The sequence below is a fragment of the Onychostruthus taczanowskii genome, unplaced genomic scaffold, assembly GCF_017590055.1.
Source record: "Onychostruthus taczanowskii isolate IOZ18803 unplaced genomic scaffold, ASM1759005v1 scaffold77, whole genome shotgun sequence".
NCBI lineage: Eukaryota > Metazoa > Chordata > Aves > Passeriformes > Passeridae > Onychostruthus > Onychostruthus taczanowskii.
Window position 1 is genome coordinate 6701741 of NW_024505561.1, and position 144179 is coordinate 6845919.

Below are 144179 nucleotides of genomic sequence, written 5' to 3' on the forward strand. Positions count from 1 at the left end.
CATATGTGACTTTAAATAATAGCAAGAGTAAATATTTTTAAGTCTTTTTAAACAAGAATAAAATTGTTTGTAATTATCTGGCATAATACATTCCAGTGAGGAGTAGTTTAATTATAAAAGGTTGAATAAGTGTAATCTATTATTAGTGTGAATAACTGCAAATGACTTAAGAAATGTTTGAAACTATATCTGCTCAGGTTTGTAGTTGTTGTCAAAGGTTATGTAACATATTAAAGCTGCTACAGTTACACATCCTGAATTTTTATTTTTCAACAATAACATTAACTTTTTTCCTCCATAGTACTGTGCCAATACTGCCTTACCTGTCAAAATTAATAGATAAAATCTTATTGTCAGTGGCATACTGCATATGGCCTGAGGCTAAAACATCAAAGTTCTGTGAAACAAGTCTGTTTGAGGGAAGATCCTGAAAATGAAAATGCATATATTTGCTTGAATTCATGAGATCACTGGAAATAAGCAGCAATGGTCAATTACAGAACTAACACATTTCCACACTAATAGGATGGAACACTGAGTTCAGAAAGTTGGGGGAGCTTATTTTTATTTACTTTTTTCTTTTAATGAATGGAAGAACACTCATAAGCTGCACTTCCAAAAGTCAAGCTAAATGTAGGTGTCTGGGGTTTTTTTTTTTTTGATTTGCAGGAAACCCTCTAGGTTAATGATATGAAATGCTGATAATTGTTGCTCATATTTTCAAAGTTCATGTAGGGAGCAATCCAACAACAGAATCTTTAGAAACAAGATATCTAAGGCACTGAAGCTGTTACATTATGATGAGCTGCATGAGGGTGTTTTTATAATACTCTTCAATGAGTTGTAGATTGGAACATAATAGCTTTGTGCTAGAAATAGGCATGAAATAGAATGATTCTCCAAAAGAGTCTTGTACTTGCCGCGTTGACTAATTTGTCTCCATTAGCTCCCTTTATTGATGATGAGGATAGATTTTTTTTCCTTGTGGTTTAAGAGTTTGAAAAAATTAGATCTCCAGGTAATTCACCAGGTCAGCGTGGAACAAAAGGAATATGTGGTAGCTGGTGTCTTTAGAACCCCAAGCCGCCAAGCTCAAATTTAACATTTTATTTCATTTATCAAGGAACATTATTTTAGTGAAAAATGCCCCAAATTACCAATGTAGGTAGGCAGGTGGGATCACAGATATAAAATCTCTTTAATGCTGGGAGCTCTAAATGGAGGTGCAGCACCATAACACTGTCTTGTTTCCAGTTGAGCACTGTACATAAATATTTGACTAGCACAGTCAGAACTTTCAAGTCTGTGCTATATTGTGCTAATGGAAATTTGGTTTGTTAACTTTTGTTTTCCATAGCTTTCTGTCTCTTTCTAACTGAAAATTCATTCTGAGTTCATCACAAATATATGCCTGGATGGTAACACCATTTCCATTTATCCTTCCTGTGGCAGTTTGTAATACTTCTGCAGGATGGAGTGGCTGGGTTGAGGGACTGGGTCCCTTGCCCAGGGTAGAACATGCCTTTCAATGAGAACAGACACTCCTTTATTTCCAGCAGTGGCAGCCTGGCTGCACAAGCAGCAGCATATCCTCCTTCCCCAGGAATGCCTGGACTATTGTGGAAGCAGTTGCATCTTTTTAGCCATCCTGCAAAACCACTGTCTCTCTGTTTTCCCCTCAGCAGCTCTCCCGCAGTGCCTGGCAGGTTTCTGAGTAGGAAGGGGAGGTAGTAAACCAGGGTGAGCCAAGGCATATTTGCTGCAGCCAAGTACAACAGGCTTCCTCTGGATGATGAAAGTAACAAAGTGATGACACTTTCATCCTGTGCTTCTCTCTTCTCACCCTCCTGCCAATTTCATCAGATGCTTCAATTGTTGCCTTCTGATCTCTCTCTTTTTTCTCTGTCCTCGAAACTGATCCCATTTGTAAAATTCAACACCTACTTTCAGGCAGAATTTTTTTCTTGTGACAATAGCTGTGATTATGGTACAGGGTTCAGAACGCGCTGTTACTTCTCATTTCATTGGCAGAATAAAATTTGAAGCAATTTAGTCCTAGATCCACAAATGTATGCAAATACCTAATATCTGCTTAATTTGTATGAAGTCAGATACTTAAGTGCCTTTTGGAGTCTGGATCTTAGTGTTTGCTTTCTTCTGTGTGTGATTTTCTGTAATTGCATTTCAGGGGAAGTGGAGTTTTAAGATCTTTAGACAGCAGAATGAGGTTTTGTGGTTGGCTTTGAATGCTGATATGTTATAATAATGCAGAAACTTTTATTCCTATGATTAGGAATTCATAGGTTTACTTGATATCTCCATAGTCTGAATATATCCAACATAGTCACAGACAGAGTAAATGAAATAAAAACCTTAAATGCCAATTTACTGGTAGGAATTTATTACCATAAAATTGATTAATGTTTGCATTTAACGTCAAGTTTTGGTTCTTATTATTAAATTGGTTAGGTATGGTTTAAAGTTCTGATTAGCTCAATGAAAAATGTTAGTCAGTTTTGCCTTAGAAATCTGAAATGGTAAACATTAATGTGCTTCAGTATGTGAGTACAAAAACCAAACGGATCACCACTGAGCTGCTGAGATAAGTTATAGAGGATCAGATAAATATTATAAGAACAGATACTTTTCATTCAATTGGGCCTTTACATTTTAAATACAGTAAATTACACAATTTTGCATTGTTTAGTTATTTCATAAGAGGCACCAATCCATTAATTACAGTTTCAGGATTTTACTGATTCTGTTGAATTACATGGCTGCAGAGCAGTCTGGTGTCAGGGTCATCAACAGCAACATTGGAAAATAAATTGGTAATATGAGAGACATTTCAGAACAGGTACTTTGCAATACTAGTTCTATTAAATTAATCCTTCTCCAATTTCCAATTGAAGAATTCATACACTTCTCAAAAAGACTGGGAGATAAACCACATGGGACCTCTTTTCAGGCTACTTTCCTCTCATTCTCACACCTCTTGTCTTTTCACTGATCAGCATGGAGGACTCAATCTCAAGATCAATTCATCTGAGATTATTTTCTTTGTTCACTCTTTCCACAATTTTAGATAGTCCTAAGACTTTGAAGAGATGCCTAAGGTAGGCTTTAGAATTAACACACAGGAAAAGAGGATTAGGCAAGGACTGTCCCTGTAAGTCAAAACCACTGTATGTTCAAAATTACTGAGGCTCAAATCTTGGGTAGATTACCCCAGAGATGCTATGCTTTGTTCGGCTGTGATATATGGTGGCATACAACTTCAATATTCTGTCAACCCTTTTGGATTACATCTCTATCTTTTTTTCACTTACAATTGCAGTGGACTGAATGGGATTCTCCAGTTATCCTTTTCCTGTGTTTTGATCCAATTTACATATGCAGACATATACTTGCCAGTCAAGACAGCACAAGAAGTTTCAGCAGCATGCAACTTTTTCACTCCCAAGTAAATTGGGCAGTGAGGCACTGGTAAATCACATTTGCCTTTTAGATCTGTGATAAAAGAATGTTATTAACCCTATTCAAGTTTAATTTCAGGTGACTTTGGCCAACAGGACAATAATTGCTTTTGCATGCATTCTGGTGGTTATTTGACCCACGAACAGGCATCTGAATTAATAAACACACAGCAGCCACATTTCAAAACAGACACTTTTCTGCTCTCAGCAGTTTGAGAAAGACATTAAAAAGACAGTGTCCTTTTTTTTTTTTTTTTTTTTTTTGGACTTCATTGATTGGGCTACTTTCAATTCATCATGTCCTAATTGTTTAATAAGATAGATTTGGTGAATTGATGAATGTGCTGATATTCATTAAGTCAGTTGGGAGTATGATACTTAGGAATCAGTTTGGTTTAATTTGCTCACTTATGCTGACAAGAGGGGTATGGTGGGATGTCAAAACTGACTGAACAAGACCTATATGAATGTGATTATGTGTCTTCCAGGTATTTACATACATGAGAAAGGAGTCCCTTCTTGTATATGTAAATATCATGCAGTGTGAAATAGGTCGAATTACACTGGAATGCCATAGTGAGATACAGAAGCCAAGGACAAAAGTTTGAGGTGGCTGGATTGGCTTGGAGCAGAAAAAGCTGCAGGATCTCTGGTTCTCTGAACCCTAACCCAAAACAGAATAGAATCTCAGCGCTACACCTGAGGTCCCCATCACCTTCGGTGGCCCAGATCAGATAAGTTGAGGTAGCCTTGTAGACGTCCTGCTGTGATCCTCTTGGCACATCCTTTCCAGTAGCAGTATCCCAGGAGCTGTAGGCTTTGTGGCTGCCTGAGCCCCAACCCAACCCTAATGAGGTACTGTTGAGCTCCCAGTCTCCATGAGTGTCCTGGTTTTGAAAGGTGTGAAGACAGCAATGTTAGCACCATGAAATGACACACTGGGCATACATTTTCCACCCCGAGTTTCCCGGGGATTATGCAATTTATGGCTGTCAAAACTATAACCCTAGCCATAAATAAGACTAGGTTCTGTTCCAAGTTCCCTACCACCAGAGGTGCTCCAGATTAGAAAGGTGTGGATGCAGCAATGTTGGTGTCCTTTCACTATTTTTCTGCATGTGTATTCCAGCCTTATCATCACTGGAGGTGTAGGCTCAATGACCCTCTGAACCCTAAGTCATCCTAACCATAATGGAATTATGACACTGTAGGTGCAGTCCCCATTCCTAGAATGGAAAATATGGATGCAGCATCATTGATGCCCTTGCTGTGATTCTTGTGGCATGCCTTTTCTAGTACCAGTGCTCTGGCAGCTGTAGGCACTGTGGCTAGCTCAACCCTAACTCTAACCCTAATGGGATCTTGGTGTTGCTGTTAAGTTCTCAGTCTCCATGGGTGTTCTAGATTTGAAAGGTGTTGGTACCCTAAAATGATGCACTGGGCATGTTTTCCAACCCCAGTATCCCTGGGAATGTGAGCTTTCTGGTTGGCAGTATTGTTAGAGTTTAATGAATATTTTTGAAGTGCAAGGAATTCTTTTTAATATTCCCTGCCTCTGTAAATGCCAAATACACAGTGTAATACCAGTATCTATTTTGGAAGACAGTCTTAAGCTCAAGATTTATTCTTCGTAACATGCTTTCAATGTGTAAGGCAGAACAAAATAGGGTGCAAAGTGCCTCCTATTCTGAGTTCATTATATTGCAGTAATGTGTAAAGCTCTATTTAATTATGAGCTCATGAGCTAAGCTATTTAAAGTGGACTGATTTAGTTCAGGAAATGCTAATAAAGTTAAAACTGAAACAGAAAAAATACCTCAAACAAAGTAAAAACAATACCTAATTAATCAAAAAAACCCAAACAAACAAAAAAAACCCAAAACCCCAAACCAAACAACCAAACAAAAAAAAACAAAAAGAAACCCCAATCCACAGTGCTGTGGGCAATGTAACAGCTGAGCTGATCTTTCCTTCTGGCCAGAAGAACTCCCTAATCATATGTATACATTAGGGATGGTCTTGGGGTTGTCCCATGGGATGGACCACAATGTGGAAGCACAGCGGTAGTCATGCTGTGAATGTATTAACTAAGTTTTAGATGCTGTAGGTCTCTGTGTCCTGCAGGAAAGAAAATGCAAAGCACACCAAGAAAATTCCAAGGGAATGAAATGAGAGCTGAAAATCTGGAATACCTTATAATGGTTAATGAAATCAAATTTTTAGGCTTCTGAATAGAGATATAACATGAGCCATCTGTATTGTTTTCTGAATATTTTAAAGTTATTACTTAACAGTGACTATTGTTGCCCATAATATGATGAAAATTCATCTGTGAATTTTAATAGGTTGTTTATACTGAAGACCTACTATCAACTCCCTTGCTGATTAAAATTAGAATTTGAAAAGTGATTTAAAAAATTAGTATTAGACTCTAAAGACATATCTTCTGATTTTTGTCTTAAATTTTCAAAGATCTTATCATACATCTGATTTTGCAACTATTAGTTTGTATTCACTTGCCTTCCTCTTCCTCTTTACTAGGTCACCTTTTTTTAATATCTCTTTGGTAGAGGTTTAAAATTTTCACAATGTCACATTCAATTGCATTACACTTCCTTGATAAATAGAAATAAATGAAATAGTAATTGCCTTAACTTTTTTTTTGGTCTGAAAAATATTTCATAAAATGTGAAATAACATAACATTTTGTATCAATTTTTTAAAATTTAAAATGTAATTTATCAACTCCTTGTAATGCAATATTGAAAGGGTGAAACAGTTGAGGCTAGAATACAAAACTGCAAATACAGCTTTGTGAAAAACACACAAAAATACATCAAATAAAATTATTTAGTATTTCTTTCCTGAAACTGAAACCAGGTGCTTGAGATGCCATAAAATAAATGCCTATAAAAACATGTTACAAGTTCCTATACAATCCTGGTCATCATCTGAATGTATTTTGGGGAAAAAAAAATCTGATCACATATTATGCTAAGTTTTAATTATAGTATGCAGATACATACACGTCTATCTTATGAGCACATAGAATCATAGAAAAGTTTGGGTAGAAAGGGACCTTTAAAAGCCATCTAGTCCAACCCCCATGGATATCTTCCACTAGATCAGGCTGTGCAGAGCCTCACCCAATCTGATGAAAGTTTCCAACGACTGCGAATCTACCACTTCTCTGGGCAACCTCTTCCAGTGTTTCACCATCCTCATTGTAAAAAACCCATCTTCCTTACATCTAATCTAAATTGCCTCTCTTTTAGTTTAAAGCCATTACCTCCTGTTCTGTTGCAACAGGTCCTGCTAAAAAGTTTGTCTCTATTTTCCTTGAAGGCTCCCTTTAGGTGGTAGAAGGAACCTCTATAATGAATCTTCAGGACTTTCAATCACAACTACAGATAAAGGGGAAAAATTCTGCTTTCCTATACAACTGCTCCAAATGCTGGAAGGCTGCTATAAATTCTCCTTGAAACTCTTCTCCAGTATGAACAACCCCAGCTGTCTCAACCTGCCTTCGTGGGAGAGGTATTCCATTCTCCTGATCATTACTGTAGCCCTGCTCCAGACAGTGTCCAACAGGTCAATGTCCTTTCTGTGATGAGGATTTTTTGCTGAATGCAGCACCCCAGGTGGGGTCTCACAAGAACAGTGCTGAAGGGCAGAATCCCCTCCCTTGACCTCCTAGCCCTGCTCCTTTTGTTTCAACCTAGGATTAATTAATTCATATTGTTTATTTATTTGTTTTACTTGCAAGGTTTTCTTGAATTGGCACACTGAATGGTGAGGTTAAAAAACATTAATTGAACTGGCTTTAGAAACATCTGAGAAATATTTTTTCAATTTGTCAGCAGTAATAGCTGCTGTTTATTAAATCAAGCCTTTTAAGCCATGATATATCAAATATGTAATATAACAGTAGTGATTTGCTACATTCTGGAATTCTAGCTTTCATCTGTGGAGGATCTCAGGAATTTTAAAAATTAATAGGTAGGGGTTTTTTTTGTTCAGTTGAGTGGTGTTTTTTTCCGGTTTTGTTTAGTTTGGTTTGGTTTTTGGTTGTTTTTGATTTTTTCTTTTTTTATGGTAAAAACACTTTAGAGGAGATGAATTTGGCCTGAGTATAGGCCAAATTCAATTTCTAACTTCAATTTCTAACTTCTAGAGCTATTATGTTATTCTGAAGAATTTGGACTTTTCTGTTATTCTGAAGAATTTGGATGATTTATTTTAATTAACTCTTATGATTAGTTTTCAGGAACTCTAAAAGGATAGACAAAAGCATCTACAAATATTTGTGAATTTTTTTTTAAATTTCCAATTCAACAAAAAATGAAAATAATACCTTTTTATAGATTTGGAAGGAAAGGATATTTTTAAAATCTGCTCACTTTAAAAAAGTGATTTGGCAAACTTAGCTTGTTGCCTAGATTAAAACACAAAATTTTTCCAGACAAGGTTAAAATCATAACAGAAAAGCAAATCTTTAATTGAAAGCCTTCAAGGTGCACAATATGATGATATGCACATGTGATATACGATATTTCTACAATTTTTTAAAAGCTAGCTAATTATTGTGTCTATCAAATATTGTCCAATTGGACGAGCAGTTGGTTAGGTAATTTTCCCCTGATTTCTGCCCCATCAGAGCCCTCCCCTCTGATCTCTTAGCACTATGTTTTATTGTGCTTACAATATATACTGCAAAACAAAGTTTCCTTGCTAGACTAAAGGCAAGACTAAACCAGAGTTTCAATAACTGATTAGTAAGGGTTTGTTAAAATATGGGAAAATGTAGAAAAAGTACTAAAAGTTATAACTATGTATCAGCAGTCTACAAAGCTGCGTGTATATGAAAAACATAAAAAGCTAAAAATCTTTAGGCATCAGACAGAGTAAATTTTATAATTTCATTTTTGTTTCATGTTCAATTTTCATGGAAGAATAAAAATAATACTTTTTGCCCTATTTGCAAATAATCACACACAGACAAATTTGATTTTAAGGCTCAGTTCAAGCTCAAGAGCTATACTTGATGCTTTTCTGCCAGGTTAAGACTTGCTTGATTTAGAGACAGTATGTGGAGGAATCTCTGTAGGCAGAATCTTGGCAAGAGTCTCAGACAGACACCATGTAGGAAGGAAATAAGGGCCTGTATAAATACAGTCTGTATAAATACTGGCTGTAGAGGACTAAGGTTCATTAAAGAAAATAATTATGGAAATTTTTTTTCACAATTTAATAACAAGAAAAATTAGAAGAGACTATCAGAGATAAAAACTAAAATATGGTAAAATTTTGAGATGTTAGAACCTCAATCTTTACATCAGTATTCCATGATGCCAGAAATGCTCTTTATGTGCTTATTATGTCACAATTCACTAGTTTACCTTTTCGAGATAGGATTGGCTCAGATGAGTGCAGTGGAGCACAAAATGTAGTCTAACCAGGATCTTCAGCTCACAGAGACAAGAGGAAGCATATGGGATCACTGAGCTGACACTGTTGCTCATTGCATTTTATTTTTTTTTTTAACTTTCTGCAAAGGAATTTTTTTAAAAGCACATCTCGTTTACTGACCAGAATGACCTAACAGGTGCTACTTTCAGGTGGTCTCTTTTGGAAGACACAGGAAAGTACATTTGTTTTCTTTATCTTATGATAACTTCTGGGAGGATATTTCAGAGGAATGTTTGGTCTGGTATATGAGACACCGTAGTTTTTTGATCTCTCTTGAATCAGATTAGAGTAAAAGCAAACAAACTTGGGCAATTCCTCTTTAAGCCTGTTCCAAGAATTTACCATTCCAGTGGTTCCCTTCTAGCATTAAGCAAGCTATATAAACACTTTGATGGCTCAACTTCTTTTAAATTAAAGTTTAATTATCTGCCATTCAGTTGCTAGAGATGAAAGTACACATGTAGGGCTTTTAGGATGTTCATGTACAAAGGTTTGAGGAAAGAGTATGCCCACATAGCCATTAAGAGAAAGCACTCAACGAGCAGGAAAGCAATCTGTAGAATCGGAAAAAGAGGCAGTGGTGGCCAGCTTGACAATGTAAGAAGAACATTAAAGCTTGAGTACACAAGGAAGATAAAAACAAACAGCAAATAGTCAATGTTTTGAGGGCAGCTCAACCAACATAACTGTAGTGTTGTATTGCTGTGGGTAGGAGCAGAATGCCCTCCAGAGAAAGAGGAGATTTTTTAACTAGCAGAAGAAAAGGTTATTTTGGGTGCTGTCTTTGATATGAAAGATTTGAAAACAGTATATGAAAGCAGAGGAAGAAAATAAGAATATAGATGAAGCCATCTTTAATCTTAGCTCCTTTATTTTTTGTCTTATTTTTTTTCCAGTCTTGTGGATGAATAGCCAAAATATTTGACTGAGGTCTTCCTATTCAGGGAAAGAAACCATAAGACTTTCTCAAAAAAAGGACAATTTTTTATGCTAAAAGATTACTGAGATTTTTCTGCCTGGGAGACATAACTTTATGATTTTGTAATCAGACTTAATAAATATTAAAAGAAAAGAAACAGCAATGTGCATCTTAAACTAAACAGAACACAGTGGAAAATTATAGAGAAAAACTATTGTTTGTTTTTGGAGCTTTTTTCCACAGTGTAAATAAAATCATCTTCAAAAATATGTTAGGAATACAGTGTGTTGACCAGGAGATTGTGGCATGAATATTGTGATGTATTTATGATATATTGTCAAATTTTAAAATAAACCAAGATTTAAGTGACATAAATGACTTTTAGCAATTATGCCTGCTAGAAACTGCATTCTGATCAGTTTAGAGGAAAAAAAATCTGCATTGGCTGTTAATTACAGAACAGTTGTGAACCAGGTGTGTCAATTCAAAGTCTGCAGATAAAGTACTTCCAGTAATAGGGGAATTATAAAACATAAGAATGGAAAAATCTTAAATTAAAGTATCATATTATTTAAGGTAGAACAGAAATGAAGTTCTAGTGTTTTGTTGCCCAGACCGGCATCATGGACCTTCATGTATAATCTAGGCATCCTGGGCATCAGCCAGAACTGATCACTCCTGCTTCTTAATCTGGCATGGTATAAAAAGTCACAGCACTCTCTATTCCAAAGTAAGCCTTTTGATACAAATCTTTGTTCTCTGATGCATACAGTAAAACACAGAATAAATGAGTCATGAGAGAGGGTGGGTTGTCTAGAAAAGCTGAGTGGTGCCTGCAACCGAATATATCTACTCTCTACAAATACATCCTCTGCATAAAGAAGCAGGAAGGAAAAATACTGTGCTCAATAGCAGACGGTGCTGGCATAGGAAAAAAAATCACTTATTGGTGGAAAACTCCCCTTGAGAACATTGATAGCATTGGATGATTTTGAATTTTTTGAAACATTGGGGAAGCCAAAAACACAACTAAATTTTGCAGGATGCTTCCTTACCAGGGAAAGACAGCAGTCTTAATTCTGTCCTCTAAATCTATACCATTTTTTTCCTAAAAATTCCCAAATAAATCTTATATTGAGATAGCTTGTCATTTAATTTAATATCATTCTGTTCCTACTCCTAAAATCCCTTTCTCGGTCTCTGCCCTTTCCATAATGCTTTATTTATAATCTGTTTCAGGAAGACAGTGATTTGTAACAAGTTAAAATTATACACTGGGAGTCAGGTTTGGACTCCAATGAATAGCAATAAACACTGTCTATAGAAAAAGGAAGGAGAAGACAGATTGCATTAGGTATCACAGCATAGGTCATTGAATGCCTAAGAAATCAGTGATATGATTTTGAGAACTGTAGGATTGACTGTGGCTGGATGCCAGATACCTAGCAAAGCCTCTCTATCATTCTACTCCACATCTGGACAGAGAAGAGAATACATTATGGAGGGTTCATGAGTTGAAGTAAGGACAGAGAGAGATCATTCACCAAATACCGCCACAGGCAAAGCAGCCTCAAAATTAGAGATATTAATTGAATTTATTACTAAAAAAAAATCATAATAGGATAATAAGAAGTGAAATAAGTCTTCAAAAACACCTTACCCCCACCCTTCCCACCTTCCCAGCTCTACCTCCTAGCCCTCAGTGGTGCAGGAGATAGGGAATGGGTGTTTATTGTCAGTTCATTATACGTTTCTGCCGTTGCTCAGGGAGAGGAGTTGTTCCCCTCCTCCAATGTGGGACACTCTTCCGTGCAGTGCACTCCTTCAAGAACAGGCTGCTCCTGAGTTGTCCTACAGAGGTTTGGAAGACCTACCAGGAAACCTGCTCTTGTGTGAATTCCTGTCTCCACAGATTGCAGGTCTCTGCCAGGCCCTTGCTCCATTGTTGATTTCCCATGGGTTCACAGCCTCTTCTCAGGCATCCACCTGCTCTAGTGTGGGTCTCCTCCAGAGGCTGGAGGTGGATTTCTGCATCCCTGTGGTTTTCTTGGGCTGCAGAGGAACAAACTTCTTCACCATGGTCGTCACCATGGAGGTCAAGGAACCTCAGCTCGGGCACCTGGGGCATCTCCTCCCTCTCCTTCTCCATTGACCTTGGTATCTACAGAGTTGGTCATCTCACATTCTCACCCCTCTGTTCTCTGGCCAGAAATGCATCTTTAAAATAGTGAGGGTTTTTTCTTAAATATGTTGTCACAGAGGAATTACCACAATTTTTGATTGACCCAGTCTTGACCAGCAGCACGTCTGTCTTGGAGCTGGCAGATACTGGACATGGCTCTGCTGGATATGGAGGAAGTTTTTGACAGCTTCTCACAAAAACCACCTCTGTAGCCCCTGGCTACCAAAACCTGGCCATGCAAACCCAGTACAAGAATAAATAGGATTTGGAGCACAAGAAAGGCCTAGAGAATAAAACTATAATTTAAGGGGAAACCCAGAGATTTGGTGATTAATTTTCAGCCCTCCTGTTTGCAGCTCATCTTTGACAGAAGTTTAGATTAAGTCAAATGATGCCATTCTTTTCAGAAGATTATTTGCTTTAGAATTTCACTCCAAATCAGTCTGAAACTGTTATGCTGTTGATGCTATCATTTACCTAGTGTGTGTGTAGAAATATTGTCCTATTTGATTTCAGCAAATTTGGTCAGTGAACTGAAGTTATGACACTTGTCTAAACAAAGCAACTGTCAGCTCATATCAAAAGCTCCTTCTAAATAAAGATCTGCACAGCTCCAAAATTTGTTTTTCTTTAATGAATCCAAGCCTTTCCACTGACATTATTCATTCTTTCTAAAAACACTAGAAATTGCAATACATTACTCAGCTGTGACCCAGCATGTCCTAAGGTGCATACTTAATTGATGTAAATAAATGAGATTCTAGTCTACCTAAATGCTGATGTTTTGATTTAATAGAAACACTGTTTACCTTAAAAGTTGTCATTACTGCAATGATTATTTTCCCTGGAGGCTCTGACAATAATCTGGAGGACAACAGCTAGAAGCCTGCTTAGTATCTGCAAGTTCATTGGGCAATTAAAGTATTTGATTATGGAGTAAAAGGAGAAAATAGTTAACAGGCTTGCTGCTTTCTGTGGTTTATTCTAATATATTTTTTCCCTTATGTTGAAAGAAAGACTTTTGAAAGTGCATTAGTGTCATGCTTGCATAAATGCAAAAAATTTAGATTAAATTACAGTGTTAAACGCCAGTATTACTAGGTATTAAATTAAAATCAACCAGACACTGGCAACTTGTTATTATTTCAAATTAAAATCAAGTATAAATGTATATTTTGCAGTGCTCAGAGCTAGAATAGCTGTTGTAGATATTTTCTTATGCTTTTGATGTCAGCTGTCCCTCTAGTTTTATTCCTAGATATCAATCTTGGAAACCAATACACATATAAATTCTATTTCCCTTCTTTCTGCCTTTAGGTGGTATCCAGTTTTATCAACAGGAATTCATTTCATAAAGGTCACTGACTTAATGAAATAGTTTTCAATGCTTATACCCATACCTTCTTTTGAAAAATAGATTTACCTTAACTAGGTAGTCATCAATACAAATTAATTGGATATATTAAATGCCATATCATTGCATGGAAAAAATAAATGAAAAATGTGCTGGTATTGGTCTGGGGAAAAAATAAAGAAGGGGGGAAAAAAAGAGGTAATATGTTACATCAAAAAAAAGGGAAAAACTAAAATCTTTTGTGTGTTGGACATCCAAGAACCCTAGTTTACTCCTAGTGGATGATCCTCTCTGTGGTTGTTGGAAGTTAAACAGTAGGATAGATTTTGACACAAGTTCCATTTCTCTTTAAAATATATATGCCACATATACTTTAAAGCTAATAATGCTGCAAAATTTGAGGTAAATTAGAAAAAAAAAGGGTCATAGCACTATCAGTTTTCCCCAAAGTAAAATCCATCCTAGCAAGAATTGTGGGTGACACTGGGCTTCTAGCAAAGACATAAAATAGGAGATAAAAGGGAGTTGATTTCTAAAATTATTACCCATTCAGAAGGTGAAATTAGTTATTATAAGTCTACAGTTGTTTCAGCATTTTTGAGAGTTTAGATAGGTAATAAAAACACAGACCAGTCAAGCTGTCTGTCATGTAAAAAAATCAAATGTGATCAAAAGAGCGAAAGTTCTAGAGTTACTTCTTCAAAGACACTCTCTTAGTATTGAAGTACAATAGAGGAAGTATAATCTTGATGATTAAAGTATATCTCAGACCCAGCATGGAATGATAAAATCCATTATGAACAAATCTTTTCTTTCACACTCTGTGAATATTTAATTCTCCCATATGGAATTAACTTTTTGTGTACCTCATATTTACAGTAAAATTGATGGTCTTTACTTGTACAAAATACTGTTAGTGATCTTTATGACAAGACATCAGATTCTAATACTTTTCAATGAGGTTATTTTAAATATTCCATTCAGGAATGGCATAAAATTTAATATGAAATGCACTTAATTTAAGACATTTTGTATTACATGAGATCTTTTATTAGCAGAGTGATACCAAATATGTAAAGACTTCAATATAAATTAAAGTTGTACTTTATAAAAAAAAGTAATTGCAATATACAATTCAATCTCAACACCAATGTAATTCACAGAATTTTTGAAATTGGAAGGGTTCCCTGGAGGTCATCTGGTCTGGGTCCCTGCTTGAGCATAGACACCTAGAGGCAAATGTCCAGGATCATGCCCAGGTAGCTTTTGAATATCTCTATGGATGGAGAAGACATAACTTCTCTGGGCAACCTGTTCCAGGGCTTAGTCACCCTTACAAAAGCACTCCCCTATGTGCAGGACAAAGCTCCTACGTTTCAGTTTGTGTCCATTGTCTCTTGTGCTCTTACTGGACATCAGTGAAAATAATTTGTTCTGTCCTCTCTGCAACTTCCTTTCAGTAATTTATGTACATTAGTTAAGTCCCTTTTGAGCCTTTTCTTCTCTAGGCTATGCAGTTCCAACTCTCTCCATCACCAGGTGAGACTGATTGACAAGGCCCTGGGGCCTTGTTCTTGCCTTCCTTTAAAATATGAGTTTCTTTCCTGCAGTCTTTGAGCACTTCCTCCTGTTGCCAAGATCAATCAAAGGTTACAGAAAATGGCCTGGCAATGACATCCGTCAAATCTTTCAGCATTCGTGGGAGCATCCCATGGAGGGTCTGTAGATTTCCCAGGCAACCAGTGACAGGACAAGAGGACACAGTCTTAAGCTATGCCAGAAGTAGTTTAAGCTGAATGTCAGAGAACAATCTCCACAGAAATAGTGACTGGCCATTGGAATGGGCTGGCCAGGTAGGTGGTGGAGTCACCATCCCTGGATGGGTTTAAAGAAAGACTAGACACAGCACTCAGTGCCATGGTTTAGTTGATAAAGTGGTGTTAGGTCATAGGTTGGACTCAATGGTCTCAAAGCTCTTTTCCAAACCAGTGAATTCTGTGATTCCATGATTTATGTATGTCCATTCCTAAATTACAACAATGATATTTACCTATTTTTCTTGACCCTTCATGCATTTTTGGGGAGTTATTGGTAAGTCACAAAAGAAAGAAGCAGTTTCTATACATATGTAAAACAGAAAGAAATCTTTGTTAGATTACAGTGTTAAAAATTGCCAAATCACGTGCATTCAGGGGAAAAATAAAAAGAAATTGCCAATAAAGTCTTTGTCACTTTGAAACTTTATGTTTCTGGATTAAAAGCTGTTTTTCCTCTTTGAAAATTCTTTATTTCACTAGTTTGATTGTAATACTAAGAATTCGTTACTACAGTAACAGAACAAGACAGCAAATATTTTTGCTGACTTTTACTTAAACGTGAAAACATTGCTAATGCACAGCAGTTGCTGAGATTTAAAACACATCTAATTTACAGGTGATACAAAATGTTTTCAGCAAATTTAGTACTATTAAGTTTATGGTACAAGTCAGATATGTAGTTCAAGTGAGAGAAAGCCATGGAAAATTCGTATAGATTAGAGATAAACTACTTATTTAATAAACCCTCATAAACTACTTATTTAATAAACCCTCATCACTAAAAAACTCAATCAACCGACCAACCAACCAAAAAAAGACGAAAGACCCAGCACAACCCCAAAAACCTCCAAGGCCAAACCAATCAAAAACCAAAAAATTATCAAGAACAAATAAGCTTAATTTGTACTCAAGTTGGGAAATCAATTCCTATGCATGTAGGGTGTGATCACAGCAGCAAGTAGGGAGATAACAGTGCATGAGATGTGCCTATCTGTGGCATTCATTTTGCATAAATTTACTAGATCTCCTTAGATGGTTTTAATTGTTTTGACCCTAGGTCAAGAACGAGGAACTAGATAATTGGTCTGTGCTCATTTGCAGCTTGATTAGTCTAATGCCATACAGCTGTGCATCACCATATAGGTTGAGATTTCTAACTGCTCCAATGGGTAGTATTAAGAGAAACTAAGCCTGAGAAAGTAGATTTATCTGTTGCCCTTCTATTACTGCTCACCCTAGAAAATTAAGCATAATCTGACCTCAAGATAATTAAGTAAAGAGATTTAAATGTATCATATACTTTGAGTCATTATCTCTTTTGCATATTATTTTTACACCTGACTTCAGAATAATTACTGTCAATTCACCATGGTACAGAAGCAGACGCAAATCTAAATTGATTTGGGTGTAGAAAAATTATCTTTCTGGAGGAGACTGAATGCTGCTAACTTTGACTTATGTTTTTGCCAGAAACATGGCTTATTGGTCACTTCGCTTTGCACAGCTAAATTTCTGTTTTCACTTGGCCATGCTGCTATCATTGTGGAGCAAACATGTTGACAAAACAATGTTTGTTTATTTAACTCATGTCGTGGGTTTGAGGTGACCAAGAGGTAACTGAAATACATCAAGGTTGGATGCCAAGGCTGCTAAAGGACTCTTAAAGTTATGGTTGATTAATTAATCTTTTGCCAAAACAAGACTAAAATTCCACTGGAGTTCTCTTCTTATAATATTGTAAACAACCTAAGTTGATATAATATATTTGATTCTTCCTTATAAATCACTGAAACTATTTTGTGTTTCTAACTAAATTATGCTTTGCTGTACATTTATTACTCTAGAGCAAAATTTGAGCCATTTCCAAACCACAACAGACAAAAGCTGTTAAAGATCAGAAAAGGTTTAACAGCAAAACAAATCTGTATTTTTATAGACATATCTAAGTATCTAGTGTAAAAAGGAAATAAATCACAAAATCATTATTCTGAAAAAGTATTTTTTCCTTTACCTAGTTCTCTATGAGTTCATAACCTGTAAAATATGTTCTGATTCTAGAAAGATGTTTACATGTGTTTATGCACTTGCACAAGTAATATCATTTGGACTCCTGTGTTTAGGGTAAAATGAGTGCAAAAATATTTTGGGATTGAGTTTAGTAAAAGATGTGAGAAAGTAACACTCTCCTGGCTGAAATGAAACTAGAGTGTTTTGAAAAATAAGTAAATTGATGAAAAATTGCATAGCAAGATAAAGATTGATTGACTAAGTTTTCAAAAATTCAAATAAAAGGTTCAGCAACCTCTGCTTTAAAGAGATTATAACATACTGATGTTTATTTCTAATTTCCGTAGGCTAGTGTAGACAAATCTATCTCACACAGTTGTACTTCTTACCTTCTAATTATAAAAAATACATTCAGAAACACATTTTTAATGTAACTTTTCCTCTTGTTGCCTTTAATATCAGAATAATGTTCAGTTCTCACCTTGTGAGCATGCATGCATTGGTAGATCAGGTTGTACAGTATCACCTTAGGAGCTCCAGGAAATTTTGGAAATTCCAGCTGCTAGTCTAGGACAGCAAAACTTCCCTCAAGGTTTTACATCACATGCCAGCCTGGTGCAGATATCTCAGATAATTGGATGCCTCTGATGGAATTATCTGCCTCTGTTTAGGCTTCTGAAATCTCACCTGACAAATTGCAGCAGATGAAATCTTAGCTGCAGTGTGTGATTCACACTGTATAACTGAACTTCCCTAACCAGTTTCGCAAGATTTCAAATGGGAAGTAAGTTGTCCAATTCTTCACATAGGCAGGAAAAGGACTTGTAATAATGAGAAACAAGACAGCATATGAGATTTCGGACCAGGGGATAAGAAAGAATAAAAGATTCTGGGGAAGGAACCAAAAAATCATCAACTGATTATTAATATTGTTAGATATGGTATTTAATACAAATATTATAATTAAGAAGGAATTAGTAAGATCTTTAGCAGGGAAAGCAAAAATCTTGGCATAGGAAGACAATAAGATGGAAACTAATGACCTCTCAATTCCTTTTACCTTTTTTTCCAAAAATATGGTTTTAATTATGAGGGGATTTTTGTTTGTTTGTTTGTGTGTTTTTTTTAATTAAAAAAAAATTCTACCAGGATTTTTTCTACATTGCTAAATTCCACTTTTTTAATATGTTGATTGAGATAATAGCTCATATATTATATCTGAGCTGTTCATATTTTTTATATTTGGTCTATAAGAGTTATTTTACAAAAGATGCTGGTATTTCTTGAGTCTCAACTGTGTGTTTTTTTTACAGAGTTCTTGCCTAGAGGAGTCTAGATTCTAGTTGGGCTTAGACAAAACAATTCGAAGACCAAAGTAAAAGACCCAGTTTTAGCAGAAGCCTGGGATCTTGAAATTTGCCTGCATCAGTAACACAAATGCCTAGAGGCTGATTTAAAGACATGAAAAGGAAAGGTTTATGAAAAGGTAGGTATAGTTTACTCCACAAGAAAAAATAAAAGGCAAGAAGTAGAAAAAAAAAAGGTTAAAATGTGCCAGCTCTACTGATTATTTCACATTTGCAACAACCACATTAATTCACAACAGTCTCCCATCAGCTGGCCTATTTAATGCATGCTTGTTGAATTTTTCACTATTACATTTTCCATCATGTATGGAAAAACATTTCTTTATTCTTCATTTATTCTTTGAAATCTCTTTAAAAGTTTATAGGAACGTTGACCACCTGTAGATAGAAGTGTGATAATGATTAATGTAGTGCTCCATGGTCTCTGTACTGCCTATAACATTCTTGCTGTAATCACATGTTCTGTACATCTGGTTTCAGTAGCTATTGGTTGACTCTAACTCTTTAAGCCAACAATTCATCATCTTTAAAAAGAAAAAATATGAATTCATTAATTCATGACACAGTCTATCAAATTTTCTACCCAACAAAGTACCACTAATAATCAAAACAGAAACTAAACCCAAAATATTTTGGGTGTATACTTTTTCCCAGAAAATAAACTAACAGGTAGTATTAAAATAAATGAAAGACCTAAGAATAATAGTAAATCAAAAGAACAAAGCTGATTGCTGAAAAATAAGAGGAGGTTTTTTTTTTTTTTTTTTAAGACCAGAGGTGCAACTGAAAAATGGCAATAACATTTCACAGATACCTTTATTAATATTATAATCCAAAGCAGGGAACTCAGGTGTGACCTTGAATAACTAAACATCATCTTAGTGATACAACATTTCTTTTTGATATATTTCTATTTGTAGATATATTCCTGTAATTGTTCCTAAAAGCAATTTTTTCAGAATCAAAAATACTACACAAATTGTTTCCCAATATGTATAAAGTTTCTGGTGGAAAGATGAATCACAATAGCATGATTTTCAGGGAAAGGAAAGGAAAGGAAAGGAAAGGAAAGGAAAGGAAAGGAAAGGAAAGGAAAGGAAAGGAAAGGGAAAGTTCTATATCTATTCAAGTGATACATACAAGAAACAACAGGTAAGTAAATACGGAGAATTTTTTTTTTCGAATAGTAATTGCAGTAAATACGATAAGTGAATGTCTGTTTATGTATGTTTTTCTTGCTGTTACCTGCAACATCATTCAGATTAGATTACTCTAAACCATGGTTAATAAAATCAAAACTGAATCTATGACAAAATGGGGTACATAGGAGTGGGCATTATTATCTCCACTTCTACACATCATTTTTGGGCCAGACATGTCAAAGAAATTTAAGAAGCAAGAAAACATCAAGAATTCCATTTTGCATGTTGTAATTTGTCTTTCAGTGTAGGAAAGTAATTTGCTTGATATCAGTTTATAATCCAATATACAAATGGCAGGTCAAACACAGGTCTCTTGACCTTTCTCTATGGGTGTATGATCACATATCTTGGACTATTAGCTAGAATGCAAAATCATCCTGTGCCAATTAGCATCTTTTAAGGGCTAATCTGTCTTCTGATTCTTGTTTTGGAAAAGATCATGCCAGGTGGCTTTGTGTAATTGACTAATGTAAATCTATATTCAAGTAGCTGCATAAGATGCCTTGTATTCTAATTCTCATGCTTAATGACTTCACTCTCTGAAAGCACTTAAAAACAGTTCACTGTGCAAGAGGACTTCTACATGAAACAGCACCAATAGAATCCCAGCGCATTTTTCAAAATTACCTTGGAAAAACCCTAATGCAGGTTAAACATGCCCTCACACAAATTCAGTACATAGAAATTAAATTGTCTTGTGTAACATAGACGTCATAGTGGAAGTTTTCAATTGTTTCTAGCCATTACAAATACACGATGGGGTATAGCTATAGTGGCCTGTAGTTTCATAAGAACCAGCTGAAGGACCTGTATTCCAGTATAGAAAGCTTATTTGAGCAAAGAGAAATTTTAGATCACTGTGGACATATTCATCCTTTGTGCTGGAAAACCAGTGCTGCCAAGAGATAAATTAAGAGCTCAATTTGTTCTTTTCAGTTTAAAAAACAGTTAAAAACAGTGGTTCTAAGACTTTCACACATTATGCAAAAAATACTTCTGGATCAAACTAATAGTGAAATTGTCATTTAGAGGTAGTAGAATTAAACAAAACTTGGCTTCTTCTCCCAGGCAAAGACAGGAGGACATGGGATCAAGCTGTTGCAGGGAAGGTTCAGGTTAGACATGGGAACTGACTGTCCAGAAAAATTGTGGACTCACCATCCCTGGAAATATTTAAGAAACAACTGGATGTGGCACTTAGTGCTATGGTTCAGTTTGAGCTGTTGTTCAGTCAAAGGTTGAACCTGATGATCTTGAGGTCTTTTCCAACTTTAATGATTCTGTGATTCTCTTTTATGGTTATTGGCAATGTGTCTAAAAATTCATTTGGATGAAATTTTTCTTTCAGTAACACCACTGTAATTCTGATTCTAATGACATCAACCCAATTGACTCCTGCCAGAATTGACTGTTAGACCTTGTTAAAATCTGTTTATACCCTTTTATGCATTACAATGAAATTGCCACTAGAAACCTGACACAGTGTAAATTATAAACTGAAATGTCAGAAAAGAGAAGCACAACAGTTAAAACAACTAAATAAAAGGCAGTGTTATTAACTGAGTGGTAAAGGATCTATTCTTAATTTAACTGCGCTTCCTTGTAAAACATTAGTATGTACCTGATCAATGTAGAATTGTGTCAGTAAAGAGGTCAAAATCTGCAGCTCATGAAGCCTAAGTGAATGTAATAGTGGTTAATTATGTCCCTTTTCTGAGTCTCTCAGCAGAATTTTGTGGTATTTTTATTTTGTCTAATGCACAAGGTATAAAGTGCCACTGTGTTTACATTTCCCTTCAAGTGTTGTTTCATGCAGTGAAAAGGATTTTTTTTTTGCCTTTGCATGTACTGCTTACTTACATTTATGATAACTGAGCCGCCCATGTTCTCAACCCTTGCTCTTCTCTCAGTTGTCACATCACATGCTTGTTCAGTGGCCCAGAAAATCCACTGCCATGTGTTATACAAGAGAAATGTTAATGGGGAGAATCACAGATTTTAAAGTAACAGCATGTCTGTTTGGAAATTGGGATTAATTCAGAACTTCAGTTGTGAATTCTGCAGTTGGCTTTTCTGGGCTATGAGGACATGAAAAAGCTGCACAAGAGCAGAGCTGGCAAACTGCTATTTTTACCTGGAGTCAATAGCACAGATGACCTTTCGTTTTAAGAAAATGCCATTTTTGTGATGTGCTCCAGCTTCTATTGCACATTGCCAAGGTGACTTTTAATGCAGTCCCTCACAGAGTTTGGTTATGCTCTGAAAAGAGTAGCTCCTCACAATATTCTTCAATACTGGGGTAGTATTTTCTCACCTGTCAGGGAGGTTACATATATTTGTTTTCAACTAAAGGCTGAAAAATGAGGAATCTTCTGTAACAGAAGTTGTGGTATGTGGGAATCTGGTTAGCAGAATCACTTTTCTCTCTTATTTCTGCACTCAGGATGAAAAGTGAAATGTGAGCTAATAAAACCTAGTGGTAGCTCAGCTGGAAAGTCTGAGGGCTGATTTAGGTCAGGAATCAGGATTCATCACCTGACAGTTTGCAGTTCAGTAGAGTCTGAAGTTTTGATTCAGATGCAGATTTAGCCAAGTTTATGTGCTGCTTTGATAAATGTATAAAAGCTGAAGAAACTAAGTAATGGATGTGGGCTGGTCTTTTGTTTGTTTTTGGTTTGGGGGTTTTGTGGGTTTGTTTTTTTTGTTTTATTTGTTTTGTTTTGTTTTGTGGGGTTTTTGTGGTTTTGTTTTTGGGTTTTTTTTTTTTTTTTTTTTTTTTTTTTTTTTTTTTTTTTTTTTTTTTTTGGGGGTTTTTTTGGTTTTTTTTTTTGTTTTTTTTTTTTTTTTGGTTTTTTTTTTTTTTGTTTTTTTTTGGTTTTTTTGTTATTTGTCTACTCTTATGGTTGTGTATAGGACTTTAGAAATAGAAAATAAACCTGAAGTTTATGCATTTTACTTGGACATAATACAAAAAAAAAAAAAAGTAGTCATAAAATAATATCATGCTGTATGGGTTAACTGTCTTATAATTTTTATTAATCTTTTCTTCTAGTTCCACAGCATTAGAATTTTATATTTATGTTATCATATAAAGAAGCATTTTCACTGTGCTATAATATTATAGTTATAATAGTTATATTATAGTTAATATTTTGTAAGTTCCAGGTTAGGTGAGGCATGTTATTAAGAGACTAATGTTTTGGTGGGACAAATAAATAAGTGTAGATTTAGTGACCTCAAGTAAAGAAGTTTCTCATTTCACTGGAATGCACCACCAATTTTCTTTACTGATTCCCTCCAATCCTCCACCTCAATACCAGACACTCCCATTTGGATTTATCAAGAGACAATATGGAGGTATATTGAGAGACAAATTATGGACATGCTAGTAGGAAACAGCTTATTGAGTCATTATGAAAGGGTGGGTGCAGGAGGAGAAAAATAAACCACAAAAGCCCAGAACACGCTAAGCCATAATTTTTTTTTTTTTTTTCCATCAGAAGATTCCAAAATAATTTACATGGAGACATACGGGGAAACTGACAAAGCGCAATGACTACTGCTAACCACCTTTTTTGTACTTTTGTTTACTGCTCCCTTTGCTAGTTTTCAAGTATTTCATTAGCAGTAGAAATTGAAGGAAAACCAGAATTGAAATCCTAGACAATCCTAGACAATTACACTAAGAATGAAAGAGGAAAGGAGATCCCAGAGGGAAAACTATGACTCCACATGTTTACAGTGAACTCCTATAAACTGTGTAACAGTGACTTAGGCCAGTGCAACTGTTCTTAACCATGCAGAAGAAACAAATTTCAAGAAAACAAGTGGGAAATAAAAATTTCCATAACATGGAAAAAAAAGTAGAAGTGTACTTCTAATTACCACAGAACTAGTGGAATTTTAGTGAAGAAAAACCAGGAAAAGCATCTGAAATGAGAATAACATCAAAGTTTACTGAAAAAGAGATGATAGGTTTATTTAATTTGTTTCAATTTCTGTCCTAAAAATATCAAATTTAATAATTTCGAATTAGTTTTAGAAAAGATTTCTGTTCTGTCACTACTAACTCATTCGTCATAAATTTTGTCATTAGCAGGCAAGCAAAAGCTAAGTTTTAAGTTTAAGCTGAACTTAAACTTAAGCAGCTGTTAGCTCAGAACTTGTAAAAATACAAACAAAGTTTGATTTTGCTACCAGCAAGTTAAAAAGTGAGAGGTTGAATGCTAGGGAGAAAGCAACCTGGGAAAAAGATTATTTTGACTTCTGTTGGACTGTGGATAGATAGAAACTGCTGTATGTTAGCATACCCCCAGAAATATCAATTATCCAAAGTCTCTTCTCTGATGGTACAGAACTTCACTCACATCCAATACCAGACTGGGTGTGAAAGGGCCATTGTTGTCTTGGTGTCTTTAGGCATCTGCTTTTTCAATAACTTCCTACTGTGCCTGCTGTCATATCAGACCTGACTGATCATCCAGGTGTCTGGGGATAATAAAGAAAAGAAATGTAATAGGAAAATCTGCAATGTCTCTGGCTTCCTTCTAAAGACAGCCTTCTAGGAGTCTATTAAATGTGCAAAACCACTTATTGCTTTTTCAGCAATCAGCCTAAATGTCTGGGGTGTGATACAGAACAGGTTGAAGAAACTGCACTAGAGTTTCTTAGATCAGCTAAATATAGGGACTTCATAAACAATTTTTGTTCACCCAGCACTTAGACTCTTTCTCTCTAAATCGATTTGAGACTTTTCTGCATTAGCTCTTCTTTTTAGTCTAATTGAAAGTTTTTATAATTTTCAGTATTTACTCTGAAAACTTGCTTGTTACACATAGCCCAAGAACCGAGAAATGGTTTTTGGCTTGTACTTCTGAACAAACCTTCCACAATTTGAATACTTAAAATGAAAGGTGAGTCACAAGCCAGGAGTTTTAGGAAGAAAGGCTCTTTTAGTTTTTGTTGTTGTTGTGGGTGTTTTTATGATAATGCAATAATAAAAAAAAAATAGCAATAAGAATTGCTTTCAGATATTAAGAAAAACAGGTTTACTGTTTTTCTTAATATCTGAATGTCTCTACTGTCATAGAGACATTATATATTAATATCTTCTACTAACTACTGATACATTTGAGCAAGTTATTGAATATTCTGACAGAGTCTAAATACTTAACTCCTACATTAGTAGAGGAATGGTGTCTGCATGCCTAGTAGAATAAGCATGAAACCAGATTTATAATGTTATTCTTAACTGATGCAGTCTTGCTTAAACAACTGTAATTATTTTAGATACTTGAGAATATCTCCCCTCTTCTTTATCAGCCCCAAGTGTACAGATTTTGCAGAAGAGGAGCACAGATAGTCCTCAATTAGGGTTCAATTAGCCCTGCAATTAGGTAGATGATCTGTCTTGCCACAAAATATTCCTCAATATTTACAGAATTCTTGTCTACTATTTCTATCCAAACCATTTCACCAGGCCTAACTAACCTTATAGATCCTACAGCCAAAGGAACCAAGCACTGTTTTCCCATATCTAATCTGCTTTTTCTTTTGACTTTTTTTTTTTCTACAGAGTAAACTGAGGCTCAACTCCTCACTCACGTACTTCATACATACTTCACACATCTCTTAAATTCAGTCCCAAACTTCAGGCTCTACATTTTGTTACCAAGTCAATATGTATTTTGATCTGACAGAACATGCATTATAACATAATGAGAGCAAAGTTTTAGTTTGAAACATGTTCCTGCTTAAAAAAAGTTTTAACATGAGTCAATAAAGTAATCTATGACATACATGAGATTGGCCTACTTAATCTAATGGCCTTCTAATGAACTCAACCAGTTTCCTGGGCAATCTGTTCCAATGTCCAGAGACTGTTTCATTGTGAAAATTTTCCAAATATTGAATTTAAAACTCCCCTAGTTCAATTTGTGATAATTTTCTCCCGTCCTGTTACTTGGGATAAGGGACTGCATCCTCCTTCCCGTTGTGGTTGTTGAGAGTGATAAGGTCACTCCTGGGCCTCTTTTCCTCCAGGCAGAACACACCCAGCTCCCTAAGCTGCTGCTCATAAGACTTGTGCTCTGCACCCTTCCCCAGCTTCACTGTCCTCCTCTGGACTCATTTCAGCACCTTAATGTCTCTCTTAGTGAGGGGCCCAAAACCAAACACGGGGTTTGATGTATGACCTCATCAGGATATGCAGGGATTTTATCTGTAGAAAAGCTTCAGGGCTTAGCTTTCTGCAAAACTTACTTCAAGATGTAATTCTGAAGCACAATATGTGTTTTTCAGACAGATCAGATTAGACTAAACAGAATCCAATAACTACACTTTACCTTGTCTAGTTGTATGATGAGTCACAATAAAATTACTGCTTCATACAATGTTTTTTAAATGCAAAAATCAAGAAGTTAATGATCTTCATTGCAAAATTTAATGTTTATCTTTAGCATTGCTTGACAGAAACTGTACCATAATATCCATTAGTGGGACTTCTCAGGAGAGCTATCAGAAGGAACTACTTTTACAATGTTTCTTATACTCCTTTTATCTGTTTATTTTCTAAGTGCTCCCCAGCTTTATGTGTGAAGGCTGATTCCTGTAGCTTGCAGCAAGAAAATTTCTTAAACTGATGACAGAATTTAGCATTTTACCTAGCTGGCAGAAAACCAGCATTATTCTATTTGGTTTATATATTTCTCTATTATCAAGAAAAACAATGCTAACAAACACTGAAAACCAGAAAACTTTATAATTTGAAATAGTATGCTTTTATTTTTATTCTGATTCAACAAATAAGATCACTTTAGTTTTTTGAAGGACATCATTATTTCAACAACTTTAAATTTATTAATATCAAGTTTAATTTCTCCATCCTTCATTTTTGTGATTGAATTTTTGAGGAACTAAATTATCTCCCATGGCAATATTTTTAAAAAGTATGGCTCCTGTGTCAGATAAAACCCCAGAAATATCTAAATCCCACAAGGATCCTAAATTCTCTGTGCAAAGTTTTTGTCTCTACCTTTAGATATCTACTGAAGTGAATGATATTTCCTACACATGAGAACTCCTGGTTACTCTTTTCAAAATTAGTCTCCAACTAATGGCCTACATATGGAAAACCTATGAAAAAAAAAATCTGTTATTAGATATTACTGCTTTTTAGCCAGCCTCCCTTCTACTTTCTGTGGACCCATTCAAAGGTGATATTAATCATCTAGGTACCTTTGTGTCTACAAAAGTAGACAGTTCATTGCTGTAAATACATGTTAATGTCATTCTTGCTAGGTGACCTTTCAGTTACCATGAAGATAAATAAAATGTCTGAAAATCTTTCTGTAGAGTCCTTTTATTATATGAACTGCACACCCGCAATTATATCTTTAGTGCATATTTTTAGCATTACGAAGTGCATTGTAATTGTTAACAGCAATGTTTTACTGTGGAGGGACTTGACTTTATGAAAATAAACCAAAGGCAAATCTCAGTTTTATATGAAATGGAGATTGATGGTTTTGAAGAGAAAGACATTGTAAAGCTTTTGTAGTTTTATACTAAGTTGCAGTGAATTAGCTGGAGCTCTCTGCTTTGTGATTTCCATCATGAAAGATGAAAATGTGAGAGCCATTGATACACTCCATCTTTGCTTGAGGCAGTTTTCTTCTGACCTATTCATACTTCTGGGCATATATCAGGCAAGTATATTTTACCATGTTCCTTGAAAATAGTAGAACTTATACTAAGCTTTACTTTCCTTTTGTTTACAGGGAAGTTTATATACACAGAATAAATATTCATCCATTAGGAAGTTCTTTCAAACACTAGGGCCTTGCACCTCACCAAGGTCTCAAGTTTTTAATAGAATATTTTCAAAATACATTTGTCCTGTATCCCATGATTTAATTGTTTTGGGTTTTTTTAATATAAATCTCATTGGGGGTTGGAGTGTTTTTGCTTTTGTTTTCTTGTTTGTTTTTTCCAAACTAGACATTTAAAAAGTAAATATTACAGGTAAATTTTACTCTTACCAGTTTCCAGATTTTATCAGAGAAACTCTCTTCACAAAAATACTAGGTCCAAAGTTAGCCTATGAATATATACTTAAATTTAAGTGTTGATTAATTTTACTAAAGGTAATGGGAAAATTTGCATAATTGGGTAAGAACGAAGAAAAGTGCTATTCAGTTTTTGATTGTAGAAGAGGAAATACAGGTAGAATTAACCCCATATGTTGTCTTTGGATGTAAAGATGGCTCTGTTTGTACTTAACACACAGACTTTTTCAATGTTAGTATTCTTTTAAATTTGCATCATTTTTATGAAACCTTTCTAGTGTAGCTCAATTCTTGAGCTTGTCCAGGACTCTCTGGATTACATCCCCTCCTTTAGACATGTCAATAGCACCACTCAGCTTGGTGTTGTCTACAAATTTGTTGACAGTGTACTTGATCCCTTCATCAGTGTCATTAAGGAGATATGAAATAATACTGGTCTCAATACAGACATCACTTGTCAATGATGTCTACAGGGACTCAGCCCAATCAACAAAGTTGCATTTCCAGTTGTATTTTTATGGCTGCAATGACAGACTAAATTACTTTTACATCTTTAACTTTTGTTTTTGCATTTCTGTTACCGATAAGTAAGGCCTTATAAAAGAGAGGCCTTGTAAAACCATGGCTAAGGCCTGTTACTTTGGCTAAGTAGAGAGGGACCATGGGAAAGTGACTCAGCTGAATTAGGGGTAGAAAAACAAGTTATATAACCATCATGTGTTCACATCGTGCTGTATGGTGGTTGGTTTGGAATTATGTTTGTTATTACTTAAAATTATGTCATGTAAACCAGCTAACTGCTTAAAAAGGCCGGGTTTTTGCAACAAAGTGGCTCTCCTTTGCACTGCCTGGGGACTCTGTGTCACTACAGATCCTCACCTCACACATTTCTATGTAGCTATGCAGTAATTTTTTATAATCTGTAAACATTAGTCACTTAGTTTTATTCTGCCCCGAAAGGAAAAGTGGCTTTAAAGAGGAGCTGTAAACAGAAAGGGTCACCTCTCTGCACCTTAATGCAGAAGTAAGATTGACCTAAGACTTAAAATGTGTGGTTTACACATCAGTAAAAAGCATTTTCAGACAAATATATTGATTAAATATTAATAGCTTTCTCAAAAGTCTATGCTCTTCCTAATGCCTCTGAGAAATGTCATTTTCTAATCTGAAGGAGCAGTTACACACTTTAATTTTCAAATATATATAGTTTAGATAAGCTAAAACTGAGGCTTATGGCTTCGCTCAGGGAGATATGTGAAATTCAGTGTTTTGAAAATGGTAGCACATTGGTAAATATAGGTCCAGAGTCACAACTCAGTGTCTATTCTAAGCTTATAATACCACCTTAAACCACTCATTTCCTTGTTTCTTACAATGAAACTTCAGAATTGTAAGGCATGTTATGACGTATGGTCATGTCTTGCACAAATAAAACAATATGTGACTAGAGGAAAATGATTAGGAGGGAAAAGAAGCCATACACCAGCTGCAGTGGCTGATGTGTTGATATCCAGACTAAATGAGAGGCAACATATGGCACAGGTTGTTCTGCTTTTATGATATGCAGACGTACTTTATTCCCTAGCTCTTTTTTTTTTTCCTCCAAAACAAACTTTAAAATCTAAAACTTAATGAACAGCATTATCTTTTTGCCATGAAGGAAATTTCTTGGAGTTTAAATAAAACTGAAAAGCTGTAACAGTTGTTTATTGTTATAAAATAACTTGCTCAACTCCTCTAATTCAATGTGTCATATGAATTGTGGTTAAATAACCATAGCTTATTTTGAAACACAAATTAATTATCTATTACAAGCATGCTATTGCTTATCTCTTTCTAAGTCTCATTAGTATGCAAATGACTCTAATTAGGTCACTGTCAGACAATATTTGTGTAGAGTCACTTTCCAAGGTTTTATGTGATGGTTTTGGTTCCGAAATATTCATAAACAGGTCTCCTAAAATCAGCTTTACTTAATAGGGATCCTTCTGAAAGTCTCATTAGTTTATTGGAATTAATCTCAGATGGCAAAGAAGAAAATATATTATTTTCCCCTTTTTTTTTTTTTTCCAGAAGATGATATCTTCCAGTTTCCACACACAGTATTAACAGATTAGAGAAAGAGTATTATGTTTTTAATAGGAATTAAATTTTAAAAGTCTTGTCATAAAAACTGGATGTGTTGTCTTTGATCTCTTGCTTGTCTTGATGAAGAGCTGAAGACAAGAAAGAGAAAATTTTGTGAGTCAGGAAGAAAGTCTGACGCATTGAAAAATACGTACTGCAGACTAGAATTAGCATGTGCAGTTGTAAATATATACTTATTCATTATTTTAATGTGTGTAACATTTAGGATATGGAACTTTTATGCCTTTTTAAAAATCTTGTACAAAGAGATACGGAAAAAAACACATGTATGAATCAAAGAAAATTACCCCCAGAAAAAAAAAACTTTTGAAACTTAAAAATTTGTGATACTACCTTGCAAAAATAGAAAGCAGACACTTTTCTTGTCCTTCAGGAAAGAGAGAAGGCAAGGGGAAGAGAAATAATTATTTTTTGGGGGGTCAGTCTCTGGATATGTCATAATTAAGAATAAAGTAAAAATTAATTTAGACAAATTACAAATAAAAGTGAATTTTTCACCATCTGTAGAATTTCATTTTAATGGTCTACATATATCATCATAGCTATTTTTTAAACTGATAGAATGGATATCTTGATAGCAGAATTTTCATTTAAAAGAAGTAACAAACTACGCTGATTTTGGCTGGTGTAGAGTAAGTTTCCTCACGGTGGCTGCTGTGGAACTGTGTGTTTTGGATTTGTGCTGAGCACAGGGTGGATAATATAGAGATGGTTTTGTTATTGCTGAGCAGGGTTTAAACAGACAAGGCTTTTTCTGCTTCTTGTAGTGCTACACTGGTGAGGAAGTTGGAGGTTGGAGGTGCATGGGAGGCTGAGAGGAGACACAGCCAGGACAGGTGACCCCAGATGACCAAAGGGATATTCCAGACCACGTGGCATCGCACTCAGTATATAAAGTGGGGGTAAGAAGGAGGAATGGGGGACATTTGGAGTGATGGTGTTTGATTCCACAAGTCACCATTACATGTGATGGGACCCTGCTCTGCTGGGGAAGCAGTGAAGTCATTCCCGGTTTTCCTTTGCTTGTATGCGGCTTTTGTTTTCCCTATTAAACTGTCCCTATCTCAACCCTTGAGTTTTTTAGCTTTTACCCTTTCAAAACTCTCATCAGTCATGCTGGTGGGGGAATATGTGAGCAGCTGTGTGGAGCTTGATTGCTGGCTGGGGTACAACAACAACAACAACCAAAAAAAAAAACAAAAAACCAACCAACCAACCAACCAAACAAACAAAAAAAAAAAAAAAAAAAACAAAAAAAAACAAAAAAAAAAAAAAAAACCAACCCAGAAATAATAACAGTAAATTGACTACTACTAGGTGGAATCTAATGATATATCTTATTTCAGATTAGTTCAAAAAATATTTTGGGCTCAGTATCATCCAGAAACAAAATCCTTCTTTCTATAAAATATTTGCACAGTCTCTACCATCCCTGCCAAGTTCCCAACAGGATTAAGTTCACAGATAGAGAATTTGTATTGAAATAGTACAATGCTCTATTTCACTTAATTTTTGAGATAATTTGAAGAATGAAAATTACCTTTGATACTAAGTGCCGTGGTAAAATAAAACATATAAAGTACTATTTGAAGATGAATACTTCTTCCACAGAAAGTTGCAAAACTGTAAATGGAAGTTATTATTTGAAAGATCCTGCTGTGTTCATCATAATATTTGTAATTTAGATACTGTAGTAAAGAAATCACAAGATAGTTCCAGTTGTGCTGTATTAACTGTTTTGTTCTGTGGTCTACTGTTGATTGTTAAGCACAGTGAAAATATTCTGCATAGCTTGTTCACAGTCATGGAGCTGTAAAGTGTCATTTCTCTCTCTCTCTCTCTGTCACCTAAATAGTACTTTGGTGTTCCTCTAGGAGATGGATTGCCCCTTTGAAAATAAAACCAATCTTTAAACTTATCAGAATGGAACAACTCTGCTGCATTAGTGCCTCATTACTAAAACAAATAGAGTTTGGATACTGTGAATGAACAGTGTGTCATTGAAGTTAGCATTCCAAAGGGAAAAGCTTGGAGGATTAACACAGAAAGAAATTTAATCTTAAAACCCTTCTTGAAATCCTACATCAACTCCCAGAAGAGTCAATGAAAGATTGGGGCAAAGAAACCATGAAGGAGATGCAGACAACAGAGATACTTTATTTCACTAAAAAATGTTGGTTTTTGTTTGTTTGTTTGATTTTTAAACTATGACAATTTTTTATTCTTATGGCAGGAAAGTGTTTACTTTTTAATACATTAGATGTCTCTAACTCTGGGAACCAGCAGCCCTTAATGATGTATAGCATTTAGAAACATTTGTGTGATATTTCTACAACATGCATAGCCAGCATTTCCCCATAAAGAGAAAAAAATGACTGCAGGTTTATTTTCATCCATTGCTTTGACACTTTTGTATCTGTCCATATTGAAAAGATGCTACAAACATTTTTCTAGTGTCAGTGTTTTCACCTGTGAAAGTTACAGACAAGTAAATAGGTGTCCTGTTAATTCTTATATTAACACCATGTTTAAGATGGGGGTCTCCTAGTGATTCATATCACTCATTCAATATTTTATGCTCTTTTCACATTCCACTTTGAAATTCTGCTTGGATTGTATAATTTGCTTTCTGAATCAAAATTTTCATGGAGAGATGTTTTAGAAGTCCTACAGTCTTTTAACTTTCTTTAGGTTAAAAAAATGTAAGTTAGCAGACAACTGTATCTTGGAAAAATATTAGAAAGCTTTGCATCATACTAGTCTTCATACAAGAACTCATTTCAAAGTAGAACAGATTTGACCTATGTTTTTCTCTTTTCTTTTATCTTTCTTTTCTTTTCATTTTCTTTCATTTTTCTTTGCTTGTCTTTCTTTTCTTCGTTCCTTTTCTTTTTTTCTTTCTCTTCTCTTCTCTTCTCTTCTCTTCTCTTCTCTTCTCTTCTCTTCTCTTCTCTTCTCTTCTCTTCTCCTTTTATTTTTTTTTTTCTTCCCAGTGTGGCATCTATTTTAGACTGTGTTCCAGTCTAAACAGTCAAAGTATTATTGTGGGAATGAACAGTCATACATTTAGCTGCCTATATTTAGGACTAAAATGGGATTTGGAAAGATTATTAATCATTATTATAAATACAAGCAATTAAGTTGGGAGATTTTCAAAGTTAGACAATACCCCATTTTGGCATGGCATGAAACTATGAAGTATTTCTGTCTTTCATCTGAATGAAATGAGTCTATAACAAGAAATCTCATTCCATACATCCATTGTTGATTGCAGAAATAAATTTTTATGCCTGAGTTGCCTTCCTATCTTTCATTCTTTCTTTGCCCCTGTCATTCCTTGTCCCTGCCCCTTCTTTCCTTCTGAGGTACTTACACAGAACATGATATTTCTAGATTGGGACTTGTTAAAAAAGTTTAGGAATGTTGAAAGGCTTTCCAGTTCTCCCTAAATGACATTTTAATGCAACATTCTCATTTGTTAAAATAAGTGGTCTGAGGACATAGACCAATGCCTACTGAATTGTACATTTTCAAACTGAGCAGTTTAGATGTTGAGATTGAAAGATTCAGGATTCACACCTATTTTCTCAGACGTTTTGGTGATACCTGGCATTGTAGTATTACTTCTCTTAGAAGTGGTGATATTGTGGACTTTACTATGTATTAATTGTATTTTAGTTGACTGTATTGTAAACTAATTGTTAGATTTTTTTTTTTTACAGAAAATATATTCTGTATGAGAATTCTGTAAAAAGTCACAGAGCAGCTAAAGCTTTTTTTGCATTATATTTTTTAAAATATAATTTCAAATTTACTTAGAGTGCATTTACTTAAATTGTTAATGTTAAATAGGGGCAAAGCGTGACTTACCTTATATTCCACTTGGAATTTGCTTCTGAAGGAAGGGAGGAAAATGCTGAGGAGGAAGTATATGAGTAAGTAGAAATAATAAAGTACATTTAATGGTGTAGCAAATTCTTTACAAAGTCTGTGACACTAATTAGAAGGGCCCTCTAATTTGATTTACATAATAAGAAATTACAAATATTTGCAAATTTATGGTTTCTTTTTTTTTTTTTTTTTTTTTTTTCAGATTTGATGTCTGTGTTTTGTACTTTATAGAAAAATATTTTACTACTAAGCAGAACACAAGTAGGTAAGCCCTTTATTCTGAGAGCGCAAATAAAATTTTATGTTCATAATAAATGATTGATCCAGCCTCGGGAAAGACTAGGGTGATGTTCTCCATTTTCATTCCTGGAACACCTCTGTCTCTGCTTCTTGCACATCTTTCTGTCACTTTTTCTCACAGGCTCTAAAGAGCTGCACTGCAGCTTTTATTCACTTTTTCTGGAAAAAAAAACAACCAACCAACCAACCAAACAAAAAAACCAACCAAATAAAATATTTCAAAGCACAAAGGACAGTTTTTTAATCAAGAAATCCTCAGTAGATATTACTTATAATAATTGAAAGATAGCCTTATTTATTTTTTGTAATATGCAGCATATATTTTTATAGGTTAGTACTTTTTATAAATTTAATTTAGTTTAAAATAATCAAGATTTATTCAATATAACTACTGTAATGACTGTTATGCAGATATGGACTGGTTTCTGCGCTTGATACAAGACTTCTCATTCCCCTAAAATTAAATTGCAAGAACATTTTAATCCCTGCAACTAACTGACTTATCTGATCTGACTACTATACTTGTTCTTTCATAAATAAATAAATAAAATCTTTCCATTTTCCCTCTCTGCAAACTAAAGTCCTGTATACTTGCCTGACTATTTTGTGCTAGATAATGAACTCAGCATGAGTTGTCAACAGGCTTTTGAGCTGCTCCATTGTTCACATGTGTTATGCAGATGCTACGTGTCAATATCAGTCATTACTCACTTTAACTTGCTGCCTGTCCTTTAGATTTTAGCTCAGAGTTGTTGCTCAGCCAAAGCCAGGGTTAGACTCATTTTACATGGGCAAGAGGAGAAAAGACAAGGAGATTTGTGCCATTTCACCCTCAGAAAAAGTTCTTACCAATGCAAATTAAATCACCCCAAATATCTTAGTAATTGAGAAAAATATATGCTCCAGTAGGTATTAATATCTGGAAAACATCCCTATGAATATGAAAAACAGTGGAAATTGCTTAAAAGTGGCAAAAGTAGCAGCACTATTTTGTATATTAATCATGGAAATATTTTTGTGGTTTTTATAAGCAATTTTATTGTGATTTTAATTGTTTTATACTTAAATTCTTTTGGAAGAAATCATGTTCCTTTCTAAAATTGTACTATGTGTAAAGTATGACAGTGTGATCTGGTCTAAAAGTGCATGATAAAGGCTACCTAATTTTTGAGTATAATATGCACCTAAATTTTAGTTACCTCTTGAGAGCCTGATTGCTTGCACTCATTTGCTTGTCAATGAAGACCAGTGGAAATCACACAAGGCATCCAGCATGAGACAGTGTCTGTAAATTAGGTCTTTCTTTATTAGAGTTGGGTTAGAAGCATTTTGGTTTGGCTTTCTCTGACTACCTATTACAAAACCATGGCTTATGTTCAGTATTCATCATGAAGACTGCTCCCTTCACCAGCAAAAAGAGCCCAAAAAAGCTCCACTGGGTTTGGCTTGGAGGACTGCTCTTCGTTCTCTTCCTTTGCCTGCTTAGATTGGATTCAAAAATGCTTTCTGGAAAAGCCAATTTGGGGATGTTGTGAAAGACAAGGAGAAAAATCCCTTTTCAAAGGACATATTTTAGCTGATAACGGAAAATTGACACCTAGCTCTATGCAAGAGCTGTAGAAAACAAGACACAATACTCACATTCTTACAGTGTGCAATATTTCAAGAAATGGGGACTAGGAAAAAGTAAAACCTAATACTTTAGAATACTCAGAGATTTATTTGGATTTTTTTTTTTTACTTTTGTGTATGATACTAAATGCTTTACCTTTATAGCAATGCTTTGAACTTCATAGAAAAGGACTCTCAAAGAGCACTATAAAAATCTGTTAAAATTAGAGATACTTTTTCAGTACATAAAAATGTCACAATATTAAAGTTCATTATCTCTAGTCCTCTAAGACTAGAAGTGAGAACTAGCTCCTATCTGAAAAATGTTTTTCCTTCTACAGTGAAATTGCTCCCCATAGGTGGGAAAATCTAAAATGTCTTTTTGAATATACTGTACCCATATTTTTATATGACATTTGAATAAAACAAACAAACAAACAATAGTAAAATATCTTATATGTATGTTTAACACCAAAGTGGATTATGGGTTAGAGTGATTTGCTTCTGTATCAGGAAAATTCGGCTTTTCAATTTTGTTGTTTTTTACAAACATATTGCAGTCTCATAATAGTACATGATTATGCATGGAGTAGTGTAGAAATCCACACTGCTGTCTGAGCAGGAGAGTTCTGGGTGAGATCAGGATTTTCTGGAAGTCAAGAAATTTTATTCTGGGAAAAAAAATGAAGATAAATATGTCATTTTTTTAACACAGGTTAAAAAAAAAAACAAAAACAAAAACAAAAACAAAAAAAAAAAAAAAACCAAAAAAAAACAAAAAAACCCAAAAACCTGTTGGAAAAAAGCTCGATTTCCCCAAGGAATAAATTATCAGCCATAACTCATGAACACATTCAAATTAAGTGTACATGGTAGGAATGTCTAAATTATTGATCAATTCTTCAATAGCAGTAAAACGAATCAGTGATTTATTAGACATTTTTCATCCACCCATTTTTATACTATGAAAAGTCACTTAAGTAATGGAACCATTTTACATCATGAAATAACCTTTATCTTACTGCATTTTTCTGTGATTACTGGGGGAAACAGTCTTTGCAGTCTGTTAGGAGGGCTGATGGCATGTGCATGTGGTAAAGTCATACTCATCTTGTGTCTTACCAAAATAATATTAAATATCAAAATTTATATTACATGTTTGACTGTCTTTTCTATTCTACTGCTTCGTCTCCTGCTTTTTGTGGTTACCTTGATATTTCTGAGTGCTTTGTATCAAAAATGTGGTTTCCTACTCTGCTTCTTGTTCTTTTTTAATCCAGCTGGTCTTTGGAAGGTGGCCCTCCCACTCAACATGGAAACTGAACCATCTGGCTGACAAAAGGCAAAAACTTTTGATCTCTAACAGAAACCACTGAACCTATAAAATCAATCAAAACCAACGAATCAGCAAAAACAAAAGTACTATTGAAGACTTACATATTAACCATTATTTATGCAGTAATAATAATAATAATCACAGACAAAAGAACAGCAAATACAGGAGATCATAAAGTTGTGAGAATGAAGCCAGCATTCAAATTCAATAACAAAACAGAATACTCAGAAAACATGGAATTTGGTTTCATCTGGAAGGGCCCTTAAAAATCTACTAGTTCAAAAGCCCTTGCCATAGCCAGGGACACCTTCCACTTTGATCCAAGATTAATTAAAAGATATATTAAAAATTGATCTATATTATTTTCCAGAAAGATTTGTAATGAGATGGTTTTAAAATTCTTGTATTTTAACTAAAATTTATATTTTTAAAAACTTGAATAGAATAATGGGAGGAGACTAGTTTTAATAAGTTTACATTTTAGGACAGATTTCTTACTGAAGAAAGAGTAAAAGTTTTGCATAAATAAATCTCATTTTAAGAGACACATATGATAAATAAACATGTTTTGGAGTTAAGAAAGTACTGGAGGTATTTAATCCTAATGTTATATTTCATAAAACTTCTAGGCTTCACATGTGTAGATACAGATATTTCATATGTAATTTAGAATGTGAATATATACATATATTTATGAGTAAATATAAGCTTGTCAGATGAGCTTTCAACTCAAAAGGAAATTTCTGTATATCTGTTTTCCTTGCTTTCTCTGTTTTGTATAAATTTGAAGTGTTTTTTTTCCCAATAATTTCAAAACTACCTTAATTGTATACTTCCACTTTCATAATATTTTAATTGATAACTTAATGATAATTTCAGTACGTTACATTCTGATTAGATAAGTTGGTTTTTAAATTGAAGGAAGGAATGCTCAATTTACTAGCTACTGCATTTTTCCGATGAAAGTTTATTATGCTTTTGTTTTTAAAAATAAGAATGGCATAAGTCTGGTTCAGAGAATCAAATCTCTCACTCCTTTACAGTGTGTATGTAGATGTAAGGACCATCTGCACACTATGTATGCCCTATTTTTTAGTGGTAAATCCAACTTCTGCTGGCACAGAAGTCTCTAGGAGTTTAATGGACCACATTAAAGAGAAGAAAAGTTGTATTATTTCAATAGGAACTATTAGTCAAGAATTATCTGCAAGTACTTGGGTGTGCTGAATGCTTCATTTGTCATTACTTTTCACAAATACTGTCCATGGTCTCTACTGAAGTCTGTTTGTGATTCTTTTGCTATCCATTAAGCTTCACTAGACTCTGTAGGGTTATACATTACCTGTGTAAATCTGCAAAATACTTTTCTTACCTCATGACTCCTGTAAAGGAATTCAGAGTTGTTATGTTTCACCCTTTGACAAGTATTTATATTCTATTCATGCAGATAGATACGGAAAGTTGTGTGAAAGTTTTAAAGAAAATTTATGAAAGCCTGAGAAACATAACCGTTTAAGTGAATCAGCTGATGGTTGGCTGGTTTTAAAGGTGACTCTAGATATTTATTGCAAATTTTATAGACACAGACTATAAACTATCAACCCAATGTATAAACATGATAAATCTTTCCACTTGAACATATGTCTTTCACCACAACTATACGGTTAGCTAAAGTGGTGGTACCTTCTTCCTGTGACGAAGTAACCAGAGCTGAACCAATTTAAACAAATTTGACCTTGAAAAATATAAAGCTCATTTATTCTAGGGAGTGAAGGAACCTTATTTAGTTTGAATTAGTTGACAGATGCATATAGATTATCATCAGAGGCAGAAATCCTGGCTGTGCTGAAGTCAATGTAAAATTCAGTGGCTTCAGTGGAACCAGGATTTTGTGCAAAGTGTTGTAAGAAACTGCTCAGGCGACACACAGCTCTGAGATGCAATTGTGAAGATTTGTGAGTGTGTTTGATTTCAGTTGCCCTTGTAGCACCACAGATAATCCGTCATCTACTCAGTTAACATTCCTTTGATAAACAGTTTCTACAGCAATTATTATAAAGGAGTGTCTTCTTTGACATGGAGGAGAATAATGCTCAAAGCATACTTCGATAGCTAATTAGGCACCTTTTTTTTTTTTTTTTTTTCTCCAAGACGTATTTCTCCTTCCTTGTCTCAAAAGAACTAAAAAGCATTCCATCAGCACAGAAAATAACAGGGAGATATGATTCAGTTTTTCTTGTCAGCCTACAGTTTTTACTAATGGGCATATTGTCCTGGGGTTTCTTTCATGTATGATGTAACAGCAAAATATATTTTAGCAGTAATTTCTAACTGAGAACAAGATTCTGCTGTGTCTGACATCCAACCAGCCATGAAGAGAGCTAAATACAGTGGCTGCCCTGGAGAGAATCCAGCAGCCACCCCACATGAGAGCAGTATATAACAGATGGGACTAGGATGACTGATTTAATTAGAATATTTTAATAGAAGAATGGAGAAACATTACACAGCTCTATCAGTTAGTGAAAAACTCCATTAAATTCCCCAAATTAATTGTTCCATAGGGAGAATATGTCAAACAAAGCATATCTCACTGCAACCTCTCTCTCTTTTTTCCTCTTTCTCTATCTCCACCTCTCCACCCCCCACATGTTTTTGGTGGGGATTTTTTTCCTTTATATAGGGAAATTCCATCTGATCATCATGAAAATGAATCTGTTACATGCCACTTATGACACGTCTAAAACTCTAAAGGAGAAGCAAGCATTTGGATATGTTTAAATATTTATCTAGATCAATTAAATAAAATGCTGAATGGCTGAAAGCATTTGAAATTTTTCTGATGCTTTCTCGTCGAAAGATATTTTTATTGTGGAAGTATATTTCCTAATCATAACATCAAGAAAAAATATTTCTTACATTTCAGATATGAATTGGCATTTGTCCAAAAGACAATTAATTTAGGTTTTTTGGGGAAGTTGTTTTTTAGTTAATAGAAAATAGGTAATACCATGTATTTTAGTACCTATTAGGATCACAAGAATTGCAATAAATGGATTTTTTAAACTTTTTTTTTAAAGAAATCCTAAAATAATTTAATGTAAATCCTTTCAAATCTCCAAGTAACATCTCATTATATTGTCCCAGGAGAGACAGTTCTTTAAACTCTTTTCAGTTCTTAATAGAATCCATATTAAATAATTTTAGCCAGATAAAAATTTCATTTGGGGGTTTGAAAAAAAGTTCTGTATTAGGAAAAAAAGTGAGCCTGCTGATGCTAATGAAAGAATGGCATGCCATAAAGCTTAGCAACACAATACTTGATGATAATTCAGTTGCTGGAATAATGGAATCTATATCAATTGAGCATGACAGAATCTCCTATTCAGTAATTGTTCAAGTGCTAAGAAGAACAAATAGTCTAGCTAAGAACACAAGAGCAGAATCGCAGTATTATTTTACAGGACCTTCCTATTAAATCATATTATAAAGGGTCAGTAACTACTTTAAAGAACATTTAAAGAAGACAAACAGAATACATTATAGTAATCATCATTATTGTTCAAAGTGGGGACAGGGCTCTTTTTACTTAAAGAAAAGCTCTACTTGCTGAAAATGATTAGTCACCACAGGTCATATTTTTTTTTGTTTCCTATTGAAAATAAGGATATTACTTGAATGTGAAATTTAGCAAAACATGTTTTTTTTAATGAAAATAAGGATGACATATTTTGCATATGATGCACAGTCATTTTAATTTTCACTACAATTTCACTGAAACAACAATTTTCAGATTGGATTTTTCTTTTCTTTATTGTCTTGGAAGATTTTTATATTAGAATTTAATTCCACATTTTTGTAGCTTTTTCGTCTATATTATTCTTAGCTTTCAAGAATGGTACCTAACAAAAGCAAACATAGTCACTCCCCATTCAGGAGAAGCTCACGACTGACCTTGGATTTGTTTTTTTCTATAGAATATTTGAAGGGCACTTATTAAAAATAAAAAAAAAAAAAAAAAACACCCCAAAACTATAAAAAAAGAAAACCAGGAAAATACGTACTTCTTATTATGTGGCCTGTAAGTTTGGGCTCCTACATTTTTCATTGAATGGGACATAGACTAGTTTACTTTCTTTTCTCTGTACTATTTCAGCAGGAGTCTTGGTCAGAATCTTGCAAACCTTAAAACCATCACCTCTGCCATATCATTCTGACTTTGAGTGTGTCCTAATAAAGAAATTACTGTAACATGGAGAATGCAATTATGGTACAATTGATGCCTCAGTCAGAACCAATGTTCAGGTTGGAATTCATGACATCTTAGGCATCACTAAATCAAAGTTGTTCCTTAAATTCTCTGAGTTTTGGGAAACAATTAACTATGTCTTAATTTTATACTAGTAACTCCTTGTTCTAGATTTTCTTGTACATACGCAAACTCAGCAACTCAACTCTAGTTGCAATGAGGCTGCTTGTCAAATTTGATAAAGCCGCAGAACATGGGTCTTTTATTTCTTTTGAGGGATATTCTTCTTGGGAAAGACAATTTCCTCTTCATATGTGTATGAATTTAGGATTAATCCATTTCTGCCTGCTTGCTTCTGGACATGGAAGGCCAACATTGCTCACAGCTCAAGGAGGATAGGAGGAAACCTGAATGTTAAGTACAAGATAAATGAGCTGATCTTCAGAAAATTTGCTAGTGATTGTTGTTGAGATCAAGTAAAATGGGCTTAAGAAGAACAGTCAAACATAGAGTGGGTGAAAAATTATAGCATGAAGGGGGACATTGGTTCACCAGTCAACCTCTTGCTTGGAGTTAATTTTTGATTACCACTTCAACATGGCCTTTTCTTATAATATGCAGAAACATTATAAATCTAAATTGTAGAGAATGATCAATGAAAGTTATATTTCATCAGAGATTTGAAACTACAGATGATATGTCATTGAGAAAATGCATATGAAGACTCCTACAAAGCCCTAGACCACCTTATTGTGTAACCTATTTTCCTTCACTGCAATTCCATCAGTTTGGAGACCAAAAAAAAAAAAAATTGATGGGAGATAAAAGAGGAAGAGGACAGGGTTGTTTTTTTTTTTTTTTTGTTTGGTTTGGTTTGGGGGTCTTTAATATCTCTAGAGAATAACTAGGATCACAGTTGTGATTACAGATTTTGGGAATGCTTTTGTATACTTAAAATCATGTATTTATGATGAAAAAATGTTAGTTTTTAGAATTCAAATTTAAAGTAAAATTTCATTTAACTGTGAAAATTTGAGGAATGAAACAATATATACTTCATGAAACAAAAGCAGAGATTGGGGTTTTCTTTTAACTCCTAACCACGGGCTGTCATTTCTGTGATTTTTCAATTCTTGCTCTTATTCTGAGTAACAAAAACTAAGAAGAAATAAAAAAAATATAATTAGAATTTTGCTCAAATTGTACAAAAATGCCTGTTGTTTTTGAAATAAACAAGGCAAGCATTTTATATCTAGAACTACTTTTATATGGAAGATATAAGTGAACCTACACAAAATATTTCAACTATTTATTACAAATACAAAAATCAATCACTAATAGGCAGAAACATATGTTGGATGAAACCTTCAAAATATTAAATGTTGAAATTTGATATTTGACATTAGCATAAGATCACAGGATCATTCACATTTGAAGGGACTTTGAGATCTCCTCAGTCCAAACTTGTATACAAAGAGGATCAGCTGTGAGATCGAGCCAGGCTGCTCAGGGATTTTTTGAGACATATAATGAGAAACTCTGGGAATGAAGACTGCTCAGCCTCTCTAGGCAAATCTGTCCCACTGCCTGACTTTCCTCACTGTGGCAAAACTCACTTCAGATCATGTCCACTGTCTTTTCTCGTCCCACTTGGCCCAGTTCATGCTCCTCTCTGAGAAACACATCTCTATTCTCCTTTTTCAGAGCCTCTTAGGTGTTTCTGAAGCCATTTCTACTCCTGATTGGACATCTTTCCATTTTTCCTCATGGATCTCAGAACAATTTTCTCTAACTATCTTAAGATGAAATTTCCTTAAGGGAAAAGACGTCTTAAGGAAAAGCTAGATGCAAAACTTTCACATTACCTTGACTGATATATAAACAGTAAGATTTCCTGTGAAGCAGCCTATTTAGACTGATCAAAGTTTTAAATAAGATACCTATATTTAGCAAAATCTATTGTAAACTTGAACCAGATTGTTTATTGTTCTCCATGGTTTAAACTTTTGTAACAAACATAAAAAATACATGCAGGTCTGCTTAAGTACACTATACTGAGCAACAGTAAGGATAATTAACAGAAGCCATGACAGAATATTATCTGGCTCACTCAAACTTTCAGTTGTCTCCTCACCACTATGCACAATTTTTGAGGAGAGTAGATGACAGTCTGATTTCTCACATTTGGCATTCAGAGGGCTCATAGCTTTGTTCTTGGGTTCTGTGCTATATAGAAGAATAAATCAGTGAAGACCTGTTCCCGTATTATGGAATTTGCTGAATGTCATATTGAAAAATACTTTCTTTTGCTTTTTCTTTGAGATTGATTGTTCGTTTATGCACATTATTTTTAAACTGGCAGTAAATTCACTGGCAGGATATGTCTAAGTGTGTTTAGTCTGAGGCACTAAAAGAAGTTCAAGACCACAGTATCATACAAAAATCTTTCCTTTTCTTTGACTAATCAAAAGACAAATTAATTTCTCAACAATATGTGGCAACAGGAAACACACATGTTGGACAATAACTCTCTCACTATCTTTCTCAATGTCTTTGTTAATATAGCTTTTTAATCCACCAGACACACTTTCTACAACTGATCACTACACATATATATACACAGATCACTCCAAGGAAAGCATTACATTTTTTTCTTCAGTCATATCACACAAATTCAATTCCATTTCATATTTTACACATGGCATTGTAAAATATCTCAAAATTAAATTTATGAATACCTTAATGCTCAGCCTCCATTTCCATATCTCCTCAAAATAAATGACAAATGTTTCCCTCTTCACAAGAGGGTCAGACAATTCAAAATAAGAAAATCTACATAGTGACCCAATTTAAAGTTTTAACTTTTCAAAGGTCATAATGTGTAGTGTGGTCAAGGCTGTAGAAGTCTAGAGAAGAAAGGGTTTATTGTGTCTGTGTAGACTGTGAAATACTTGCCTACTTATAAGTGGGGAATGCAGAATTATTATAATTTATTTATTTATCTGGTGATTTATAATTTAGCCTTTGTTTTCAATTTGAATTTTGCATGAGCCATGACAACTTAGGAAAAAAAAATTGTTTATTTGTAACTTTGCTAATTTTAACCGAGAGTTTGTTCAGTTACTAGTAGCTGCATTTGCTTATGAAGTGGGAAAATAACTCTGTAGAAAAACATTCCCAATGTATTTTATTATTACTTTTTCTTAGTATAAAAGGGTTTATTTTGAGAGTGATTTTACATTGTCAGATCTGTTCAATGAGAATGGAATTATTACCTGACAGTGACAATCTTGTCATCAAGCCATACAGGGCTTTTCATATCCCTAGAAAGGAGCAGTTTCCTTCTTTATTTGGTATTTTAAATCACAAAAGTGTCTTTTTACAATTAATGAAGAACATATTGCCTTTAGTGCATAAAATGAAGCATTCTTGTACACCCTGTGGCTTGTTGTATTTCATATTTGCACAGTGATATTCTGCACTGATGTCTTCTGAAGCCTTTTTATCCTGGTCCACAGAGTTAATAGCATTCAACAATAAGAATCAAAAAGTGTATCAAAAGTAAGAAAATCAGATATAATTTCAGGCTGGTTTATGAGCTGTTTCTAATTAGAACACTTATTTATTCCATCAGAATACAATACACAAAAATATCAGTGGTTAAAAAGTGTGAATTTATGGTTTTATGGACGCTTTTTGTTTAATTCTTTAATTTTATATCTCAGCTTACACACCTATTCAGCAACATGCTAAAGTTTGGGTTTAAAACTAAATGTTTGATAAATCTCACTCAAGTCAATCCCAAATTTGCTGTGCTTTCTCACTAATTATACCTTAGACCTCAAAGCAGTTATGTCAGCTTGACAAGTGCTGTGTGACATTATAAGCTGCTAAAATTACTGTAAAATATTTCATTTAAAAATAAGCATTATCATGATGGATAAAATTACATCCCTGAGCTTCCTCATTTGAATGTTCAGGTAAGTGATGTGAATAGTGAATTAACAATGTTTGTCACTGTTACAAATTGCTAAAGATGGCTGAATAAAGCAAGCCTATTCACAGAAGACTTGGACAGTACCAAAAGACGAGGAAAGAATTCTGGATGAAATTGAAGGTTGACAAAACATAAACAATCTACATATGGAAACACACTTATAATGATGATTTCTAAATTAGTTATTGCTGCTCAGAAAAGAAACCTTAACAGTGTAAATACAAGGACAATATATCATATTGCAATTTACCAGGGGAGCAGTAGAAAACAAAGCAGGAAGTTGATTCTGCTGATAAATGACTGTGCATTTGTCTTGGGGAAATTGAGGAAACCAAGGGTGTGAGGTACTGGGACAGGTGAAGACCATAACATCCAGAGCTTGAGTGTTCTTCCTGTCCCTCCTTCTATAAATAGAACAGATGGACTCCTAGTGGCAGGGTCATGGTCTAGAAGATTTGTACTGAAGAACTTCAGCTGTTCTGACATTCTTGTGCCTACTGCTGACACAAAATGAGAGTTTGAATAGGAAGGAAAATGTCAACAAAAATTGCACAACATTTTAGATTAACTTCTAGAGGGCAATTTTGGTAGTATATATGTTTTTGTTAAAAAATTATGCAGAGGAAGTACGTTTTTTTCTATCAGAGATATTTTCAGATTCCACTTTGAACAAAGAGCTTTTTTAAATGATCTTTTGGGAGCGAAAGTCTTTTTGTATAAATTTATTACTTTGAAAAACAGCTTGAAAGGACACATGAGCAGTCTGCCAGGGCTGGGATCAGTCAGACTGGTTTGGATGTATTTCTAGTGATTTTGGGGACTTTATATTGTATCAGAAGCAGATAAAGGTGATGGATCAAGAATGAAAGTATTCATCCCTTTCCTGTTCTCATGGGTCAGTCAAAGGGAGTTCTTAGCAGGATTGCACCTGGCAAAAAAGCAACAAGATTAATTTTATGCTCTAACCTTGCTTTGATAGTCAGGCTGGTCAAAGGCTCTTTTTGTGACATTCAAGGCCCACAATAGAGCCTGTGGAAAAGTGGCATTCCCCAGGTGTCATTTGGGATAGATGTCTTCCGTAGCAAAAGCAGAGAAATGTGTTCAGCTCTCTTTCAGAGCATTTTTCCACCAGTGCCTGAGTCAATCCTTAAAGCTTGCTGTCATTTGGTGCTGTAACATTATGCAGAGGAACATCAAAACGATCTTGCTATGTGGTGGCTTTTTTCCTTTCCTTATGTAACAGTGTTTCCTCTCCATTTTTAGTTTGTTTCTAAATTAATTTTTCAATGTATTCATTGTATTTGATTAGTCTTTCATCTAATAAAAAAGAGAGAAATAGACATAGCTTCTAGAAATTACAAAAAGCTTAATTAGACATGGTGCTGATAGCTGATAAGTGGATAACAGAACTATGTGGATTTATGTTTACTTGGTATTTCACTCTAGAGACAGGGCATTCTGAAAGCATGAAAGTTTCACAAGAAAGCATTGTGCAAGAATCACACTGGATTAAGGCTAAAGTGCATTGGCATCTTCTTTTATATTTTTATTTAGGAGTCCTACTTGAGTGGGTTTTTTTTTTCTTTTTGTTTTAATTCCAGAGAGTCCGTGAGATTACTACTTGGTAAAATCATTGCAGAATATCACAAATATCACTTTCTGGGTTTTGCTGAATGGGAATTATTTTCCCTCTTTGGCTTCAGAGTATTAAGGACAAGTGATAAAATAGAAGTAGAACTGCAGTGTATATTTCAAATTAAGAACAGATTGAGGACTCTAACTGCTTTTCCAGAATCATAGACTTTTTTCCTGTGTTTTATTCTTTATGTTGATTACTTTTTTGAAATACATTGTAAAATTGTTAGCATCTTTTTCTTTTGCAACAACTCATTACCTTTCCAGTGGTAATATGGCATTTATTTTCCCATTTGCTAATTTTGAAGTTTTTAAATGGAGGCTTTGGTATCACGCAAGGAGAACCACTGAAACAAATTTTGTATCTTGTTATATTCTACCTAACTGAACAGCAATGATTTGTGCATTCACTGCAATTTAAAAAACCCCCATAATTACAAGGGAATAAATATTTTGTTTATCCAGATCTCTGTTTCTCAGCCGGACTGGAACTGCTTCCAGCAAAAATCCCATAAATGTTGGAAAATTTAATATTAGTTTCTTGGATCAAGCACATATCTCAAAGTTAATTTATCTGGTTTAAAAAATTGCATATTTTTATCCTGGTGTGTCTCCTTTGCCTTTTTGCTGCTATTTTTTCAAATTTTTATTTCTTCATGATGATCACTGTATAATTTTACTTACTGTTTGAAAGAAATGTGTTGTATAAGCAACATTTGTTTAGATTTCAGATACTTTCTGCAACATTTTTAACTGATCGATTACCTGTTAGATTTTTGCTGTATTAAAGTTATTTACAACTTAATAAAAATTCAATTTCTATTCAGAATAAAAATTTTACCTCCACTGTACAACTAATAATTTTACAGACAACTGATAGCTGCCTACAAGAAATAATCCAAGCTCATCCTTCATACTGGTTTACAAGTTAGCTCAATTCTGCAAGAGTTAAGGTTGAGATCCTTTCTACACAAGAGTTACCAGAGTACATCTCCCATTGTGTACAGTAATAATTCAGGGCAGGCTGTTTCAAAGCAGAGGAAATCTGGTTCATAAATTGAACAAGGAAGTCAGTTAATAGAAAAAATACCAGAACTAGAAGACAATGGAAAATGTCAGGGATTGACTTAGAGCTTCTATAAAGCATCTTTGAGTTTTCAGAGAACATTTAATCCCTGGTTTTAACTAAATACACAAATATGCCAAAACTGCCAACTCACAACTTTAAATATAGGGTACTATAATTCAAATATTTTTGATGGATTAAAATGCGCACATAATGTCCATTTGGCTATAAAAATAAACTTTTTTTTGAGATTTTTTAAAATCTATTTCTTAAATTTCTATCATTGCTTATTCAATTTCACTAATTAGGTAATTTAATAACAAGGTAGACCATGTTTTCTAGTCCTATACATTCTTATCACTGTTATCCTATGTATTGTTAACTTTCTTGAGTTACAGAATCATCTGAATATTTCACAAAAAAAAAAATCTTATAGCTTCTCAATTTCCTGTCTAAAGCAGAGTGAAAACAATCAGGAAACGTAACATGTGGAAGTACATGCTAGCTGTTGAAAAAAATGCTCCCAGACCATTTAAACACAGGTCCCACTGGGATTTCAATAACAGTCTTCTCTATAGTTAAACATTTTAATGGATTTGGCAGCTTAACAAAATAGGTTGCTTTCTAATACTCATGATTTTGAGGTAGTTTCTTGGGGTTTTTAAGTCCACAATGCAGCTCACACACTCCTCACATAGAGGGCAGTTTATACCTCTTTATAGCAGATCCATATGCTGCTTGAATCAACCTTTCCCCAGACAGACAAAACTGACTAATGTCCAAAACATAATTGCATTTGTAGCTGTAGCTGAGAAGGGCCAGCACAGATTAATTTGTCATTTGGTGCATATTTATCAATGAGGTTGTGAACAGTTGCCATACTTAGGCTGTTAAAACCCAAAGCAGCTAGTGTTGCTGAAATGAAATGGTCTTCAGTAGTTTTATTACAAGTGTAAACATATTTTTATTAATAGTTTATTATATGTGTTATAGTGTGAGTGTTTCTAAAAGACAGCAGGTCTGGAAAAGCTTATAAAAAAATCATCACTGTGTGATCAAGGAATTATTTTCCTTTTCTTTGTTGCATTGCAGTTCTAGCATATCCTTAATAAAACTGTATCATTGGTGGAACTGGTACAACAGCAGCTGGTAGTTACCATGACAATCATAATTTAAAAATATTTTTTGGCAATAATCTTTCTGATACTGTATCTATTGAAGTAAATGTATTCAATATCAGGCAGGCTTATAGTTTAATAAACATTTTCATATTACTTTGCAATTGATTACATCTAGAAAAATACAAGAAACATGCATGTTGCACTATCTTCATCTTTATGACAATTCTTACTTGGTGAGAATGATTTGGTACCCATTTATAGAATGAATGTGCCTATGGGGGAAAAAATGTAATATAAATATTAAAGGTCCTGCTATGCTTTAGCTAGATGCAGTATGTCCTCACTGCATTTTATCACATTTACTTTTACATACCAAAAGGATACCTTGTCTTGAAAATACTGTTAGGGAATACATAAGGATTTTTAAAAGGCAAAAAAAAATATTATCTATATGATCCAGATTGTTGCATATGAATTTCTATTTTACAGTACAATGTGCTTCTCCATTTTAACTCACCCAAAATAGTTCCTGACTAAAATACAAATTCAGTAAATATTAGAAAAGGTTTTATTTACTAATCAGATGAACTATGGGTTTTTTTCTGTTTATCCTTATGAGTATCACAGTGTTGACAAGAATTTTCTGATTTCCTCAAACGTTTTCAGTGAAGATCTAGTGGAAAAAATTGTGGGTTTGTCTATTTAAATTAGCTGTGTGTATTGAATAAAAAACCCCCATGTGCAATCAGTAGTGGTCAGTAAATCACAGGACACCATATTCATGGCTCTACTTTTTAAGTATGTTGCCAGGAGGGTGCAATTTTATTACGTAAATATTTTTGTCCATAAAAAAATAAATAAAAAAGCCCTACTGACTGTAGATACTGTTTTTATTAAAAGAAATCTTGGCATACATGGATACATTAAACTGCTTTGAAAATATTATTTGAAATTATCAAGTGAATACTTCATGTTGTCAGATCACAATATCTGAAAACCTCTCAAATTGTGCTGTAGCTTTGAGAGTGAGTGGCAAATACTGTATGATGAGTGACCTAATCAAGAGACTTCAGTGCTACCAAATTGTTTGGAAAACTAAGACAAAGTATGACAACTTTTGCAGGTTGATTGTAGTTTTCATAATTTTTTTTTTTTTTCACAAATTTTGCCAAAAAAAGAAGTATAACCCTCCACTGCTAAAATGATTCATAACTTTTGATCAAATGACACATTGAATTATTTTTCATTTATTCACTTCTAAGAAGGATATGTTTTTCTTGTATAAGTTCTTGACACAATTCCAGATAAACGACCTTTGGGAAGTTTATAGGTTCATTATAGCTGTTCAAGTCTCTCAGCACTGCATACCATCCCTCTCAATATTCATATTGAAAGTTAAAAATCTTGAACAGTGATTTCAGTGAGGGATAGGCTCAAGTATGGATATCACTCATGACATATGTCTTTCTAAGTGAAGAAGATTCACCTCTAGATTTTGCTGGAGGATCAGGATTCTATTTAAGTTCTCACATAGCCTCAAATTATGAGGAGGAGATTTTGAAAATTGTTGTGGAATACATTTATTTGCCTTTTTGCACATGCTGAATTCATACTTGCTAAGACTGATTTAAAATTTTCCTGCAGTCTGTGTCTGGTACTACCAACAACAAGGGAGAGAAGTACACTATACAAGAGTGCTAGAATAAAGTAGGATTGAAGTGATCTGTGAGGTCTTATCCACCCTCCTGCTGAAAGCAGCTAGACCAAATAGCTCAGGACCTTGCCCAGTCACATCCTACCTCCAAGGGTGCAAACTCCACAGCCTCTCTGGGCAACCTACGTCAGTGTTCCACCAGTCTATTACTAAAAAATAGGTTATAGATGTGGCAGCAGCTCTCTGGTCACAAAGAGCAACAGATGACTTCTCCAGGCATTTTCCTGGGGACGGCTGCAAGAAGATCAGAGAAAAGAATGAGAAACAATTCTTATCTCCACTTGTTGCACCTGCTGTTGTGCACATATGGAATGTGTTATGGAAATTTATTTACCAAACGGTGATTTCATAATTGGACAATGGATGGATTGACCAATTAAGTTAAAGTTGTATCGGGCTGTCTGTGGAGGGTTATGAGCTTTTTAATAAGTATAGTATAGTATAGTATAGTATAGTATAGTATAGTATAGTATGATATAGTAGAATAAGGCAATTGATCAGCCTTTTGCAATCAGGAGTCAATGCTAATTATATACCCAGCTGCGGGCCTGTGGCAAAAGATAGTAAATAGGTAGAGAGATTAGATGGATAGATAGATAGATAGATAGATAGATAGATAGATAGATAGATAGATGGATGATAGATAGTCAGACAGATAGATAGACAGAGAGACAATACATCTAGGCCTCTGGTTCCATGTATGAAAGAAGTATTTTGTCAAATACCATTTTGGAATAACTATTCAAACACTGCCTGAGAAGCTGACAGACTAGATTACTCCTTTGCATGCCTGCCTGCTTGTGTTTTAGATGTGGCTCTGAATAACAGACACTGACTGCCATCTGTCATCTGACACTGAATGTACCATGTAGCTAGAAACTTCTTATTTTATGCTGATGTGAACTTTTTCTTTCATTATGGCCCAAGTATTCCTGAAGGAAACAGGTACTACTCCACACAGTGCAGAGTTGTAAAGACCTCATTCTTGTTTGATTTGGGACACATGCATTGGAGATCTCAAGCAGCAACTGAAGCCACCAAATGAACTGCTGATTAGAAAAAAAGAAAAAAGAAAGAAAAAGAACAAAAAAAATTATTCTAAACATGAAATAATACCTTATGTGATATAAAAAGTCTATTTCTTGATTAAGCATAAATAATTTATGGACTTCAAAATAAAACCATTGGCTATCATGTTCATGACAAGATAATACAAGTGGAACACATTCTCAACCAGCAATACATATAGTTGGTGTTAATGCATATGCAAATTTTATACAACCAAGGTAGCTGCTAGAAAAGTAAGTGAAAAAACAGGGTGAATGTTGCTCAGGAGGAGAGAAGACAGTATCGTAGCCTTTCACGCTGAGAACAAAATTTTTTATTGAATTTTCATACGTGCATAGTGCAAAAAGTAAAGGCAGCAATTATGTGCCAAAAATACATTTTTTCATTTTTCCTTCCATAGAATACAAATATTTACAAAATAATCCTATTTTTTCTACAGACTGTGGACAATTTTGTTATATTCACACTGGAGGAATGAAGAGAGGAAATCCCATGAATTTCAGCAAGAGCAAGTACAAGTTCTGCACTAAGGGGGAACAACCCCATGGAAACCCATGCTGGGGGTCACCAGCATGGAAAATGAGAAGTCCCAGTGGCCAAGGAAGCCATGAGCAAAGAATGTCCCCTTGCAGCAAAGAGATGTGGGTCTGGATTAGGAAACATGTTGGGTCCAGGGAGGTGATCATTCCTCTCTGCTCAGCACTGGTGGGACATATCTGGAATGTTGGGTCCAGATCAGAGCTCCCCAGTGCAAGAGAATATGAACTTACTGCTCAGTGAAGAACCATAAGGATGGTGAAGGGTCATGAAGATGATGAGTGAACTGAAGCCTCTGGAGGAGGTGGTTGAAACTGCTGTTCGTTCTATAAAAGGGCATGCTCAAGGGTTCCTATCAATGTATATAAACAGTCAAGATGGAAGTAAAGAAGACACAAAGACTATTGCGTAAAGTGCCAATAAAAGCAAAGGAAAAAGAGGGCAAACACTGAAGAACAGAAGTACCTTCTTCCTGACCAGTGCAATGCTTAGTTCCATCTGGAAGGATTTCAAGAACTATGAGTGGACAAATTCCTGCAGATTCTTTTGGAGGCTTTAATTTACTGACATTAAAGCTCGAATAGAAGTATTCAATTTGGTTTCTTTTGTGGAAGAAACATCAAGTAAACTATTTGTCTATTAACTGTTTTGGAAAGTGACAGAACAAAATATCTTCAACTCTCCACCATATGGCACTTACATACTTTAGGGTTTTTTCTAGAATAATATCCAAGAATATAGATTCAACTGAGTCTGGTTTGATTCTTTTCTACTACTTGGTCAGCCATTCCAGAGAATACATCTGTACACTGCCATGACTGCAAGAAATTTTTCTTGTTGAGAAACTCTTGAAAACTTTCTACTTGAGGTTATAGTAGATTTTTAAAGATATTTAAAAGAAAGCTTCCCCTTTTTTAGCTGGGCTGTGGCTGCTCATTTTTGTTATGTTTTTGCATGTATGAATTTTTCCATCACCTGCAGTGATGAATATTTCACAGTCAATCTGCTGGTTACACAGATTCCTATATACACTACACTGCCATCGCTGAATTGTTTGATTGCACCTCTGAAGTCCAACACATGCATTTTCTAGAGTCTTCTACGTCTGGAAAAATATAAACAAAAGAAAAGAATTACATGCTTCTTAAAGTAGAGGATAGTTGGTTGTTTTGTATTTTTACAGACAGGGACACCTGTGGTGGCTGACCAGGTGGAAAAAGTTAAATCTAACACATATCTCAGTTAAACTGAGCAAGGATTGTAAAGTACGTTGTTTCAAAATGACCAGGGAAGCAATATTTTAATTCAGCTAATAGGACTGGCATTTACAATGGTCACCTAGCACATAGAAGGCGACAGTCAAGAGTCCATCTGAAGTCACCTACAATCTATATTTTACATGTACAATCTGTATCTTCAGATGTAGAGATATAGACGATACAGAAAGTATCACCATCTTTTTATGCATAGTACTGACACAAAATTGTGGCTTATGACCCAAAATAATTCCCTTCAGATGCTAAAGTTTATGTTCTTCCTGAAAATTTGATTTTGTTCTGATAGTATTTTTCGCATAATGTGAGTGGCACACTAGCTAAAAATCTCATGAGAAAGATCATAGGAAAACACTGGCTGGAAAAAATAATTGGGTTTTAGATGAGTGTTGTAGTGTCTCCTAATTCATAAACAATTCATAAACTATATACTCTTGTCAACACCTTTTTTTTTTATCAGTAATAGGAATAGGGTTAAATAGTATGCACTTCTAGCAGATCTTGAGCAGACTCCTAGAGGAACTTCACCAAGATTTTTGCTGAAGTAAGAGCCTGTTATAGGTAAAATGACAATAGTTTTGCATCACATTCATCTTGGGTATAATTTTATGGAGTAAAAAGGAATTCTAATATAAAATGACTCTGCAGTATAGGTTGCACTGCATGGAATGATGCCAAGAGCTTTATAATTGCTTCAGGGTACCCATGGTGATTTCCAAAGCTGTTTGCATTACCTGTGAAGTATTTAGAATATATCCTCAGAAAGAGATAAATTTCTGGTCCAGAAATTCAGAGGATAAGCCTGTGTGAATCATATCTTATCAGAATCATATCTTCCCTTATTTGTCAAAGCCAAAGTTGTTTCTACTCTGCATTTCAATCTCAGGTATATTAAATAACTTTCTGCTGTGTAGAAATCAAACAAGAAAGATCAGAGATATTTGCCTTGACTTCTGAGGGGTCAGTGTACCATTTCCTTTTGGAAGAGAAATGAAAGGGTGAAGACGTATAATGCTTTCCTCAGTCTGCTTTTATGTACAATGTACACAACCTCCCTGTTGATTGTGTTTTTGAGCAGAGGTATGAATAACCAGAACAGATTTCTGATTAATAGTTTGTGTTCAAATTCCCAGTAAGGCTTTCTTTAGTAAAGAAGCTGCTACAAACCACAATTCTATGGCCTAATGCACTGAATCCTTGTCTAATAACTACGCGCTTTTGTCATCAGTAAATAACCACAGAGATACTGTACCAGATGGACATCAGTTGAAGCCCATGTTGATGGAATTGAAATTGTACTTCTACATGTCTTTTGTGTCTTCTTTAACTACAGCAGCTTTTAGTAAATAATTAAAAATATATATTTCCAGATTAATGTAAAAAGATAATTATCTTCTATGGATATGTGGCATGGATATTTATATCCAAATGTGATATTCTGCATAAGTGTATTCTGCATAAGACTATTACCCACAAATTGATGAATAGCAAATTTAACTATTCAAATAATGAATTTGATTAGTCAAGTAAAAACATTGCCTAAGGATTTGTGTATGAACTGTAATAATAGAATGTTTTCTTTTTATTTACAGGGGATTGAGTTAAAATTTTTTCTCAAGTATTTTTAAGGCTCACTAAATAATATTGTTTTGATTGTGCTTTTTATGCTGGTTCTTGAATTAAAAAAAAAAGTACATTTCTAGCAATTAGTTAATGCAATATTAAATTTAAATTACTTAAATATTTTTGTACTAGGAAGCTGGTACTAAATATACGTTGATCTTAACAAGCAGCTAAATCACACAGGATGATTTATTCTTTCAGTCAAAACAAATTGAATTCCAAATATGAAATATTGATTATGAAACCACAAAAGCTCCACATCATAAGTTTTATTACATTTTATTGTAAATGATATGAGGAATAAATGAATTTAAAAGTTTCATTTATTGACAATATATGTCTAAATATTCTTTTTTCTTCAAAATGATTTATACTATAAAATTATAGTTCTAATCTAAGCTATGTTGAATACATTCCATATTCACTAGTATATATTTAACATTTTGTTTTATGATAACTTGGATACCTGGATACTTGCAGCCGCAATCAGAGAAAAAGTATTTTTCACTCGGTGGGACTTCTTTGCAAACATTAGAAGAGAAATATGCTTCATATATCATTGAATTAACCTGATTATACTTAAACTGTGTGTCCTGGCTTTAATTCACATTTTGCTTTACTTTAGTACTCCCATCGCTACCATAGTAGATCTTAGAATTACATTAAACGCAGGCATATGGATCTACTTAACATGGTTTCACACTAAATTTGTACAGTGCTTGATCTTCCCACTCTATAATGGCATTTTTTTTGTTATCAACACATTCATGGCCTACAGCTGACTGCTTTTATAGCTTTTAATTAAAATTTCAGTAGAAAGTGTCTATTGGTCATTGTGTGAAACCAGCACAAAAAAGAGGTTGTACAGACCCTGCACAAGATAGATAACATTTACATCACTTTTCCCACCTTTGTCTTCATGATGAAGAAAAACTCATTCAAGCTAACGACAGCAAAGTGGGAGGTCTGGGAGGCAGACCCTATTTTGTCAAGCACTCGCAATTATTAAGGACTTACAAATAAATTTACAAGCCAGAAGTCTTATCAATATTTTATTTGGTTTCACAGTCTTGATAGAGAATCTCTCCTACAGTTTGAGGACTCATTTTTATTCATGTGGTTCATTTTCTTTTAGATTGGCAGCTGACCTTCTATATCATGTTTCATCTTTGGATATTAAATTTTTCTCTAAAAGGTATGTTTTCAGAATGCCTGGAATCTACACACACATTTCCACTCATAAATTTGAAGAATGTTAATTTGTCACACACTCTGTAATTATTTTCCACGGGTTTCTTTACCTTATATGCATTTTTGACAGCTAGTCAGTCAGTTTCAGTCTCTTGTCATGAGCAGTTTTTCTGCTTCATTGACCAAGTAAATGAGACTGAAATTTGTCTCCTCTTCCAATTCATAAACACACTGTTAAAACACCCACAACAAATTTGAATTATTTTGAGAAAACCCTTAATGCATAGCCTTTCTTAAGTACATGTTTTTATTCCTTTATGGAAAGAAAAAACAAACAAAAACAAACAAACAAAAGCAAACACAAAACCCGAACAGCAAGAAAACCTCAATCTGACAATTGCTTTGACATTCAGACATTCAGATTCATACCACGGTCTTTCCTTCCCTCTCTTTAGAACCGAAAATATCTTTCTGCTTTCTAAATCCCTTTCTCCTTTTCTTCCATAAATAGTATTTTCTGCCCTCCCTCTGCTATGTTACCTCCCTTGCATGTCCTTTCACCTCTGACAATATTTTGTTAGCTTTTTTCTTTTTCTTGTCTGGATGTATTTGTCATTAATGTAGTTGTTGGTTTTGTGTCACTGGCAATAGACTGATTTTGTTTAAAGTTTTTTTACTGCTTATGGAATCTGGCTTTATTCTTTGTAGTAAAAAAAGTGGTTGTCAAGAAAGAAATCAATATAATCTGATGAATTCCTTATAAAAGAATATTTTTTAAAAGACTTCAAAAAGAGGGTCATATAAACTGAAGAGATTTTAATACAATGCTCACAACTTTGGATATCATATTTAAACCAAAAGCTGATCATATTATATTAGGTCAAAGTAAATAATGTATATGCTGATAAGACAATTTAATTTTACTATGAATTTATAAATATATGAGATTATATGACATGTGACTATAAATATATGATGTAAATGACATTAATTCACCAATTTGAATTGAGTAAAACAGAAGTCTGGTTTAATTTTATTTTTCCAATAAAAAAGACATGGTTTGTTCTTTTGAATTTATCAAACCAGAGCCCAGCTTAAGGATATCTGTCACTGAATGCCAAACAGTATGTGGCAGTGAGTACAGAATGACTGGTATAGCAAGATGTGGCGAGATCATAACACTAAAAAGGTCACCTGGTATTTAACTTGATGTTTTTCATCTTGGCATAGAAGATGAACTCTCAGTTACTTCATTCTAAGTAACAGAGGAAACTTGAGCGCTAGAACTTTTAAATATAAATCAATATTTAATTTCAATTATTTTTATACTCCTTTTCCTAACATTTTAGTTGTTTGCAATCTTCAGGTAAGGAAATTATGGAAAATTATGTAAATGCATAAACCTCTCCGTTGTTCTTCATCTGGTGCAAAACAAGACGTCCCGCATGAGGAATGAGAATATATTTATAGCAGGAGTTGAATAGAGTAAGTCCATCTGGGAGGACAACGTGGGTGTGTGTAAAACATCTTAAAGCTTGAAGATTCAGTACAGACCAGGACTGCCACAGAAGGTTATTATCAAGATAAGCTTATTGTGTTTGTGAGTACAAAGAGGCAACTGTACCGGTAACACAAGTGGGATTTGAGGATTGCAACTTTTTGAATAGTTGGGGCTTTTTTTATCAGCTGCCTTCTATATACTACATATTTCAAAAGAGTGTGTTTTGTGGAAGGTGCTACAATGACTGCAAAGTGAGTACTTTGTCCATTCTCACAGAATACAGTTTAAAACAAGCAATTGCTGCCATGCAGACGTTCCTCAAATTACAGAGTATCACCAGTAATTGTGGTGAAGAAGATAAGAGAATAAAAAGGATGTCAGAAAAGTGTATTTGATAAAAAAGAACTCAGGGACTGTTTTTCTACAGAAATTAAGCTATACTTTTCTTTCTATATTTTTTTTAAATCTTTTTTTCAACTAAATGGCATGGTAGAGAGCAAGATTTTTTTTCTTTTTAATGACTTAGTGAAAAACAAAACATATCTATTTAGGTCTTCAAATTGTATGTTCTGCTTACATTATTAACTGCTTAAGAATGTGTTTCCCAACTGAAAGCATTAACTTTCAGTTTAAACTAAAAATTGAGTACTATGTTGTCACATGCATACACTTAAGTCTGAAAAAATACAAGAATATATTTATTTGTTTGTTTCAGTTGTAGACTTTGTAGTTAGTGCATGAGGTGTTCTAAACTTGACATTTGCATACAAAAGCATAACATTAACTGACAGTGTCCCTTTATATTGTGAAATGGGAAACACAGGAAAAGACCAAAAGAAAATTGGTTTTGTGTAACAGACAGCAATAGTATTCATTTCATGTATTTTGTGTGTGACTTGCTGTGGAAAATCGCTTTGTTCTCTGAAACATCTGTGTTAGACTGCTGAGGAGAGATTAATTATTGTTTTATGCTTTTTTTATTAATTTTTTTTCGTCCTAGGTGGGTTTACTGCCAAATGGCAAACTTTAGCAGCATACATGGGATAAATCTGGCCACTGTGACTTTATTTTCTCCTCCTCCAGCCTCTAAAAGAGTATCATCCAGTTCAAAATAAGCACTAAATTTTCCTCCATATTGAACCATAACTTTTTTTTTAAGATAGCATAGCAAAGAAAAAGTTGCAGAAAAATAAACACAACAGTTTTCCAGCTTTCTATGCGTTGCTATAAGACAGATAATATGATAGCTTTATTAGATTCTCTTCTATATTGTATACTTCCAGGCCTCTGGTGACAAATAGATGTCAATGGGCTTGGCATAGTTGTTTTGGAGATTTCAGGATTTATCATTCGCTGGGTTTGAGGAAACAACCATCCATCTGCTTCATTTTATGAAGTGTCGTTGCAAGCCCTGGAGCTGAATGGAGCCATGTATTTTTCATACTTGTCACCTTCCAGCAGGAGACACTACATGTAAGTGATAGGGGCAGCTCTGTCATGCAGTAGGAATGCCCGGTGATCACTGGCAAGCCTAAGAAAGAGTATATTGACTGGGACACTTGTGGCAGCACATCTTCCAGACATTTTGTGGAACTTGTCCTGGGTCGGTGCTGCATGTAGCAGACCTACAGCAAACAGAATTGACAAGTGTCCAGCAGGCTGATTGATATGGCATTTAACAGTTTTCTCTGAAAGGCAAATTGTCTGGTTTGGTGGTTTCTTTTTTCTCCTGAGATGAAAACTTCAATTTCAAATTTTAATTATGATTCTATGGGGCATACATATACACAATAAGCTATGTCCAAAGTGGTTGAAGTACTCCATAATCTATCCATTACACATATTTTGGTTAGTCGTTGGTGCTGACTATCATGAAAATGGAATTAAATACAATTGGTTGTTTCATCATTTAAGCATTGTTCTCATACTCTCATGCAAGCCTTACTCTCTGAAGAAAATGAATGATAATTTATATCAATGCACATTAATGCATCAGATTGCCATGGCAACATTTGCATAAACATTAGCTGTGGCATCAGATGGTCATATGACAGTTACACCCTGAATAATTATGTATTTTAATAGACCAGTAATAAAGCTATCCAGACCTTTGCCCTTTTCATTCCATGAGCAGATTTGCAATTATAGGTGTTGTGTGCATACAAAGTATTTCCTGGTGGACAGTAAGGTTTTAGAAACAGTATAAAATGCAGGCCTGCATCATATTGAATGATAAGGATCTAAAATAACATTTTTTTCTTTAAAAAGTACATATGCAATTGTGGGATCTTAATCTATGCAAATGGTACCCAGAAGTCACAGCCAAAGTTCTGTCATTCTCTTTCACTACTGTGGCATTAAAATTGTGTTAGAAAATATGTGTCCTTTGCACTTTCCCAGTTCAAGATTCTGCCTCGAAATTAATATTCATCTTAATGTTTAGGGGCTTAGCCATTGTAATTAATCATGTTGTAACTGTAGAAAGATACCTAATACCCCATCCCTATGCATTATTTAGATTATTTCCTTAGTGAAAGGAACAGGCAAGAGATTAATTAAATCAAACACTTTGGGGTCTGTTTTCTCACTGATGAACAGAGAATTTATATGCAAAACTCAGGTTAGCATTAATGTGAGTTTGTTGCATAAATCACCTAGGAATTGATAGGAGCAGTGAGACTTTTAGTGACCTCCTTAAACACTTTCGTCCATCACTGCTGTTTAGATCGTCACTGTTATTAGTGAAGAAATATTATTACAATGTTTTATGAGCCAATACACCAAGTAATTATAGTCATGAACTGTAGCTGAAAGCTCAATATGCAGGCAAACTATACAAACTTACAATAAATACAGGCACAAGCAACCTTTCGATGACATTATAATTGTGAATGGTTTCTAAAAAACCCGCTGGTTAGTTTTTTGTGTTTTCCTCAGAAAGATGCTGTTTTCATATTACCAGAGAGAGTAAAAAGAAGCTAATCATCTAAAAAATCTTGATGATATGTACCCTTTTTCATACATTGAACTGCCTAATTTTGCAGGGTGAAAAGAAATCTTAGACTATTTTCTGCAGGTGTTGGAAACTTCTACTAACATCAAAGTCATTGCTGAATATGAGTTGTTTACTATTATATTTCCTCACTTCTTTCTTCTTCTGAGGTGAAACCTCTGCCTGGGTCATTATTTCTTGCTGGCTCCATTTAATAAGAGCTTTTTTCCACTATTCTCCAGGCTGATAGTTTACTCGCTTTCAAGATTTTGCCTGATTATTTCCATTAGGGTTAATAAAAGCAGTAAGTTTTCCTTTAGTACTGGCAATAGAAACTAGAAATCCAACATGAATTAACATTGTTTTCCCAGTTATTTAATTTGTCTGCCTTTCCATTATTTGAAGAAAAGCCTCCCTAGTTTGCAGTGATATTTTTAATGGGTTTTGTAGAAAAGCCATCTTTTCTTACACATCTGGACATGCCTGTATCCAGGGTTGGGCCATATCCCTCACATTCTCACCAGTGAACACTTTTTAACGAGTTTACAGTTCTACTTTGAATCCTGAGGGAGTATATATTTGTGTTTTAAAAAATGTTTTATGAGAAATTAACTTTGATCATCAGATGTGAGTTTTAATGATTTTGCAGCTGCAGTGAATAAGCTTACTCAGCTACCAATTTCATAATGTAATTATTTAAAAATATTGTGTTTTTTTAAAAAGGCTAAAGTAAAATATATGGATCTGTGAGTGGCTGACACCATCTGTGAAGGTGCATTTTTATGTGTTCTTCAATCAGCTCTTTAACTACACATCTGATATAAGTGATGCTATTCAGAATGAACCTCGTTTTAATGTAATTTTAAAAAGAAAATCTGTCTCCAGTTAACTCCTTTTTTTTTTTTTTTTTTTTTTTTTTTCCTAATAAAGCAGGGGAAAAATAAAGACTGATACTCTATAGGGTTTTTTCACTAGCAGGAGTTGTTAATGCATCAAAGGGCATGGTATAGCTAACATTATTTTAGGAAGGAAATATTCCATCTTTTCTCTTTATTGAAATAATTTTGTGCTTTGTGAACATTATTTATTTGAATATAAGCTGGTAAACAGGAGAAGAATCTGCACAAGTGAAACTTACCTATTAGAAGTTTTTCCTATTTCCTATGCCATTATAAGGTTATTCCCCAGCCTATAATAATGACCTTCAATGTGGCTCCTTCTCTTGCCACACAGATGAAGGATAGCTACTTAAACAATTGTGAAACTAGCACCACTCAGCTCCTATGGTTTATTGCTGCATATGCATAAGATGTCTGAAATTCACTAACAAATAATTCATTTGTTGTCACCAGTAGTTTCATCTCCTGATTGTTGGCTGTATATTTTCATGATATTTAAAAAACAGGTATCATTCTTTAATGAAAATGCACAAATGAGTTATGATAAGCTATTAAAACAAAAATTGTTATTATGCAAAGTGATACAAATGACTTAGTATTGAAGATGTACAGTTTTGAAACCTGAATTGCTTGGGGGCTTGTGGGAATGCAGCAATGAATGCAAAATGTGAAAGCAGAAAAAAAACCCTAGCATTTTTGAAAGATGGATGACAGTAATTATCATGAGCAATGACTAACTATTGGTCTCCACTTTGTCTCCCCATATTTCTTTCTCTTTTCTTTTGCTTTTGTGAAACATTAACTCCAGGCAGTCAGTTATAAAATGTTAGCATCTTTCAATAGCCTAAAAGACAGTCTTCACTAATGCTTCTAAAACTTACTCTATCTTCTGCATATCAGAGGATATTTATGAATATGTATTTTATCACATTGATAGTAGCTCGTACTTTAATTACCACCTGGTAAAGCACAGTTTACAAGTATTTTTTTCCTCATATGTTAGAATTGTTTTAACCATTAACTTTAGCTGAGTTCCATTGCTTGTTCAAAATAAATATTTGCATAAACATACATAAATGCTGAACAACTTTGTCCCTGAGTGATAAAGTCTACATTGCTGTTTGTTCTTGTCCTAGTCATATCTATGAAATTAGCTTAAACTCATCCTTTAATTAAAATAAGAACAGTTAATGATGAGTTGAAAAGGGGAAGTTTACTCAGAGGAATAAGTCAGGGAAATGTCTGTGGGTAATATATATAATGGAAAAAGTCTAGCAACATCTGTTTCAGAATCCATTGACAGCAAAACTTCTAACTTCTCTGAACCAGCTATGCACTGTAATAAATGGAGGGGTGGGGGTGGGAGCAATTGGGAAAAGATATGGTGCAGAGAAGAGACAGTGTGGTAGCAAGAACCACTGATTTATGGAAGAGCAATAACTTAAAAAAACCTAACGACAAAACAGAAAAAAACCCAAATCCAACAACAAACCCCAAAATTAACCAGCAATCCCCCCCGTCCCTTGATACCTTAAAACCAACCAACCAAACAAAAAAAGCCAACAAAAAAACCAAGCAACCACTTTATTTTTTTTAGTTTGGAGTCAAAGATATAACTCAGGGAAGACAACTGAGATAGGAGTAATAGCAGGAAGAAAGAAGAACTCCATGAGAAAGAGCAAGGGGTGGAAAGAAGGGAAATGAGACCCCAGCAAACAAAAGGGTATAAGAAAAAGCACCTAAATGCAGAACATAGCACCAGAAGTGCATACAGAGAAGTAATACAATGGGAAGAGATCAGCTCAGAAGAAATTAATCCCTGTCAAACCATGACACACTTTTATGTAGGGAAGAATTTTCAGGCAAGTGATGTGAAAACCAGTTTTTTCTTTAAAAAGATATATGGACTCTGGGAAAAACCCCAAAAAACTAGGAGACTGAATTGAGAGATAGAAACAACATTAAATACAGACCACAATTTGCTGTTAGATAGGAGACTGGATGTGGTGGAATGATGGGGAAAACCTGGTGTGAAATGTAAGAGTAAAGGTGTTTGGGAATATCAAGTAAAAGAAGGAAGAAATAAAAAAGTGCAAGTAAAGTGGTGTTTTCAAGGAGGGAGAAAACAGAATAAAGAGATAGTTAGGAAAGGCATTTAAAATAATAAAAAGCACCAAAAGGAAGAAGACACAAATATAAACACAGTAGGAAATGAACAGTAACACAAAAGTAAGAAAATTGGAGAAAATGCACCTTCACATACAGATTCATATCATCTAATATTTTAAGAATACAGCCAGCTCAAAACTTACAGTGTTGGGCTTAGAAATGAGTGATTTAAGCCTATAGAAATTTAGAGAGTGTTAATGCTCTGGTTATTCCCTGACTTCAGAGATTAATCAGGCTAGGGAAGTTTTTCTGAATTAAACAATTTCCCTGTTGTCTCTAGTGTGTGCTTCAGCAGAGAGTTGTGAGTAGGTAATATTGGCAACCAGTCTCTCTGTTGAGATATGGAAGGGAATTTAAGCTGGAAGTTGCTTTTTATGTTCAGTGCTTACATCATGGGAGAGAATATATTGCTATATTTGCTCTGATGTACTTAGCACCCTTCTGAGTCCTGTAAACCAATTAATAATCATAGAGTAAAAAACTGTATGTGAATTCAATTTATGTATGTCTATAAGGCACATATTAAAATCAATCCTTGAATATTTAAAAATCTGTTTAGATTAAGCATAAGATGTTTCCCAGACTCTCAAGTTGCCATTGATTATGTTTAATGCACTAACTTCTAAAAATAAGGAAACATCTTTTAAAAATTGTCTTCACTTCATCCACCCATGAGAACAGAATGAAAATAAATTGAAGAGTGGCAAGCCATTGATTTAGACTTTATAGCTTAATTTATTGCAACAAGAAATAGATAAATGTAGAAGTCTGACACAGACTTATTTTCCCTTTATTTTTCTATCCTCCAGACTTGGCTGCTACAAATACTTTAGCTGTTACCTCTTTCCTCACTCATCAGAGTTTCTAATAGCCTCTGTATATTTCTAAGATTATGAAATGATAGTTATGATTAGGAAGACAGTGTGGCATGACATTTTGTTGAAAATTATTGAAGTTTTTCTTCCTAGTTTGTTTTGTCAGGAGTAAAAGAATCAAATGTTAAAGACTATTAATAAGGATAACTCTTGTTTTACTTTTAATTTAGTGGCACTTTTTTTTTAATGGCTCCCCAAAATTATTGAGCATATTTCTCAGAAATTTTTCAATGCTTTAAAAATGAAAAACACTGTGTTGTGTCTGAGGGGGTGGAGTTTCATAGCAGCCTCTATGTTGTCTTAGATTTTTTGCCATGAACCATGCTGATAGCGCACCAGTATTAAAACAAGTTGCCCAGGGAAGTGGTGAAATCACTGCCTGTGGAAGTGCTCAAAAGACACACAGAGGTGGTGACTGGGGACATGGTTTAGTGATGAACACTCTCATCCCAGGCTACATCGTGGACTTGATGATCTTAGAGGTTTTTTCCCAAATTTAATTCTTCTATGATTCTATGATTTTACTTTTTTTTTTTCTTTTTTTTTTTTTTTTTTTTTTTTTTTTTTTTTTTTTTTTTTTCCTGTGCTGAAGGTGAACAACTCTAGTAGATGACTTCTCCAGGCTTGGAGAAGAAACAAGAATGGGTTTTTATGGCTGATTCGTCTGTTTTCATCTTCAAATTATTCTTGTCTGGCTGCACTAAGGTTTCACTGGTCCCAAGCTGGTGCTCTGCCTCATTCCTATCTTTATTATTGCTAGCAGAGCACTGTATAATATTCATTTGCATATTATCTTGTAGAGATCTGATTTGCTTGTGGCTGCTCCTTGAACAAGGTGAGAGTAAGATCAGTCTAACTGGAAAGCAAACATGCTGTGCAGAAATACTCAGAGCTATCTGTCTGCAGAGGTCTGTATTAGCTAATAGAGGCCATTTATTGGCAGGAGAAAAAGTGAGGGAAAAGGGAATTTTTAGACATGAGACCTGAACATGAAGAGTTGTGGGTTTTACTGTAGGGATGACTGAGCACTGGAACAGGATGTCCTGTGGAATCTTCTTTGGAGATATTTGACAACCTGTCTGGACACAATTCTGAGTAATGCGCTCTAGGGAGCTCTCCTATGCAGGACGGCTGAAGAAGATGACCTCTAGTGGTCTCTTCCAATCTTAGCCATTCTGTCTCTGAGGTTTGGCTAAGTAGGTATCACATAGTATTTCTCCTTCTGTGTCAACAATACACGAGTTACTTGCTCTTTCCCCTTTTGTGATAAATTTTATCCACTGTGGTGTCTTGTAGTAGGAGAGTGGTGCTTGCAGTCCAGATATTATATCAGTGACTATGTGGAATAATTCATTTTCTGCATTTGGACACACTTACATTTTCCATAATTTGTATTCAGCTCATATAGCCTCAGTTTCCTATATAGAAAACAGAGAACATTCTTCTCATAAACCATTTTTTTTTAATGTGGTTACTATACAAAATAGAAGGGTCGACTTTTCACTAGTATCTGAATTTACTTCCTGTTTCATTTTGTTCTGATGTTGGCAGTGGTTCGTTTTATTTCTTTGCTTTTACAGTTGTGTTGTGTTCAGTTTTTGAAATTTTTATTATTAAGTATGGACTTAACAAATTGCCTTAGCAGTCTGAGATGAAACACTGGGCATACTGTCATTTATTTTTGTTCAATACTTTACAGTACTGCAAAAAGTACAAGATGTTAAATAAGAATATAAGAAAGAAACAAGAATGGAATTAATTTAGAAACATATTAGTAATTACATCATCTGGCATTTTAATCTAATTCCTAGACTCTGCAATTATACAAAATGAGTCTCCTATGCCTAGATTATCATACATCATTAAAAAAAATGAAGTGTGTTTTAAAATTTAGGAACTAAGATTGTTAAAGAAATATTGTTTTCAAATGTCTATAAAACATATCAAAAAGTGTGTTTTCAATATACTGAAACATCTAAATTTGGTGTTTACAGTAGATGCAATGCTACTTCAGAAATAAAATTAAGGAAACGCCTTTTGATGCAGCTGTATTTTTTGATTTTTCTATGGTGCAGCCTGTTCTTAGAGATGGAAAAAAGGTATTGAAAGTCAGAGAGTAAACATAAGTCAATAATTCAATTCAAAGATTAACATGTATTTATAATTACATCACTTTGAATGATTCTTCTTTTTTAAAACTTTTTAATTTTTAAACCTTTTACATTAACTATGGTAACATAACAAATACTCCGAGTACTTCATGTCATGGTGAAAAAATTCTCAGTGGCTTTATTCTATTCCTTCTTCTTCTTTCCCTTTCTTTAGGCAGAGCAGAAATCCATTTTTCAAGGAAAGAGAAGGTTGCGCTCCTTCAGTATATTCTGTGTGTTCTATCTGTCTTATTTTTTTTTTTTCCTTTAGTACTGGATTTCTTACAATTTGTCATCCAGTAACTTTAATTTCCCTGTCATTCTGTTCATTATCTGTTTGTGTTAATTTGTTTTTTTATATACCTAGGATATTTCCATGTACCTCTGCAGCTGAAACACTCACCTTCCCAAATTAATTGTCCATCTTATTTTCCAACATGCTGAATTTTGAGTTCAGAAGAGTAGTAGAATTAATGTTGAATGCTGTGACACTTTATTTTGCCTTTTCCTCTCAACTCATCAAACAATTTGCAGATATTATTCAATATAAGAAAATATTGACTTTTTTTTAAAGGCTTCTGAAGGGTTTTATTGGGGTGACAGAGTGAGCAAGTCAGTCAGTCTTGAAGCAGCTAATAAAATATATTTTGGGAATTCCTTACAGTCAGCTGATAAAAAGACAGAATTATACATGTAAATGATTAATGTGTGGATGGTCATAAATGGGTTGTATAATTAGTGGCAGCATGAACTGCAAACTTGAAGCTTTATATATAATTCAAGGTTGATGCATAATGGAGTGTAAGTATTGGCTGATGTAAAATTGACTACAAATTTACAATTTCTAACTTCATTGTTACTGGAAACAATTCACAAATTCTTTTTTGCATGTCAATATCAGGCTGGTGTTATAGATAGAATAGTATGTCCCACGTGAAAATAATAGAATTGTGAGAACTAAACTGAATTAAGTGTATTATTTTGTTTGGTTGTTTTTGGGGCGGTTTTTTGCCATTATAGAAACTGGTTTTTAAATTAGGAGGTGGGACTTAAACACCATCTGCTATCCACGTTATCCTTCTTAACAATGAAAACCATGGTGGGATTTTAGGAAAATATTCTTCTGCAGGTGGATGATTGAGACATTTGAAAATTTTAGTGGTGGTAGTGGAGGAAGCACCTTCCATGAAATGAGACTTTGATCCAACACTCAGTTGGTATGAATCAGTGTAGTTCATTGAAGAGGACAGCACAGCCCCAAAGTCTATGAAGTTTTTCTTTTAGCTGGTTAGACTTAGAGGTTAGACTGCCTCTCTGAATGGAAAGTCATGTGAGATACTTATTACACAACTGAAATGCTTTTTTTTTTAAATAGCAAGTAGTACAGTAAGCAGATCTGTCTGTAGAAAATGAAAGGAAATGAGAGAAGAAGCAGTCACATGAAACTACCTGTGACCAAATCTATTTTCTCCTAGTGAATCAGTTTACACATACTTATTCAGAAACTACTGTGCTTGCAGCTCACACCTACTCCTGGTGCAAAGAATGCTTGAACCTGACTGTGATTTCTCCAGACAAATAATAGGGATATTAGGTACTTCTTGAAAGTTATTATGACTCTGTCTAGACAAGTGCTTACCATTACTCATGAAGTAATAAGCTGCCTCTTTAAAGTCAAAAAGACTCCTTATCTTTTTAAGGTTAACCAGCTGGTGAGGTGTCTGTGACATCTAGAGCATTAAGACTTCTTGTACTCAGCACTTACACTGCCTTTTCAGATTGAGGCAGCTCTGCAGAATTTCCTTTGAAGACATGCAATACTTGGTGTATGTTTGTTGTATCAGGAGTATTTTGTTTTTCACTTTTAAATACTTGTATACATAATTCTTTCTAATAAATGAAATTGAAAATTGGTTTGGTTCAAAAGGTAAATAAAGAAAATTTCTTAATTAGACCATTGAAACATCTTTTGTGTTGAAGTTACGTGAGTTTGAAATTTTACCAAGAAATATTTTTAAAAAAACATTCCTTATTTTTCACTTTAAAATAACTGAATACATCCATCATTAATTAGGAATAATTCAATTCCAAGCACAGATCTTGTAAACAAACCTGCAGCAAATTTGACTGAATTAAAAACTTGTGAATCATCACCTCAATTTAAATTCTATTTCAATCTAAAATGTAGAGAATCTGGAGTTATTTTTGTAGCTGTTTAAATCAAATAACTATTTAAGGTGAAGGAGTGAAAAACATCCAGCTCTAAAACCTTTTCACAAAGGAACAGTAATGGTAGTGACTGAAATACAACGTTGCAGAAAGTCCCAGTAATGAATGTAAATCTCAGAATCTCTCTGGGACACACACACACACATGCTCACCTACACAGTCCCCAGCATTAGTTACTGCACTTATATTCTGAAGAACTGTAAGCCTCTCTACAGCTATTGATCTGCAGACTTTCTGAAATTAAACTGCCTGGTATCACTGTGTTCTTGATATGCTATTGATTTTCTTTGGAATGTTTTGAGGAAAAAAAATATGACAGAGCTGTAGGACAAAGAGAAGGTCTCAGTTTTATTTAGTAGACAACTTGATTATGCAGCAGCTGACCACAACATTTTTGTTTCTTTCCCCAGCTTTCCTTTGAGAACTGCTGCTAAAATAATGGTATTTTTAGGGGTTAAAGTGTCCTCCTGAATCATCAAATCTTTATTGATCTGATTCACAAAGGTTCCGAGTCCCTCAGGTGGCAAAACATTCACCTGCTGCTTTAAGGCAGCTTTGACTTTGCTTTATATCCTTCAGAGACTGGTATTTCTGGAAAGAACATCCAACACATCATAGACCTGCCTCTTGTTTATAGGCATTGTTCAATTCACAGCCCTGATACTGCATTAAGTTGCACTCATCTCTAGCTTTCAGGGTCACCTTTATAAAAAGAAAAAGTTTGTTCACAATCAGTTTACTGCTGCAGTATTTTTGATTCAGAATACGGAATAGGGAAAGAGGAGATTTTTACAGTTGTAGATTAGACGAGTTTTTTTTTTTTTTTTTTTGGTTTTTTTTTTTTTTTTTTTTTGTTACATGACAGAATTCATTTTTGTCTTCTTATCAATAATTCCTGACCAAACAGCTCTTTGTTGTTTTCATCCTTCACAGTATCAACTCGTTATGTTCACCATCACAGCTGATATCTATGTTTCTGTACTGGCTCTGCCTGGGACAGGATAAATTTTCTTCATAGTAGCTTGCATGAGGCAATGTCTTGCATTTGTGAAGAGAACAGTCTTGACAACACATTTAGGGTTTTTAGCTGAGCAGTGCTTGCACAGCCCAGGGCTTTTCTGCTTCACACACTGCTCTGTCAGTGAACAGGCTGGAGGTGCACAAGGAATTGGGAGGGGACACAACCAGAGCAGCTGAATCTAGCAGACCAAAGAGCTATCCCGTATTGTATGGTGTCATGCCCAGTAATAGAAGCTGCAGAAAAGATAGAGAAGGGAGGGGATGTTGAGGATTGGGATGCCCCTCTTCCCAAGTAAAGTAACAGCTGCATGTGACAGAGACTATTTTTCCTGGAGATAGCTGAACACCTGTCTGCCCATAGGAAATGATGAATGAATTCCTTCTTTTGTTTTGGTGTTGTGCACAGCTTTTGCTTTACCTATTAAACCATCTTTATTTCAACCCATGGATTTTTGTACTTTTCTTGTTCTCTTCCCATTTCACTACAGGACAGTGAGCAAATAGCTTTGTGAGGTTGATTTGCCTGAATTTACCTCACCTAACTGTGAGGTAAATTCATCCAAATATTAAAAATTGTAAAGGAAAGCAACACTCCTCAAACCTGTTCCAGCTCTCTGCAGTCTCTACCATAAATCACTTATGGCCCTCACCTTACTGTATAGAAAACATAGGATGAAATTAGGTGATTAAGGTGACCATTATATTAAAAGTTCCTTCTAACCCAGGCCATTCTATGATTCTGTTATCCAAACTGAAGACAGAGAGGAGGTCAAGACGTCCCTTTTCTTTCCCTGAAGAACTGCCATCCAAGCCATTTAATAATACCTCCCTCTAATCTTTTCCTTGAATATAAAATTGCTTAACAGCTTCAAAGTCTTTGGATGGTGTTGCAGTACACAGTATACTAAATAAAATATCAGTAAGAAAGGACCATTTCAACTCCTCTGCTAGTGGTGTTAAAAATCATGGCCTCATACCACATAAATGTATCCATACATACCTGCTGTCTGGATGCATTTTTAAGAGTCCTCCATGAACATCACAATCACTCACCTGTGCCATGTGTGCATTTTTTTAAAAAAAAATTTTAGCAAAGATTTTGGCCCAAAATAATATGATTCTCTCTCACGTCAGAAAACATAAAAATAAATTATAATTCCATGTTGAAGGAGTGTCTAGGAGAACCCTCTCTTATGAAACAACCTATGCTGTTATTGTGATTACAGAGAAAGATTGCTAACAACTGAGTTATTAGTCAAAGTATGACAACATGAATTCAATATTTAAAAATTGGTAAAAAGAAAAAGATAAAATTAAATACAAATATTTTACTGCAACATTAAATTTCTAGCAGATATATGGTTAAATTTTTAGCAGATATATAAGAGAGCAATGTAACTCTTTTGTTTTCTTCCTAAGAGAATCTCTCTTTTATGGCATTTTATTGCCGTAACTGTTGGGTAGTGTTTCAAAACATTTTCCCTGAATATTATCACCATGTAAACAATTCCATTACAATTTGGATTAATATTCTTTGGTTTAAAAAGTTCTGACATAGTTGAAGCAATTACTGTATTTTGCTGGAAAAAAAGTCTTAAATCCACAGGGTCAATACTTAATTTTTTTTTCAAAGGTTGCATTATTTTCAGTCTGAGTAATAACAGCTGTATCTGTTTTACAAGCATTGTATGGCATCGCTGCTCACAGAGGTGTTTTTTAATTTATAGACTGAGCTTGAACTGTATCAAAATGCAATTTCTCTTTGATTATTAGGCAAGATCATTGCTTTCTGATACAACCGCAGTGTCCTGTGTTTTCAAACTGAAAGTTGCAATACTGGAATGCAGCAGAACCCTCAGACTCAGGTATCAGAATGGTAAGTCTACTCTTACAGTAAAATGCTATATATTTGATTTCTGGCAGAAATTAAAATTGTATTGTTTTCAGTATTGTCTGTCAGTATGTGACAGAGTTTCATACGTTCTGAGGGTTTATATGGTGGCAGAAATCGCTAATGGAAAGTTTTCTAAATGGGGAGGAATTGCCTTAAGTCTGTCTAAACTGGTCTTGCATTTTCCACAGAACAATAATTACATCCAATCATTACATCTTGAATTTCTCCACCGACAGATCCAACATAAAGACTTAGGAAATTTTCAAATGACAAATTTGTGGTCAAAGAGAGGTTTTAACTTCCTGAAGCAAAGCTTAAACTTTGGCTTTATAACTACCACAGCACACATCTGAATATATGTAAAAATCGTAGTACACAAAAAGCATGGAGAAAATTAAATAAGCATGGTAGAATTCTGGAAAAGTGCTTGGAAATATGAAGTAGTACATGTGGTTGTAAGCTATTTTTTTGCCCCCTTGCATATTAAAAACCATTGGTTAGAGCATCTGTTCTTGTGTACAGAGAGACTATTTTTTCTTGCTATTTGTCTTCACCTCTTACACTCATCATAAGGACTTCCCCACTGTGCTGTTTCCTGAAGATTATTTTTTAATTAAGGTGACTGATCAGTCTGTTTTACTAGAATAATATTTTTATCAATCCAAACAGTGATTTTTGAAGACAAGTTAAGAATACTAAGTAAATATCTGGTAATGTCACCTGGCAAATCAGACTAAAATAACTTAATCAAAATGCTGTCTCTAAATAGGGCATGTGAAGTTTCTGAACATACTTACAGATTTGAACTCTGAGTTGGATTTGTTTGGATTTAAAGAGCTAGCTGTTCCCATATTTCTACATAAAATATTTATATACAGAAGTAATGCATTTTTGCCTTTCTTGAAAAGGAAATGTGATAGATTTTTTTATCTTGGGTTACTTTGCCTCTTGCTTCCCACTCCACACAATACAGTTTTATGAATAAATGTCAGGTAAACTATTTTTAACATAAATTTAAATGTGTATAAACACCTTGTAGAACCAGAATCAGTTTTAGAATTTTAGAGGTCATTAAAATTACTTCATAATATAAATCCATTCTAACCAATTAGTCTTTGCATATTTTTTTTTTTTTTTTTGCATTTGGTGGGTTTTGCTGATAATATTTTTAAAATTTTAGAAATGTGAAATATTAAGAGTATAAAATGTCACTTTTTAATCTATAGCTAGTTCTTTAAATAGTTGCCTTGCATGAAGACTACAGTTATTTATGTAATAATAAGATGTCATGTGATCCAGTTGAGTTAGTGTTGAAATTGGTTGGGTAGAAGAGCTGCTTAACTGTGTTACGCTTAGCCCTGGTATGTACAGGTAATTTGTAACAGCTAAAACACATGCTCTTCCAATCCCTTCAATTCAGCCATGTAATCTTTCCCAAACTCATATTCTCTTGCTACCAGCTAATTAATCCTTATCATGCATTTTTAAAAGGCCAGTTTATTAATTCAGATAAGGAAAAAAAGGTCAGCAAAGTGTATGTAGTTGATTTTTTTTTTTACCCTTCTTTTAGCATTACCAAAAAGGACAATTACTGTCTTAGAATTGCAGATACATTTAGCTAATTTCTACAGGGTTGCATCAAAGACATTCCATTCTCTAATTACTGAAGTCTTCAAAGAAAAAGATCAGGGAGAAAAAAAACCCTGGCTTTCAACCATCATTAAACTTCTTTTTCTAGTAGAAGTATAAGGCCAAAGCCTACAAGTGCAAATATTGAAATACAGAAGCAGTATATGATCCCTTGTCCCTTTAGTATTTAGATGATAAAAATCTAAACCATCACCCAATATCCTGATATTCCACTCATTCTTTTTATTATTTTGCTCTTCAGATGTGAAAGTTCTCTTCTAATCCAAATGATTTTATGATTCTATGCTTGAACTATTCTTAAGAGAGCAGAATAATTTCTTCTAACACTTGTTACATGTTACTAATTCAAGTGTTTCAGAGGGACTGAAATTATTCTTTCAAAACCAAGAAGATCAAAAAGTTAGAAAAGTGCAATGAGGAGAGATGGGCCATGAAGGAAGATTACACTGACTTTTTTGGGGGGGGCCAAGTTGTTAATAATTCTACTTAGAAAAAGGAATGTAGCTACTGTTTATGACTCCTTAAAAAGGCCACATTTTAAAAAACCCTAATATTTAAAATGAAAGCTGAAATTTAAACTAAACCTAGAACAATTTGCCTTGTAAATAGTGTCACTCTCCATTAATAATCAGTGTACCACTTTTACAAAAAAAAAAAAAAAAAGAAAAATTTACATTTAAATTCAGAATTTAAAACTGTAAGACAGCATTGTTTTGCAAGTAAAGAATTATTTGAAATTTTCGAATCAGAAAACTGTATTTACTGTAGGAGAACTATAACAATATGTCATATAAAAAATGGAGGAATGTAGTGTTTCTAATACAAAAGAGGATGATGACCAGCTTCTATGATTACAAGGCAAAACAGTTTACAGAACAAACTTATTGACATTAAAGATATATTTAGAGAGATATTTATACAGAGATAGGAAAGGTTAGATGAAAAGCATTTTATCATATACAAAAGTACCCAAGATTTTAAGTAATGACAGTCTGCCCTAAATAGTATTAAAGTCAATTTAGCTCAATACTCAGATTTACTAAATTGATAAAAAGGGTCGACAGTGACAGCAGATAAGGTCAATCAAATAATACAGTGATTCTGTTAGTTGTTTGATACATGTGTGATTTCAATATTTCAGCTTTTAAAAAAATGTTGTAGAAATATCAGCAGTCATTGACACACAATTCAAAATGTTACATTTCCCACTGCTGCAGTGGGAAAAAAATGAACCCCCCCCCCCCAAACCCACCACAACTTGTATCCACAATAATTTGTTCCTTTGATATTTGCCAAGTGACTAAATTCTCCTTAATTACGAGAGTGAAAACTTCTTTAAGTACATTTGTTCTCATGGACCTTCTCCTTTTTAGTGTAATTGCAAAAAAATGTGATATAGAAATGCATAATTTTTTTTCAAAAATGAGAGTCAATATTTTGTTTTAATTAGTTGCAGATCTATTCCTTTCCTTACCCACTTGAAACAGAAAATAATACTTTCTGTTGTGAAAGGCTTGCACAAATATAGATGACCTAAATATAATTAATGAGCACTGAAGTGAAGAAGGCATTAAAGATGAATCTTGTTGATAACAGAAAAAATTTGTTGCAGATTAATAATCTTCTGTTGATTGGGTTATTGATGCTATTCCCAAGATGTGACCATGGCAATTTACTGGAAAATGAATACTTCTTTGTTTCCACTCTTAAAAAGCAGTACGTCATGACATAACAAAAGAAGTGGTTGACGTGCCACATAGGTAATTTAGCTGCAGCTCCATTCCTATGAATCACAGCCAAGTAATTAATCTTTTACCTAGGAAACAGTACTGGGGATATTAATAAAATGTGAGGACAATAAGAATTTTTATATAAGGAAAAGAAAGCACATGGTTTAGGGGCGATTGATACTTTTCACAAATATGAAGAAATTGAATTTTGGTATCAATGCAATGTCAGGTAATGGATATTGCTACCATACAACCGTTGTACAGAGGAAGGAACCTGGATAACTGCATATAAGTTTTGCAACAGTAAAATTTGTGGGACATTTTCTACTTTGTATGCAGCACATACTGTTTTCAGTCTAATTGGTTTTTCATGGATTTGAAGACACATTCTACAGATAGGAGTGCATCTGTTTTCCCCAAGATACACATTATTCTGATTAAATATTTGAAATTAAGATGGAGTGATTTCATGTGTTAGTTTTGATAATGGTGGTTGGTTCAATGAAAAAAAAAAATTGGCAGTCTCTTATAAGTGTTTCAAAAATCTGAAATGGCATGGCTTTGTGATTAAAATTGTTTAATTAGCATTTCCTGAAATACTAGGAATTAACCAAAGAACAGACCTGCTGTAAGAATCATCTGGAGGATTTGCACTATAAAAGATGTTTTTTACACTTCTGCTTGATTTTTTAAAAAATTGAATCAGTGTGAGATCAAAGTAGCCAATTCTATATCTGTACGTAACTTTTTGTGTTAATTCGCAATGTGTATTGACTCCTAAAAAGAAAGGTAAAAAGTAGACTTGTATTCCCTACAGCCTTTCTGCATGAGAGATTTTATTTTAAAAAGAGTTGCTGCCTGCATCATGACCTATTAACAAAAAAGAAAATACTCAAATTCTTCTACTTTCAAAAACAGATTCATAGAATAATTTGAGTTAGAAGGGACCTTTAAAGGTCATCTAGTCCAGTCTTCCTGGATGAGCAGGGGCATCTTCAATAAAATCAGGTTGCCCAGAGACCTATTCAATCTGATTTTGAATATTTCCAGAGTTGGAGTATCTGAAACCTCTCTGAGCAACTTGTTCCACTGTTTCACCATCCTCATAGCGAAAACAGTTCTTTCTTATATCTAGTCTGATTCTACTTTTTAGTTTAAAGCCACTACGTCTTGTTCTCTCACAAGAGATCCTGCTTAAAAATCTGTCCACATCTTTTTATAAGCTAAATATTAAATATCGAAAGGCTGCAATAATGTCTTCCTAGAGTCTTCTCCAGGATGGACAGCCTCAGCTCTCTCAGCCTGTCTTCAGAGGAGAGGTGCTCCAGCCTCTGATCATCCTCATGGCCTTCCTCTGGACTTGCTTCAACATGTCCATGTCTTTCCTGTGCTGAGGACCCCAGAGCTGGTTGCAGCACTTCAGGTGGGGTCCTATGAGAGCAGAGTAGAGGAGCAGAATCCCCTTTCTCAATCTGCTGGCCACATAGAGTAAAGGAGAAAAAAAAAAATATTATGCCTATTAGAGAAATCAATACAAAAAAGAGATTACTGACCTTTGCATTGAAAAGTGCTAGAACCTCCCTACTTGAAAGTAGGAAATTTGACATTTTCCAATTATTATCTTTACATTGGGCACATGTTTTTCTGATCTTATAAAAATGTACAAAATATTGGCCACATGAAAAGGTGATATAAAATGAGTTTGCTGGAGGCTTCTTAAATTTCTGCATTAAAAAATCTCCAAACACTGTAATGAGGTGACCTGGGTTTTCTTTGACTATTCTCAGAGGCTTCAAGGTACATAGCATACAAACATTGAAAACATGGGAAGAAAATTTTATTATTTGTGCCCTCCTGTATCTGCAGAATCCAAGAAGCAAAAGCTAGTTTGAATAAGGAGAAAAAAGGAGCCAGCATTGAAATAAATATATAATATAGAGGCTGAATGAGCATCTGACATAGGTGATCAAGTATGGGAAGATGGGGGAGAATGCTTGGAGAATTAAACTAAGAAGCAACAGAAATATTGAATAAGAAAATAGCAAAAGGAAATATATGGCAATGGACACCAGACTGGAGGTAGGAATGTGGACAGATTTTTGATAAGCCAAAATCTTAGTCCTTTCCCACAAAGTTTTTCAGACAGTTCAACCACATTAACCAAGGATCATATTAGGTGAAGACCTCTGTTTCTGTGTTTTGCCTGGTGCTTTCTAAATTTTTGTCTGGTAATATGGTCCACTGTGCTGTTGGCAGGTAATCAAATTTAAAATAAATCATTTTCCAACTTGTCAGCATCATTTTGAATAATTTTCTTATTAAATACTTGGATATTTTTAGTGCAAATTTGCTGTACCACTTCACATCTGGAAAATATAACTGGGGTAGTGAAATATTTTAGAAAGAGCACATGAGTTCTGAGAATTTAGAACTTCTGCATTTCAGAAGTGTTTTTTCCTTGCTTGTTATCTGTCTGATACTCTTTTTGTTTTGGATTGGGACATCTGGAAAAAAAAAAGCTTGGCAAATGTAACCTACAGACTTGTTACATTACTCATTTAATATTCCAACTAGCATCAGAAGTAGTTTGCTGTTGAAATTCCATAATATAGTCTGACTGATTTAGATGGCTATCTGGTACTTTACTAAGTTATGAGCTTTTCTGAGACAGAAGAACTGGATAAAGATATTAATATGTTGTCAATCCTGATTTAAAACATATTTATTTTTAAAAAATTTTAAAAAGTTGATATGATTTTATAAATTCATATTACTTTTGCTAGTACCTTGATGATGATTCTTTAAGGGACCCTAAACCACTCACTCACAAGAGAATATAAGGGCAAGATTTATCCCATCTATCTTTAGCCACTTAAAAATTAAGGATATTTGCTCTCTCTTAGTTAGTAGGATGAAATAAGCATTTTTCAAGAGTAAAATATTCCACATAAATTCAATCACTCACTCTACTCTAATATTGCATGAATCATTGCTTGGATGCGATTTGAACATTTCCCTCTCCATTGCCACAAATATCAGCGCAGAGTATATTAACATAAGGTAAAATATTTGCTAGGAAAGACACATTAAACTAGTGCTGTGCTCAGTGTTTCCAGAGGAATTTACATTTTGAAAGAGGCTATTTTGCTGATTATAGTAAAACAAAATCAAATGTCTTACAGTAGTAGTAAAAGTATTAATGTCAATTACATTGTACATACTACACAGAGAACACCTGAAATGTGTTAACGATGAAGAGACAGAGGTCACTTCTCTAACTGCTAATTCAGGATTATTCATTTTGGCAGAAGGTGGATGACATAATTCAACAGAAATTTCAAACATTACATTAGGCAGAGCTAAGTGCTTCTGCCATAGAATTTGCTTTATAGTTGCAATATTTCTTCCAGAGAGAGAGTGAACCAAGTCACATTCCTTTAATCTTTACTATATATACATGAAAAACAAAAGCACTGCAGATGTTTGATTCCTAAAAGAAATATAGTTTTTTGATTTCATGCTCTTTTTTAATTATTATTTTTGCTCATTATTAATGATACAGTTATTCAAGCCACTCTATTCATAACATATATGAGTTTTTTATTGAGGGAGACAAAAGAATTTGAACCCTATTTAGAACTCTTCTTTTTATCACTATACACATTAACTTTAAAATATAGTTTTTAAGTTTCTTTTGCAAATAAAGATATTATGACTGCTTACAAGCTTCTAGCTGATAATTATCAAAAACTTTGGGGGGTATGGGGCTACTCCTGGGAATGATCAAGACACTAAATATTTGTGTACCTAGAGGTCTGACAATAATGAAAAAGAAATTAATAAAATTCCTGATTATTTTTTTTATACTAATGTCTTGCTATTTTACCATGAATAGGAAAAACCAATCCTCTTTTGAAAACATTCACAGTATAAAAATTTAGGTTTCATTAAAGCATTCTATAAGTATTTTCTTGTTGCATCCTATGTAATTCCTGTTTTGTCATAAATTCACAGAATTATTAAGGTTAGAAAAAGGCTCCAAGGTCCTCAGTCCAACATGTGACTGAACACCACCTTGTTAACTAAACCATAGCACTAAATGCCACATGTAGTTGTTCCTTGAGCACTTCCAGTGATATTGACTCCCCCACTTCCTTGGGAAGTATGTTCCAGTGCTTTACAACCCTTTCAATGAAGAAATTCTTCCTAGTCTACAACCTGAACCTCTCCTGGTGCAGCGTCTTGTCTAATTTTGAGTGAACTGGAAGTCAATGCTTATGACGATAAGAAGGTGATGCATGTGTCAGGGTAGGTGGGAGGGGAAAGAAAGACAAGACATTGGAATATGCAAAGCACCCTGAGCAACTGGGCACTGACAGCAGAACTTTCAAAATTTTCACTAAAATAAAGTTAAAAAAAGGTGTGAGCTTTTGAGCAGATGTTAAATATATATTTTAATTAATCATTATACTGTTATAGTTCTTTTTAAAAAAATCACAAATTATTTTTTTCTCTTTGTTATCTATAATTCCGTAACAAAATTTCTATCCTAAGTTATCTAAGACCTGTTAATTCATTCTGTGAACCAGAATATCTTCAGATAGGGAAATAGTAATTCAAAGCAGAAAACCCCAGAAAAATAATTTCTTAGAGAATGTCTGTGCATTTTCAGGCTTTATGCCACTAGACAGGAGCAAGGAACCCACATGCGCTGGAAGTCCTAGTAAAAATGAACTGTGAAGGTGTTCAGGGATCTGGCTCTACAGTCTGATGATGTGATAGCCTGTTGACCACAGCTGGATTGAATTGAGCATCCAGGTGGAATACAGCCAGATGGTGACAGGGAGGTCTGGCTCTCAGACAGACCTACCAAAGGGAAATCTCAAGTCCAAGTTACCACAAATCTGGGGTTCTCATATTTTGCTAGGTTTTTGGCAGAACCAGCTTGGTTTTATGATTCAGCATTTCTGTCCCTCAGTCCTTAGTGACAATTGAATAATCCATTTGCCTTGTTAAACTATCCCTTTTTTTTTTTTTTTCTTTATTTGTGTTTTGCTGCCAGTCAGATTTTTAGGTGTTTGTGGTAACTACTCAGTCAAACATGAAAATATAATCTTCACTTACATTTTATAGAAAAAACATAAAAAAAAAGAAAGAAGTAATCTATATGTGATTTCCCTGTCTTCTTACCCTTTCCCCCTTTCATATCCTTGAAAATAAGAGCAAGGAGCTAAAATCTCAGCTCTCTCCAAGTTACAGAGCATGCAGTTATAACAATTTTAATGTAAATGGTTTCAAAGTATGTTTTGCACATTCCAATTCGTAGCTATCCCACTGGAACACATGGAGGTCAGTTCTAATTTATGTCAAGCTGCTGTGGTCACAGAAAGCTGAAAATAAAGCCTAGCACTTATCATTTACAGAAAAGGTTTTCCTTTATTTTTATGGAAAAAAAGTTTAAGAAAAAAAAAATTATGTGAGAGTCTTTGTGGGAGGTCTATGCACAGGGTATTTTTCCTTGATCTAGGAAGATCTTCTTTAGCAACACAATGTCTATCTAAATATAAAATATGTTTCTCGGTCTTCAAAATTAATTTATACCAAAACTGGCCACTAAAACCCTCTCTCCAACTCAGCAGACAATATACTTATTTGAATATTACATTCTATAATGTTAGTCACAGATGTCTTATCCTGTGCCCTGCACATTAAATTGGGTGTTTAATTGTGTTAAGACAGAGAAAACATCATAAGAGTAGCTCACAGAGAGACCAGCTGATATACAACTTTACGTAAGATAGTGGATTTTTTAAAATTATTTACTTTTACAAAGCTTGATAAGGGTTTGAATTACTTGAGCATCAGTTGAGAAGTGAGTGTATTAAATGTGTAGAGGGGACAATGTCCACTCTGCATTTAGTGTGTAGATTTTCTTCATTCTGCACCACATTTATTATGCAAAAACTGTCTTCTCGTCTTTATTATCAGCCTGTGTATGGTAGTTGTATGTCTGTTTGTCATTGTTCAGTATAATTCACCATTGATTAAAATCACTTTGGAAAATTAAAGCCTTTCCTCAAGCTTGGACAAAAATATCTTCAGTTCAAGTCTTTTCACTATGGCAGGAGCTTTTAAGAAGTAATTCATATTTATGTTCCTTTCAGAAAAATATTCTTGAGAAATGACATGTACTGTGGTACTGGAAACTTTATCTTCCTGTCAGAGTTGATGTGGCAAAGTCAACTGAACAAGATAATAACATATCTCTTGTAAAGGTGGAAGGTGAGTCAGTGCACAGGGGAAGAAAGATGAAAGAAGCTTTCAATCTCAAATTATTTTGGAACAAGCAGTAATGTGCTAGCCAGTCTTAGCTGGCTAACATTATGAGGGCCATGATTAAGAATATTGGATATGTAAGAAAAGCTAAATAAGTTTGGAATTGAAACACAGAAAAATCCCCCCAAACACATTGAAACTATGGTAGGGGTAACAGAACACACCAAATGAATCCTGCAACACAACAGTACTAGAAGGAGTATTTTCATTTTAAGAATGGTGCTTTATTATTGTTAAAACATATTATCAATGGAATAACTTGAAAATAATGGGGGAAAAAGAATCAGTAAGTGTGATTTTTCTTTTAAAATACATTGGAGAAATTTAAAAATATCTTAAATAATTAAAACTCTCACTATAGGCATTCTAGGTGGTGCTAACTTTTTCAAATAAAGGTTTGTCTTGGAAAGATTATATGTAAGTTTGGTAAGCTTTTTGAACAAGTGATTTCCTTAAAGTTTCCTGACTAATGTAAGTAAAATGTAGGAAAAATTGCTGTGGTTAAAGTATAACAGTATAGGAAATTAGATGCTCTTATTGCACCCTGCTGTGCATTTCTTCATCAAGAATATACTTCTCCAGTGACATCATTACTCAAGGCTGAGAGTAGGCTGGTTTCTGAGATCTTACCCCAGAAGTCCAGAGCTGATTTTTAATTTCTTCTTTGTCTGTGTTATTTTCCAGTAAACAGAATTCTTTTCAGAAATTGAGGATATACCATACTCTTTAAGATAAACCTGCTCTTATTTTTTCCTAATGTGACTTTGAACTCATTCAAGAGAACAATTAATTTAGAAAGATCCTTCAAGTTTTAAATAATGCAAAGATAGCTCCATATATATAATCTTATGTATAATCTTATAACCTATATGGATTATAAAAAGCATTGTCAATTCCCAAATTCTCTTTGGGAAAATTAATAAGTAAAATGAAATATCAACTGCTACTGCTAGATGTCTATAAAATGTTTTCATTGTGGTTAAAGAAAAAAGCTATATGATACTTATATACTGAGTAAGCATGTAATATATGGTGCCACAATTAATTTCTTCTTATACTGTCATTTGAAAGAGAAAATTTCATAAGTGCATGTGATTTGCTCCTCTCTCCTCAAAAATAATGTTTTCTTCTAAGATATAGTTTTTATTTTTCTAAGCGGTTTTGGTGGCTACGGTTACATTTCTTTTTCCCTGTTTCCTAATGCATGATACAAGGTTAGCATTAGTTTTTTTGGGAAGGAGTTTCAGTCTTTGTGAGCCATTTTTAAAAAATGGTGTTCTTCAATCTGAAACTGCATATCTCTGCTTGTTGCTTTTAAGGAAAAATGAAATCTGACAGTCATTTTCAAAGCAGCTCATCCAAACTATCCTGAGGAACCCAACCCAGAGCTGACTCCCAGCAAAACAGCAGCCAAGATAGAGCTGGATAAAAAAAGTATGGCAGCAACAAAATCTTTCAAGTTATGATTTTTCACAGAAGAGCCAATCAGAAAAAATGTAAGAATTCATTTATGAAACAGAAAATACAATAAAAATGAAAGATTTTCTACACTTTCTACCTATCTTATGTGAAGACATATTTTCAAAAGGAAAGTGAGGCACAACCTTTGGATTTCATAAGTCACTAAAATAAGCTGTACTGCCTTGACCTGTAGAGAGAGAATTATATTTATATCATTTTAGTGAAAACTAATTCTTTATCTTCTCTGAATGGAAAATAGAAAGCATACTTCAAAGTTGAGAAGCACCATTTTTTCTTCTTTTGTAAGATCTTCCTGTCCTTTTCTGAGGTGTTTTAAAATAAGTGGAGTATTAGGCCTCTAAGTGGAAATCTGCAGGCAGTAAAGTCTGAAAGGGTTTTGTTTTGGTTTTTTTTTTTTTTTTTTTTTTTTGATACATTACTTTATTCTTATTTAAATGCTAGGAAATAAATATAAAAATTGACATTTTATCACTGTCTTGTTTCTCATGTCTAATGTGAAGGGAAACAGAAGATGGCATGACCTATTAGAAGGAAATTAAAAGAAGCACAGTGGTTGTTCATGAATTAGATGATTTGGAGTTATAACTACACATAATGCTGTGATCAATGAGCACAGTGATGAACATTTTATTTTCTTATTTGAAAGAAGCATTTTGGAAGCAGGTTTTGTATCCTCTTTGTGATGCCTCTGTCTATCTAAACCTATGCATTTGTATTTAATTCTTTGCATCTATACACAGTCGAGACTTATTTAACATTCAAGACTTTCATATAGTCTGTTGTCTTCTCTAGATTTGACTGTTCTCACATTTAAACAGGTTCATATAAAGAGATGACAGTCTGGGAAAATTTTAGGAAAATCCACAATAGTAAAATCACTATAGTTTCTTCCATATATAGATAATTTATAGAAAATTTGGATTAACAATTTTAACTTCTAAGTACATAGAATTAAAAAATTAAGTCAGACCCCTTTTTCCATATTTCAAAATCACTATGTAACAAATAATTCAGCGCACAATTCAGAAGAAAGTATCCCAATTATCTCAGCTTTTATCATTAATCTAAATAGTAAAAAAAATCTAAGAATAGAATGGTTTCCTGCTGTGACAGCAAAAGGTAAAAAGCAGTCATTCTATTTCTTGAGAAAACATGAAAGTTTCTGTTATTCAAATACGAAAAAAAAAATCAAAGCTAAAGTTAATTAATAAAGAAATTTGTATGGCACTAGAGAAATCGACAAAGTTTCAATATTCAGAGGACTCAGTGAGAAGTGAAAGACATGTTTTTCCTTAGTCTGTCTGATGCTGAAGAAAATCTTGAATTTCTCTCTGCCACATCTCATCTGAGTCTCCCAGCTACTTAAAAAAATAATGCCTCTGTAGGCACGGGGGTTTATGTCTCAGTTTGACTAAAGAGCTTGGATATGAGTAGAAAATTTTGGTGTCAGAATTTGACATTTTTAAGAAAATGGTCTGTTCAAAGCTCCCAAGAACTCTGGTTTCTAGTGCAGCACTTTGATTATTTTGTTTTATTTTGAAATGTTATACTGAAGTAGTGGACCTATTTAATAATGGCAATCACACAATTCAGTGGTGAATTAGAAATATGTTTCCATTTCGGTGTGACTGTTCTTTTCCATGTATTAATTCCCCTCTGCAAGGGAGGGTATTGTTGGTCATTTAGATGATATGGTTTTTGTCCTCTCTTGCATCAGTGACTTAGCCATAGGATTTCATTTTAAAGAGGACTCACAGGTCTACTACTGCCAACAATAAGATGACCTGGTAATATTCAGAGTTCAAAGTTTAATTGCAATAGATCAATCATTACAAAGTTCAAAGAGCATTATTAAGCAAGCTGCATATTTTAGGTCTTGAGGCAATATAGAATTAATTGTCAGGAAAATAGTGGAAAAGGAAAGCACTTTAATCTTCTTGTCCTCAGTGTGACATATGTCAAGTTTCCAAATATGCAACGTGATATCATAGCTGCAGTAAGAGTGTCCAATTTATCTAAGGAAAAGGTGCAAAGTGACCCAGTGGAGCTTTTTTTAATTATTAGTGTTTTGAAGTTACTAAACAAAATAATATTTAAAGGTGTAGTACCAAGTTTTCTTATAATTTTTTTTCTGCAAACTCTGAAGGTATTTACTGATAGTAATTCTTTTATCTTTCCTCATGGTCAACTAATTGAGTGTTTTAGAATATAAGTTCTCTTTCGAGGTTCATAATAATAATAATTCATATTAAGGTGGTAGGGTTGAATAAATCTCAGTATTAGAAAAGAAACTGGTATTCCTTATAATGAATCACATCTCACACACTTGAAATATTCGGATGCATATTTAAGCAAGGATTTTAGCTGATCATTATATATACACATGAAGCAAAGCTAGTTAGCAAAACAGATGAAAGCTTAAAGTCTGCAGTTTTGTAATACAGTGATTCCTCTTGAAAGTGGAAAAATCTGAGAAAAAAATCTGATGACATTTTAATCAAACTTTCCTTTGTTTACTTTTACTTTGTTTTCTTCATCTGGGATTATCCATTTTGTGTTAAACAAGCAGTATGATTTTCTCAGATAAAATCATGTCAATGATAGCTACACAAAATGAAAATGAGATGGACATTTCAGATTCTTGGGTAAAAATAAAATGAAATAAGAGTTATACATAGTTCTTATGTCTTATGCCATCTCATACAGAAATAGGAATAATTTTCCAGTCTACTAACAAAGTTTCAGCAGCTCTATTATGTTGACTTTTAAAGAATGATGGAGACAATCCAAAAGAAAGGAATATGAATGATCAGTGATACAGAACACTTCATGCCCAAAGTATAGCTGAAAAAACAAAGATTTTATTATTTTAAGTGAAATATAACTACATCTATGACTTAATCATACTTGGAATTCAGTTGAGAACTTGCATTAATATTCTAATATATTTTGCAAAAATAAATTGTTCGCCCTAGCAGTTATGAAACCTTCTACCTGGATGGAACCTGGGGCATGCAAAATGTAAATCAAAACTTTACTCTGAATACACTGACCATGCTAATCCAGGTTCACATGCACAAAATTCAGTGATCTTCTACTGAAGAAGTTTTGGTGTCTTAATTGAAAACCTATGTAATCACCGAATAAACACTTTCAGCCATGGAGTAGAATATCTCTAATATCTCCTAATAAAGACAGAGCAGATTTATGTAAAACATCTCTGGATTAAGTTTAATCTAGTGTTTTTGCCTTTGCATTAAAATGGGTTTTCATCATGGTTCAAGAAAAGAAATATGTCAATTTGTTGATGACTTCCTTTCAGATGAAATGGGGTATCTGGCTTCATATGTACTTTTAGTCCCCTGAGAGCAGTTTAAATGAAATGGTTTAAAGTAATTTGTTTGACTTCATCTGTAGGATAACTAGAAGCACGTAGAGGAGAATATGTCTTCTCTGACTCTTAGGAGTTTATAGCAATCATTAGTGTCTTAAACAATTCTTAAAAGTACTTAGATCCACCGGGTTATGAAGAGTGAACTCAGAGGTTAGAAATTTATATACAGCATGGAAAAAAGAAGAAACATTCCTAAGTGCATTCCTAAGTAAAAATGGACAAACCATGAAAACCAATTGGAGAATGACAATGGTGTATTGATTGCAGTGATTTGCTTCAGGATTGAGTTTATCAGGGTTGTTATATGGTTTGAAATCAAATGCAACCACAGAACCATAGAATAATTCAAGTTGGAAGGGACCTTCAAGACTATCTAGATCAACCCCCTGCCATGGACAAGGATACTTCTTACTAGACCAAGTTGCTCTAAACATCATCCAACCTTCCCTTGAAGGCTTCTAGGGATGGAGAACCAAATGCTTCTCTGGGCAACCTGTTCCTGTGTCTCACCGTGCTCAAAGTGAATAATTTTTTCCTATTATCTTTCTAAACTTGCCCTTCTTCAGTTTAAAACCATTCCTTATTGTCCTATCATTACACGCCCTTCTAAAAAGGCCATTCCCTTTCCACTTTTCTCATAGGCCAATGAAATCCCCCTCATATGTATAAGCTTCCTGCAATAAACATGACGACAAATAACAGGCCTTTGTTTCAGCAAGCAGAAAACATAACTTCTGGGTTTTTTTCAACTGGAAGATCTTTGTGAACATTCCTACTCCTGCTGTATGCTTGAAAACTGTACAATATGAGAATTAGGAAATCTTTCAAAGGCCCTGTGTCTACAAAATCTCTAGGGTGCACTGCATGATCCATAGTGATTAACCTGATGCTGAGAAGATCTCTTAGGTCACATGTAGTATTTAAGTATTGGAGAAAATTCCAGTGACTTGCAAGGAAGACAAGGAAGACATTCCATTGCCAAGGCTATCCTTGCTCAGCAGTGCATTGGAGGTACAACACATGCTATAGAAATGAAGCCAGTTTGCATCTAATCTAAGCTAGTTTATGAAATCTATTCTCAAGAACAGTTTGTTATGTCAGTGTAGATGTAGTCATTCTTCCCCAACATATTGTGTCAACCCTTAACAAGCAGCCAATTATCAGAGAAACTTTAAACAGTAATGGATCATGAATGAGCCACTGGAGACATAAAAGGTTGTAAAAGACATTTGCACAAGGTCTGTGTTATAATTTAAACAGTAAATATACATTTTTCACAGCACGTTGCCCTTAAATGAGTAAAAATCTTGTATCAGCATAATTGTCTAAACAGAAGTCAATAGTCAATATTTCCCTGGAAATATGTCTTCAGTTATTTATACAATACATTTCATCCATATAGTGTGAAACTACAGTTTGATTTAACTTCTCACAACACCATAAATCAAAACACAAGCAAACACACAAAGATACACTCTTAGAATTAGAGAAATAGATTTTCTTTACTCATACTCAATAAGACCAAATTAATTTAAGAATATAATAATTTTAATTAACTTTTAATACTATTTTAAGAGCCCAAACACACATTGGGAAAAATATTCTTTTGACAGTATTATTTTAAACCTGAACTCTTCACTCATTTCTTAACATACTTAAGTAAGAAATCGTTTCCAGTTGAATACTCTCTTTAAGCTTCTTCAGGCAGAACATGTTTGCAATAAAGTTAGAACCCCTCTTCTCTTTAAATTTAGATTTACAATGGTAAATTTAATGTAAAGCTAACTCTAAACTAATGATGTGTCTGTAGAAAGTTCTTTAAATGTCTTTATACACTGTATCTGTTGTTTGAAAGCGGTTATTTGAATTATGGCTTATTTCTGCAGTTTAGAAGCTTGTAAAAAATCCCAAGAAGACCCAAACTAAAACCTGTTTTTGTTTTTGACTCTGATCTAATCATTAATTAGGGTAGTTTGAAGTTTCAGTAGGGCACACAGAGACCATTTTAGAGAGTGTTTTAAATGCTGTAATTAAATTGTAGGAACAGTATTCTCAAAAATAAAAATCTTAATGGAAAAAAAGTCTTGCTATAACTATTTGGCCAAGTGCCTTCTTGTTTTACCTCCCATTTTCACAGCTCTGACATGTAGCAGTGCATATTTTAACATAAAATAGCAAGTCTGAAACTCTGACATGCTGTATATTTATTCTTGTGTGAAGTAAAACTTTTTTTAATAGTACAGATGATTATATCTATTTTTTTTCAAATGAAGTGTTTCTTTTAAAGTGTAAGGTTTATTTTCACACTTCTGATTACCAGAGATGCAGGAAAAAGAGTGCTGTACATCAGACTTTAAATCCAGACATTATGCAATCATGATAACAAGGATTAATAAAGATTAATTTGGCTCCCACTTAAAACCCTGGTGTTTCAGAAGTACAACTGTCTAGCTTGTACATGGGGAATAATTATAATTTCCTTTCAAATGTGCCTCTTTGTTGCACAGTTGACAATTGTCCATGATTTGAAGAATATTTGTGTCAAACTATTCTTTAGCAACTTTAAGATATGGCTATTCAAAACAAATGACTGTTAAAAAAACCCCAACAACAAATACTCTGAATGGCTCATTGCAATTTATTAGTTGCATGAAACAGGTTTTGCTTAACTGAAGTCCAAAAATCTTCATTTTCTTCATTGATCAAAACTGTAAATGATAAAGACACAATTTCCAAGAACCTTAATTTTAAGAGTTCAGTCCTTTTGAAGATGATAATTATTGTTGAATATAATAATTGTGTTCTATTAAACAATTCTAAAAATACGAATTCTGTACAATTGGATACTCTGTGAGAATGCAACAGGTAGCCACAAAAATAATATTTTGAGGCATATGTATGTTTGCAAATGGGAACAAAACCTTTCAACTTAAATTTGTCTTCATTTTATCTTCCAACATCATTTCTTTGGACTAAATGCTATTACTTATATAATCTATTTTTACCTATTTTCCATTTATAAACTATTACTGCAGTATGTATCTTCTCCCCACAAGGGCAGTACTAATATTTATTTTTATTTAAATAAATTTTTCAGAGATGATCACATTTCTTTTAAGAAGAATGAAGAAGTGATCATGCCAAGTGCTGGGATTTGAGGTTGGCAACATTAAAAGAAAAAAAAGAATAAGAAATAAAATATCAGGAACAACAAATAACAAATGAATTTATCAATAAAAAAATGTAAAATAAAACTCCAAACAAACAAAAAAAAGTGATACAAAAGAAAAACGTTATCAATGGTAGCAAGAAAGAGCAAGGAGCATGAAGAAGACATGAAAACAGGATTATAATGTAAAAGAACAGAAGACAAGACCAGAAATTCACATGCACATCAAGAAAAGTCAAATTTGCATTAGTAAGACCTGCTTTTTGGTAAACATTTGGAAACTGACCCTAGAGTTGATTCAGGAAATTGAAGCTTCTGCTGCTTGCCAGGAACACATTGATGAATCTTGCTAAGCTACAGCTGAGGCTGAAATGGACATAACAGCAGGGAAAATGCAACAGAGCAGAATTGTCAATGGAATAACCAGCACTATGAGGAACAGTATGACTACACCCAGCTGCAGAAATGGAACCTCAGCAGACTTCCTAGGGACACAGAAGATATTTTAATGATTAGAAGCCAGACCATATGAAAGCTATGAGAGCAGTTTAAGAATACTTTATTATTGGTATGCATGAGCTAAAAAAAGTAATTATTTTTTTAAGAGTGGACTCAAGCAATGTTCCAGGGAAATAACTTCCTTGAATGAAGATTAAAATGAAAACCCTGACAGTAAGGCATGGCAGAAATCAGGGGAGAAAGGTACCGAAGGATATTGAGGATTCTTGTGTTTCTTTCCGCTGGGGTATATCTAATATTATTTACTGGTATAGGGTTGTGTTTTGGATTTGTACTGAGCACAGGGATGATAATAGAGAGATGTTTGTGTTACTGCTGAGCAGGGCTTGCACAGAGCCAGGGTCTTTTCTGCTTTTCATACTGCCACTCTCATGAGGGGAGTGGGGGTGCAGCAGAGGTTGGGAGGAGACACAGCCAGGACAAGCGACCCCAACTGACCAAAGGGATATTCCAGACCATATGGCATCATGCTAAGCGCATAAAGTGGGGGGAAGAAGGAGGAAGGGGGATCATGTTTGGAGTCATGGTGGTTGTCTTCCCAAGTCACCATTACATGCCATGGAACCCTGCTCTGCTGGAGATGGCTGAACTCCTGCCTGCCCATGGAAGCAGTGAATTAAATTGTGGGTTTGCTTTGCTTGACTGTGTGGCTGTTGCTTTCCCTATTAAATTCTCTTTATCTCAACCCATGAGTTCTCCATCTTTCTGAATTTCTACCTGATTCTACTCCTGGTTCAGTGATTGAGTGTGGGGCTTGGCTGTTGGCTGGGGTCAAACCATGACAGTAGTCCATAAGGCTTGGGTTGTGCTAACAAACTGGATTATCACAATTTAAAAAATGTGTTGAAATTTAACAGCTTGCAGTGAAAGAACAACTAATAAGAATTTTTGTTATAAGTTTAGGAAAAATAAATTGTATACTGTACTTATCACAGGATGACTATGACATAAAGCTGAAAATTAATGTGAGTCTAAAATAAACTATCTGAGTAGGATCTTGTAAACAATAAGAATTATTGGTGATATTAAGACTCTCTCTTCTGGATGAAACTAGTCCTAAACTGGTTAGCATATAATGCAGCAAGCAGTGTTATCTCCTTGCTTTCACAAAACCCAGTGAATTAAATGGATGACATTCATCTGATCCTGTAGTAAGAAACTTATGCTTGGCTGATGCTGGGTAGCAAAGGGTGAGAGAGATGCTAAATTAGTGCTGATTCTGTCTCTACTATATTTTGTCTTAAGGAGAGGTGTTCTGAGCAGAAGGTGTACATGGAGAAGTCACACACCAGCTGAGGCCAGTTACCTAGAATCTGAGATGTGGCTAGATTCTGACAAGGAATAAAGAACCTAGACTTAATTCTGTATGTAGGTAATATTAGAGGGAATTCACAGATATGATTAAGTTAATCAGCAGTCTTGTGACATCCTACAGAAAAACATCTGGAACTCATTTATTCTATATTTTTTTTGTAATTGCTCTGCAGTTTTCTCTAAGCACTGTATTGTTTACTTGCTAAGCATTAGATATTACTATTCCAGCTCTAGAGATAGATGAATTGTTTTCATAGTAAAAGACAAGTACTGTGAACATGTGATGTTGAAGACAGAAAAACAATGCAAAAATAGTCTGAGTCTAATCTATTATAAATACTTTTGCATTATTTCTGTTTCTGTTCTGTAAACAGGGCTTGTCTATCTGTGTAGTCTGAAAACATGGTTCATTGCACTGAGTTCAAAGAATGTGAATATTTATTTTTTCTTTTTAAATTATATTAAAATGAAATTACATAAATGTGTGTGTGTATAAATCTAATATTTTTATAAAGGAAGCATGTTCTTTTCCTGACCATCAAATGTTGTTCCAAACTGCATAGTCTCTTGTAGTTATTGTGTCCTATCTGACAGCCTCGTGAGCACTCCAGAGGGACACGTTAGAATGCCACTAGATGTATATGGCTAGTCACATCAAGTTCACTGTCACTGTCTTCAGTTAACTGAGATTCTTTTTTTCCTTTGATGACATCTCTGGCCTGACTTTTGTTTAACAGAAAGCAGCTTTTCAAAACTGGGCGAATTTTTGTTCTTGTTGCTTTTTGTCATTTTTTATTATTTTCCTGGGTTAACATATCGTTAACTCCTGAGAAATAAGTATTTGTTACACTTTTAGTTTTGTATTTTGGGGCTGTGTACAACTCTCTTTCTGTGAGCTAATGACAGCTAATTCCAGTGTGAATGTTTATCCATTTCTGTATGCCTGTGACAGTCTGGAAGCACAGACCCTTCCTGATAATGGCTTATATAATTTCAAACTCTCTGTGGCATAAGCAACTAAAAGCAACACAAGTTCTTGTCCTTTTATGAGCCAGATAAAAGTCCTGGAGTGCTTTAATGACAATGTTTTCACCACCAATAGTTGCTCCCCTAGTTTAAAGTTTAATGTGAGCTTATAAATAGACCACTTTTAAAATCACTTTTATAATGGAAGACAGATGCTTAATTGCTCTTGCTTTTCATTAAAATTTTTAGCTTTGTATATGTCACCAGGAATGTGGGTATTACGATTACATATTCACAACATTTACTGAAACCAGTGAAAAAAGCTCTACTGAACTCCTGGTGACCAAGATGGTATGATCTTTCACTATATCTTTTGTCTCATAAATTTAGAGACATCTGCCTACAAAAGATAGACTTATTCATGAAAGCTACCTATCTACAATTCAGAATAAACCCTACAAAATATTTTAGACATGTGACTTGAAACTGCATGTTTTTAAAAAGAAAAACAAACACCATTCTTCTCACTTTTAATAAATGTTTCAAGTAATGGGAATTCCACATTTTGGCAGGTCATAACACTGTCTACAAGGAAATCACCATTCTCATGCATCTGTGAGTGGTTCCTGAACTTGATGTACGAGAGATGAGAGCTGTGGCTACACTGACACTTTGGGAAGCTCAGCACGGGCAGAATAGCCAGTTAGAAGGACCTTAACTCTTGTATGCCACAAATATTTAGTTTGATTTATCTTACTTTCATCCAGTCTATCCTGAAATCCTGGACTTTGGGAAGCAACTATGAATTGATTTTTAGGACAAGGAAGGAGGAAGTATTTTCATTTCTGCTCACCTGTTGGAAAGAAAAATTACTCTAGATGAAGAGCTCTACATTACACTTTTTAAGCCACACAAATTATAACTTGACATTCATTGTAACTAAGAGTTAGTTATGATGATCATAATTAACTTTGCAATTACACAGAATGGAAAAAGCTCAGATTAAGTGTGCTGTTTAATAGTCACTGTGTTAACTACAAAAAAATCATCACGTCACGTATTTAACCATGGAGGTACTTCTGATTATGAAGGCACTTCAGTAATCACTATTTAGGAAGTGACTGCTGGATGACATAATATTTTCAGAATAGTCACCTTTGAAGCATAATATTTCTCTTATTTTTATTTTTATAGCCATTTGAATGTGGTCAGTGGTTTGCAATAACTATGAAAATAAGCTCACTGTGAGAAAATCTGGCAATTAAGTAGGTAAAATGAAGATGAAGGTAGGAGAATGACATGTGACTGAAAACAACTGAGCATACATATGCAATTAAATTTAATATCTGCATAGACACCTATTGCATCCTATCAAGATTACTTCCAGTATCTAACTCTCTGTATGCTGGGTGTCATTTCCTAAAATCTGTTCTTCTTTCAAGATCCCAAGTGTTTTAAGAATTCAGTTTTCTAGACATTAAAAAAAAATTAGGAAAAACCCCAAGGTTCCATTTTTATTGAAGAGAAAGAGCAGAAAAATTTCATCTTTTTATTATCAACTAGTAAAAGAGTTGGATGTCTCACAAATGTTAGCTTTGCCATTCATAGACATACCTTACATACAGTTAGAAAAAAACTCTAAATATTTTAGAAAGAAAAATAATAGGAAAAAATAACCAACCTTTACACATATTTCCTAATGAGTGAGAAAAATGTCTTTTTATCTTTAGAATATTAAGAACAAAAGCTTTTCAGTGCAAATGGTATAGTAATGGTTTTTTGTTTTTTGTTTTTTGTTTTTTTCTTCAGTAAGTTTATACTTCCAAGTATAAAAGGGTGTGAATCAAACCAGCAGATTTAATACCCTAAACTCTGAGGTATACAAAATCTGACTTTTGAAGCTTGAATGCACCTCTATAACTAATGTAACAAAGTTACAACCCAAGAGTTTCTTGGGTTTTGGAATGCATTTTACTTTCCTTTTTTCCTTCCCATCTGATTTTCTGTAGGTTATTTCTCTCTCTTTTGATCTGTGATGTATTTGCTCAGGTGTTTCCCATTTTTATGGCAGTGTCAATTAACTCCCTTAAATTTGCCCCTGTTGCTCTCAAAATGCCTTGATGTTCCCTTTGAAGCTTTCCTCTCCATTAGCCACCATTTTCAGCTTCAGAGACTGACCTCTCTGAGAGGAAAGTTTGCTGCCAGTAAGCCCTGCCCTGCCAGTTGATGTGTGTTTAGATGAAAGAAATGAACAATGATTTAGAATTATGAAATGAACCTAGAAAGCAGCACTAGTGCAGTCTACTCTAGACAAGAGCAGAAATTACTCAGATAAACACTTGCCCTTCCAGTATTCAGGAGTGTTTGCCTGTGGGGTTCATATTCCAGTGTAGTGTAGTACTTAAATTTACCATTATGAACATTTAACATTACTTCCCTTGTACATTATTGAATGACGAACGAGGGGTAGGGAAGTAAAAAAAGAATGAACAGTTTAGTTTTAAAGACTTTTAAAAATCCCCAGTTCAATCTTGTGAAAGAAAATTGTAAGGCGAAAAATGTGAAAACCAATCATCTTTAACAAAAGTTTTCTGTAAAGAAGTTAGGAGTTATATGATTCATTTAGGATTGGCTTAATTATTTTTTTAGCCAACCCATATAAATTTGGAGTTGAAGAATTGTCATAAAGTTGAGTGCAATTGTGTCTAATCTGACTTTTTCCTCCTGAAATGATGAATGTCTTACGATCTAGTAAATTTTACAGATGTTTCTTCTGACTCCATTCCTCTAACATGACTTTTTTGTTTCTGAGGTACCCTGATGGTGAACTATTTATAAACACTAGGTTATACCTGATTGATTGTGGAATATTTCTTATAGGAAACATGTCATTTAAATGAGATCATCACCACATTTTCTACCAAAATAAATATTCTTTTCCTGTCCTACTTTACACTATGAAGCCAAAACAGATACATAGATTGCATTGTCTACTACTATACTTAAGACATAAAAGGTATGATGTCACATTAAAACCCTCTATGGCACACAGCTGTAGAGTAAAACATGGCACATATAAAGCGGAACACTTCAGATTTTATTACTGAGGGGAACAGAAGTCATGTTGTTAAACAGGGAGTATCAGAACAAAGGTCTTCTGTTTTAGTTTTTATAGCTCTCTAACATACTCGTTTTGTGATCTTAACTGTATCACTCACAGCAAAAATTAAGCAGGTCCAGCAGCTTCTTCTCACTACTAAAAGTTTTGATTCCTAACACCCTCCTTGTCCTTGCTCTTAATAACAAGATATTGCCATATACCATGGACCAGCTTCTAGAGCCTTCCATCCACTGATTTAACTTGTTGGCCTTGGGGAGCACTTGTTGCAAATTCAGCCTGAGAGATGGTACTACAGGCTTGCAGAAAGCACCAGTCAAAGCATATGGGAACGTGCACAACCATGGCACTTGCAACAGATAGAAAATGTGTCTCAAGCTGTGTCTGTTGGATCATTCCAGATTTTTTTCCTCACTAATTATCTTTCCAGAGGACATCTGCTGGTTGCTGAAAGTTTGTAGAGGACTGTGACTTCTGAGAAAGAATCAGTGATTAATAAATATCTGAAATTACTTTCTTTACCCTGGAATAATCTTATTTAAAATTCAGTACTTAAAGTATTGAATCTCTAAAATTTTTAACACCATTTATCTTAATATATGGAAGCATCTTTTATTGAGGAAAATAAGTTTATACTTTTCAAAACTGTATGTATCTTCTTCTGAATACTTAGTTTATCTTGCAGTGTAATTTAGGTGTCACAGAGTCTGTTCTGTGTGTTTAGAAGAGTATGGATTAGAAAGCACAGAGAAACCCAAAGCCTTTAGAACAGGTATACATACTTGTCTGAAAACAGGGGAAAAAAGGTGTTCATGCTTACCTGACTTTTCTTGTAATTCTATGATAAATTTAACATTTGGCTTTGGAATTTTTCCACAGACCTGGGCAACTGGGATGCATTGTTGGCTTGATGCTCATCATCCTCCCATCAGTCTCATCTGAAAATGTGGCTGCCATACTTTAGTGTCAAAATGGAGAGACATAAGGTCCCTTCTTCTCCTTCTTGTACTTTGAGTAAAGTTCAATGTCAAGGTCTGACTTTCTGGCTTTACATAAATTTTGACATGTCATTGGAATGAAGGTTTCTTTTCTGGGACTTCAACAGACTATGTTTTGGAATAAAACAGTCAATATAAATTGATAACCTGGTAAACACATAAATTGTTTGACATTTAAGAAGGAGGAGTTTTAGATGTAACTCAAATTCTCAGGTATATATTTGTTCCATCTCCTGGAATATATTGATAATTTACTGAAACAACCATTAATATTTACAGAAAATCATAGAATTTGGGTTGGAAGGGGTCTGTAAAGGTCATCCCATCCACACCACTCCCCTGCTGCCCCTTCTCCCTAGCAAATAACTGTTAGAATAGGATATCAGAATAGCCTATTTCATAGGATAAAATGTGTAAGCAAAAAGGTAGAAAATATCCTCTGTACAAAAAGACTGACAATACCTTTTAAGTCAAGATATTGAGAAAACTGTCTTGACACTGTTTAGCAATTTTACCTTAAAATAAGAAATGCTATTATGTCAAAAATTTTAATTGTATTTTTTTCTTTATTTGAACTTTAGTTTTCAAAACTAAATTATATTCATTAAATGGAGATATGTCATTCTGCCCTAGTAACAGTGACAGAATTATAAAGAATGTATTTCATTTTGATGAACAGCTCTAACATACATCTCTTTCAGACAAAGATAAGGTCACCTGTCATGAAGGTGTATTTGCTGTCCAAAAATTGATACGTAAATATTGAAAACTGTACATTACTTTAAAAGTTAAGATATGCAATAGAGTGTTTGACCTTTATTTTGGTAGAGGTAATACAGATACCATCATCAATGTATTTCTTATTTTTTTAGAATGTATGCAACATTTCTATTGGCAAATCAATGATATAAACTTTTGGCAAGTTGGTATCTTTTTTTAAATTTAGACTTTATATTGATGTCCATTTAGAATAAGCATACTCCACTATGGTGTTATTTTGCTGGTTTTTTCCACAAGTCATTTGGAAAAAAAAAGGGTTTGTTTCCTCAAGAGACAGTGCCTAAGACCTCAGGTCAATACTGAAAATTCAGGAAGACTTTGGTGTTTTTTGTAATTGTGTTGGGTTTTTGAAGTTGAACAGAGCAAATCTGAGCCATACAACACAATGAATGTGTAGGTTAGAAAATGTAAGTAACATTTAATTATTTTTCCTAAAATAAGAAGACTGAGTTAAAGTATTAAAAGACAAAATTAAATTTGATAAAAGGAGATATCTGGTTTAGCCTTTTTTTATTTTCTAACTCAAGTTAGCATTAAGTTAGGATAATATTGGTGGAAAATAATGGAAACTCGTATGGAAAATAAGATCATCCATAGTCTACTTTAGACTTAAAACTCTGGAAGGAATATGAACCCCTGTTTCAGGAACTGAGGTAACTTAGTTTTGTGTCTAGGAAGAAATTTCCTGTAAATATCATGTACCCTATATTTGTTACCTGTGGGTTTTCTTTTATTTTTACTGTTAATACACACTAGGAAATGAATGTCAGATGAAAAGGACCTCTGTTTTAATCCTCTTTATGGTGAACAATCATAGTACTTATAGTTCTATTTTTTCTGTGCAGCTGAAATAAGGAAATTTTACTATTGGTTTTATTGAAAGTAGGACAGAATTTCAAATAAGCATACAGAAAATTTAGAACTACCTCCCAGATGCAGTGACTTCCTATATTTAGGTATTCCCTGGGTATTATCACGTTGTTCTATTTTTCAATACTGACAATTTCGAATCAAATTTGATTCATTACATACAACATAAAAAAAAACTCCCAGAGCAATTTCTCAAAATTGCAAAGGGAAAAAACTTCAGTTATCAATACAAAAAAGGTATTCTTATGAAAAATCTTTTTCTACATACATGAAGTGACTGTGGGAAAAAGTGCTTAAGATTCTAGTACATGGTCATGAGGTTGATCATCTCACTAACATGCAGATGCAGGCAATGTCATTCCTCTTTACTGTTTCTTTTGAATTCTACTTGGAGATGGAGAATTATTGAAGAAACAGGTGGAGCAGTTCACCTTTGTAAGACATTCATCTCTGTTCAGACTGTGCAGAAAATTACTATGAACAGGGTAAAAAAAAAGGGGGCATGTCTGAGGAGGAATGTACTGAATATTTAGCATTAGGATCATGTTTGAATAAAGAATAAGAATGACATTGGCAAGAGGAACCAAAGCCCTATATCTCCCACATACTGCATTAATGAATTAAATAAACCCCAGTATGGAATTAATCATGACCCCAGAGATCGTCACATTTTTTTAAACTTGCCTAGGCATAATTGTTATTTATTATTATTATTATTATTATTAGTTATTATTATTATTATTGTTGTTGTTATTATTATTTTGATATTGTAAGTACATGAATGTCCATCAGATAGCATACCTAACTGTCTACATTTAAATACACGCTTAAATTTAGATTCCTAAGAAAACATTTCAGGATATCTGAAGAAGAAAAGGACACTGATTTGTATGTATTTTTCAGGCTTTGCTGCACAAGTAGACTTAGTGCTGAAAATGGTGATGGTATTAGAGAATCCTTGTAGAGGAAAGAAGCCTGTGCAAGTGGAAGCTTCCGATACTGGCAGCAGTTAGTATAGGGGAACACTGAAAAACTTAGAAACACAGGCCTGGAGGGTGTCTGGCATCTCAAACACTTAAAAAGATATATTCTTGAAGTGATATCCTTTAATCCTGATAGATTTCTTCAGAAATATGCATGAGCTCATGCTTTCAAATGCCTTTATATGGGCAGTTTTTAATTACTCTTGTGTTTCTAGTTGCTCTGGTTTCTGTCAGCTTAGGAATCATTGTCACCATGGAAAGAAGAATCCAGTCAGGTACAAAAATAATGCAAGTAATTTTAAGATTGGTTCATATAAATTCTGAATATTTCTACATAGGATAGCGGCCTACACATATGGATGCACATATTATTTTCATATAACTTGTGCCTCTAAAGTTCCATTGTTGGATCTGATTGCTTCTAATTCTCTGCCTTTGATTTCTTCATAGCAGCAAACCAAATAAGCAGTCATTCCTTGGATATCTTTGCTATCCTTCATGCTTTAGAAGGGTTAAAGAGAATGTTCAGCAGGTGTGATCCTTCAGCAGGAGTTTTGGTATTTACCTTGTTTAATTCTGTGCAACCACAAATACGTTTTCAGTCTCCATTGTTACTTGTCAATAATTAAGCTAGAGGTATGGACCAAAAAGAAGAGCTAAAAGCAGTAGCAATGCAAAGAGTAATTGAAAATATCTGATTAATGTCACAAAGAATGTCACATAACAACTGAAGGAAAATAACTCAACTAAAAGCCAGTAAAAGTGTCACTATTTCTAGACATTTGTAGGTATCCAATATACTTGTACATAAAAGTTTACAGTTGTATTAAACTCCAGCAGTGAATGAATTTAGCTACTTTATGTCACAGCAGCAGCATTTATCTGAAACCAAAGAATGTATTCTAGAATAGGAGCTTGCATGGCTGAAGTTTTTTTTTTTTTTTTTTTTTTTTTTGGTTATGCTAATCTTGTGTTTCATTTTTATTTATGGCCATAAGGTTTTGATTGTGGTTTGGTTTGGGTTTTTTTTTCCTTTTTCCTCCTTTCTAACATAGAAAATATTTATGTATCAAAAGAAAAATTAATTGGTTACTGAAAAACTGCTCTACTTAATTTGAAGTGTCATCAAGATGCATTTTTAACTGATTACTGGTTATCAGAAATAGCAAATTATCTGTTATAATTAAATATTCAGTTTTGTTAAATATTCCCTATTAGTCTATAACATAAAAGGAGGGGCAAAATAACATTTTTTATTGTCAAGACTTTGAAGATAAAAATATTTACCAACTATTTAATCCACAAAAGAAAGGGATCTAAATGAAATATAAACCACACACAGGTCTTCACTAATGAACATTAACAAATCCAGACGTCTTTATCTTTTTATGGAAACAGACTTTTTACTTCCAGCTGACCAAGCACATCAGCCAAAATTGCTCCAGTGATGTTTATTACTTCTCTTGCAGCTTTTACTGGGTTAATTAAAAAAAACCTAAAAACAAACCAACAGAAGCCAAAAAACTAGTCGCAATGAAAAACTTTAGGTCATGGTTCCATCTGGTTTAAATGCATGTTGTTAGTTACACAAAGAATCAAAAGGCTGCCAAAACTCCAGCTATGACCTCTATTACAATATCTGCAAAATAAATTATCCTGGCTTATTTGAACAAAGAATATGCTTGTGCTTTCTCCTTTATTAATTCAGAAGCTGCCACAATATGCACCATGATGACAGATTTTCTGATTGTAGCCTCCAATAGCAATCTCTGCACTGATTATGATGGCAGCAAATCTTATTTTACCAGGTAAGAATACCATTCTATAAATTGTGAACTATATAGATGCTAAGAAGAAAGAACTCCAAATATATCAGAATAAATTCTTGAAAGAATCGCTGCAGTAACACAATGGTAACTATAAAACACTTCTGGATTTTCTGAAATATGCAGATAGGGATTAAATGAAACATTAAGAGAAGATGCAGGAATCTTGATAAAAACAGGCTTAAATGAACAACACTTAAGGAGCAGGTGGAAGTGTTCACCCACCACTTTCCATCATTTACAAACAGTCCTGGCTCACTAAGGAGGTCCTAGTGGATTGGAGCTTAGCAAATGTGAGACCCATGTGCAGGAAGGGTCAGAAGGAGGATCTGGTGAACTACAGGCCCGTCAATCTGATCTTGGTGGCTGAAAGGTCATGGAGCAGCTCGAGTGCCATCACAGGCGTTGTTGTGTGCCATCACAACAACCAAGGGATCAGCCCCAGCCAACAGGGCTTTAGAGAAGGCAGGTCCTCTTTGACCAACCTGACCTATGTATGAGCACTTGACCTGCTTAGTGAATGGGACAAAAGTTTTGGATGTCGTTTGCCTGGAATTTAGCAAAGAATTTGACATTGTCTGCCATAGCATTCTGCAACCGGAGAAACTGGTTGCTTGTGGCTTGGATGGGTGCACTGTTCACTGGGTTGAAACTGGCTGGATGGCTGGACCCAGAGAGTGCTGGTGACTGGAGTTACTTCCAGCTGGCAGCTGGTCACCAGTGGTGCTCTCTGGGGCTCAGTACTGGGGCCTGCTTCGTTTTTTTATTAATGATCTGGATGGGAGGATCGAGTGCACCCTCTGTCAGTTTGGAGACAACACCAAGTTGGACTGGACTGTGGATCTGCTGGAAGGCAAAAGGGCTCTGTGGAGGGATCTGAACAGGTTGGATCAATGGGTTGGAGCCAGTGGTATGAATATCAGCCTCTGCACTTGGGTCTTGACAACCTGACACAGTTCTGCAGGCTGGGGGAAGGGTGGCTGGGGAGCTGCCCAGTGGAAAAGGACCTGAGTGTGCTGGTCGACAGTCACTGAACATGAGCCAGTGTGTGTCCAGGTGGCCAAGATGGTCAATGGTATTCTGATTTGTACCAGAAATACTGTGGCAAACAGGACTAGAGACACAATCATCCCCTTGTACTCAGCACTGGTGAGGCCACACATTGAATCCTGTGCTCAGTTTTGGACCTCTCAGTACAGAAAATACACCTTATTGCCCTCTACAATCACCCGAAAGGAAGTTTCAGGGAGGTGAGGTATTATGCCGAACAACATGTGATTGGACAAGAGTAAATTGCCTCAAGTTGCACCATGGAAAATTTAGATTGGATATTATGAAAAATTTCTTCCCTGAGAAAGTTTTCAAATGTTGAAACAGTTTGCTCAGGTGGAGGCAATATCCTTGGAGGTATTTAAATTACATTTAGATGTGGCACCTGGGGATAGAGTTTATTGGTAAACATGGCAGTGTTAGGTAAGTGCTTGAACTTGATGGTCTGCAAGGTCTTTTCCAGCCCTAACAATGTTATGATTCTATGAACTCCAGGACCTGCAGTTTGCCTTAATAATATAAAAAGACCCAAAATCCTGAAGGCAATCATGGCATGAAAATTATTTTGAAATATTGACAGTTGACTTTAATGAATATAAATGTTGGCCACTGAATGCTGTTTTGTGTTGAAGCTAAAATGCATATTTCATAATGAGGAGATTGGCATCTAACAGTGATTTAAGCTGCTAGTTTTAAAGATTCTTATGAAAAGTAAAAGAAAAAATTGGATCATCTCTGCTGACAAGCCTTACCCCCTTTTTTTTTTCTAGGAGAAAAGTCTGAGATATTTTATAACTGCTAACACTAACCTCAAGGTATCTAATATTATATAAGACTTACATAAATCTGCCTCATGTCCAGTTAACATAGAATAGCTGAGATTTTATTGTGACTGCCAAAAAGTGTCTTAAATATTCATGGGCTGAAAAGGCTGCATCTGAACAAAAAAAAAAATTTGTATATCTTCCATTTGATAGTGTTTAGTTATTATTAATTAGTGCAATGTATTTTCAGGGCTCCCCCCCACCCATTCTCTATGTCTGTTTTGAGTAGCATATCTAATTAAATTATCCATTTTTTATGTGTGTTTCAAAGCATTCCTTAATATATCAATTGAAGGGGTGGATTTCCTGTTCACCAAAAGAAAAATCCCAAACCTGTTTTAATATTTCCTGGAAGCTCCACATCTTTCCATATGCTATATTTTTAACACAAGTAATTTAATTATCTCTTCTCCCTTATCTAAGTACATATCAAGAAAAATATTTTGAATTTTTGACTGCAGATTTAGTAGACATTACATTGTAGCAGTGCTTGAGACCACAAAAATACCTACTGTGTTTTGTTGGCAGAATAAGGTCTCTACCATCTTTATGTCTAGTGCAAAGCCTCCACTCAGAGCTCTGTATGACATCCAGGATCCATATAAAATATCTGTTAATAACATTAAATGTCCCCTGGCTGACCCACTCCTTCCCTTGAACTCAATATTCTTTCACAGACACTGTGCTTGTACATTTTTTAGTCAACAGAAAAACAACTGGAAGAAGGGAAGAAGAGAGGGTTTTCACACAAAGGTACAAAGAGAAATGTGTACTTTGCTAAGAAAAAATGGTGTTTCAATCATACAAGCAATAGGACCAATTGAAAATCTTCAACTTAAATTTCAATAGAAAATTGCAGTTTTGCACAGTAAGACTCCTCTAAAATTAAAATACGTAATTTCTACAGAGCTTGTAAAAATAACTTTAAACCCCCTCAAACTCAAATTTACAGAATCCTGCTGTGTCTATTTTAGATTTTAATTTAAAAATTACATTCTTGATAACAAATGAAAAATTCAGAGCAATGCAAAAAATAAAATCTTACTAATTGTGATAAATATGTGTATGTATCCATAACAATTTCAAAACCAATAAGCTCTTGCACAATCTTCCATTAAATAAAATATAACATAAGGAAATTTGTACATGTACAAATACTGATTTTATACTTTCCAATCAGGAATATGAGGTCCAAATATTACAGGATATGAACATTTACTACCAGGAAGAAAAAGAGTTGCAAGACCTGATATCTGAAGGTTAAAGACAGTATAATTCTTTATATAACTTGTGAATGGCCTGATGAATAAAGAGCAAATTTAGGAGTGTCTGGATGGGAGAAGTTTTCTAATTAAATCTCTAATTTTCAGTTTTATACCAAGAAAAACTGAATATCTGTATTACTGTTAAATACTGTTACAATTAAATCTATACCTATTTGAGGTGAGGGAGTTAGTTTATCACACTTCATCTTTTCTATTTTTCATTTTATCTTGAGGTAAGGAAGAAATCAGTGTAGGAAGTTATATGAAGGCTAGTTTTATGTTGCAATAATTAGCATCATGACCATTCTGTTAACTGTTGTTATCATATGTTTCAGAGTAAAAAAAACCTGTTTTGATTATTTTTTGATATCTTTTTCTTAAAAGGAAGCTTTGGCTTATTGGTGACACATAAGTGCTGCAAGAGAAATGAGCAAAATATCTTTGAAGCACTGACATTTGTGTTCAATATGAACATATCATTACAGCATTTTCTGACCACTGAGTTCCTGTAGAGAATACATGTGGCGACACTTGGATTGGAAGATATTATTCAACATTATTTGTGTGTGACTGATTTTTAATTGCAGAATTAGCTAGAGCATGAAGATGACTGCTGTGCAATAAAAGTATTTGCTAGTCAATGTATATTGTGTACATGGCTGTTTCTCAAAGTTTTATATGACTTTGCTTCAGAGTGAAATTAACATGGAAAAAGAGGATTTACATTTCCATTAGCACTATTTGTTTCACACACTTATCCTTAAGAAGTACATAAACCATCTAAATGCATCAGTTTAAATACTTTCATAGCTTTCACTAAATTTTCCTGACCTGCTGTTTTCATTACATTTGCCAGTGGCCTATTATGTGGTACTATATAACAGATTGCTGAATTCAAATGATCCACACCCTATTGAAATGTTTACATTATTTTTTTTTTTAAAAGAGACACATGCTACTCAAGATCATGAAGATTATTCATTTTTTACCATTTTGGTACCACAGATCTAAGCGTTCTTGCACTACTTTTCTTTATCAAAGAAATAAGAAGTATAGTATCCAGTTCTTCTACTTGTCTACTTGTGGCACCCAGAAATCATGACTGGAGACACACTGAGCTTGTAAAAGTTCACCATAACCACGCCTTTCAAATTGGAACTCTTCTTTAATAATCTAGATTTTTCACATCAACATCACTATCTATTCTCAAATAGAGACTGTGATAATTAATTGGGCAAAGATAAAATCTCATTAGGAATTTGCCAGAAACAGTTTAAGTGACAAGATAGAATTTTTGCACATGTTACAGCTGAACATTTTTGCATGAGAGAAACCACATGACCAGAGGAAAGAACAATTAAATAAGGGTAATTTTTATTTACTGACATTTGAGCAATCAATGGAAAGTACAGGAGTATAGTGAATTTTCTCGTGCCTCTAATAATGCAAAGTTGCTTCTTGACTAGGTGGTATTCATTTTATAAAAAGAGACAGTTCAGTTCGTGGCAGAGCTGTCAAAAAATAGAGCCAGGGAGGAAAGTATTGGTGCTGACCTACAGTCACCAACAAGCACTTGATTGACTTAGCCCTCTTCATTGTTCCTGTTAGACAGCTCTCTCCAGCTGTCTGGGCTGTGAAATAGGAATGCTTGAAGACTAAGATTTAAAGGCATACAGCCTGAAGGAAACAGCTTTTTTGGTTGTTTTTTTCTTTTCATTTTTTGAGAGTGAGAAGACAACATAGGTTCTTATACAAGACTGCAGGGAGATGTTTTCATTCCACACTACTCCTGTCTGAGAAACTTTTTCCTGATGGTAGAAATTGATCTGAGTTTATAGTTTTATTGTTGAGAAGGATGTGAAGAGTTAAGGAGCCCTCCTCTGGATAAAGTGCACCTTGAACTGAGTTGTCTTATAAGGTTCTTCTATAAATGGGTCATTATTCTGTTACAGGTGCAAGGTTTTTCCTTCTCTGAAATATACTGCAATGTTTTGGAAGCATCATGTTTATTAGTCTGTGAAATATCCTTGTAATAAGGACCTCTAAGATCCAACATTTGATGAACTGCCACCTTGTCAGGTAAACTAAACCTTGGCACCAAAGTATCATATCCAATAATTTCTTGAATGCTTCCAGGGATAGTGACTCCACCCCTTTCCCATTCCCCTAGTTCATTGCAATGATTCACAACCCTTTCAGTGAAGAAATTCTTCCTCATACGTAACATAGAACTTCCCCTAGAACAGTTTGAGTAAATTTCCTCTTATCCTATCACTGGCTGCCTGGGAAAAGAGACTGAGTCCCACTTTGCTACAACCTCCTTTCAGGTGGTTGCAGACAGTGATAAGGTCACCCCTGAGCCTCCTTTCCCCCAGGCTAAACCCCCCAGCTCCCTCAGCCGCTCCTCACAGGCCCTGTGCTCCAGACCCTTCACCAGCTCTGCTGCCCTTCTCTGGATTCACTCCAGCATTTCAATGTCTTTCTTGTAATGAGGGGCTCAGAACTGCACACATGATTCGAGATGTGGCCTCACCAGTGCTGAGTACCCAGGGACAATCACTGCCCTGGTCCTGCTGGCCACACTATGGCTGATACAGTCCAGGATGCCATTGGCCTTCTTGTCCCCCTGGACACACACTGGTTCATGTCCAGCCACTGTTGCCCAGGTCCTTTTTTGCTGGGTTGCTTTTCTGCCGCTCTGCCCCCAGCCTGTAGCACTCCAGGGGGTTGTTGTGACCCCAGTGCAGGACTTATTTTTTCCCTAATTCTGCCTTTAGTATTCAACACTCTTTTCATAATTGTCATTTAATATTGGTTACAATTTTTATATGGGTTGTTCAAAAGATATTTTCATTGATAGACATGTTTTTGTGTTTCACCAGAGCACAGTATAGTTTATTACTTCTGGATAAAAGCCTATATGATCCTCAAGATTTCTATGCTGCCTTTTGCAATTCCCATAGAGTGTATTATCTGATATTAGTCTCATTTCTTATAATCCTTATTATGGGACATTCTTTCATCATGAAGATTATTTTATTCAGTCATAACAGAAGTGGCTTACATTTAGCAGGACAAAATTAAAGACTTCAATGAAAAAAATGGGTCTAATTAGGTAAGCCTAGAAGTCAGAGTTTTTTTTTAAATCAAGCACTGTTCAACCAGACAATTCTATCCTCCCTTCTCAGAGAAAACTATAACAGTGCTATCTTTTGATAGTAAGCTTGTTCTCAAGCTTGTTGAGAACAGAACTTTTATCTGGAGACACAGAAGCAAAAAAAAAAAAAAAAAAAAAAAAAAAAAAAGAAGATATACCTTCAAGTATTTAATTATACAAAATTCTGTGGAGGAAAAGAGTGGAATGTATTAAAAATAACTACAATTTGGAAGAATAACATCCAAAAGGGGACAAGACTGAAAGTTTTATAACTAAACAATTTCTAATAGAAAGGTATTTTCCATACAGATAAATAAATAGAATACTGCAAAATGCATGCCTTTCTTTTTTATTTCTTTTTTTTTTTAACAGAAAAGAGATACTCTTGAGAATAGAAAGGTTGTATATGAAAAATATTATTACGATGTTTCCTGGGAGTTACATTTTTTTTTAAATAAGCTTAGTCCATTTTATATTTCATTTATGCATCTTGGTTTCTGAACTATAAATCATATTGCATATTTTATTTATATTTTACTTTTATAAAGCTTTGCGTTTCCTTCTGGTAAACAGAAATAGCGGGGAGAACACTAGTGAAAAATGTTGCTGGGTGAGTTGAGAAGGAATATGGAAATTTATAACTACAACTTAGGAAAAAGTTGATCCTTCACACTTCCAATTAGTATAATCAGAGGTGAATAAAAGTCATATCCCTTTTGTAAAAATATAAATAGGATTTTCAATGTAAAAAAAATTGTTTTGATAACTACTTGGTTCAAGATTTCTACATATCTATAATCCATAACTATGAATTATGTAACTCATGCTAGAGCTGTAGTGACAGGATTTTCAATGAACATGCCAATTCTTCAGCAACATTTCTTACCCAGAGCTTAATTGCTTATTACAGAATGCCCCCAGGGAGACGTAGTTGTAATTCACAAAGGACTGGAGGTAATTAGCTTCTTCTGAATAAACTCTTTTCTGTCCCCATACTGTTTCAACTGTGTAGCTTATTTCCCATTTTTGGGAGGAGCAAGGAAGAAGCAGAAACTCCTTTTGAAAGAACAGTAGTAGCAACAAGAACCACCTTTCCCACTGCAGAACTGTTTGATGCTAGTGGAGCGATGCCAGCTTGAAGATAAACTAGACAGTTCAAAAAAGTCTCCTCTTACATAATGTCTGAAGCCTATGTTTAATTCCACTATGTAATGATTTTTGGACACTTTTGTTAAATTGCAGGATATTTGTTTTCTCCTTGAAATTGCCCTAAGAGGAACCACTACACCAATTAATTTTCATGGTAAACTTTTTCTTCAACTTCCTTACAATTTTTTTTTTTTAATAAATGTAAAGCAAATTAATGTCTTGAAATTACTTCAAAATATTTTTTGTCAATTTTTATACTTTTAAGAAATATTTAGCATTTGTGCCTGTTTCAATGGCAATTTCTAAATAGGAACAGGTAGTCAGTAAGAGATATCATGAGCTCCTGCTTTTGGATGGATGGCTAAAAATGAGCTAACTGAAAATATTTACACTGCTGGCAGGTGAACCCTCTAAAGTCTTTAAAAAGTAGATCAAATTCATATATCCAGAGCAGTGAGACATAGAAACAAAGCTGAAACAAAGGAACAAAAAAAAAGGTAACAGCATACATATAAACAAAATATTATAACCAAAATATCTTTAGCATTTTTGAAGGTGAAAAGGCTTTTAACCACTTTGCTTGCCTGCTTCCATAAGAGAAGAAGTTCAACAAAACATTCCTGTTATCACTTGCATGAGTTTGCAGAAGCATCAGTCAGCCTTAGTGGAGGTGTCCAGTTTCTAGTTTAAAACTTCTAATGAGGGAGACTGAGCTGTTTTCAATTTGCTCTGGTAACTAATTATTAAGCCTGGCTGAATTTTTTTGATTAAAACAGATTTGACAGGCTCTTGGATTTTCCAGTCAATTAAATACTTTGAGAATCATTTACTTCAGCCAAATCTCTCCCCACCTCCTTTCCCCAATGTGAATTTAAATTTTTTCCTACAGAACTGTCTAGAAAAGGTCATACAACCTTCTTTATTTTGTTTCTAATCTAACATTTTTAGGGTCAGATTTCAACCTCCGGCTTCCTTGGTATGTTTTTCTATCATGAGCCCTCTCTCACTTAAACATATTTAAATTTTGTCTGCTCCTTTGATCTTTCAGTAAAACATAAGCATCCTTACAGCTTAAAGCAGACAGGTCAATCTTAAAAGTGAGACAAGAATGCAAGATTCTGGAACAAAAAAATATTCATAAAAAAATTATGAATAACCACTAGATGTTTAAGAGGGAAACAGAAAAATCAGAGAACACCTGGGGAGGTCCAGATGAAAACACAGTTGGAACAAGAAAGATCAAGGACAGCAGCAGGAGTTTTAGGAATTAAAAAGAGAGATTAAGAGGATGCAGACAGGGTTTTAGGAGTTAATAGTCAATGTGTGAAATGTCAACAAATCTGTGAATAGTCATAAGGAGGAGGACATGATAATGTGGCAAATAATAACAAATCAGGTAAAAAAACCCTCTAAGACTTAACACAATGGTATTAAAATACTGTTTTCCCACATGCCAATGCAATGATTACTATTCCTGACACCTTTAATAGAGGATATTATGGGCAGATATATACTGGGGCAAAACTGAAGGTAAAGTGTGATGATCACATAGTAATCAACTGGCCACTCACAGAAGTCACTATCCTGTTATATTTACAGTCCCTTGGACAGAAGGAAAAATAAGGATTGGAATAATTACTGATGCTTTAGTATGGACAATAAAGATATTTTAAGACTGAAAGGAAAAAGGAGGCACTGGGACGTGTATTCTGAAACCTATTTTATACCCTAAATGATTAATAATCTAAAGTTTAGAAGGTTTAGAAAGACAGTACAGAGCCTGTGAATAGTTTTAGAATGTGAATTTGCTTCCTCAAAAACCTGTTCCCATCACAACTATCTCACCATGAGAAACAGAGTCAGGGTTCATAAGCTGAGAAAAGTGACCATGTAAAGACCCTTGACTTCTTCCTGCAAATAATCATAGGGCATATTTTCATGGACAGGTGCAGATTGACCCAAGGTGTCTGGAAGCACTTCTGGCTTGGCAGCAATGTACCTGTTTTACTCCATTTCTATGCCTAGATTATTTTGTCCAGATCTTAGTAACACATATTTCCTTATGTTCCAGTGAACTGAACTACTGACTAAAATAATAAAGTACTAGCTGTTTTTCTAGCCTATCTAAAAGAGAAACAGCAAACAAACTTATTGAATGGTAATATGGATCCATAATAAAATCAATATATAAGTGAAACAAATCCCCAAAAGACAAACAAAAAAAAGTCTATGGGTAATATATACATAAATATGCATCTGACTTATTTATGTTACTTTTATATAATTAATCATGTAAGAGGCATTCATGCATTAAGATCATTTTGCTATTTTAAATTCTAAGTGGCCTACACTTTGAAGGTTACACATTTCTATTTACTATTAATTTTAAGTTGTTAAAGGGACTTGGTTAATATGATTGGATAGCAGAAATATTTTTTCATAAAGATTAACAAAGACACCTTATAATGGACATTTTTGTGTGGAAATTTCTGGATGTTTCCACTTCATTCAAACGCCGAATCATCTCTGAAGGACACTGTAATTTAATCATAATGAACTCACACAAATGTTTCTTTACTTTGAACATTATATTCCTTTTCTACAGATGCAATAATTAGAACACAATTAATTAGCTTAAGTATGTGATTTTGTAAATATAACAGTTCAAGCATGCTGTTGAAGAATGAAGTTCTGAAGATTTTTCCTTCAACATATTTTGAAGTAGGATTGATATAGTGGAATTTATCTTGCTAAATGATTACATCTTCACAGTCGATTATGCATATTTTGTACTTGCCTGATGCTGCTAGAGAGGATGTCAAAAACTATAAATACTTGTAGAAAACACAATTGATTCCAAGTAAATGCCTAGTATGTGTCAGATGAAGTAGTATATCTAATATAAAATATATAATAAAGTTGTAAACTATACACTCTGTAGGGATTCTAGGGTGTCAGATGTAGAAAACCAGATTTATTCTCATGAATTAATTGAACAGATGTGCAAGTGATATGTTAATTTGACCATCAAATCTGATCACCCTCCCTAGCACTTAAGAAATATTATTTCAGAAGCATATTAAAAATAAGCAAACAAATGAAATAACAGCATTTCCAAATTATCAAACAACCAGGGAATAAGCTCTCAGTTCTGGTTTTGCCTCTCTTGAAGAAATAACCAAGAGAAAATGCAGAAGTAATGCCAGGGATTATCAATAAAGAATTTTAGAAAACCTAGCTTATTTGAGCAAAATCAATTAAATAGTGAGTAGCTAGAAAACCATAATGGACATTCATTATTGCTTCTTATTTTTCCATTTTTACCTTCAGCAGGATGTCCAAATATTGTGGCCCAAATTTAGTAAAATGAACCCAGAATCCATAATAACAATATATCCACTATTAATAAAGTCTCCTTTGTCTTTTCACTTAAGTTATCCCAGTTCAAAAGATCAGCAGATAACAAAATGCCACTCACCATAAATTCAAATAAAGTCTTGTGTCTTAAAGTAAGCCTAGTCCTTAGGAATTTATCACATAGTGATAATGTACAAATTAAGTAAGTTACAAGTCCAAGCCATTTTACAGAGAAATAAATCTTAGAAACGATATCTTGATACCTATAAAATTACTAAAAGCTAAAACTGTGCTACTGCCCATCAAAGAAACAAAGAGCTTGATGTGAAAACTGAAAATTCTCTGAACTTGACTTCTTTCAAATGGAACCCCAAAGTAAAATTAGCTGTTTAGTCTCATTTTTGAATTTGATTTATTAATATAGATGGAGTCAGGCAAAAATGACAGATATGGCCCAGGCATATTATAAATTGCCTTCCAGTAAAACCAGCAGTTTTAGCAGCTAAGCTTTCATCATTTCAGAGCAGAGTGGTATAGAAGACCCCAGAGTAGGGCATATTTGGTAAAATGAACAAAATATAGTAGTTTAGATCAGTGAACTTGGTAGAGAGACACCTGTATTTGTTCTGTACTCTGTCATTATCTTTGCATGTGGCCTTGTCGAACTAGTTCCTCTCTCCCTCCTCCAGTTCTTACGTGCAAATAGGAAGAGTAATACATAACACATTTTGTCATCTTCTAAAATCCTGCTTTTTAGCTACATTGACAGAGTTAGAACAGCAAAATCTCTCCTATATAAATGGAGTTTACTTTTAAATGAGTGTGTTATGCACTTATAATCTGCATCCATTCAAGGAGGGTAGCACAGGATACAGATGTAAAATACCTTCTTGCAATTATAACTGCATACATCCCTCAGTATGCACTGGGTGTTTATTAGTGGTATTCCACATCCTTTCGTCAAGTAGGCCCCAAGGGTGCTTAAAATCCCATCAAGCTGCCAGAGTTGCATGCCAGCAAGTCATCCTCAGGACTGGCTCTGGCTAATGATATTCCCAGAGAGGAATGTGGGGACAATAACCCAACAGTGCTCATCACTCTTCAGCACTGGTGTCGTTTGAAATTTGTGAGCCTGATGTTTTTAGCTCTTATCACCTTTCTGAGTCACATGACTTCAGCACAAAATAATACTTACATTTTTTTTTCCTAGGATTTCTGGATTTTTTCTATCTAAGCTTTGATATTTCGTACCTCAGAGGGGGAAGGAATTTGTATACAGCTTAAATATAATATGGCAGTGACAGGTACCACATCTCTGGAGACTGCAGTTCAGCACAGTTCCGTAAAACCTGTAATAATGCAGCCTACTGATGGGCAATATGACCATTGTTGTAAAAAATTACCCCATATCTACTAAATGAAAAGAGTATATATTGCACACCTATTTAAATGGCCTGACTTTGTAATGTCAGGATTTCAGACTTTTAGAGCTAAAGAAAGATATAGCTCCTAGTGGTTCTCATAAACCAAATTTGAATTTTATCATTAGATCGCCCCTCCGTATTTCTTTTTTTTTTTTTTTTTCCAAGAACCATTGCTTTGTTTTAGATATAAATTACAAAGTAATTCTAATGTTTGTAGAAATTAGCCTGCATGTAATAAAAGAAGGCAAGTAACACTGCAAATTACTTACTTTGATAAAAGTGAATGAAGAAATGATGGGACTTAGTATACTGTATGTTGTACAGTATACTTAGTATACTGTATGCTGACAGAAATTAAGCATAATTTCCAGATCAAAACTTTAGACTAAATGCAACTGCTAAAATGAACAATACCTTTATATCCATAGTAATATGTTATATTTGACTCTAAGATAATAAAAATAGAGAAAAAGAGAGCAACTAAATGGGCAGAATATACTAAGATTTCGTCTAAGAATAATTACACTAATAATTATCTTAATATTTTTCCTACAACATTGGCTTAGTCAGCCAGACATGATCTAAATTCTAAGTTAGCTGTTTGTTTTTTTTTTTTTTTTTCCTGAAAGTGTATGTAAAAATATATAAAAACAGGAATATAAGTAGGGAGACACTGACACAACCATTTTTTTACTGTTCAATATGATAATTACTAATGAGTAAATTCATAGTCTGTGTGAAAACCTGATGAGAGTTTTTCAGCAGTTACCTTTTTTTCTTTCTTTCTCCTTTTCATACACATCTGTCAAAGATCATTTATTTGTTTTTAAATACTTTTGGGATTCTTTCCAATACATTTTTAATGATTCTTATATAGGCTTCAGGCTAAGACTGTACCATCAATATTTTCTGTCAGCATCCTTTCAGTAAGTCATGTCTGGTTTGACATAATATACTACGCCACTTCAGGGTGCACTTAACAATGGCATTTTAGGTTGGAAAGGAAGGAGCATTTGACATTCAGCCAAAATGGAGCTACTATGAAGCAGACACCACTGAACTGCCTTTCAGTTTAGTCATGAGGCCTTCAGCACTGTTTTGCTCTACAAAACCATTTCTGTTTTGCCATGCTACTTGCCAACAGTTAAAATCTCTGTAACGCAAGTCCCACATAAACACAATCCCTCTTCTATGTGTAAGAATGATTGTAACATTCTTTGGGTTTTTTTTCTCTGCAGACTGCAGTCAGGTTTTGGCTAAGTCCTGAATGTCTTCCCTTCAAGAGGCCCCAGCATTTTTACCTAGATTTGTCTGCTCAAAGGCATGGGTCAGGCCTATAGAAACTTTTGTCTTCTCTTTGGGCTCTGTACTTCATCAGCCCCGTTTCCTTTCTCTTTGTTTCCTCTCCCTAGAAATGCCTAAAAGTCTTTATTCTTTATGGTCCATCAGTCTGGATCTGGTGGCAGTGCACCTCCTTCTCAGCTTTCAGCCACCTCTTTCCACCCAGCTCATGCCCCAGGTCCCTTCATGAATGTGCAGCTTAGTGCTCTGCAAAAAGGCCTCTGCTGGCATTTATTAGGGTGTTACAAAAGAAAAGCAAATTGCAATAAAAAACAGAATGCAAATTGAACTCAGAACAAAGATTATTTTAAAAAGGTAGGAATACATGACAGGGACATGAAACCCTGAATTTATTTACATATCCTTTTGCTACAATTCTCCAATATTATGTATTAACATTCTAAAGGAAAAAAAATATTTTTCTAAGTGATTACATCATTATATACAGCTTTTTCTTCTCATATTCATTTTCCCACATTGGGTGCTACCTACAGAATTAACATGACTGTTTTACAGGTACTCTTAAGAAGAGAAGTATTTTTATACTTGAGTTTCATGTAAAAACCTGAAAGTATTTTCACCAGGTTATTTTGTACTTTGCCTTTGCAAAAATGTATCATTTCAACAGATGCTATATGTTCAAAAGTTAGTTATTTATTTATCATTGCATTCAAATTTTTGATGAAGCATTAAAAGGTAAATTTAGATATTTCAGGCTCTTTCCGAAGAAGGAGGTAGCAGTAAGTACCTGCAATCATGTCTCTAACACTAACCCATACTGTTACAAGATTTACACAGAATATCCCAAATATTACCTACTTTCCATAAGAATTTTCAATTAACCTAGGCACGATGATGGCTTCAGATATAATAGAATGGCTTGTGTTTTAAGGGACCTTAAAGATCATCTATTTCAAACTCCCCTAACATCAGGAGGGACAACTTTCACCAGACCAAGTTACTCAAAGTCCCATCTAACCTAGATGTGGACATTTCCAGAGGCACGATATTAACAAATTCTTAACTTGTCCTAGTGCCTCACCACCCTTACAATAAAGAATTTCTTCCTAATATCTGATCCAAACCTACTCTCTTCCAGTTTGAAGCCATTCTCTCTCGTCTTATCATACATGTCCTTGTAAAACGCCTTTCTACATCTTGCTTGTAGGTTCTTTTTAGATCCTGGAATGCTGCAATTAGGTTAACCTGAAACGTTCTCTTTTCCAGGCTGAACAATCCCCCTTTTCTCTGATTTTCATCATAGAAGAAGTATTCCATCCTTCTAATCACCTTGGTGCCTTTCCTCTGGACTTTCTCCAACAGGTCCATGTCATTCCTGTGCTGAATACCCCAGAGCTGGATGCAGCACTGCAGGTGGGGTCTCACCAGAGCAGAGGGGCAGAATCCCCTCCCTGGCTCTGCTGCCCATGCTGCTTTGGATGCAGCCCAGGACACGTTTGGCTTTCTGGGCTGTGAGTGCCCATGGCTGGGTCATGTCCAGCCTCTCATCCACCAGCACCCCCAATCCTGGGCAGGGCTGCTCTGAGTCCGTTCATCCCCAGCCTGTGTTGATACCAGGGTTTGCCCCAGCCCAGGTGCAGCATTGCTCTTGGTCTTGTTAATCCACGTGAGATTCCCATGGACCCACTTCTCAGCCAGTTCAGGTCCCCCTTGATGGCATCACATCCTTCAGGTGTGTCATCTATGTCACTTATCTGCAAATTGTCTGAGAGTGAGCTCGATCCTTTTGTCTATGCTTTTAATGAAGATATTGACTAAGACTGGTTTACAAAGCTGATGTCCATTGGGACTTTTATCTATCTACTATGGTGCTATTATAAATCTAAGGCTGATGATGTTTTTCAGGTGTACCATCTACAGATTGGAAGTATTCCATTAAAAACATCTTGGCTTCAGTTTGATTTTGTTAAAAACAGGACAGAAATTAATATGAATTCTTCCTGAGTTCCTCTTGTGTTTGTCTTATAACATCAGGAAGAAGAGGAGGTGGCCCAGGAGGCTCAATCATCCTCTGGATAATTGTGCAGCTCTGCAGAGTGTAGAGTCCTCATGTCAGAGCTTCTTCCAGTCTCAGTGTTGACACCTCAGCTCCAAGGCCACCTCTCTGTGATCAGTTTTAGACTCAACTCTCCTAAATTCCCCAATGCAATCTTAATCATGCATCAACTTCATCCCCATCCAATCACTGTGACTTTTCCATAGAAAGAAGTCAGGTGTGCACACTGGATAGCACATGCAGCATAGCAGAAAGTTCTGCAGCCTGAGTATTTGGATTCTTGACCCAGCCACTCTTGTGATTCTAGATAGACAAAATGTTTTCAAGGTGTTTTATGAAAACCTGGTAGGATTGACATACACCTGGAAAATTTGAATAGTATATTCTTATGTAGTTGAATGGAACAAACCTTTCTAGGTGCTGCCCATGCATGGTGCACAGGAAAACAGAGTGGCACATTGTCATGGATTATCTCCAGATGACAATAAGCACCACTCAGACTCTTGAACACTCTGCCCTCTGTGAAATGTGGGAGAGAATCAGAAGAGTAAAAGTGAGAAAACTCATTATTTTAGATAAAGTGATTTAAATTGGTAAAGCAAAAGCCATGTCTACAAGCAAAGCAAAACAAGGAATTCATTCAGCACTTCTCATCAGGTATTCAGCCATCTCCATGAATGCAGGGTGCCATTATGCAGTAGTGATTACCTCAGAAGAAAAATACCATCACTCCAAATGTCTCCTTTGCTTCTTTCCCTAGTTTTATATGCTGAGCATGATGCTACATGATATGAGATCATCAGTTGGGGTCAGCTGTCCCAGCCTCTCCTCCCCACTCATTATGCCTCTGCTCACCACAAGGGAGGGGTGAGAGGCAGAAAAGGTCTTGACTCTGGGCAAGTGCTGGTCAGTAATAATGAAAATATCACTGTCTTATCAACACTGTTTTCAGCACAAATTTAAAACACTTAGTGATCCAAAACGTAGACTATGAAGCTATCCAGCTACTGTGAAGAAAGCTAACTCTATCCTAGATGAAAACACTTTAATATGCTTGAATATTTGCCCTGATCGTTACTCAATCATTTGGGTACAGAGCTGCAATAACAAAAAAGTGACCAAAACTTAGGTCTTTTTTTCATTTCTCCCTTTGATGATGTAGCAAAGGAATATAATTATGTCAATCTAGTTTTAGTTACTGGTAGTGTAATGACTGCACTAAACATTTACAGGTGAGAGAATCAGAAGAATGAAAAGCCTACGAGCAACAGCACTGCAAGCTGAATTAATGAAAGCTCAGCAAATATTTAAAATCAAGTCTTAACTAGAAACTGAAAGTGTTGCAAATATCCAAATACCTCACATATTCAGTAACCAGTTATTAATGTCATCAGTCTACTCTGTAGTGCAGTGGTGCAGTTCTAGAAAGGCCAATACTGTTGGAAATTATAGCATCAAACAGAGCTTTCATGTCTACAGACAATTTTGCAAAAATTATTTGGACAACTACACAATAATTTATTTTTACTAATTAATGGAATAGCCTCTCACTTATCAGGCATCATTTAGAGGAACTACAACATTGTAAAATAAGTTTGCATACTTAGGCACCTTAAATTCTGTGATAAAGAGGCAAATTAAAAGAAAGACTAGAAAAAAAAATACCGACTTCGTAGCTTTTAGTTTAGTAATTCCATTCTTTGAGCAATTTTCTAATGAAAACTCTTTTTCTTGTAATCCTGAATATTATATAAAAACTCCAGAGAAAACACTTAACTTTAAGAACTGGTGTAGATCATACCACTACTGCCTTAAGAGAGCTTTTACCACATGAGTAAGATGATCTTTCCCAGTATACAGGACCATTTTCCCTACCTTATTCAAATCACATGCACAGGGAGAAATAAATTCATAACTTTGCATAATATTGTGGCAAAAATGTCCTGTAAATGCACCCGCAAGTACAACTCTGATTATGATTAAAGTTTATCTTATTATAGTCTAACTAAGAGGATCATTATATTATATACTCTGCCATGATTTTTTTTAAACTGCTTTTTCTTAAAGTAGCTTGAATTTATGTTCAGACTGCTTTTATATTCATAAGCTCACAATACTACTCCACACATCCCCAGAGAGCAACCCAGGAAAGACTATTCAAAATACTAGCACTTATTCTACTGTAATGAGCATTACTCTCAGTACTGTAGTAACTCCAAGTCAAATACACATAAACCCCTTTATATAACATGCTCAGTTTCAGATGTGATCTGGATTAACCTTTAAATAGAAAGACAAGGCCTGCTGCAGATCTGTGTGAGGCTTTGGCAATTTGAGTCATAAATTGGTCTCAGTCCTGTCATCTGAAAGCAACAGAGATTTTGACTGATCCGTGACTGTAATGCTGCCCATAAGTGGTGACCAAAAGAAAAAAAATAAAAAGAAAGATGGCTTTAGACTCTGCTTTTCTTATTCTTTAATCAGAGGGATTGTGCTTTTTTGTGCAAAGGACAAAATTATGTCTGTAGCCAGTGTCTTGGCTTCAGATATAATAATATACTGTTGGGTGTTACAAATAGCAGGAATAGACCTGTACTATTTGTGGACTTGCATATATTCAAGCCTTCAATATTTTTGACTAGCTGAAGCTAATGGAACAGATTTTCAGAGCAAACATTTCATCCCCACAATTTAAATAAATTGCTAACAGGGAAGGGTTTTTACGACATCAGGTAAAACCTTGAAAGGTTCAGTAGTGACTTGAGGCATGTTTAAACTCTGTAATGGAGAGCTGACCTGAGCTGGTACTTCCACTGGATGCAGAACTAATTGGCCTAAAAAGTAGTTGTTTGGTCCCAAAAGGAATATAGTTGCATGAGAATAGTTCCACCTCTGCACTAATAAACCTTGCCTCACAGATGTTTTCTTAACAGAGCTTTTACAGATGTAGATATTATGCCACATGTAATGTCATGTCATAGAAAGTACAAAGAATTTTTTTCTACTACTAAAATGAATATAGCAGTTCTTGTACATTTAGGTGAAGTTTGAAACACTCTAACAAAAGCAATCATGATATTTTCAGCCTTGATTATTTCCTTTTTCTCCTTCAGCCACTTTCTGTATTTCTAATGCGGCTTAATCTTTATGGTTGAAATTCCAATGCTCAGCACATTATGTAGGTAAACAAGACCTTTGATATTTGGCTATTTCTGTCCTTTGAACATAAACAGAAAAAAAAATAACATTCCAGATTGTCACTTCTGATACATTCACACTTCTTAGTTGGGAAGTTTGTTCTATATGTTAACACACATTTATTGTTGATATAAAAAGGCTTGCCAGCATACTGTGAGAGTAAAACATACTGTGGCTAGAAATGGACCCAGGAGAGGTATTTATTTCCCTCTTTCTTGGGATCTAATAGGGCTTCTGATATGTTAAATTTGACAGGTCCATTTTTTTTTCCCTTTCCATTATTTATTAAACAGCAAAAGCCTCTGAACCTTGAGGCAATCTCACCATGTTCTGCCAAACACAAAAACTTTTAGGAATGTGTTGAACTGTATATTCCTCTTTCTATAGATTTACATGTGACATCCTACAGGAGTAATTTTTACATTCATCTTATTTCCCATAATATAGGTTAATCAGATATCCTGATGATATATCCTAATGTTATTCATAAGATGCTTATAATCTTTCCCTGTTCTATTTGTTAAAGTCAGATTTTTCTTTCTAAACTTTCACTGTCTGTCAGTCTAGGGTAGCAATTTAACCAGAAAAATCAAATCTAGCTTTAGTACTCTTATAAATTGTCAAGCAGTTTTCAGGATTTTGGTAAATCCAAAATCTGTTTTCCAGGTTGAAATAATAGCAGAGACATCTTGAATTAAATCAAGGTACCCAAAGTCCTATTCAGCCTGGCCCTGACCTTTTTTAGTGATGGCGCATGCACAACTTCTCTGGTTCACCTTCTCCTATGTCTTGCCCACTCTTGTAAAAGCTGTCCAATCCACATGTCCAACATAAATAGACTCTCTTTCAGCTTAAAACCACTGCCCCCTGTTCTGCCACTACCCACTTGATAAAAAGTCTCTCTCCAGTTCTCTTCAAGCCCCTCTTCAAGTACTGAAGTGCTAAATGTTGGTGGCTGCAAAGCTTAACATGACCCAGCCATGCATGCTAACAGCCCAGAAATCCAGTCATATCTTGGGCTGCATCCAACGCAGCATGGCCAGCGGCAAGCAAAGTGATTCTGACCCTCTACTCTGCTCTCATAAGACCTCACCTGGACTGCTGCATCCACCTCTGGGGTCCCCATCACAGCAAGGATATGGACCTGCTGGAGTGAGTCTACCAAGGGCCACCAAGATCATTAGAGGGATGGAGCATGTCTACTATGGAGACATGCTGACACAGTTGGTAGTTCAGCCTGGAGGAGGGAAGGTTCCAGGGAAAGTTTAGAATAACCTTCAAGTATCTAAAGGGGGGCTACAAGAGAGCTGGAGAGATTTTTAAAAAAGGTCTGTAGTGAAAGGACAAGGAGGAAAGGTTTTCAACTAAAAGACGACAGATTAGACATTAGGAAGAAATTCTTTACTGTGAGGGTGGTAAGTCACTAAAACAGGTTATCTAGAAAAATCGTGGATGCCTTGTCACTGGAAGAGTTTAAAGCCAGGTTGGATGGGACTTGGAGAAATTTCGTCTGGTGAAAGGTACTCCTGAGCATGATAGCAGGTTTGAACTAGATGTTCTTCAAAGTCCTTTCCAACTCAGGCCATTATGTGATTCTGTGATTCTGTGGTTCTATGATTCTGTGATTCTATAATTCTGCAATTCCATGATAAAATGAGGTCTCTCCAGAGCCTTCTCTTCTCCAGTCTAAACAGCCTCAATTCTCTCATTCTGTGTTCATAGGAGAGGTGCTGCAGCTCTCTGATAATTTCTGTGGCCCTCCCCTGGATCTGCTTTAATATGTTTGTGTCTCTCATTCTTGTAGACCCCTGAGCTGTTCACAGTATTCCAGGTGAGTTCTTAGGAGACAGAGTAGAGGGGAAAGTTACTTTCCTCCACTTGCCGGCCATGTCACCTTTTATGTAGCCCAGGATTTAATTGGCTTTCTAGGCTGCAACAGGCATTGCTGGCTTATGTCCAAATTTTCATCCACCAGTACCTCGATCCCTTCTCCACCAAACTGCTTTTGATCTTTTAAAAGCCCAGGGTTTCCTTTGCTCTGGGTCCTTCCTTGGAGGCACCAGCTCAAGCTGTTATTTTGTTATGTAGTTCTTGCACCAAAATGAAATCATTTTATGAATTGAGATATCTGAGACTCTACTATGGAAACCTGCGGTTGAGGCAGTAAGTAAACTCTCTCTGATGGTCTGGATGTGCAAGTCTAGCACTGGTCAGGTCTCAAAAGTCTGCTGCACAGCAGCTTCTGTCCCAGCTCAGGTGGCGTGTTTGTGACTGCCAGAATGGCTTCTATATGGTTGGACAGGAAAGGTTCCTTAACATACAGGACCTTGCTGGTCGGGGACTGTCCTTCCTCAAGAAGGTTCAGAAGTGTGTATAAATACATGATGGCAGAGAATGTGGAGCCAAGCTCCTGTGAGTAGTGACTACAAAAAGAAAAAGAAGCAATCAAAGGGCACAAACTGAAATACAGGAAATTACATTTATAAAGAAACTAGAAAATAAGACTTTAATTTTTAAATAGCAGTGAAAGACAAGAGGATTGCTAAAGAGGGTGCAAAATCTTCATCATTGAAAATATTTTAGGGATGACTGAAAATGACCCTGGGTAACCTACTCTAGGTGTCCCTGTTTGAACAAAGGGGTTGGACTAGGTATTCTCTAGAGATTCCTTGCAACATAAACTGATTTTTGATAGTGCAATTACTCTTACTCACCTTTGACATAACACATCTTCTCAATACAAACACAGTCACTGATGTGCACACATATGTGGAGACCCTGGGGGCCATTCCCTGGTCTAGGGAGACACAAGAAGCTTCCCTCAAAAAGCTGTTAGACCCCATTGGCTCCTCCCCCTGCTCCTATGTTTGTTCCTATGTCCCTGAGCCACTCCTTCCCTATCCCCTGACAGGCCCTGACCTTTGTACTGACCTGAGACCAGGGTCAGCCCCCAGGTCCCTGTACAGAAAAAGCCAGACCCTCTGTGTGTGGGTGCTGGGACTTGAACATCTCACCACGTGGCTAAATAAAACATCTGTGGATATTATGCAAAGCTCCTTTTTGCTTCCTTACCCTGGACTATGCTAGCAGCAATTCAGACTGCTACACACATACATGCTCCATACATATTTGTTTGCTTCTAACAGTTTTTCACTAGTGTAAATGGGATTATTTCACTGATGGCTTAGATTAGTTAAGTAAGCAAACAGTGATAGAACTGTAAGCAAGTCAGTGGCAACACCTGATATGGAAATCTAATTTTTTTAAAAAATTACAGTATTTACTTTTTTGTTTAAAGAAAACTAGCAGTTAGTTTTACTCCGTCTTTTTACTAAGTTTTGCAGTAGAGTTCATTCCTGTTCTTTGCATAAGTGTTTGCATATATAAATGTTTAATGTGTTTTTGTTTACTTGACAAAGTAATGCTCCTATAACCAAAGTTTTGAAAGAGAAATTAGGTCTTCCACCTTGTCTTGACCAAAAAAATATGCCATGAAGAATTCTTATACAAGATGATTGCTTTTGATAGTTCACCTCAGAAATAATATGGGTTTTTGTTTCAGAAAACACACATGTAGTGAAAATTTTAGTGACTTACATGAAAAATGGATGCCTTTGGGAAGGAAGCAAATGCTAAAAAATGTTGTATCTGTTTGCTTACACATCCCTCATGAGGTGTATGTTGTCTACAAACACAATTGCAACTGATATCAGAGGAAGTTCATTTACTTGGTATGAGGTTTTACTAATAGATGATTCCTGTAGTCAGAGTACCACTGAAATAGTTTGAGTATATAACTAGTATAGTTTAAAATACTAATTAAATTGCACATTCCATTATTTATTACTATGTGGATGAAACAGTTCAGTGAAACTATAAATGTTACAGATTGAAAATAGAGAAGAAGTTGATATTGTCTTTCTTGCCTGTCTTTTCTAATATGCACTAGTTTCATAATCTTTTCATTCATATTTCTTTCATTCTTTTAAAATGAAAAAGATGTGAACAGCTGTCATAAAGCACAGTTATGTTACCGTGTTTTTGTCAAAAGTTTTAATTTCAGTAATGGTAACAGACACTTGTAAAGAGTATATTCAGAATTCTAGTATTTCTAGAACTTCAGCATCAAAATTATGCCCTATAATTTTTGAACCTGAAACTACCTAAGACCCTTCCATGATGAACCTTCCATTCATCAGAGTATGGACAGTATATGTGCCTGTGACAAGTATGGTTAGAAGCAAATTGATTTACCTATTACGCCACAATGGCAGTTATGTATTTGAAGATAAAATAACAGACCAGTTAACCTTCAGATGTTGAATGTTTTGAAGAACTGAAGACAATCTTGGCAGAAGTCGTAAAGAAATGGTAGAAAGTGTCTCTTCAAGATATAAGTGAACCAGTTGTTTTTTGCTGCAATTAATTATTTAATATTGCTGAAGATCTACTATGTCCCTTATTAATCAATTTCCAAAATGATTTCTGGTAGGGAAATTTCATATTGCATCCCAATCTATAGAATTTTTTTGTGGAATATGCTTATTACACAGAGTTAGCTCTGAACCCTGCTTCCTCCCTGCAGTGCAGGTTAAAGATGTGAAGAGAAGACTTCCTACTCCATTACATTCCTTGGATGCAGATCCATGCCACAGTAAAAATACAAGGGTTATTCATATCTTAGAATTGTCTGAGAGTGGCCACATAGAAATTAGGGCTTGTCTCTCCAGAAAGGTGGTGGCATCTGTAGCCCAACCGAAGCACATCTACACCAATGCACACAGCTCAGGAAACAAACAGGAGGAGCTGGAAGCCATTGTGCAGTAGGAAACTGTGACACAGTTACCATCATGGAAATCTGGTGCAAAGGTGCACACAACTGGACCACAGCAATAGCTGGCTGTAAAATCTGCAGAAGGGATAGGAAAGGAAGGAGAGGCAGTAGGGTGGTCCTGTATGGTAAAGGCTGGTATGACTGTCTGGAGCTTTATGACTGTTATGATAGGACTTACTGTTTATGGTTAAGAATCAGGGGGAAGACAACAATGCAGACATCCTGGTGGGAGTCTGTTATACACCACCCAACCATGATGAAGAGGCAGACAAAAATAGTCTATAAGCAGTTGGAAGAAGTCTCATGATGCTTGGCCCTTTTTCTTATGGGCGATTTCAACACACCAGGTGTCTGCTGAAAATACAATGCAGCAGAGAGAAAACAGTCTAGAAGGCTCCTGGAATGTATGGAACACATATAACTGGTGAGTCAGCTAGGAAATGGGCTCCACTAGACCTGTTTGTGAACAGAGAAGCACTGGTGGATGATGTGGTGCTTGGAGATTGTCTTGATCATGACAATAGAGTGTTCCATCTGCAGAGGAGTAAGGAGGTGGGGTCAGCAAAACTTGGCCTTCTGAAGGGCAGACATAGCTTGTTCAGGAGGCGGATTGACAGCGTCCCTTCAGAGGCAGTTCTGAAGGGCAAAAGAGTCCAGGAAGACTTGGCATTCTTCAAGGAAATGTTAAATATATGGGAACAGGTCATGCCTGTGTGCCAATAGATGCGCTGGTAGAGAAGAAGATCAGACTGTCTGAACAGAGAGCTTTGACTGGAACTCAGGCAGGAAAAAGAGAATTTATGACCTTTGTAAGAAATGGAAGGAAACTCAAGAGCTCAAGGAAACTCAAGAAACTAGAAGGATGTGTGAGACTATTCAGGAAGTAAATTTGAAAGGTCAAAGCCCACATGGATTCTGGGCTGACTATTGGCATAGAAAACAATAAATGCGTTTCCATAAATACATCAGCAAAAAAAGGAGGGCCAAGAAAAAACTCTATCCTTAGTTGGATGCTGGGGAAACATAGTTACAAAGCCTTGGGGCCAGGTTTTTTTACTATCTTTATCAACATATGAGCCAGGGACATTGTATGAGGTTCAGGAAGGTAATGTGCAAGTTCCTGCACTTCAGTCACAACAACTCCATGCAATGCTATGGGCTTGGGGAAGAGTGACTGGAAATCTGCCCAGAAAGAGTGTGGACAGCAGGCCTAGGGCAGTTATTGCCCCCCTGTACTTGGCACAGTGAGGCTGCATCTTGAATACTGTGTTCAGTTTTGGGTCACTCACTGCAAGAAAGATACCGAGCTGCTGGAGCAAATCCAGAGAAGAACATATTTGGCACAGGGCCTGGAGCACAAATCTTATGACAATAGCTGATGGAACTGGAGTTATTTAGCCTGCAGAAAAGGAGGCTCATGGGGGGACTTTATCAGTCTCTACAACAACCTGGAAGGAGGTTTTATTCAGGTGTCTGTCTCTTCTTCCACGTAACAAAATGAAATGCCTTCTGGTTGCACCAGGGGAGGTTTAGACTGAATATAAGAATGACTTCTAATGTAGTGGAAAGGTTTGTCTGACACTGTAATTGGGTGCCCAGGGAAGTGGTTGAGTTTCCGCCCCTGCAGGTATTTTAAATGTGTGGATGTGGGACTTGGGAACATGGTTTAGTCGTGCCTTGACTGTGAGAGTTTAATGGTTAGCAAAGTACTCTTAGAGATCTTTTTCGAAATAAATGATTCTGTGATTATGCTATTATCATCTCAAAATATCTTGTTGTCTCTTCTTCATCAATGCTTCAATATTTTAAATGTGTGCTAGACATATATTAAAAATGTAACTGAAGTCAGTTGAATCTGAGTTTCTTATCCAGAGATGTACTGGGGAGGAAAATTTCCTAGATAATAATTTACAACACATGCCGTTTTCAGAATAATGAGTGTAAAATATGACTGCATGTATATATTTCACTTACCATCAAAAGGCAGGTGTAATATTAGGTAAATTCACAGTAAACGCAATAAAAATTAACAGCCTTGTGACAACTGCACATATCTTCCTAGATTCAAAAACCTGTTTTTCCACAGGTCTCATGTCTGAAGTATTGGATTTAAGTTATCATTAGATGTAGTTTGGACTATTAGTTCATGTGTCAACAGCATTGCAAATATAGCTACAACATCTGATTCATTTTGGAGTTGGATTGTAAGTACCAAATACTGTGTTCTCGGTTCTTTTGAAATCTAAAAATGACTGTCATTTATAATGGTACCTGTTCTTTTAATGACAACATTCACATATCAAACTAAAAATATTGCAGTAGAACATCAAAATTGCCACCACCTTGCTTATATATATGACAAGAAAAGAGAAACAACAGATATCAACAAATTAAAGACACAAGTAATCCTAGTATCTTGAATTTATTAAGAGTTCTGTTTCTTTTTAGATAAATAGAGTTCCTCCAATTATTAGTAGAGTTGTAGGATTCCAGGGTGAAAACTTCCTTAAAACAACACAAGTTAGTATTATTAGTTGGACTTCAGTATGGCTATTATATGACTATAGAGTCAATATGAATAAAAACAATTTAGAAGATGAAACATAAAAAATTATATATTTAATAGGATTCATTTATTCATAGAGACAAGGAAAATAAATTTAAAATTTCTGCAAAGCTAAACTAGATACTGACTTTAATTACTTCATGATTGCATATATGTCAATTAAAAAATCTATTAATAGTAGAGTATCAATTTTCAAAGTAAAGAAGAGGGATTTAACTGTGTGAATTCTAGTAATGTCAAACTGAGTCACAAACCTGCAAATCTGCATTTGAAAATGTAATGTTTTATGTTCAAAGAGAAATTCAATGTGAAATGCAAAATTATGTAGAAGCTAAAGTAAACACATTTAAAAGTAAAATTTTAACAGAATATTTTCACTGACACATACAATTTCACAAAAGTGGCCTGGAACAGTTTCTTAGAGTATATGGTATAAAAATGAGTTTTGGACAGTTTCAAGTGTTATTTTAAATTATTTGCAAATATGACATGTATTATGCATTCTGTACTTCATTTCTTGAATATTATTTTTATATCTCTTTTCTAAAGTAATAAGAAGGAAAGAGCAGCTATACTTTGCACAGCTTTTATTTTTACAGATAGTATATCATCTTTATTAAATAAAAGTAGTAAACATTTAAATTTTCTAGACTACAAATGTAATGTATTAATGAGGAATTAGTAGAACTTCATTCTGGGTGTGTGCTTGTTAGAGATCAATATAGCTCCTATTGGTATCAATGACTTAAAATTTTAAACTCAGTAAAACATGCATCAATCAACTTTCAACAATAAATTACTTCTTAATCTAAGGTAGACTAAGGGGCCATTATTTATATCTGGATATATAATTGAAAAATGTAAGCTGTTTATGAAGTATAAATACCACTTAAATAAGCTTTTTCTTTCCTATCTTTTATATTGCAAGTTGGTTTAGAATAAAGTATAGAAGTTTGAATGTCATAAGGTAAAAACATCAGTCTCATGTTTTTGATTGTGACTAGGACTTAAAAAGTAGGTTTGTTAGACTAGAATTAAGTTTTTTGAATTTGTGTTGTGTTGTATTCCAAACCACATGAAGCTGATCTTGGGATGAAAGTAGTATTAAAGTGGATAAGTAAAATTTGTTCTCTGTTTAAATGATTTGTGCACTGCTAGAACAAAGGAATTTGAAATGCTTTCAAAAGTGAAAAAAAAAAAAAAAACCCATATAGGTGGTGTTGCTGTAGAAAATAAAAAAAATTACACAACAAGCATGGCATCCCAAAACAAAATATTCTCATAACTGGACTTGAAAGCTAAAGGTCCTCATCCATAAAACCATATCCAGATGAAATTATCCTATAATGACACACAACTAAATTCCAAGTAACTTTATATTTGCATTATGAAAGGGAAGATATCGATTTAATGTCTATCTCTAATTATCTAATAATTAATTATGTCTAATGAAATTATTATCAGCCTTTCTTCTGGGATCCAGGTTCTGAGAAGGGAATAGGAAGCATAGATGGGACACCAGCTAAGTTCCCAGAGCCGTGTGAAGAACATTTCCAGTAGCAGGATTTGACTTAAATAACATTGAGGCAATCCTGCTCTCTATTGACAGACCTCAGTGATTGTGACTACACTTGGTGAAAACTCAGCTGAAGTTGTAATGAATCCAATACTAAAGGTGAGTAGAAGGAATCTGCACATTGCAACTAGCCCTATGCCTTTAGTATATCTAACCCATGTTTGTGGTAGACCAATTCACAGATGCCCAACACAGACCATCTGCAATGGGGTTTTTAAACCTGTATACATCAAGGCATTTATAGATTGGTCTGCCTTGTTTTCTGCCTTCACATATGTTTATAACTAAAAATGCAACTTATGGGTGTACTAAATCTTTACACTAAATTTTCAGTTCCCAGTGATATTAATAGAAACTACATATGATGCACATACACAGGTATGATTTGAATTTCAGGAATAAAATGCCTGAAAATGTGGGCTATGAAGAAAAAAAAAAAAATACTATTCTTGTGGTTGCTCTGCAAAGCCTTATTTCCATTATTATTTTTTTAAATAGAACTTGGGAAGCCGTTCTTCACGTGAATGAGCATGAGCTCAACCACCTTCTATTTACTGAAAAACAGACCAGGTCTCTTCTGTAGCAGAAACCCAAATTTTTTTTTTTTTTTTCCTGATGTGTTTAACCATGCCACAGGTGATGTACAACAACAGACAAAACAAGTATCACCACTGTTATGATCTGATTATAAGAGATGCCTCTGTCTGAATTAAGGTTCAAATGAGACCATATGCAGAAGTCAATACCACGTATTTTTTTAACAGTAAAAGTGATGTACAGAGAAAGAAACAGGGGGAGAGGCAGGGAAAGGAAAAGAAAGATAGTAAGTAAAAAAGAAAGATTAAACAAAGATACCACACCACATGGATGCCTGCGACATCTCATTTTTCCCTTTTCACCCTGATCTTCTCAGTGGTGGGGGTCCAAGAGTCCTTCTTTTGGAGGTGCCACTTTTATACAGCCCAAGTCACAGATATCCACAGGGTGCAGGTGCAGTTCCTGTAACTTGAGGTGGCATGTGTATATGACTGCTGCTGAGAAAACAGACATAAAATTATGTATGTGATGTATAATTTCCCAGTCGCAGAGACAAGACTTGTCTTGTTGGAGGTGTTCAACTTAAGGAACCAGAAAAGAGGAAAGAAAAGAATGAGGTAGAGAGAACAGTGCTGTTGAGACATGTAGTGCAGTCATCTTCAGTAGGCAAACCATCACTTAGAAAGCTAAAAAGATCAAAGCTACCTGTTTTGTTTTGTTTTTTTTTTTTTTTTTTAACAATCGAATGCAAACGAATGATCATGAATTTTCAGAAGAATTAAGTTCTCCATCAAAAAACCACGGGATTTGCCATGTGCCACCATAAATCAGCAATACATCCTTGTGGAAAAGAAGAGCAATTGTGTCCAAGGCTGCATTAGAAGGATTATTGCCAACAGGGACTGAAGCATCTCTTTGATGAGGAAAGACTGAGAGGTGTGAATTTTCAGTCTGGATAAGATAAGGCTGAGGGAGGGGAAGTCTTATAAACAGACATAAATGTCTGAAGGGAGGTGCATGGATGCTGGACTCAGGTTCTTTTCAGTGATGCCAAGTGAGAGAGGCAATAGGCACAAAGTGAATCACAGAAGTCTCCATCTGAGCCTATTTTCCACTGTGTGCTGAAAGATTTACTGGTACCACGAGGATATTTTAAGAAGCAAAATTGCTAAACACTGAAAGGAGAAAAAAAAAATCTGAACTGTAAAATAACCAGTCTGATAAACTTTCAGTCTTTTATCATAGCAAGGAAAATAGTCTGACATGTTCTTTCTGTGATAGACAATGTTTTGAAATATACAGAAAAATTATGAACAAAATACACAGTATATAATAAACAGATTACAAAATGCATTGAAATAATATAATACATTGAAATAGATAGAATCTCTGGAAAGACACCCAAGCACCATGTTTTATTCAGACAAAAAGAAAAAGGTGTCAGGAACTCTCATTTTTTTTTTTTACTCACTTTAATGGAAACTATGCCTCCATAGTGGTCCTTAAAAAGCTATTCAATATCATACAAAGATTGGACCTAATTCATAATTTGGCTGCATTTTAATTTGCTGGATAAAGGAATTAGAGAGACCCTGAGTTCAGCTTCCTTAAGAGGTTCAAGTAACTTCATCCTACATTGTCTAAGTTTTGGGTTTCTTTTTTTTTAACACTTCCAGTTACGACTTTCTGTCTTGATTAAGAGTGAAATTTTGGTATTCTTTGTTAGGAATACTTAGTTGGGAATTTGACTATTAATTTCAGTGGAGCTGATTTTTTTTACTGCTCATTGACAGATGTTTTATATAAAAACTTCTACCTTTACACTGATATTTTGTACTGTTTTTCTTTTGTAGTTCTTTGTAGAAAAAAACAAATAAAAAGCCCCAAACAAACAAACAAAACCTAACAAAACAAACATGCAAAACAACAAACAAACAAATAAACTGACCAACCAACAAAAAAAAAAAACACCTCCCTGCTTCCAGTAATGTATTCCGTTCATTTTTCTTTAAGGATAATACTGCCTAGGTCTTCTTGAAATTAGAATCCTGAATAAAGTTTTGAATTTTACTCAAGGTCAAACATTGTCTCTTGAAGTTCATCTAACTTTCATCTCCAGATAACATGGGATTCTTTTATGTTAAAAAAATAGATATATGTTTACTTTTATCTGAAATATTAAAGGAACAGGAGGAGTTGTGTACAGTTCCCTAAACTTTATTTCTTATATCCTATTCTATTTCCTCACATTGAACATATGCATTAAATACATGACAGCATTTTTTCCTTCCTCTTTTGAAGAAAATAGGCAAAGTTGCATTGAACCATTTATGAAATCTTAATCATTTATGAGAGAAAATTGTTGCAGTCTATCCAAATGTAAAAAAAGAGTTTCTGAAGAGTACAAACCACTTATAAGATTTTTTTCCCTGTTTACATTCAGGAGAAGAAGCTGTTATTGTCTAGAGTGTTTCATCTGCTCAGTGTAGCATTAAGTAAATATCTCTCTGCAGGTTATCACTATGCCAGCAGGGAGCTTAGATGCATGTGTGCACAATTGCTCTCAGCATTTAAAAAAAACCAAGAAAACTATATGTTTGAATGTAGAGTTAAACAGGTAATGCAAAAAAGTATTGGAGAAACTTATTTCTGCTGTATGTAGTACACTTTTGTATGCCATATACTTTACACCCCAAACTGTGTGGTAGACTGATATTTATATTCATACAAAATCTGGCTAAAGACACAGAGAAAGCATTCATGCTGGGGTGTCTTAGCATGTCAAGTTTCCATCAAAACCAGTCAACACATGCATCTGGTGTGTCTGAAGAATCTGTTTTAATTCAGAATTATATTTATTTGTCAGTCACGACTTCTTTTAATTTAAGAAAATTTCTTTCTAGGAACTTCATAAGAATAATTGATTTTTTAGTACCACATAATCAAATATAAGTGAGAAACTTTGTATGGAACATTATCTTGTAACTCCTTCCTGTGTGAATTAGGAATTTATGGCTCTTTTGCTTCCTCACTGAACTCTTCTAGTGTCCAGATTTGGGGTGGGGAAGTAAGACAATGTTTAAGTAATTGAAGACATGCAGAAGGTTAGAGGTTAAGCAAAGGACAGAGATACATATGCATAACTTGAAATGTTTATAAGAAAAAATCTAAAAATTTGGTTGGGAAAATTTTCTTATTAACAGTGTAATCCAGGGTTTTGCCTCTAAACTTCCCATTTCATCCAGTTTCCAATAGAAGCAGAGTTTGATGCACCGAAAATAATACAAGTCTAGATCCAAACTAAGAACTTACATTATATGTGTGTTGATCTATGTGGCTTGAAAACCTCACTGCTTATGGTTCAGTTCCTTAAGGATCCTGAGTTCTCCCAGTCAAGTTTCTTCAAAGCCTTCAGCCCTCTACACATAAATGGCAGCATCTCAGGGACGATAGTGTTTCCATTTCTGAGTTATACCTACAGTTGTCTTTGAGTCTGGTGACACTGAGAACAAAGTCCAGATCTGAAATCACAGGAGGAAACTGATCCCTTGTGCATCTATTGAGAACACTTATCTTAGAAGAAATCATAGAAGACACTACTTCCAATTAAAATGTGATGAAGAAGGAAACACTTCCACTTATAAATTAATAGCTTTGTGAGATGAAGTGATAATTTATATTTCTATGTTTCAAAAGGAATTTCAGGCTTGGGTATTCCATAAGGATATTTCACAACCAGTTTTGTCTCCTTTTCCAGCTTTTAATTCTTTCCATAAAAGAAAGGCTTAATATAATGCAATTTGTAATATTTAGTTTTACAACATAAAGATAAGGTCTAGAACCTGTTTCAGAGGATAAAAATTTGGTAAATAACTTCACATGCCTACAGATGCTAATAAATCCTTTTAATTAAAAAGGGAAGAAGGAACAGATCTAAAGTTGGAAGAAAATATCAAATATTAAAAACACAGCTGTACAAAATACATTTCAAGTAATAACATCTACAAGGAGGAGAAAAAAAAGCTAGATTCTGAAACAAGAGGACAAGATAAAAGATAGAGAGGCTGAGTGGTTCTGTGGATTATTTTTTTCTTTCAAGGAAATTTCATTAAAAGGATGGACTTAATAATGACAGAAACAAAGCTATTATTGTACCCCCATAATGAATCTTTTATAAAGCACATTTTGTCAACCTGCAGTAAAAGCTATTCAATACAAATAACTAGTGAGGCAGTTATATAGTACAATATATTTTTATTTTTTTGCATCAAATTTGCAGCAAATATTTTGCGTTTGGCTCAGTAGGATTAGGGTTCTCAAGAACTCATGCTTTCAAGCTGGAGGGACCAGTAAGCATTGGTATATCCTCAGCCTTGCAAGTGTTTGGTAGCACGTATTCAGCTACAATAGGCTTTTGAAACTATTCAGTCCTGAACTGAGAATGTCAGGAGCCGAAGAATCCCTCTTAGCTGTTGAAACACTGTTGCAAAACTCGAAAAATCCCCTATCCTTAACATTTATATCATCTATATTTCCAGCTGATATTTGTAAATTAAATGCCTTAAGGTTATTAACATTCTGACTGAAAGGCATTTTTTTTCCTCTTTGGAATAATTAATGTTAAATTTTGGGTTTGTTTTTCTTTTTTATTCATGTAATCCTTCTCAATATCCCTTTTAAGATATGCTTACAAGAATGACTTCCATATCCTGATATCTATTTCAGCAGTATTTCCTTATTCTTCTTACTTACACAGCAAAAGATCAAAATAAGTCTTTTTGTCACAAGTTTATCATGGGAACTCAGGTTGTTTTATTCTGCTCTGGATAGCTCTCAGGATTTTTTTTTCAGAAGCTGTTGCTCATTTCTTAAAAAAATAACATGCATTTAGCTGTGCTGAAGTAATTTCTTTGAATGGGTCAGAATTATTAAGTACTTTCAATAACCCTGTGTGATTGTTATGTCTTGCTCATCAATTTACCATGTTACCAATATTTGTGTCATCAGAAAATTTTATCAAGAGTGTGTTTTTTCAAATTTACTTCCAGAGAACTGAAGGGAATTGTGACTGTTATTGTTTGGTACCAGTCCTTAGGGAATCCTACTAGAAGTAACAATGTTGCTGCTTGGGATGCTTTAATTTTTGTCATTCCTAATGGACTGGAAAGGACGTTTTCGTTCTTTTGAGATAAAAATATATCAACCTGCTTATTTCTAAATGCATTGAACATTGCAGCCATTTTTCTGCAGATGTGATTTAAACATAATGTTTAGCTTTCTTCCTTACATATTGCCATGCTTTCCATTTTCCTGTTGCATTATCATCAGTGTCAGTGTTGTAGTTTCTTTCTGATTCCTTGACTTTACATACTCAGTGCAGGATGCTGGAGACACAATACTCTGCAGCAGGTAGGAAATATATGTCCCCTCAAGAAAGCATGCCCCTACTCACGGAGGAAAAGGATGAAATTATTTCTTTCATCATGATGTTCATTACCTTCCCATCATGTAGCTGAATTTAGATATGCACATCTCCAACTTTCTTGTCTCTGAGACAAGGGTACTTGTCTGCGTACCCTTTAGGTTCTGGAAAGTTGCTAGAAGGTCTCTCCTGAGCCTTTCTTTTTCCAGCATGAGCAATCTCAACTCTTTCAGCCCCTCCACAGCAGAAGTACTGAAGTCCTTGATCATTTTCATGGCCCTCCTCTGGACTCACTCCAACAGGTTCATATCTTTCTTATGTTGGGGACCCCGAAGTTGAATTGTACTCCTGGTGGGGTCTCACCAGGGCAGAGCTCAGGTTGTGAGAATCACCTCCCTTAACCTGCTGGACCCACTTCTGCAGCCTGGGATGTTTGCCTTTCTGGGCTGCAAGCGCACATTGCTGGGTCGCATTGAATTTCTTGTCCACCAACACCCCAAGTCCTTCTCCCCAGCACTGTTCTCAATCCATTCTCCACTCAGCCTGTATCTGTGGCTGGGATTGCCCTGACCCACAAACAGGACCTTGCACCTGGCGTTGTCAAAACTCATGAGGTTCACACAGGCCCACCTCTCAAGCCTCTCAATGTCTCTCCAGATGGTGTCCTTTCCCTCCAGTGTGTCCCTTCAGAGAGCCACCACACAGCTTGGAGCCATCAGCAAACTTGCTGGGGGGCACTTCTTCCCACTGTCCATGCCACCAACAAAGATGTTAAATGGTGCTAGGAATAGTGTTTTCCACAACAATGAGTGCAAATACTCTCACGCTTTTAAAGACTGAATCATGAAAATCAGATCAGATCTTCAGATTATAGATCATCATAGGTATATAAACTTTAAAGAGATGTGCATTTAAGTTAACTAATGATTTAACACAAATGAGTTGTGAGCACATTAATGTGTGTCTTCATGATTCTGTAATGTTAGTCAAACAGTGAAATGTGAAAACATGCTAATGGAGAATATGAAGTGATATTCAAGTGCATTCAAAAAACAGCACTTGATCAGGTTTGACCCTCAAGACTGGGATTTTTCTTTGTATGTATTATGTGCAGTTTTTCTAAGTGTTATCACCTGCAGCACGAAAACTTTCCTTCTGTTTTCCTTTATTGTACTATGAATCAAACTTTGCCCTTTCCTCCAGAAACACAAGCACACACACACCAAAAAAAAAAAAAAAAAAAAAAAAAAAAGGGCTTCATTTCTTCTATACATTCTTCATTTTCCAATTGTCTTCAAACTTTTTTTTTGTAAGATACTATGAGACTATCTCTGCTGCTATTGGTTGGTAAGCTGTTCTCATGACAGGTTGCTAGTATATTTTCTACATTATGCTACATCAGCATGGTGGTAAGTGATTAAAAAATGAAAGGTTTAGTTTCTCCCCAACAATTTTCTAAATAATTATTCCCTGACTGATCATTTGAATTCAGTATCAACAAATCAGTCACTGTATCAGTCAATATATGTATTTAACCAATACCAATATCCATTTACCAAATTGAAATAATTTTATTAATTATTAATTTATTTTTTTAGGATAAATATTTAAACATGAGAGAAAGTAAGGAAAGATCTGCTCATATTTATAGAGGAAGAAACTGGGAGGAGGTAGAGATCAATAGAATGGGAAAACTAAATTATAGGTAGAAAACTGTGACTCTGTTTTTGATTTCTGGTGAGATTCTGCTTTCAGAAAGATACTTCTGTTTTAATAAAGATGATAGATGACAATTGAATCTTTACAAAATATAAGCACTTGAAAGAGTGAAAATTTGAATAGTACAAAAATTTGAATTTTTATTTAAAAAGATATATAGTACTATTTATTTACTATTTACTATTTAAAAACTTATCTTTTTAAATAAAAAATAACTATAAACAACTTTGTTCATATTTATTTTTCATTTCAAGCAGAAGTCCAAGCAGAAGTATTTAAAAATATGTTTTGTTCATTAGCCAAACCAGTGAGTTACCCAGTATAGTCTTAACATGAAGCAACAAGAGACAAACAGTTCAACAGAGATGTATTTTATTCAATATCACTAAAGTAAAACTGAGAAACTGTCACTGTGTTCAAGTAGAAAATTAAAAAAAAAAAACAACTCAGAAATCTCAATGAAGTTTAGATTGTGGTAAAATTCTGTCATCTGGATGTAACTGATATATCTGGAATAATCAAATCAGATTCAGGACTTGACTTGGAACAAATTCTTTTCTCTTGCTCAAATGTTAACATGTGCCTGATTAGCTCAGCTGAGTTCATTGATGCTTTTCTGACCAGGGACAACCAACTGTCTTAGTTCTGCAGAGTGAGCTCTGTTGCTGAAGGTCAGCTGTGGTAATAAGCACAACTGTGAAAAGGACATGGGGAGTAATGTTTTTTCTAACTGTTTTCAAAGCTGATGAAAGACCAAGTTCTTCATGTTGCTTGACTTTTCTCCACAATTCATTCCAACTAAGATGGCTTTAATTTTTTCTGCTATTGCAGGACCTGGGTTTGACTCAGAGAAAGCAGAACTACTGGAAGCTGGAGTTTCTGAAGCTCTGTTTCTTTGATGTATACCCTTTTTTCAAATCAAGCTTTACATTTGATACCCTCCAGTGTAAAGCTGAAGGGCTCTTTATTTGTATGCTTTTCATGATAGGATTGTGTTTTTCCAACCTTGCCTCATTCTACCTCTGGCCCGCAGCCCCTCCTTCTAATCCACATATTTTGTAGTACTGGTTTATTTGAAAATAATAAACTAAACACATGCCTCCATATTTCAGCTGATTCTCACTTCTATAGTATTAAAAAAGCAAAAAAACCCCACCCCTATGTATGTGTGTTTACAATTATTTGTATAATTCCATTGACCTTATATACCCAGAGCAAACTAGAAAGTCGAACTCACTTTTCAGATGTTGGTGTAAAAACAATTAAACAGTGGAATACGATGCATCTATATTTCAATATTTCTTTTCCGTTACTTTTATTACTATTCAGATTCCTATAATTATTCTTAATCACATTTCTGTAACAGTTGATAATGTCTGAATCTTGTACATACTCTAAATACTTACAAAATTAAATACAATTATTGAGACCTTAAAGAAGAAACAAATATTAAGTGATACTGAAAGAAAAAAGAGAAGACTGAAAGAAAGAAAATGTCTGCTTTAGCTCTAAAAATTTCTGGGAAATATATTTTTGGATATGAAGAAAAGAAAACATGCACTTTATTTCCAATAGCTTAGAGAATTTATAGAAAAGAAAGTACATTAACAGGAACTCTGGAGTAGTTGCTTTTCAAATTGAAACTTTCAACCCCAGCAGTCTTCATGGAATTATAGAACTTTGGGGGTTGGAAGGGACCTTTCAAAAATCATCTAGTCCAATTCTGTCATGGGCAAGAGCAACCTCCACTGGAGACCCCATTCAGCCTGACCTAGAACACTTCCAGGGATGGGGCATCCACAAATTCTCTGGGCAACCCCTTCTACTTTATTTCCACCCCTATTGTAAAAAATGTCTTTTTTATGTCAAATCTCTTCTTCTTCAGTTTAAATCCATAGAAAAGGAAACATCACATTCTTATTGCAAATTCATTCTTATGCAGAAAGACTGAGAGAGTCCATTTTGGGACAATGGAAAAACATCACATTCTTATGCAAATTCAAAAAATTCTGTTATTCTTAGAGAGAAACTAAACCAAAGTATATGAAACCCTAGATTTAGAAAGACTGTGGATTTGCTTTAGATTCTGGAATACCTTTACTTAGAAAAATTGTTGTGTTTTTTCCATTGTCCATTGTCCCCAGATTGCTTGGTAAAAAGTCTCCAGCTTTCTCACAAGTCCCCTTATACTTATATGAAGGACTCCATGAACCCTTCCTTTTTTCCAGTCAGAACAACCTCTGACTCTCTCAGTCTTTCTGCATAAGAAAGCCCTTATGATTTTCAAGGCCCTTCTTTGTATCCATTCAATCAGACCCATGAAAAAAAACCCCAAACATCTGTCTTCCATTATCTTGTACTGATGACTCCAGAGCTGGACACAGTATTCCAGACAGGTTCTCATCAAACCAGAATAAAGGAGAAAAAACCATTTCACTTAGCCAATTGACTACCCTTCTTTTTATGCAGCCTAGAATATGTTTAGCTTTCTGCATTACAAGTGCATCTTGATGGCTCATATCCAATTTTTCTTCCACCATTATCCCCAGGTTTTGTTCCACAGGGCAGAACCTCTCTCAAATCCCCCTGACTGTATTGATATTGCCCTGACCCAGATGTAGCACCTTACACTTGGTCTTGTTGACCTTCATGAGGTTTCCATGGATGCAGTTCCCAAGATTGTCAAGATCCCTCTGGATGGTATTCCTTCCCTCTAGCAAATTGACTGCACCACACAGCTTGGTGTCTTGCACAAATTAGCAAGGGGTGGATTCAGTCACACTATGTCACTGGTGAAAATATTGATCAGTACTGGTCCCAGTCTACGCTTGGTCCAAGAATATATTCCTGACAGACACAACTCACCACTGGTTTCCATTTTTTCCTAGAGTCATTAACTGCAGTTCTTTGGACATGACCATCCAGCAAATAACTTATTCATTTTAACAGTTCATACTCAAATCTGTGCCTCTCCCATTTAGAGGTAAGAACGTAATGTGGGACCATATCAGAGGCCTTACAGATGTCCAGGGAGATGAAGTTAATAGCTCTTCCTTTGTCCACTGGTACAGTCATTCTTTCAAAGACCACTAACTTAGTTGGGAATGATTTGCCCTTGATGAAGCCATGTTTGTTTTCTGTCTCTCATCACCTCCCTGTCTTCCACATATTTCAGCATAAATTCCTGGAAGATCTAGTCAGATACTGAGGTGAGCTTGAATGGTAGTTACTTACCAGGGCTTCCCTTTTTAAAAATGAGTGTGATGTTTCCTTTTCTCTGGTAACTGTGGAGATCACCTGGCTTCCATGACTCTTCAAATATGATGGAGAGCACTTTGGCAACTAAATCTGTCAATTTCCTCAGGGTTCTGGGATGCATCTCATTAGGTCTTAGGTATGTCATAGAAGCCTGCAAAATTTAGGAAATTTGGGAATTAAAAAAATGTAACCATTTTTCCATTATTTTTTTGTATTTTCCTCTATTTTTCCTTTTTTTTTTTTTTTTTTTTTTTTTTTTTTTTTTTTTTTTTTATTAGCACCCTGACAAAAATGGGATCATAGGTTTGCTTTATTTGCAGTTCTTGTGAAAGCATCTGTCTTCCATTATCTGATACAATTTCTAGTTTTTTCTTTTATTGTATGTGCTCCTGTGAAGACTGCTTTGATTGCTTCTTTTCCTTGTTAGATAGTTGATATATTTTGGTGACTCAGAGAGACGTCTCTGTGACCATCTCTGCTTTGATGGATATTGCCTTCTTTTGAATTGGTCTAGTACTGCTTTTCTATTTTCTGTCTTTCCTTTTCATCTGCCTGCATTGTCTTTATGGATTGAGGCAAGTCATTCTTTGTGACCAGAATGTGAATGTCAAGGGCAGGATTTCTCTTACCAAACCCAGAAGTTAGAATGCAGATATCCACGTCTTAGCAAGTCACCTGCACACCTGACAGTTACTTGTCAAAAAACACGAGACTTATAGAGTAAGATTACTTATGTCCTAAAGTAAATATTGAAAATGACCCCAAAGTATTATAATCTTCATTAGCCCATTTATCTTCATTTAGAGAGGGAGGTGGTCATTAAAGGCTCAGATGCAGTTATGTTTGAGAAATCTGAAGTGAGCTGAGCATGCAAACATCTCCAAGTTGTTGGCTGATTTTATCCACATAAATGGAAAAGAAAGTGAAGAAAAAGTGTATGAAATTAACACTGATATAACTATGTGTTGATGACTCTCCGTGTGTGGAGACACGAGGCTTGACTCCATTTCAGAAGGCTGATTTATTATGTTAAATATTATATTAAAATACTACATTAAAGCTATACTAAAAGAAAGAGAGATCAGAAGGCTACAACAAGAATAGAACAGAACAACAAAATCCTGTGACTGCTCCCAGCCTTGGCACAGGTGGCTGTGATTGGTCATCAATGGAAAACAATCCACATGCACCAATCACAGATGCACCTGTTGCATTCCACAGCAGCAGATAGTAATTGTTTACATTTCTCTCCTGAGGCTCCTCAGCTTCTCAGGAGAGGAAAAATCCCAGCACAGGATTTTTCATAATATCATGGCTACAACTATGTATTGTTAATACTAACAAAGTAATTGTCCTTTTTTAGACAAAAAAGCTTTTTTTCTCCTGCTTTTTTTTTTTTTTTTGTAAATATTCCAAACTGTCTTGCTCTCTTTTATGTTTTAATACTACAGTTTACAGGAAAAAATGCCTGTCTAAAATTCCCAGTAGGAAAGGCCCTTCTCATTCTAGCATCTTCAGCATCTGTGGGAAACAAAAATAAAACACAAAAATTAGACCCTGCTAAACCTGGCTCTGCAGGGAGGATTTTACTAGTGTGTGAATAAGTAAAACCATTTGTCCTCATGGACTCATGCTGGCTGTGCACAGAGGAGGTTGGGGTTGCTTCCCACCCCCACTCAAGATGTTGCTGTTGGAATAAGGTTATCTGTTTACCAGCTTGTTTATATTTCTTTAAATAAGAATAAACACACATAGCCTTAAAAAAAAAAAAAAAAAAAAAAGTGGAAGTGAATAAGAAAGCAATATAGAAAAAGGACATATATTTATAATGTTCTCATAAATAAACCATTAGTTTCTCCTTACCACATATTATCTCTGGAAATATCTTAATTCTCATGGAAAATCCATTAGTGCCCCTTTTTTCACATCTATAACACATTTTTCATCCTACACATGACTTTTAGCATTATTTGTTACTAAATTTGTCTGAAACTTTCTTTTAAAAACATTTTTATTAGTTACATGTAACTTCATATGAAGATAACTGTGAATGTCCAGTGTACTTTGTTTTTATTAATTGAGGAATGTTGAGTCTATTTTTAATTAAACAAATGCTTTTACTCTCTTTTCCTTTTTAGGTCTCCTAAACCCATTCTGGTCAGTCTCGTCTCACTTTCTTAATGATGTGGTTTCAGAGGAAAGCCTTGCCTAAATATCTTGTGTAAGATTTTCAGGCTACTTTTGTTCTAACATTTTTACTTTGCATAGGAAAACAAGAAGAACACTAAAATGAAACCAAGTAATCTGAGAAAATTTTATTCAACCATTTAAAAATATTACTTGAAGAGTTTTCCCTGTGTTTCAATTTTATGGAATACAAGGCATAGATTTGTGGAAAGCCATCCAATTTGGATAGGACATTGGAAAAGCTACTAATTGTACATACATTGAATATTGAATCTCATTTTTAGCAGCTAAATGTTCTTGGAGCTTATCCCCACTGAGTGTGTATCTATTTCTTGCATCTTTTAGCACTGATCTAATAATGTAAGTGAAATCTCTACTAACATTCACAATTTGTAAAATGGTATTATACAAAATTTCTGGAATAGTAAAGTTTCTAAGAACTGGCCAAAACATAGAATAGGGTTAAGCAATAACAAAAAGATAATTAACAAGAGGCACAAAATCCTCCTAACTATCATGAATCTTACTTTTTTCCCCCATCATTTTCTGCCCTTGAAATGAAAGCACAAAATAAAGTAGGAAACACAATAAAACAAAACCAAAGCAATTTCCCTGAGAGCAAGCCATAACAGTTTCTCCTTTGCCGTCTATCAAGCTTGATCCTCTCAGAGTTTGATTCTCAGGGAATTCAGGTTTTTTACCTTCTATTTTAGTATCTTTAGACTCTTGTACTGTTCTCATCAATGCAGCAAGTTTGTCATTTGCTGATTGAACTGAATTTATCTGTACCTGATCTTCTAAAATTGTCTGTGTTCTGCCATTCCTCAGCTTCAGCATGCATTCTATACAGTTGTATATATCAGTCTTTTTTAATTTTCTTTATTTCCTATTAGAGATATAATTTCTTTGTGGTCACCATATTTCTCCATACAGGCTATAGGCTTTTGTGAGTGCAAGGGTAGTTGTTTGTTTTTCCTAAAGTGCTTTCAGGTAGCTAAGGCATTTCAAAATCTGACTGTGTAGGAAACTTTCTTACTCTTTTTCATCTGTAGAGAGAAAACATAATGATTTACATAATTTAGAAAGAAAATGTTTGTTATGTAAAGGACAGTTCTTTCATATGTTAAGCAAGATTAGTCCATTTTTATAATATTTTTCGTTCCATAAATTCACAACACTGTCTTTGAGGAATTCTTTGCAAGTGGAGATACAGGAATAACAAGAGCCCCCTCCACAGCTGCTGCTTGTCAATAACATTGCTGTATCAGCAACATGCTTAAACAATCTGGGATGACAGGAATGCTATTTCCTTTCTCTCTCCAGGTGGGAGCCACTCCCCACTCTTTCCATGATTAAAGACAGTGACCCCAGTGTCAGCTGCCTGGGCTTCAGGAAATATACCACCTTTTTTGTAATGACAGTTTTAGGATTCCTGGTTTTGGTACATGAAAGTGGATTGTTTGTTTTGGTTTTGGTTGGGGTTTCTTTGTGAGGGGTGAGAGGGAGAGTGGAGATAGAGGAAGGGGGAGCTGGTTTGTGTAGTCACTGTGTTCACTGGGATAACACTCACTGTGTTTTAAAGAAGTGCAAAGAAATGTGCTAGCTCAGTTATGAACTGCACTGGCAATGGACCTTTCAAGTGCTTTTCATGAGTAATGCCTTTGTGCACATCCCACATAACACACATGGGTCTGCCCAATAGCATTCTTTCAAACAGGGTTTTATATCTCTGATTAAGAGTTACGACAGGTAAAGGATAATCTTAAAAAGCAAAGCAAGCAAAAGACTGACAATTGAGTGAAATAATGCTAATT